At 31.1% G+C, this 132,778-nt stretch overlaps 5 protein-coding genes and 1 long non-coding RNA gene across 6 annotated transcripts in view; 3 read left to right on the top strand and 3 right to left on the bottom strand.

Annotated features, from left to right (window-relative positions):
* The window catches only part of LOC143239912 (mitochondrial import inner membrane translocase subunit Tim13), a 364,005-nt gene extending 363,107 nt beyond the window's left edge, over window positions 1–898 (bottom strand). Inside the window, exon 1 of the mRNA XM_076481546.1 lies at window positions 778–898. The gene's annotated coding sequence lies outside the window, so the exon portion shown is untranslated. The remainder of the gene's footprint in view (window positions 1–777) is intronic.
* LOC143236479 (unconventional myosin-VI-like) overlaps window positions 1–16,147 on the top strand; it is a 59,616-nt gene extending 43,469 nt beyond the window's left edge. Inside the window, exon 15 of the mRNA XM_076474765.1 lies at window positions 15,957–16,147. Within this exon, the coding sequence (XP_076330880.1) occupies window positions 15,957–16,147 (191 nt within the window). The remainder of the gene's footprint in view (window positions 1–15,956) is intronic.
* Window positions 16,148–37,826: 21,679 nt separating this feature from the next.
* Window positions 37,827–89,122, top strand: LOC143237681 (moesin/ezrin/radixin homolog 1-like). The gene is made up of 15 exons (XM_076477193.1): window positions 37,827–38,028; window positions 49,238–49,295; window positions 52,272–52,355; window positions 56,154–56,249; window positions 62,671–62,775; window positions 65,698–65,867; window positions 68,649–68,732; window positions 70,858–71,004; window positions 71,397–71,493; window positions 83,362–83,525; window positions 84,231–84,340; window positions 85,306–85,466; window positions 86,180–86,402; window positions 86,733–86,833; window positions 86,973–89,122. Exons 2-15 carry the CDS (start codon window positions 49,284–49,286, stop codon window positions 87,135–87,137), a joined length of 1,719 nt encoding a protein of 572 aa, XP_076333308.1. The 5' UTR covers window positions 37,827–38,028; window positions 49,238–49,283; the 3' UTR covers window positions 87,138–89,122.
* A 24,411-nt stretch (window positions 89,123–113,533) lies between these two features.
* LOC143237680 (uncharacterized) lies at window positions 113,534–119,793 on the bottom strand. The gene is made up of 3 exons (XR_013020192.1): window positions 119,555–119,793; window positions 114,516–114,631; window positions 113,534–113,754 (listed from the first exon to the last, which is right to left on the bottom strand). It is a non-coding gene; the product is annotated as an uncharacterized LOC143237680 (long non-coding RNA).
* A 20-nt stretch (window positions 119,794–119,813) lies between these two features.
* LOC143237679 (cuticle protein 14-like) lies at window positions 119,814–120,935 on the top strand. The gene is made up of 3 exons (XM_076477192.1): window positions 119,814–119,969; window positions 120,203–120,322; window positions 120,470–120,935. The coding sequence occupies exons 1-3, from the start codon at window positions 119,964–119,966 to the stop codon at window positions 120,782–120,784; spliced, it is 441 nt and encodes a 146-aa protein (XP_076333307.1). The 5' UTR covers window positions 119,814–119,963; the 3' UTR covers window positions 120,785–120,935.
* Window positions 120,936–124,611: 3,676 nt separating this feature from the next.
* LOC143237678 (cuticle protein 14-like) lies at window positions 124,612–125,737 on the bottom strand. Its single transcript, XM_076477191.1, has 3 exons — window positions 125,579–125,737; window positions 125,222–125,341; window positions 124,612–125,075 (listed from the first exon to the last, which is right to left on the bottom strand). Exons 1-3 carry the CDS (start codon window positions 125,582–125,584, stop codon window positions 124,761–124,763), a joined length of 441 nt encoding a protein of 146 aa, XP_076333306.1. The 5' UTR covers window positions 125,585–125,737; the 3' UTR covers window positions 124,612–124,760.
* Between the last annotated feature and the right edge of the window lie 7,041 nt (window positions 125,738–132,778).

Raw genomic sequence — 132,778 nt, 5'->3', positions numbered from 1 at the left:
ACCTAGATGCATCACCTTACATTCTAGATAGTTAAGCACTATCTGCTGTATACTCACTCAATGCATCAATTTATCTAAATCTCCTGTACATCTGCAGTATCTGAAACAGTTAGCTGCCCAAAAAATCTTAATGTCATCTGCAAACATCAAAATTTTGGTAGTTATTTAGGGTCTATATTATTAATATAAATCATAAATAGATGAAAACTCAAAACACAGCCCTGAAGCATATTACTTATAATTGTGACCCAATCAGATTTAACCCCATTTATTACTGTTCTCTGCTTTCTACTCTAAAACCAATTTTCGATCCAATTTAATGCCATTTTCCCACACCCACAAATTTAATTGTTGTAACAAATATTTTGTGAGGCACTCTATCAAAAGCTTTCCGAAAACAAAAATAATCCAAATCCAGAGCATTTTCTTCATCAACTCTTGCATTACAGTAACATTTTAAAATAATATCAGAAGATTTGTTAAATAAAACTTTTCCTCGGTAACACCCCGCTGACTCTTTGCCACTATATTAAACAGCTTTAAGTGACTCTGCGATGTATCTTTTAAGTTTATTCACGCTCTCTAAAACCTTTCTCACTACTGATGTAAAACTACAACATACAATTATCTGGACAATGTTTATCACCTTTAAATATTCGATTAACATTGGCCAACTTCCAATCATCCAAAACTCTTCCACTACTCAGTGACCTATAAAAAATATTTGCTAGCGGTTCACAAACAAAATATTTAAATTCGTATAGAATATTTACTTACCTTAGAGTCTAAAGACTTAGAAGTTACAGCTTTTAATATTCAACCTTCCCTTCCACCGTTCCAAAGCACGTTACTTTAGGTAACGTTGGAATGCTGCGCCCTCTCTCAGCATATATTATTTATTACACAAAATAGTTATAAATAACTATACACGATACGTATCAATCGATATTCTAATATTGTGTCTGATACTTCTTTATACTGTTTGAAGTTTTCATTTTATATGTTTGCAAGAGCAGACTAATCATCATAATGATTCAAAATACCTAAAAGTGAAGCAGTGATTTATGAGTTGAATGTCAATGAAAATTTAAAGAGTGAACAAAGAATATTACAAATAACAACATTTAAGGGCAAAAAGAGCTTGTTGGTTCATAGAAACTGTACCATTCACTTAACTAAGCTATATTTGTAAATAAGATCTGGCAAGGCCATATTGTTAGGGCGCTCGACTGACAATCTGAGGGTCGCGGGAATCCCCGTCACACCAAACATGCTTGCCCTTTCAGCCACGAGGGCGTTATAACATATTAGTTAATCCCATTATTTGGTATCAAAAGAGTAGCCCAAGAGCTGGCAGTGGGTAGTGATGACTAGTGGTCTTCTATCTAGTCTTATACTGCTAAATTAGGGACGGCTAGCGCAGATAGCTTTCCGTGAAATTTATAAATAAATAAGCAAACTTATAGATAATGATAATAAAAAGTAAAAGCTAGACCTTGTCTGACAAAGGCCTCAGTAAGAAAGACGAAACATATTTTCCTTTTCGTTTATTAGGCAACTACAGTTCAATAAAACTTTTCAAACCTAAAAGCCCTTATCATTCAAATATTTATCAAGCTTTCTGTTAATAAATGTAATAGTGTTAGGCCTAATACTAATGTTTTATAATAAGTATAATTAATTATAGTCGTAGTTTCACAAGTTTAGAAAAAACATTGACTTTGTTTTTTATAGATAGACTATAGACACTGTTTTTTATAGACACTATAGATAGTGTTCCAAACATTACTGCTGTATCACAACCATTCAAAAAGCTCTGGATTGAACAAAACGAGACGTCAGCAAGGGTTGTTGTAATATTGTACACATTTCTAATTATTGATTCTCTTTTTAAGCGACTAAATAAAGAATGCAGCTTAAAAAAGAAAATATAATAGGTCTTGGAAAAGACGTTACTTTTTAACAATTGTTGGTAAAACAAACTTTACTTAGTCAACAAAGCAACTAATAAGTGTATTTACGATAGGATGTGCCATTACTGAAGACTGGGAGTTCTTCGAATGTCTGCATACGTATATTACCATCTGTCATTTCCAATTTTAAAAGGGAGAATAAGCATTAAGATATTAACTAGGCTGCATTGGAGGAAATCACTCTTTACTTTACAGAAAACTTCCGTATGAAAAAGTGTTCGGAAGGGAATGTCACAGAATAGATCAAATTTGGAGCAAGAGTTATTTAGCCGCTTCCTTGACTAACTTTCTGTAATTAAACCTACACACTTGTATGCGCAATAATTAAAGAAAACATTATTAGTTTTAGAGTTAAAAAAGGAGTAGAAAGTACCTGGTGTCAAAAAGTCTTTGAGCATGTTTTGTATAAGTATCGTTTGAGGTATATCTTGATCATTTTTATAATCATTAATTTTTAACTAGTTCAGTACAATGGTCAAGATTCATAACAATATTTCTGTTCTTTGAAATAGATTACATCTTTCTAGGATGCTAGAACATTCATATGTGATATTCTTAAGAATGTGACCCTCAAGTAAAAATAATAATAATCCACTATATCAAGAAAGGTGAAAAGAAATATGTGTGTGTGTGTTTTCTTATAGCAAAGCCACATCGGGCTATCTGCTGAGCCCACCAAGGGGAATCGAACCCCTTATTTTAGCATTGTAAATCCGGAAAAGAAATATATCACATAATGAAATTTAATTTCTGCCCTGACTTACTTGAAGAAGAAAGACTGAATACAATGTAAAACAAAGTAAAAATAAATATTTAACAATATCATGGAATAACTTTTATTTTAATGCAGTAGGATTAATGCTTAAGACAATAGATGGCATGATTTTGAACAAGTTGTGATGTAACTTAAATATGTAGGTTAAGAGAACTAACCGTCGCATAAATGAATGAATATTTAACACTTCACGATTATATGCAATATTTACACTACCTGATCATCCCATAAGCAAATAATAATGGGGAAATAGTCACTAGTTACTTCCAAACCTGATATTTCATTGGAGACAACAGTTGGCAGTGACTAAACTTTCCGTGTGAAAGTTAAGAAATATGCAAAGAAATGTGTGAGTAGCACAGATAGTATGGTCGCTACAGCTATTTACTGTTTGACTTATGTGTTAAACTGCATGCCCAAGATAAAAAAAAAAAAGAAAACATGTCAATTTAGTTTAAGACATCAGGGTCCTATTATATACCGACTTAACACTTCCAAAAGATTTTTTTGTTTGTTTCTTTTGAATTTCGCACAAAGCTACTCAAGGGCTATCTGTGCTAGCCGTCCCTAATTTAGCAGTGTAAGACTAGAGGGAAGGCATTTCTTAACCTCAAGGTCACTAGAACCGATACACAATTCAAAACAGTTTGTTTGTTTGTTTTTGAATTTCGCACTAAGCTACTCGAGGGCTATCTGTGCAAGCCGTCCCTAATTTAGCAGTGTAAGCTAGTCGTCACCACCCACCGCCAACTCTTGGACTACTCTTTTACCAACGAATAGTGGGATTGACAGTCACATTATAACGCCCCCACGGCTGAAAGGTCGAGCATGTTTGGCGCGACAGGGATGCGAACCCGCGACCCTCAGATTACGAGTCGCACGCCTTAACACACTTGGCCATGCCGGGCTTCTCAAAAGATACACGAGTGCAATGTAGCTCATTTAGAAGCTAAGAATATATATACATAAAATATAAATGATTATTGCGGTCGTTTTTTAAAGTCAATGTTTTTTGCATAGCTGTCGCGAAACTAACTGCTCGAATTTCTTATATACTTTGAAAAATTATATTTTGCTTTGTAGGAGTAATCCTGTTCATCAGAAACTGTTCCAGTATATTTTAAACTGAAGCTCACAAAAATGCTAAACTACTGTAATTAAGATACAGAAGTTACTTTATTAATATAAATTTCATTTACAAAAGTAAAATGTAAATTTTTCTTCAAAATTTGACTCACGATTTTTGGAAGTAAGCTTTTTACTGCTTATACATTTATAATTTTTTATGCTATTAATCGGCGACTTTGAAGGATATTTTAGGTTTTTATTTTTATTCTGAGAGTTGTGATGCGTCTGCTTTCTGAAGGTATGAAGGAAGGCAGGCAGGTTGGACAAAAAAAGCAGATTATGTAAGTCCCGATACTGAGTACTGGCATTATTTCACCCCTGCTTTTGTACCACATCATATCTTGTCTCTATATTAACTATCTTCACAAAATACACTCGCATTGAACAAAGAATCACCTGTCAATGTCAAGGGTTACAGTATTACAACATCCAGTCTCTGTCAGCAAAAGAAAAACTTTATGCAGTTACATGTAACTTTGGCTGTAGAAGATCATATGACACAAGATTATTGAGAACTTCAGATTCTGTTGTTCCAATATAAAGAGATGTGATGAAGAGATCACTCTTCACAGATTGGTTTGTTACATTGCTCTCTTAAAATGTTAATAAGAGCAGTCTTCACATGAAGGGGTCTTAAAATCAAAATCTGTCTGTTTATCAATTTACACTCTGTTGAGATCATTATATGTAACCCTTCATTAGCTTTACTGTATTATATAAGAACTGTTAGTTTTAGTGCAGCAATAAAAGCACCTGTTACATATTATTTACCCATTTTGACAATATCTTTGTAACATTCAGGACTGTTATGTATACTATTTTTTCTCTGTATTAAAATGATGTTTACGAAACATGCCACGTCAGTACGTTAACTGCAAAAAGATTATATCAAGGATTGGGTTGAGTTATTTACTGGCTATTTCCAGGATAATATCTGTTGTCATGTTAAAGCTTGAATTAAATGCGAGTTAAATAAGCATTTGATATGTTCAGATAAGACTAGACTGTACACGATATTCTTCCATCTCTATAGAAAAATTGTAAACACCACAGCAATCAGAAACAATAGTCTACCGTTGACAAATTTAATTTTCAAACTATAATTAATTATTTTGATATGTATACACATACACATATTAGGGTGATCCCAATATATGTGTAATAATTGCTCATTTTACATTTCCAGTCTCGCCTTTCTTAGAATTAGTTCTTTGATAAAAGAAAACACTTCAAAATTATATTTATCATTATTAAAAATGAAAAATATATTGTAGTTCAAAGAATATGTTTTTACAATGAGGCATAGTAAATCATGGACAATAAATTAGAAACAACTTATTTTATAAAGTAGTTAATGTAAATGGTTAATAAAGTGGTAATTGAAACTCAACGTGACGTATTTGGTCTATTATTTAACGAATTCAAGGTAAGATAAAGTTTAAATTACTTTGACAAACAATAAACTTATTTAATCTTATAAAATGACTATGTAAAACCCTATCTGTTTTCTAATTAATATATACTAACAATTTCACTTACTCACCTGTGGTCCTATTCAACTGTACTTTTGTTAGGATTGAGTTGCTAGCTTAGTTAGACTGATTTTTATAAGCTTTAGGTATACGATGCTGATCATTTTATACCTGCACTAGACGCTTGTATTTATTGTTTAACTAACGTAAAATATTTGTGATCTAAATTAAATGTTTGCAATATATATCATCTGTGAAATAAGATATAGCCTTATAAAAACAAATTTAGATAATAAATAACAAAAAACAATCTTATTAAACAGTATCAGTGAATAGCTAGATGTCTACAGGTACTTGAAACCCTGTAAGTCATTTTAGCTTCTGCAAATACTTTGAAGAGGAATGATACAAGAGGACACTCCTATACAATCAAGCTCAAATATCACATGGAATTTGTTTTGATAAAATACATTTATTGAATTTGCAAGAACTGTTAGTCAGCTCTTTGAACTTTTTTTCAAGTAATTTTATTAATAAGTAACAATTTATGCAGTGAACTGCTTTTGCTAACTTGCAACCTGTCTTTAATAAGGCAAATTTATTCATTACTGGACTTAATATAAGACTAACATATTCTTTCACACGTGCTTTCAGTTATCTCGAGGTTGATCTAAACCTTGTCAGTTTAGTATATAAATTATTGCATATGTAATACAAACAAATAAAATACGTCCATCCAATTATATTTTCATATTCTGAAATAGACGCTCATATCCTCATATCAGAGTATAAACTCAGTAGAGTCCGAAAGCATGTGTTTAGTCAACTTTATGACAACTTTTGTTTATGAATCTTAAAGTTGGATATTTTAGTTCTCCAAGCATTACTTTTGTCTTTTCAACCATATATTATCTGAGGCTTATGGAATACATCTTTACTATTTTAAAAGAACCAGACAACATCACTTTTTTTTCGTGTTTCAATATCTAGCATAAAAATATTAAACTAATTCTTGAACATAAGGAAGGCTATCAAATTGCATTTTTAGATAAAGTAATTCGTAATTGTGTTTATGAGTTTGGATGAGAAATTTAACATAACATTAAACGTGTACTGTTCTGTATCTTAAGTTTAGAAGTTATATAACAACAGTGTTTAAAGAAACTTGGTAAATTTCCTTGTTCATCGTACAGAACAAATTTCAAACGCCTATGAAGTTTTGTCTCAAGGAATTGGATAATAATATATTTTTATACAGCAATGATGTTCCCATCTTTTGGCTTGACAGAATAATTCGTAATTATTTGGACGATGAAATTTTATAAATTTACAAATATATAAAAATTTTAGATGTTTAGAATTTTATAACTTTAAACCATATTAATAAACGAGCCTGGCATTACGGGCCTAGCGCGTAAGGCGTAATCCGAGGGTCGCGGGTTCGCGCCCCCGTCGCGCCAAACATGCTCGCCCTTTCAGTCGTAGAGGCGTTATAATGTGATAGTCAATCCCACTATTCGTTGGTAAAGAGTAGCCCAAGAGTCGGCTGTGGGTGATGACGACTAGTTGCTTTCTCTCCAGTCTTACACTGCTAAATTAGTGACGGCTAGCGAAGATAGTCCTCGTTTAGCTTTGCGCGAAATTAAAAAACAAACAAACTAACCGTTACAGTGAAGCTCAGCATTGAAAACGGTTAAACCCTGAGGGTAAAAGCATTTAAATAAAAGATCATTTACTCTGTCTACGATTCTCTAAAGTGAATTACTTTAATTTAAAGAAGTAATTTTAAGAGAAATTTCAATTTGTTCTCAAATTAGTCAGCCAAATTTCTTTTGGGTTGAAGGAAGGATACGAACACAAAGTTTTGAACATTCTGAAAACCACAGATTTATGATTTTGAATAGTTACTTTTAACATTGTTTTTGTTTACGATAATGTATTTTGTTAGACATTATATGTTGTAATCTAACAGAAATATTCTTTTAAGACAAGCTTCGTTAAAAATATATTAGTTAGGATAAGCGATTATAGTAAGTGGTAGCAAACTGTTTGGATGACATAAATAATTTTTTATTGAATATATTTTTATGTTTATTGCATTCAGACAGAATAAAAAACTGTAATAGATTTCAACTAAAAATACAGGGTCATCGGGCATACGAACCCATGAATCTCAGATTACGAGTCGAACACCTTATTCCACCTGGCCATGCCTGGCCAATTTATCAAGTAATAGCCTAGTTACATCACTCAGAAACACATAGATTTTTGTTGGTACACACAAAGTTACAAAATAGGGTGTTAGTTCTGTGCCACTACAGGTATCAAAACCTAGTTTATGGTGTTAAAAGTTTTCAGACTTATACGTAGCCACTGGGGGCACATATAGGTATCATGAAAAAAGGTAGTTTATCTAGAGACATGACCCAGCATGTTCATGTCAATCCATATGCAGAAACAAAAGAAGCTGATAGCAGGAGCAGTAACTGCATCGGCAGACTTTCCTCCAAGACCAATTCCAAGTTCCATAACAACTCTTGACTAAATCGCATGCTGCAGCCACTGCAGGGTATAAAGGTGTAGCTGTCGTGGTTTGAGGTATGGCAACAGTTTCCCAAGTGAAGTGGATAGAGTCTACAGAAACCAATGTACATGAGTTAACCCGATAACAACTAATAAAGGCTACTTGAAAAATGAAAACTGTGCTATAACTAATCAGTGAAAGAATGGATGTACCAGTGCAAAGATTTGGTCATGTGTTGTATGCTAGCAGAATAGAAGCAGCTTAAACTTGACTGAATCAGTCTATGTCTCATACTCTGACATTCTGGTTCACTAATATAAGATTTGGAGAAGACGAAAGGCACAAAAAAGCGCGTGAAATTTAGTGATTAGTTACAACCTATATGCCTGAAATTAAAATCTCCTATTATTATGACCTCATTAATAGTTAAATTCTTTGTATCCCCATAGAGTTTCTCAGCAAAATTTAATCAGCTACATATGTTTGTCAGTGATACATTTCATATAAAAGTATTTCCTTTTATAACCACTAAAAGAAACTCAAATAAAGTCAACCTCATTGCTTATACCTTTGATATCTTTAATGAGGCTTATCTTACATTTCACATACAAAGCAATTTGTTCCACTCGTTTTAGTTTTATATTCCTATTAAACAACCTATAAGTTTGTATTGCAAAGAAAATTTTCTCATCAAAATGGTCTAATTTTAGCCATGCTCCAGTTATTCCATTATAACGTAATCTTCTATTACGATATGTGTGGTAATATCATTAATTTTATTTTTGATACTTCCTTTGTACCACTGCTCTTCCATTTGAGTTAATAGTTCTTGAAAAGAGATCAGTCATTTCCTTATTTAAATGTAAACCATCCATTTCAAAAATCTCCCTTTTCTTGCTGCACTGATCCCACAAATCCAATTAGCCAACTCTTCGTTCTTAGAGAACAACCTAAGCCTAGCACTCAGCCCTGATGACTTACTTATATCCCAACAATTAAGTCTTGGCAGTATACCTGATAACATTTTATTATTATGATCATTTTCTTTGAATGCCTTAAAAATGCCTTGCACTTAAAACTAAACTCCTTTGTCCTGCTCTTTCCTACATCATTAGCCTTATGTATACCACAAAGACTGCATCACTCTTCATACTCATTACAATTTCAATTGCTTTGTTAGTTATACTCTCCACCCCTGCCTTTGAATGGTATAATAAAATTATGTTCTCCCTATTTAAACCACGCATTATTCCATCCATATGTTGGATTAAAGAATCCTCTATAACAATAATCTTTTTTACGTTTTCCTTTTTCTCTTCCAGCCTAATTTGTTCCCCCCTTTTTAAAATTTTCTCCTTCTCTGGTTCATTACCTGCAAAACCTGAAGTCTGTATCTGTTATTTAATAGATCCTGTTAATTATAATTAAATCCGCTAATATTAGCCATATTATTATAGTTCTTAACTTCCTGAAAGTCATTATCAGCCACTGTATCCTTTGCATTTGTAACCTTAACAAACTCATACATAAGCAAGAAAAGTTTTTATTTATACATACAATCCAAAATAAACACTAGCTTTAATCTTCCTTCAACAATACTGAATAACAAACCAGCTTGCATCTCTACAAACAGTTCAGAATAGCATTTAGTGCATATACATAGTGTACCAGGCGCTCTGAGTGAAGCTGCCACTGTGACTAACAGATAAACACTTTATTCTGATAAATGGTGAAATAATTGCATGTTAAAGAAATCATATATCTTTTTACCATGGGAAGAAAGCTGTGATTCCAGATCTAAGATCTGAAATTGGGATATTAGAGAATTGATGTATTGCAAAAGCTTTCATCTAATTGTGTCTAAAGTAAGTTTTGGGGGAGTTTCTTCAATACCAATTTGAATAGAATAAAGAATAATAAGTTCCACTGGTGTATTTAGTAGACGGAAATACAGTACATCCAAACATACAGATGACGTATCATGGTTTATAATGAACCCAAATCAGTATGAGGAGTGATACTACATCGCTAAATAACAAAGTAAAAATAAATAAAATACAACTATTAAATAGGGAAAAATTAAAATAGATATAAATTTTACACGTGAATACTAGTCAATACTATTTTGTTTCACAGTAAGAGAGCTTCTTTGATTTTTCTTTTATTTGTATTATTTTCTTTGCCTATGATCTTATCTTTTGAAAAACAAAAGGGTTTATTTTGAGACATATGTTCAAACATAAGAAAAGGGGATTCAAGTACTATTTTAATCTTGTAGATACTTGTAAACCATTTATCCAAAGTAAAAAATACCACGACCTTTCTTTACATGTAATTTGATCTATAGGTTTTGAAATTCCCTTGTCAACAAATGATGCAATAAAGTTTAACCTATTTTATTTTTGTTGGTACGCAAAAAAATTTCCAACAGATACCGGATTGTATTATTTAGTTGCTTTCAACCAGGTTTTTCAGATAAGAGAACCCGGCGATATATGTTATAACCAAATAAAAGTGTGTTTGTTTTGAGTTAATCACAAAGCAACATAATGGGCTATCTGTGCTCTGCCCACCTTAGGTATCGAAACCCGGTTTCTAGGAGTATAAGTCCGCAAACGTACTACTATTCAATTAGGGTTTGTGAAGGAAAAGGTGGCTTTCTTAGTCGTTTGTTTTATCTTCATGTCGTGATTCATTTTCTATGGGAAAACGTTTTATTTTTTATTGTTAGAAGCTACTTGTTTTGTAATTTATGTTGTGATTTTAGCCTATTTATATCTGTTAAAAAGGTGTTGCATTAGACACTTTTCTCTTATGAATACATACAAACCAACTACAATTGTTTGCGCGTACATAGAAACCGACTACATATTGTCATCTATGCCTATAAATCAAATTCATATTTTCATTTAATCATGATGATTAAAGATACGACCAAACAAACAAATGTCAAATTACAACAGTTGAGCTACACACACAAAATATACCTCTTACCGAGTTTTTTGTTTGTTTTTGAATTTCGCACAAAGCTACTCGAGGGCTATCTCTGCTAGCCGTCCCTAATTTAGCAGTGTAAGACTAGAGGGAAAGCAGCTAATCGTCACCACCCACCGCCAACTCTTGGGCTACTCTTTTACCAACGAATAGTGGGATTGACCGTAACATTATAACGCCCCCACGGCTGAAAGGACGAGCATGTTTAGCGCGACGGGGATGCGAACCCGCGACCCTCAGATTACGAGTCGCACGCCTTAACACACTTGGCCATGCCGGGCCTCTTACCGAGTTACTTAACGAAATTTGCCATAGCTATCGCTTATAAAATAATTAACTTTTAATGCTGTTAAAGCTAAATAATAATTAAATATTAAATTACTAAATAAGCTAGATTGTTGTTGTTGTTGTTGTTTTGAATTAAGCACAAAGCTACACAATGGGCTATCTGTGCTCTGCCCACCACGGGTATCGAAACCCGTTTTTTAGCGTTGTAAGTTCGCAGACATACCGCTAAAATAAGCTAGATAAAACTCTTTTTCAGTCTTGTGTATCCAACAAATCTAAAATGACCGCCATAGTTGTGACTCGTTGTAGCAGCCTGTAAATCTCTTCTACATTGTGTGGGATGTGGTTGATATCACTATAACTGCAAGAAACAATACACCGCAAATTAGAAATGTTACCCAAGTAAAAAAGAAGATCAAAACAAGAATCTACAACATACACCATAATAATCAACCTCAGAAACCGATACATAGCTCACTCAAACCTTAAAATTCTATAAAGTGATAAGATGCCACTTTTACCGAATCCAGGAAAAAAGTCACAGGTATATTTTAAAAAAGGCGGGAAATTTTATAAAAATATTATTATAGTTGTAATTAGCTTTTGTTTTTTTATTTTTGCATACCTAGAATTTGTAAACTAAATCTACAATGACTGCTAACTTATGATGTATTAAAACAAAGAACATAGTATTGTTGATGTAATGGTGATAAAATAAAATAACTTCAATATTATTCAAACAAGTCATTATTTATTATTAAGATACGTTTTTTAAAATGTTTCATTTTTTGCACAAAAGTGTATGTGTTATGCCATCATACATAATTTGTGTTGCCAGTATGTAGAAGTCATGTATCTTCATTTAATAGCTGATTTAATTTTTTTATTTTACTACCTTCATTTTTTTGGTATTTAAATAAGATGTGGGGGTGTGTGTTTTTCTTATAGCAAAGCCACAGCGGGCTCTACTGAGTCCACCGAGAGGAATCGAACCTTTGATTTTAGCATTGTAAAGTCGACGACTTACTGTTGTTCCAGCGGGGATGACATAAAATGTGTCTTTTTCTAACCCAAGTTGTTGTTGTTTTTTTTCCTGTGACTATTTCCTTTCATCTTTCTACCGACATCAACAACGAAATCATAAACATTTGCAGCAAAAGTAAGTATGCAACTATGCATAGACAAATATCTCACTCAAACAAACACAGACACAAATGAAAGAAGTACAATCTAAAATAACAAATGATAAAATGGATGACAAATCACAAAATATACCACATTCAGATACATCACAAACTCTCGTAATTCTTTTCATAACTTATTTATCTCTTGATGACGAGAAACCCACTTGAAATAAAAATGTATCTCACAACGGTTGATATGGGTATTAACACTTTTATTGATAAGCAGGGAACAACGTTTCGACCTTTCTTGGTCATATTCAGGTTAACCTAGATGACATACAAATTATTTATTTGTTTGGAAGTTAAGCACAAAGCTATACAATGGAATATCTATGCTCTGCCCACCACAAGTATCGATACCCGGTTTCTGGCGTTGTAATTTCGCTGTGTCTCTGGGGGATGTTTCACAAATATAGAAAATAATCCCATAGTGGAAGCTGCAAAAAACAACAAACTATTCGATTTCATTAGTGAATATCAAATCCACCTAAATCAACAAGACTGCATTACTCTTTTGTTAATATATTATTCCTTACATAATACATTAACTCAAGAGATTTCTTCTTGTTTAAACTTTCACAGTACAATACATTAATATCCAGGTTATCATAGCAAACAGGCCACCAATAGCTAGATCTTAAAATAACATTCAGGTTATGACATCAAAAGTACGTTTATAGGGGATTTATGTCAAATACGCGACTAAGAAATTAAGTTGAAAAAGCGATGATTTACCAATGAAAAGTTCGTAAAGTTTAGAACTATTACACAATCAAATAGAGAGAAGTGACAAAAAAAAAGCGTAAATACTACAAATGTTGCACTCATTGATATGGCCTTGAACTGGGAAGTAGGACCAGTGTAACAGCCTCTGAGGAGCTTGAACCATGATCTAGTAGTCTAACTCGTCTAGCATTTTAACAGAAAATACGTTCATGGTCAATGAAAGAGAAAGGTGTCTGGATACGTGTTTCTCCTAGGTCGCAACAAGCACGAACTAACAAATGATAAATCGACTAATATTGGTGAAAAACGCGTTTAATTAACCATTGACTCTAGTATAATCTATATAGGTGCTGAGGTAAATTTTATAGTTATTTTCGTAAATGAAATTTAAAATTTGATCGAAGAAAAAATTATATATTGTAATACTTATCTTAGCTAAGGAAGCCTTATTTTTATCAGCGGTAGGCTTTCAACTCGAACTATGATAGTGGCAAACACACATTACTACTACTTATTTACGGTTTAGAAAAAAAAAATGTTAAAAGTAATTGCAGTACCAGCAGCAAGGACAATAGAATAGAAACTGTCATTCGTTGATTACATATGAATAGTTTATTAAAGTGGCTAATATTTTGGTCGTTAACGATAAATTTAGAATGCTGTGTAATATCTTAAATGAACCATGCACAAACGTTCTTTAGTATTTACCTTTGTTTAACTATTGTTAGTCAAATGCTTTAATTCGAAAGTTGTTAATAATTGCACTAATTGAAGAGGTAGGGGTTGATTTCCTTAATTGGTGCTACATAAATCATTTAGTTTTGTGTTTTGCACGTACATAATTAAATTGTTCATAGTTCGACGTGTTGTACAATAGCAAATTCTGTAGACTCCTTATAGTGACAATTATATAAAACTGCATACATCAGGACTATAGAATTAGTACCTGATAAACTAAATTAAATATTAAACCTGTCACTGTGTAATATTTGTTAATTATTTGACTATTTCAGTAATCTTGAAATCCTAAATAAATATAGGTTTGCTGTAATAGGTAAAAGATATATCAAAATACCATACATGTAAAATCGATAAGACAGATAATTGTTTTACATGATATCCATTTTGTTGTAACAGTGTTCTTTTCATTGGTAAGCTACTTTAAATTATGTGGGAAATGATTCATTGCCTTTACCAATAACTAGTTTGTTTTATGTCATTCTCAACGTTTCCTGATTGGTTTAAACGTTGTGTAGCTTCACGTAAGCAATACCTTTAACCGTCACGCTAACCGTATTACTGAAAAGAAACTTACTTCTACATAATAATTTAATGTGCGCAGTAGTTAACGCAGATTCAAATATTTTACTATAAACGTAAACACACTGATTCAATCTACCAACTAGAAAATAACTATATTTGTGATGCTTCTGTAGTTCACTGCGAGTTTGCTTTACATATTAACTGGTGTTAGATAACACACCTGTTTCAGTTTGATGCCAGAACTATGATTGAGCTAGTTAATACAGTGCGGGTGTCAAATATAGTTATTTTCAAAAGCGATGGTCTATAGTAAGTTTGTTTATGTTACTGTTTTAGAAACATACATTGTGTTGTTTTGTTATTATATTATGGTTTCATATTACTAGGATCTTGTGAGCTTCTCTCATTGCTTTAATTGAGTATTATTGCATCGTTATATCTAGTAGAGTGTTGAACATTTTAAACCTCTGTTGGGGTGTAAACATACGTTGAAAGTTGTATTCAAAAGATAAACTAGACCATGTGATTGTGAGTTTAGTCGTGGAGAACATATAGAGGCGATATCTAAAGTGAACTTTACACAGAGTATATTGTAATAGCAGCGTATAGAAGACTTTTTTCTTTAATCAGCTATGTTCCAAAGTAACTAAACCAACCTGTGTGAACTTTTACGAAAGAGCGACTATTACTAAAAGCCTCTTAATAAAATTTTGATAACCAACAGTGTAACGAACATCTGTATATACGTATGACTTGTTTTAACATATTAGTTTAAAACAGATGGAGTGCGCGCTGTGTGTTTATTGTTCAATTTATTGTCAACAGTTCACAGGCACCTACTTCAAAGAATCCGTCCCATACACAAAACCTGACAACTCGTTCACCCCTATTTATATTTAATAACTGTTTAAGATATTTCGCAAAATAATTCAGTTTTCGTGACGTCAGTTTAGAATATTCTAGACCTACTTCCACATGCTTTAGCATTATGCTAGCAAGCAAAGAAATTACATTAAGACATAGTATATAATAATACAGTAGTGTCAACATTTGCTAGACATCATGTTTCTACATAATAGGTAAACTAATGTTAATAAAGATCATTTCTTAAAAAAAAGACATAGCTTGGAAGTCCGTTATCTGGACATTGTCTTTCAAGTGTAAACTATCTGCCTGGGTGACTTTGATTGGATGCTGGCTTTGTTTTCTGACCATACCTCAAAATTGGAAGTTCATACAGTGAAATTGTGAGGTCCTTAATTTGAGATCACTGATCATTACGTGCTAAAATCAGTCTGATTGAAATTACGCAGTGCAGAAAATGCATTTTTAAAGTAAAGGCATTATCCTTCCAATGTAGGCCTTGGCATAGCCAGGTGGTTAGGGCGCTTGACTCACAAACTCAGTGTTGCAGGATCAAATCCCCATCACACCAAACGTGCTCGCCCTTTTAGCCGTGGGGGCATTATAATGTGACAGTTAATCCCACTATTCATTGGTAAAAGAGAAGCCCATAAGTTGGGTGGTTTCTTTCTAATTTTACACTGTTAAATTAGGGACGACTAAAGCAGATAGTCCTCGAGTACCTTTGCACGAAATTCAAAAACAAAAACAAGCTTTCCCCTGTAGAACTTAACAGGGCTGTTGGAATACTGCAGGAAGAATCACTGAATGCAAGATTGCTGAAAAGTGTGGTGTTTAGGGCCTGGAATAGGTTCAGACAGTTTGACAGAGTCAATAGAAAAAATGATGGAGAAAGGAGAACATTAAGAGCTACTTCACCATCCAGGGTCAAAGGAATCACTTTCATCCAGCTGTAAACCTCTGTAATTCTCTCCAAGATACAACAGGAGTCCGATTGTCTATACAGAAAGTGCACAGATGTTTTCACAATGTTCATTTGAGGGATAGACGCTCTGTTATTCGTGTTTCTTTAAACCGACAGCACAGGCAGGCACGACTGCAGTGGGCTAGAAACATAGGAGATGAACTGAACAATAATAGAGGACTGTATTATTCACTGACGAGTCCCACTACTGTGTGGACCTTTTTTGTCAAACACATGGGAGTGTGTAGATGCCCTGGTGAACGCAATTTGCCTCAAAGTGTCATCGAACATGATCATTTTGGAGAAGTAGACTCAGTCATGGTGTGGGGAGGCATCTCAATTGTAGGCTGTACCGACCTAGTAATCATTCAAAATGATAATCTCACCTGCCTCAGGTACAGAGATGAGATAATTTCATCCATTATTTGTCCATATTTAGGTGCAACATTGCAAAATTTTCTGCTCATGCATGACAATGCTCATTCACATCATGCAAAGGCAGTGTCTGCCTTTCTAGCAGCTAAAGAATTTCCCAGGATGGTAAAAGTCTGCTAGGTCTCCTGACCTCAACCCAATAGAAAACATCTGGGAGAAGCTGCGGACAAGGCTACAAGCTCGTCAAGAATACTCCAGGATCTGGAATATACCTTTATTAAAGAACAGCAACAAATCCCTCAGCAACAATTGACAAGTCTGATAATAAGCAGTTGCATGCGTTGTGTAACTGTCATTAGTGCTCGAGGTAGTCACACAGACTACTGAAATGAAATATTCTTGACTGTGAATTGGACAATATTTTCATTAACTGTTGATTTTGATATTTTTTTGTTAACACTGTACCACACGGTGCATCAGTTTCTCTGGTTCTGTTATGCAAGTTACGTGTTACAGAGTTTAATAAAGTGTAAAAATGACCTATCCAGATGTTTTCTCCTAAAATGTTCAATTTATTCGTACCATTGTGATAGGTGTTTGACATACATTCAGAATAAAATATGATCCCTTGTTAATGTTGACTACTGCACATTCACTTTAAGTCGAGATTAAAAAAAAAAGAAATGAAACGCGATGTTGTTTCAGTTTTGTTCGTAACTAAACACAATCTGTTTGTCTTAACATTGTGGTTAGATACTATGAGCTTTAGAGGTGATTTCATTGTTATGGGGCCCGGCATGGCCTAGCGCGTAAGGCGTGTGACTCGTAATCCGAGGGTCGCGGGTTCGCGCCCGCGTCGCGCTAAAACATGCTCGCCCTCCCAGCCGTGGGGGTGTATAATGTGACGGTCAATCCCACTATTCGTTGGTAAAAGAGTAGCCCAAGAGTTGGCGGTGGGTGGTGATGACTAGCTGCCTTCCCTCTAGTCTTGATTTAGGGACGGCTACCGCAGATAGCCTTCGTGTAGCTTTGCGCGAAATTCAAAACAAGTATATTTAATTATGATATTTGTGCTTGTAACTAACATTTTTATGAAGCATCTACAAAACATTGGATTGTCAGTAGTGTAATTCCAAATGTTATAGTGTGATATTCCTGCCAATATTTCTCAAACATGTAATTTCACCATCAAAGTGAAGATCTCATACTCAGAAAGTAAATTATATTTTTCTATGCTTATCCTAGATAAAGTTAATACATGCAGCACTAATAATTTGAGACTATTTATATTAGTATGAAACTGAATACTCATACAATAACAGAGAAAACACGTAACTAAGCTTCCTTTATACTAAGGAGAAAGGGGAAAAACAGTATATAACTGGGTACCGTATAAAATTTACTAACATTAAAGTAAGTTTTAAAAACACATGTTTCATTACTTTATGATATTTCTAATTGCATTACCACAATAATTTTAACTTTTATAATGCTCTACCCATGTCTTATCCAGCCCCCTCGCTGGACTCAGCAATTAGCCCGATGTGGCTTTGCTATAAGAAAACACACTCACTTATCCAGCCAACTCGGATAACTAAAAAAATTAGACCTTCTTTGTATATTACGTAAATAGTAAGGCATTAAAGTATGCCCATTTCAGATACTCTTTATATTTGTAAAATATATAATATTATGTATTTTGATATCATGTAGTGTGTCTAAATAACTACGTGATGTTTGATAAAAAATCACCATTTTTTATGTAATGACACCTTCTTTAGCGTGGTAACTGTCACGCAGCGCTTGACTCCAACTACAGAAGAAGATTGACAGTACGTGTATGTGTAGGGGGGGTGGAAATGTTCTCTGGAACTCTTGAGCAATGAAGAAATACATCTCCTCAACAAAGGACTCAACTTCGCAGTAACACCTAGAAATATTTCATCCATCAAAATGAAAGCCTGTCTGGAAGACCAGCTAGAAGACTGTTGATCCCATCTACACAAACTGAAAACATCAATGAAACAACGGAAAGCAAACTAGAAAAAACACAACTTTGACAACAATTCCATTGACAACCAATAACCCATCTTTCCAGGTAGAACTTAAAATAAACATTTCCCCGAAACATCTCAAAACAGTATCTTAAACAACTTTTTCAAAGATTTTTCACACAAAACCGTCAATATAGAAAAGAAATCTAAAATACAACCTCACACGAAAAAATATTATTTCTATAAACAACTTAAAAGAAGACAACAACATCAAAATTCTAAAAGCAGATGAAGACAATGCTATAGTTATAATAAACACAAATAAATATATTCAATAAACAAACAACATCTTATAAGAAACAAACAAATTTAAATTAATAAGCACAAATCCAACAAAAGCACAAGAAAATCAACTAAACAAAATACTACTAAAAATGAAAAAACAACACAATCTCAGGAAACCTTTATTATTACCTACGAAAGACCGACTCACGCACGCTACAACTATGCGGTACCCTCAAACCTCACGAACCCGATTGTCCACTACGACCCATAATGTTGACCTACGAATCATTTAACTACAACCTCGGTAAATATATTGCGTGGGCAAAGATTTCTCAAAGATTATTTTAACTTTAAATATATTCTTAATCAACTGAACCATAAAGCCTTAATGGCCAGTTTTGATGTAATCTCTCTATTCACAGAAGTCCCAACCACTGAGGCTTGCAAGATAGTTTTAGAACTTTATATCCAAGACTCCAACCCGTTGATACACATCCTCAGCAACTATTTAACAACCCTTATAGAATTCACTACCACCAAAACTAACTTTATGTTCAATGAAAAACACTACCTACAAATAAATGGCCTTAGTATTGGGAATCCCGTGTCATCTCAAGCGATCAATTCAGCCTTAAAGTCGCCACTATACTGGTACAGGTATGTTGATGATACAATTGCTGTATTCACATCCACAGAACACACACTTAATTTTTTCAGTCACGTTAACTCGATACACCCCAATATTAAGTTTGTCTGTGAACAGGAAAAAACTAACTAAACAGCATTTCTTAACCTCAAGGTCACTAGAACCGATACACAATTCAACACAGTTTGTTTGTTTGTTTTTGAATTTCGCACTAATCTACTCGAGGGCTATCTGTGCAAGCGCGTAAGGCGTGCGACTCGTAATCCGAGGGTCGCGGGTTCGCGCCCGCGTCGCGCTAAACATGCTCGCTCTCCCAGCCGTGGGGGCGTTATAATGTTACGGTCAATCCCACTTTTCGTTGGTAAAACAGTAGCCCAAGAGTTGGCGGTGGGGACTGGTGATGACTAGCTGCCTTCCACAGCTAGTCTTACACTGCTAAATTAGGGACGGCTAGCACAGATAGCCCTCGAGTAGCTTTGTGCGAAATTCCAAAAAAACAAAACAAACAAACAAACCACCGACAACAAATCCCAAGATACAACAAACTGCAAAACCTAACACTGCTGTACACCATATGTTCCCGACATCAGCGAAAACATAACCAGCATTTGGAAAAAACTTATAGTAAAACACAACATTCCAGCAAACGCCAAATTTGTTCAAAAACCAGGCACAAAAACTAAAATCCATACTATCTAAAAACTACACTAACAAACACAACACCAACGTAATTTATAAAATACAATGCAACAACTGCTACAACTTCTATGTTAGAGAAACAAGCAGAAAAATGAAAACTAGATTAAAAAAAAAACAAAAAAAACACCTTCACACGTTTTTTGAACACTGCAAATCAAATAAACACAACACAACCATAGAAAACACTCAGATATTAAGTAGGGAAACAAATATAAACAAACGCAAATTCAAAGAAGCCCTACTTATACAACAACTAAGACAGAAATTAAACCAATATAAAGGAACACCTTTATACCTAAACTAATTAATAACCTAGCATCCAACTGCAACGCTTCCTACGCTCCCGTGCCCGTTTATACTCTTGTCCCTAAAACATGTGCCCGACAATAGTTAATTGCAAACTCTCTCTGAACCTGAAGACAACCTAGGAAGGTCAGAACGTTGTTCGCGACTTATCAATAAAAATATTAATATCCATACCAGTCATTCAGAGATATGTTCTTTAGAACTCTCAGAGTTTGGTTATGAATGACACTTAATTTCGGGTGTAAACTGAATAACTTATGTTTTTATTTATCTTTTAGTTTTTTAGAGTGTCAAGACATAGCCGGAGGGCCGCTCAAACAGAACTACACCCCTGAATGGATTCGGAAAATTTTAAACATAAAGAATGAAATTACAGTATAAATTATAGATACAAAGATTTATATGTGCACAATAAAAGGTTTTTTTCTTTAATGAATTTATCATTACTTGTTGCGATGTAGATTAGGACGAATAAGGTACATTATAACATGTAGAACCAACACCATGTGAGGACAAATTCTTTTTATGAAAAGTCAACTTTTAGTACATAATTCAAACGTTACAACAATTATTTTCAATAACACTGATATTATGCTCTGTATTTCGGAGCTAGCTATAGGTATTCTCCTAGGTATATTTACTTGTGTTCTAGTTTTGCGAAATGACCAAAGGTTAAATTTGGATTTCAGAGGAAATTGAACTTACTTTACGACCCATTCCAGTCAAAGAAAAAGAGCTCGCTAATGGTGTGAATCCTCAAGAAGCTTTTCACTCCCTTTTAACACAAGGAGAAAGCATGTGCATGCTCTTAGAGACCACGTGATCATTGTTTATGTTCGCCTTGAAAGCAAATCCAATGTTATTGAAAAACATATTTCCTAATTAATAAAACACAACAACTATAAAACACTCATTAAAGTACGATATTAGTATTAGGCCTACTCAAGTTTTAAAACATAACAGGCATAATACTAATGTGACATGACAAGAACTCTCTGTAAGTCGGCTATAAGTTTACGACCTTACCAGCTCACCATAGTGGACGTAGTACAGATAGCCCATTGTGAAGCTTTGCGCTAACGTACACGAACCTCAATAAAAAATACATTCATGCCAGAAAACAAACAAAAGCATTCAAAGTATTGTTAATTTTGTATTCGGAAGTTAAAAGTGAGACCTGAATATTTGATATAACTAAAGTTGGCAACATTGTTAACTTTACATTCAGGCCCCGGCATGGCCAGGTGGTTAGGGAGCTCGACTCGTAGTAATATGAGGATCACGAGTTCGAATTCCCGTCGCATGAAACATGACCACCCTTTCAGTCGTGTGGACGTTATAATGATACGGTCAATTTCACATGACTTAAAATTAATATGATGTTATTTTACTGCCCAAGTTGCAGAATATTTGTTTTTTATAAAATATTAAAATTCAAAACCCTTCTACATAACAGGAATTTACACTACTTAAGTACGAGTGTTTTTCAACCTGTTTTTCCATTTGAAGATAGATTATTATAATGATTTAGCCAGCCCACTGTGAAAGTGTCAAATACTGGTCGATATCAGTTTAGTTACAGTTTTGTTATGTAACTCAGAATATTGATAATTTAATATGAATTTAAAAAAAGGGTAAACACAAAGCCTATCTAATACATGTAGTATGCAGGTACACAATGTATTTTCTACCTTATTATTTTAATCTACAATTTTTCGCTTGTTCTAGGAATGTACAGTATCACATATACCTGGTCAAGGAGGTCATTAAGCTCCTTTTCCTTAATTTTCTTTCTTCTTGGCCCGGCATGGCCAGGCGGTTAAGGCGTTCGAATCGTACACTAAGAGTCGCGGATTCGAATCTCCGTCGCACTAAAGATGTTCGGTCTTTCAGCCATGGGAGAGTTACAAAGTTACGGTCAATTCCACTCTCCGTTGGATAAAGAGTAGCCCAAGAGTTGGCGGTGCATGGTAATGACTAGCTGTCTTCTCTCTAGTCTTACACAGCTGTTTGTTTGTTTGTTTGCTTGTTTTTTTAATTTCGCGCAAAGCTACACAAGCTACCTCCTTTGACTCACGACTGGCTGTTTTCGTATCCAACTTTGATAAAGTTAATATAAAAATTATAAAAATGCTGTACCATCTTTCTCCCTCAATTAAATTTATCGCAATTATTGGTGTAGTCGTAGTATTGGTCTTAGCTTGATTGACACTTTCGCGATAAGTCATTGGAAAGCATAAAGTAGCCATCTAGTTGTTCCCTGGTTATACTAAGATGTAGTGAGGAGTTTTCAAGTTGTAGCTTCATTTTAGCGTAAACGTCCCAATGTATGTTGCATGGAATTGTAGCAATAGACTTAGATATTGTCATGTGTCGTTTCACTTGTACATTCATCTTTGTTTGCATTTTCCTCGTAAATAAATTAATACGGATTAATTACAATAAATTAATGCCTAACATCAGTTTGAGCACATGTATAAACTATCATTCTTAAGCCTAGAATTTTCTTTATGTTTTGTTGTGGTATAGTAGTTGTTAACTCAATCGATTTCCACATTTTCAACTTTTATACATGTGCATATTTGAAACTCGATTTTTAGTGGTTGAAAGAGAAGCATTGTTGTAAATTTTTCAGAATGATTTATTATTTGGTTCATTTCAAGCTCACTTTATTTTTCTTATTTAAAAAACTAAATCATATTTATATGGTTTTTTGTCACCACATGGATAAAATCAATATTTGTGTAATTTTCTTATTTGAGTTCAAGCTTGGTCACATTAGTACAACAGCAACACGCAATATCAATCATGCATTTGGTGATGATACAGCGAATAACCGCACAGTATAGCTTTGATTTAGGAGATTTCGTTCTAGTGACACAAGTCTTGAAAATGAGACTCGGGGCCGCCATCAGACAGCCATTAATGAGGAAGACTTGAAGGCCTTAGTTGAATCAGATACCCACCAAACCATAAGAAAACATATCATCCCGACAGACTCAATGTTCATTATCGATCAGTTTTCTGACATGTTGAAGCAACTGGGAAGGAGAAAAAGCTGGATAAATGAAAACCTCACAAATTTTCTGAAAACCATCAAAGAAGACGAGTTGAAATTTGTTCCTCAGTTCTTACTCGCAACAAAAACGACTTATTTCTCCGTGGAATTGTCACCTTCGATAAGAAATGGATTACTTACGACAATCGACAACCATCCAGACTGTGGTTTGACTATGATGAAGCACCAAAACATATGACAAAAAAAAAAAACAGCTCTTCATCCTAAGAAGTTTGTAGTCAGTGTTTGGTAGTCATTGCCAGGTGTGATCCATTATTCATTCCCATGAGAAGCAATCACAGCGGAGAAATATTGTGGTAAATTTGAAAATTATGCATTTAAAGTTCTTATGAAAACTTCAACAATAGTCAATCACAGTAAGCCTATAGTGCTTTATGTCTCACGCGTTACTGTCCAAAAACTAAATGAACTTCAGTATGAAACTTTACCTCATCCACCATATTCACCAGATCATTCCCCTACAGATTATCACATTTGTGAACATTTGGACATTTTTTAAAGGAAAAAGTTTGGAAACCAAAATTCAACTAAAAGTGCCTTAAAAGACTTCATTGCATCAAAGGACGCTTAGTTCTTTAAAAATGGCATTTATAAATTACAACTCATTTACAGAAGTGTATTAAGTCTAAAGGAGCTTATTTTTATTAAATTAATTAAACAGAAAAAAGTGTACTTGTTTCATATTTTTCTCTAAAAATCCGACAGCCTGACATGTATATTAATTTTTCTTTAACTTTGTCGTAAATGTATGCTGTGTGTTTTTATTTTATTGTATTGTTGTACTCTTTGTTTTGGAAGTATTCTTTATTCTGGATATATGAAGAATTCACACAACGCTTAGTCGAGTAAGCCATTAAGCTCACATTTGATCCTTTATGTTATTCTACAGAACTGTGGTTATAAAAATGGCAGTATGGAGGATACCTTGGGATCCATGAGAAGATCAAAGAAAAAGGTTACAGTAAAATGTACTTTAAAAGATACATGTGTTGCTCGTGCTAAGTATTTTTGTAATGCTACAATTTGTGCAAAGGAGGTGTCGAAAGCAGTGCCCTTCAGTAGTAATCGAAGCTACAACATCATCTATGTTGCTAAATAATCTGCGTAAAGACGACGTTTTTTGTAAAATAAGGAAAGTTACTTTAAGTAGTCTGATCAGTTGAAAATAGAACACTCAGTAAAAGTGATCATCCCATGTAAGAAAAGCAAGTACAAACACTGAGGATTCCAGTGTTTCAAGTTAAAAAATTGTTTAACTAAAACATTATTTATGTTTTTAATTCTTACAGATTTTTTAGCCATATAGAGTTTTAAATCAGTAAAAATTGTGTACTTCGTGTTTAATTTCTTGTTCTGTTTTTTTTATTTCATTCATTTTGTTTTTTTTTTTTTTTGAATTTCGCACAAAGCTACTCGAAGGCTATATGTGCTGTCCGTTCCTAATTCAGCGGTGTAAGACTAGAGGGAAGGCAGCTAATTATCACCACCCACCGCCAACTCTTGGGCTACTATTTTACCAATAGTGGGATTGACAGTCACATTATAACGCTCCCACGGCTGAAAGGGATTCGAACCCGCAACTCTCGGGTTACGAGTCGAACGCCTTAACACACTTGGCCATGCCGGGCACATTTCATTCACTTAAATAACTCAATTATTCAGAGATTCAGCATCAATTTGTAATAGGTATCATTACAAAATCTCTTGTTTTTCTGCAGACATATTTCAATACTCTTAAATAAATCCAATTTTAGGTATGCCCCAATGGATCGTAAGAAAATGTTGGTGTCATGACCGCAGGATAGTACGAGATAATTTTCTGTTTCTGATGAAATATTTACAGTCCTTCTTAGCAACTCAAATGAATTTTTTTACAATTAGGAGAACTTATAGTGAAGAGAGAGAGCCAGTCGCTGAAGTAAGAAAAATATCAGGTGTAGAAGTCCACTCGTTTATGTTGGGCTTTTGTTAATGCTGCTAAAATACATTACTTCTATTACACTACAACCAACAAATCAGGAAGAAGAGATGTTAATGTCTGGAGCGTCTAGAATGGCTATTTAAACTCTTCCCTTGAAGATTTACCTCAGTGTGAGGGAAACATATATAACTGGAGATTGTTACAGTGGTGTGGCATTTAAAAATCTGAGACCACGTTGAGTAATCTATATAGAATTTTCAGATTTATACTATCCAGTGTAATTCTAGTCCAGCTCAAGACTAGCCAAGAAATATTGGAAATGCTATTTGCAACTGAATACCGTAAATCGGAGCTGTAACACTAGTAAATAAAACAGTGATCATCAAACCATGAAGTAAACGGATCATGGGGTAACAGCAAGCTCACCAGTGCTGGAAAGTGCAATATTAAAGCAGCCATGGAACACAAAGGTATCTAGGGTCGTGCAGAGCAGTGGAAAACCTTTCAATTACACCTTATCATTCTGTCATCTTAGAGAAAGGACCTACTGGTTGTAACAGTACTGTGGTCACTGAGAATACCTAAAATATTACACCCACAATGTTGAGGACTTCTTGACCAGGTGATTGTCAGGAAGTTGTGTAGGAGCAACTCTAACTACAATCACAGTTTCCTGAGAGTGAGGTAGAGTAGATCTCTGTCGACACTCAAGAGTAGAGCGAAGGAAGATTTAGACCATTTTATGAAGTGTTTCAGGTGGATAACTGCTTCGAATAGTTATACAAATTTTCTGTTATGCAGCCTTTTCTATAGTCCAGCCATAGGGAAAAGGCTGTATAATGTCTAGTTCTGTGTGTAGGTTGTACAGACCTTTTTTCTGTCAAATACTTGAATGAAAAGCAACTGTAGGAGTGCGAGACAATTATTACTGATTTGTGCCTAAGATTCGACCTTGTAATAAACAGAGCACTCCATCAGGCTGAATTCAAGGCTTGGAAGAGGGTTATAAAAGAAAGCTCATATCAGTATTTACGCCCCCTGCTAGTACAGCGGTAAGTCTACGGTTTTACAACACTATAATCAGGGGTTCGATTGCCACTTGGTGGGCACAGAAGATAGCCCAATGTGGCTTTGTTATAAGAAAACACACAAACACACAGTAGTTACGAGTACAAAAAATTGTGAATTATTATTATTATCAACCATTGAGCAGTATTTTCTCAGTCTGTGTCATAATTTGTGATCCCTAGAACTTTGAGGCAGGAGACTTTTCAGATTTTTACATAACTCAAAGACTAGAGGGCGCCAAAGTGTTACACACACCTGTGCTAATTTTCAACGACAGTTCTTCTAGTTACTTTTAAGTTGAAATATGTAGCATTAGTATGAACACAGTATGGCATGTCCCACCCAGTGAAAAAGCCAGCGTAAACAGGGTAAGCTTCAGGATATAATTGTTGGTGTTTTTTTGCAATGACTAACACTGCATGTTGCTGGCCCACTCTCAGAGATGGGACAAGGACATCTATATATACTTGTTATCATCGACTATTGCACGAAGTAGAATTTGGTTTATACGTTGATCAATATGTCTGTATAGTCCATGGCTGATGTGTTAGCAGAGCACTAAATAACCCAGTTTGAAGCACCTGATGATCAGGAAACTTACTTTATCAGCCAACTGTCTTCTGAGTTGTATAAATTGTGGGTGTGGTGAAGACACACACTTCACCTTGTCACATCAGTCTGATGTTTTACTTGAGTGAGTAGCACATACTGCCAACCATACATTTCCTAAATTTGTTAATCCTGGCTTCACTGGCTGGTATATTAACACTTACTCGATGTCATGAGGGCATACCACATACTGTTGGTTGATCAACAGGCTGTTTAATGAATATGCTTATGTGTGACTGAGAAGGTTTGGTCCTTTTGTACATGATGCATGATTCTTCACCTAGAGGTGATATCTAACAATGTCCACAATAATGTATGAAGTGGTTAAGGGTTGTGTTATTTGAGGTGTGCGAGTTTTCACTAGGAAACTATGAAAATTTGCCAAACAGCAGAAGAGGTGTCATGATAAGACGGTGAAGAACTGAACACACCAAAGAGAAGGTGCGCGTTAAGAGGACGTAAGCCTCTAAGTTCTAACTGCACAGGACTTTATCTTGTGATCCAATAAACCAGTCCTTTAATGTCGAAATTACAACAGTTTAGGGACGACCAAAAGTCTGTAGTACACATAGACCAGCTGCATTTATACATGACCAAAGAACTTTTCATGGACTGGCTTGACCAAGGGTGAGAGAAGAAAGCAGTTGAGTCAGATAAGAAAAAAACATTATTGTATTCCTACTCAAAAGAAAAGGAGTAAAGAACTAAAAATACTTATCTGAGTATTCAGGATAACTCAGATGAGGAGAAGTAATTCTTGATCATGGATAAGGATAGAACCTCTCCATTCAGATGAGAAGAGGTAGAATCTAGAGGCGAAACATATATCAAACAGTGCACAGGACTACTAGGATTAAATTCAGTTATGAAGAACTAGGATAATTCCTGATAGTAAGATCACTGACTAAAAGAAAGTGATACTCTTTGCCTTCTGAGCTATCAGGTGGCATTGTGAGGTACAATATTTGATTACCAGTCGATCACAAAGAACTACAACACACATTGATTGTAGAATCACTGATTGAAAGGAAGTAGCGATTCTTATTTTCCAAGCTATCAAGCATGCATTACATTTTGTTTTCCATCTGACTGCCTGAGGTTAGGACGGTTTGTTTATCACAAGATTAAATAAAAGATAATATCGGATGACAGCTACTCAAGTAGCACAGTTCAGGACGACTGGTGCCAGTACATGCAATACTCACTGCATCAGCTGTTTACACAAGTGAATATGAGAGCTAGGAATAAGAAAACTGAGTTGAAATGGCTTTGCGACCCTTATTGTTCAAGCTGTCGAGTGATTTTTTTTCTTATGTGAAATATTCGAACTTTACAGGAATCACTTGACCTAGCTGAGTGTCGAGACTCTAAAAAACAACAACAACAACATAATACCTACAAGACTTCCTCAGTACACCTGGCGCGAGTCTGACGTTTTCTAATGCAGAGGGAAGTTGTCTTTCATTTGAGTGTGTATCCGATATTTACTGTACTGTGGTATAAACTGATATACATTCAACTAAAAAGTCTTTGTTTAGCTTGTTTAGTCTTACATCGCCCCCCGCTAGTACAGCGGTATGTCTCCGGATTTACAACGCTAAAATCAGGGGTTCGATTCCCCTCAGTGGGCTGAGCAGATAGCCCGATGTGGCTTTGCTATAAGAAAAACACACAAACACACACACTAGTCTTACATCGCTAAATTAGGAATGACAAGCGCAGATAGCCCTCGTGTAGTTTTGCACAAATTTTCTAAAAAAACAAACAAACAAATCAAAGTAAACGACAGATAGTTATAAAATATATCGAGACTAAAACGTGGTAAGTTAATAAGGAACCGGTGAATATAATTAACTATTTAATTGAAGTTCGTATTAAGTAATTTATTTATTTTGAATTTTTATACATCTTTTCAATTTATAATGTTAGTTTATTTTCATGTAGGCCCAGCATGGCCAAGCGTGTTAAGACGTGCTACTCGTAATCTGAGGGTCGCGGGTTCGCATCCCCGTCGCACTAAATATGCTCGCTCTTTCAGCCGTGGAAGCGTTATAATGTGACGGTCAATCCCACTATTTGTTGGTAAAAGAGTAGCCCAAGAGTTGGCGGTGGGTGGTGACGACTACCTGCTTTCTCTCTAGTCTTACACTGCTAAATTAGGGACGGCTAGCAGAGATAGCCCCTGAGTAGCTTTATGCGAATTTCTAAAACAAACAATTAACTTCTTGCTGAACTGGAATCCAAAACTACATAGAAAAAAAAAAACATATGAGATATAAAATGTATTTCAAACATCAAAAGTTCGCTGCTACTAGATTTTGTTTTGTTTTTATTTTTTAATTTCGCGCAAAGCTACTCGAGGGCTATCTGCGCTAATTTAGTAGTGTAAGACTAGAGGGAAGGCAGCTAGTCATCACCACCCACAGCCAACTCTTGGGCTACTTTTTACCAACGTATAGTGGGATTGATCGTAACATTATAACGCCCCCGCGGCTGAAAGGGCGAGCATGTTTGGTGCGACGTAAAATCAAACCCGTGACCCTCGGATTATGAGTCGAACGTCTTGACCCACCTGGCTGTGCCGGGTCCCCAGCTTTTGAAATTTACGTATTTAATAGGTATTAAAAAGTTAAAATACTTGTTTCGCGAGTTGCTTAAAATCTACAATGGTCAAGTAAAATTATTATTTCACTTTTGTACATTTTTTGACACATAGAAGATATACACGGGTACGCGAAAACATTCAGACTATTGTGTAACATTAACTACATTCAAAGGTATAAATCCGCTTCATTATATCAAAATTATTTTTGTGCAGACTGTCTTATATTCTATATTTTCGAACGAATTGGGTTATGTATGTCAGTTTGCGATGGGTATTATTGCCTACCTGTCTTCCTTCAGTCTATCAGTTTAAATTTGTGGATGACTATGGACACGTGTCCCTTTGTCCTTCTGTCAGTTTAGCAATCATCGATAGAAGGATATCTTATTCATTACGACTTATAACCTCATTTGATTCTTATGCGGACTACAATCACTTGTTTGTATTGAGACTTATTTCGAGTGTGTGTTTTCCTTTAGCAAAGCCACATCAGGCTATCTGCTGAATCCACCGAGAAGAATCGAACCCCTGATTTTAGCGTTGTAAATCCGTAGACCTATCGCTGTACTAGCGGAGTCACTTACTTGGAAATCATACCCTTATGTATATTCTGTTTTTATATTTCTATTAATCTTACCCTTGTTTACAGCGCGTTTTTTAGTTAAGATAAAACTCATTAATATTTTATAATATTTAACAGTACGTTAGATATTTGGGCACGTTTAATTTGGCGCATTGTTTTATTTTAGTTAAATTCTTACTTCTATTACTGAAAATATTTATACACTTATTGTAACGAGAATTTATTTTTAGGCACACAAAAAATTCATATTATTTTCTAATCAAACTAAAGTTCATTTTTTAATGTCAAAAGTGATTTTTCGTCCTCTGGCTGCTCAGCGGAATATTTGCGAGCATCATAAGAATAAAAATCAGGTTTCAATACCAGTAGTGGCATAGCACAAATAGTCCATTTTGTAGTTGTGTTTGTATGTTTTTTAGAATTTCGCGCAAAGTTTGTTTGTTTGTTTTTTTGAATTTCGCACAAAGCTACTCGAGGGCTATTTGTGCTAACCGTCCCTAATTTAGTAGTGTAAGAAGAAAGGCAACTAGTCATCACCTCCCACCGCCAACTCTTGGGCTACTCTTTTATCAACGAATAGTGGGATTGACCATCACATTATAACGCCCTCACGGCTGAAAGAGCGAGCATGTTTGGTGTGACGAGGATGCAAACCCGTGACCCTCAGATTACGAGTCGCAGACCTTAACACGCTTGGCCATACCGGGCCTTCGCGCAAAGATACACGATGGCTACCTGCGCTAGCCATCCCAAATTTAGGAGTGTAAAACTAGCGATAAAGCAGCTATTCACCAACACCTACCGCTAACTCTTGGGCTACTCTTTTACCACCGATTAGTGACATTGACCGTCATGCTATAACGCCCCCACAGCTGAAAGGGCGAGCATGTTTATTGTGACGGAGATTCTAACTCACGAGCCTCGGATTACGAGTCGAGCGCCTTAACCACTTGGCCATGCCGGGCCTTTGTAGTTTTCTACTTAACAACAAACAAACAAAATATTTAAATATATATATATATAAATCATCAATTTTACTTGAAGACAAATTACTATTTATTATTTATTTTAGTGAAAAAATGTAGTGTTATATCGATTTTTGTTATTTAAGCAGTTTTGTTTTCGATTATTCGGTAAAAATATGAAAAAAAATTCCAGTCTACTGAATGACAGAAAAAGCATCTTGCTTCTTTAACTATAAGTTAGCTTAACTGAGTTCAGCAAAAAATTAATATTTTGTGTGTCCTCCTTTTGCTTTAATAACTGCAGACAGTCTTTCAAGCAACGTTGCAACATATCTAATCAAAGATTTTGAGGGGATTTTACACCAAATATCTCTAATACATTCCAATAAAGTTTCTTTGGAAGTAACTTTTGATTTGTCAAGTTTTTTATTGTAAAGTCCAGATATGCTCAATTGGATTGAGATCGGGGCTCTGTTGGGACCATTGCATTATTTGAATGTCTCAAGGATCCTCCTTCTTAGCTAAGTAATTTCTACATTAGTTGGATGAGAGGTTGACGTCATTATCTCCTTGGAAGTAAGATTTCTAACGAATAATACGCAAACCACTGAGTATACTATAACGGACCGATATCTGATGGTACTTGCGCTGGTTCCTTTTTCCACCTATTTTGCAAATATTTCCTTTTGCCTCAACAGAAAACACTCCAGAACCATCACATTTTCTGCTCCATGCTTCATGGCAAGCGCTATGCATTGAGGAAAGCATATTTCAACTTTCTTCTGACAGACGTACAACCTACTCTTTGAAACAAATGTTTCAAACTTGGATTCATCTGTTCATAACACCTTGTTTAAATCTAATGTTTCTTGATGAAACTTTGTATAAAGGATTGTAACTGCTTGTTGTGGAGAAACAGGTGTAGAGGACGACATTTCGAAAGTCTTCTAGACTTGTGTCTCCACAATCGGCAGTTGCCGTCCATTCAACAAAGTTTCATCATGAATACTCTGTCTAAACAATCTATCGAAGAATACCTAATGTTTCTTGCTTGAATGAAATATTAGATTTACCCAGGCTACTACATTGCTGGCTATCCTCATCCAACATAGGGAGAGGTAATAAACTCTAAATAAAATCTGGTTTACAGCTGAAGACCATTGCTGTTGATATTTTTGTACAAAGTACAGTATTACGTCAGTTCTCCGCTGGTACAGCGGCAAATCTTCGGATTTATAACGCTAAACTCAGGGATTCGATCCCCCTCGGTGGACTCAGCAGATAGCCCAAAGTGGCTTTGCTATAAGAAAAACGCACGCACGCAGTATTACGTCATTAGTTTCCATTGACACAATTGGTATTATTTCCAGAGAATAACAAAAGAACAAAATAGCTAGAATAAAGTGAATTTTACCATTTGTTTCTTCTTTTGTTATTCTCGGGAAATAATGCATTTCCTGTAAATACATGTTTCGGCCATCTATATGACTTTACGAGAGTCAAGTAGAGAGTGATTGGAACATGAAGTGAAACGTTGATTACTGATCACAAAATACCCTCACTAACTATTGGTTACCAGTTTACAACAATTCTTCTGAGAATTAACTTCATATTAAATTAGCATATCTCGCGCATTAATGTTTTATGCCAAATGACCAGTGGCTTTCCATTAAATTAGCATATCCAACTGGTCAAAAGCTGTCACTTTAATACTGTGGTGAAAATGAATAAAAAATTATCTTCTTGTCAAACCTTTCACTGTGAATAAAGCACAATATTGCCTTAAAGACGTCATCATATGGTTGAAACAAATTACTGGTTGAGGTGAAGATGATGAAATAATGTGTTATGTTTTTAAAGCAATTGGGAAGCTTCAAAACAAAGAACTTTAATTAAGTCTAACTAATAGATTCTAACTAGATTCTTTTTTGAAAAGTGATTTGTTATATATTTGAGAAATACTATTTGTTTTGTATACTGTAGGTAAGTAATTGGCTTAAATAAAATGATGTTTCAAGTGATTACGAGAACTGTATAATTATTTATAACGTTTAAAATGACAAATTAATAAGTTTATTGTATACGCATTCGCCTTTTAGTTATCATTTGCATGTCCGCTCTTACATTTACCAGTCAATATCAAAATGATTGATTCGGTTATTCAGATGTGTGTGTTTTCTTATAGCAAAGCCACATTGGGCTATCTGCTGATCCCACCGAGGAGAACCGAACCACTGATTTTAGTGTTGTAAATCCGTAGACTCACCTCTGTACTAGCGAGAGGCGTTATTCAGATGTCTCGACAAACCAGATGAATTAATTTATTACAAATGCTTTTAGGTTAACGAGGTTTCACAGTAAATGATTTTTTTTTTAATTTCTACATTAAAATGAGAAGATGTAAAATTAGCCTTTTTTTTGGAATTTCGCACAAAGCTACTCGAGGGCTATCTGTGCTAGCCGTCCCTAATTTAGCAGTGTAAGGGAAGGCAGCTAGTCATCACCACCCACCGCCAACTCTTGGACTTCTCTTTTACCAATGAATAATGGGATTGACTGTCACATTATAACGTCCCCACGGCTGGGAGGGCGAGCATGTTTGGCGCGACGCGGGCGCGAACCCGCGACCCTCGAATTACGAGTCGCACGCCTTACGCGCTAGGCCATGCCAGGCCAAAAATTATTGCAGATAAAATTAGCCTGATCTCCTCCTACGCCTGATTAGTTTATTGGATATGTAAGCCTAAGTCTCATGAAAGTTTACTTAGATTATATTTAACTTACTTCATAAGGAAAATGTGCGCTTTTGATAAAGAAGATGAAAAATATTTAAGGTTAAAAACACTGATTCCCATTTGTAGACTTGATTTCATTGACCAATACGTAAGGAAGCAAGTTGCAGTTCATATCCCATTCCCCACTGGAACTGAAATTCTGTCTTAACAACCAAAGACTGATGAAAGAAACAAAGAAATATGTGAGACAGCTGCACTATTTCACCATTAAAGCGAATCCTAGTAGCATTTGGTAATTAACTATTTTACTATTGGGTTGAGGAATAATTCGTGAGCGTTTTTTCAAGTTAAAAAATATATTCATAAATGAAACGCTTTCGCAAAATATTTCATGTCATTTGGTAGATAATTTTTTGCTCTAATAGATGGTGTGTTTTATTTTCATATGTCTTTAATTTTTGCTTTCATTTTCAGCTCATTAAATGGAATGTCAAGTGGACAAAATCGAGCATTTTCGACACCATCTGCTTTTCGCATTTAATTTCTTGCAATTTCGTTTAAAACAATGCATACTATATACCTAGGTATTACATGAAATAAAGTATCATAATAAATGTTTTCGGTGTAATGTGTTCATGCATTGAAGTATTGTATAGTCTTGCATGTAATGCTTGAATGAAATTATTTAAAAACGCTCACGAATTAGTCCTCAACCTAATAGCATAGCTGTATGTGCACTATCCTATAGATATTTGATGAACTGAACGCTCACTGGTGCTTGGGTCAGTGTTCTCTAGCAGTAGAGGAGTACATTCATCATACTTATTGTAAGATATAGTATGTGTGCAATACACAGATTAATAAATTTTACTCTAAGTAGGCTGTTTAACTGTGACATTTAATATTATATTGTAATTAACTTTTCACCTGTTAGAGACTGCGTTAATTTTGAGTTTCCAGTTGAGACATGTGTTAAATAAACATGATTCTTGACCGTTGGTTATCTTGACATTCTATGTTGTGATTAGTGATATCCTGATTCTTATTACTGTAAGTCATAAAGTGGAAGATATCTAACTAAAGGACTATGGAGATATATTGACCTATTTCCAGCAACCTTTGGCCAATTATTACTGTTGTTAACGAAAAAAAATTCCAGGAGACTAAATTAAAACCTGTAGCTGAACTATACAAATATACAGTGGTAAAAAGTTTGGGTGGACTATAACAATGCCAGTGACACCATCACTTACCACATTTAAGAAAGATTGCTCAGTGACTGGCCTATTAAAGACTCTATAGATCCTAGCCTTATGTTTTAAAACACGTCCTGAAATCGAATCTAAACTATTATCAGCACAGAAATAGTTTTTCTCTGAAATTCGATGAAGGTGACAGTGAAATAGCAACCAAAATGTAAAGTAAAAACATTCACTAAATAACCATGAATAAAACTGATATCCAATTTCAAAAACAAAACAAAAAACAACGACAAAAAATAACCTTCCATTGTCCAATGTCTAACATTTTCTGGCTACTGAGCAGGAAGGAAAATATTTCTTCCCTTGGCAAAGACCAATACCAAGCTTTTTATCAGACTAGAGTCCTTGTGGAATACTACTTAATCCCAGATTGTCTAAATTAATAATCATTATTTTTATGTTATATGAAAGAAAGATTAACTCCTGAATCATACTAACCTGCAAAACCTCTGGACCACAATTTCAGTTGGTATAATCTGCACCTCAGAAGAGAGACGCATTACTAATGTCTAAGCAGAACAGTGAATATAATCTCTCTTGAATGAGTATGTAGTATGTAATCCTGACTTGAGGCAGTAAATAAAGCAGGGTATACCTGGCCTCATCCTATTCACAAGAACATAACTCAATGCATAACACCTGGGTGAATATTTTTAACTACTTACCAGAATATAAACAAATAAAAATATAATGAATTTCTTAGTCCGTGAAGGTTAACTATTTTGTATTATCTTAACAAAGTACTAACTTTAAAAATCAACATTGTAATCAAGCAATTACAGAAAAAAAAATGAAGAAAGACTTGATAAACAGGAAATGCACTATACCTTAAAAATAAAGACAGGGTTTTTGGATTTTGAGCACTTCATAGGCTTCTGCCTAATGATTTATTTTACTACAGATAAATCCTTCTGCACAGAAAGGCATTTTCTTGGGTCAGTTAGAAGGCCTCGTACATCAATCATTGGTGTATTTTCCAATGCAGTATAAAAGGAAGATCAAACTCTGTTGGAACCACTTTTGAAGGAATAATAAAATTCCATTGTTAAATCTTGCTGGTGAACTTATGGTGATTGGCAACCCTGTAGGATCTTCCACAATCTGAACATCTATGGAATATATCATTTCGATTTGATGTTTATTTTGATGTGATGTTGAAACAATTTTCCATTTTGTGTTGCTCTCCAGATGCTTGTAGACTGTAAAAATGCCAAAGTTTAGAGTTTAAATCTGTACCAAACATTTAATTTTCTTGCATGATGTTACATCCAAATATGAGTTCATAGTAGATTAAAATTGTGATAACATTTATTGTGTAATTTCTCAATTTCTACTTACACGGCAACTTATTAGACAAATGGGCTATTGGATAGGTCAGGCACCCGAAAGTTTACGAACAGTCCACCTTAGTTTATAACTGCTGTTCAATGGGAGAGCAACCACTCAACAACACCAGTCGCCTATATGGTTTCTTCTCGCCTAAGTAGCTAATAATGATGTTGACTGTCATTATTGAAACGCCCCATAGTTGAGAGTGTGAAGTGTGCTCCGCTGCATATCCCTTATCGAACCTTAGAATTCCGCTACGCAGTTTTGAATGCCAAATACTAGGCCATGTCTGGCTCAATAATATCAGTACTATGCTGTTAATTGTTGCCATCGTCGATAGAACTCTTCAAGTTAAAGAGTTTACAATATAGAACGCCTTGTGTGAAACATTATTTATCTTAGCCATCTAGAAGACATCAAGTTTTATGGTAAGACGTCTACACAAGAAAACTGTGTATAACATATAAGGTCATTTAGTTATGAACATCTCCGTGATGAAGTCATTACATTACAGTAGTTGAACAGCAAGTTTAATGGCTTATAATGCTTATCACATTGTATTTTATAAATAATGTTGGTGTGGTGTTTGTCAGTGTAGTTTTTACATAGTATATACCTCAGTTTTGTGCCTGTTTTTTGAATAAATTTGGTATTAACTGGAATGTCATATTTTGTTACTAGTTTTTGCTAAATGTTGGTTATTTTTCTGCTTATGTCGGGAATATATGGTATGCAGCAGTATATGGTTTCGTGATTTTTTTATTCGTGAAATATATTTACTTTTGTTGGTTGATTTTGCTTTATATCTAGATGTGTGCGTATCATGTTTTGTACGGTTTGTGGAGGAAACTTATTGATGTTGATGAAGTATTGTATTATTTTGTCTAATTCATCGTTAATTTTACCTGGTGAGCATAGTTTTATGGCTGTGTTTATTTGGTTTCATAAAACTATAATAATAAAGTATTAAATTTGAAAAGCATAACTGATATTATGTTATACTAGCGTTCTTTCTTATTTAATAGTTTTTACTATCATTCATCGAGGTCAAACGGTGTTTCTAGAAGCATATATAATATATTGCTCCTTAAAACGTTAACGTTAAATTATTTATGCCTGAACAAGAACTTTGGGCTTTCAATGAAGAAATGCTTGATACGATATCATAGTCTGCAGGAAGTTATTAAAGTATTGAGCATGCGCTGATACCACGCCTCTTTGAAAGGCGGCCATTTTTGCCGCGTATAAGAATTTAACTGATAGGAGGTATATGATTCAGTTGGGATTGTTGGTGCATGTGAAATGTTACAAGATATTTAACTGGGTTGTGAGGTAGCAGTTTATACAAAATATAAGGTGTTTTTGTATGAAATATTAGTTAATTGCGATATATCACAATTGGCTACATCGAGGTATGTAAAATAAACTTTATAATTTTATGTACAGTGTTTTTTCCCGGTATTTTTGTTTGGTATTTGCAGGTTAAGCCTAAACTTCACTGTATAGTATTCTGTTATTACGTAGTTTATGAACAGGCACTTCATGGTATAATACGTTAGAATAAGCTAGCATTTCTACTATTTAGTAGTAGTAGGGTACTTTGTATTCAAGAATTGAGTGAATGCCACTCGTCGATTTTTAATTTTCTATGATGTCGCTATACTGTAGTAACTATGATCTGACTTAATCCTGAGACTGATAAGTTTAACTTTGACATTTCGTAGATCTAAGTTTTTAAACCTACCTTTGACTTGTCTTAGTACTAATAGCAATACTAATAGTTTGTCGTTCATATTCGTGTATTTTGTAATTGTTATAATCACTAATACTATAATAATATATTATTAATAATTGTAATAATAATAATATGGAACTTCCATTAATTTTCTTTGTTTTTACAGCAAAGTGAAAAAATCGTCTATTAATGAAGAAATTGAATTTGAAAGTTCAGATCTTAAGATAGCAACTTTTGCCTCAATGTATATATATATATATATATGTAACTTTTTATATGTAACTCTGATCTGTTTTTCTGTACTAAAATGTTTGAATCATTGTTTTACTTCTTTGAAGTCCCAGAAAAACATAACTGAGTTATTTTTTCAATGCTTAAAGAATTATTTGTTGTTTTATCTACAGTTTGCTTTTTTATTACTGCTGTTGCTTCGACTGTGTATTTATCTAAGTATTTAGAATTTAATATATTTTATCTGTAGTGGAGTGAATAGTTCATGGTAAATTTTGTTTGAGTGTATATATTCTGTCATTAAAGAAAGGTGTGTTAAGTGCATTAACTGTGTACTAGAATGAATCTTTAGAATGCATGATAAACAAGAACAATATTGCCTCTCAAAGATGTCTTTGGACACTCATCCTTGAGAAAAATTTAAACTTATTCTTTATTTCTCAAAAAATATTATGGGGTCTTATTTTAAAATCCAGTAAAATAATGGCCTTTACTTCTGCTAGTGGAAATTTAATCCAAAAACACTGTGAAAAATGGTATAAGCTGGTAGTGTTAAATATGGCTTCATTTTTACTAGTATTGCAAACTGATAGATTAAATGAAACAGAATAAATATCTGTATAATGGTTAAATTGTTTAACATATAAACTTACTCTGTAATTACTGTGTGTGTATATAGTGACTTTTTGAGGTTTCCTGATCATTAGGAAACCTTAGTGTTCACAACACTTTATTTTTTAACTTGATTTCATGGAACAGTTCACTGAACCATTCTGACAATTTTGTTTTAGGATAGTGATGAATTATATTTTTATCCTACTAGATTTATCTTTTGAAAGTGCAGCACATCTCTTTTATAAGAATTAGATAAATATACTTCATCAAATATGCGTACATCTCTTAGAATACTCATTTTATTGATTTTATAGGTGAATATTTGCAGTTATAGTTACTGTCTGTTGAGGATAAAATAAAACCAGGCTTTAATTTCTTAAACACATTTCTCTAACTCTTTCACAGTAGGTTTATGCAATTTGCAGAAAGTAGCAAATTTCACTTATATCAATACATGCAAATGGGTTAGTGTCCTTCATAAACACTAAAATTGTGGATTCTGTTTTAGCATGTTGGTTTAGAAAAACAAAACTTCAAACTTTCTTCATGTTAATATCTGTATGACATTGAATTATTTTTATTTCTGTCAATTTTTCAGTACCTTCTTTTTGAAGTTAACTATTTGTAATCTTGTACATCTAACCTTAAAAACAGTTGGAAAATTTAATAGCAGTGAATTAAGAGAAAAAGTTGTGTTGAAATAAATCCAGTCTTAAAATATTGGATAATGAAGGGTTTGACCCGTAAGTGTTTTTGTGTAAGGTGCTTGTTTTGAAATTAGATTTTTGAAGATACATCTTTGTATGTTTTATGAAAATGAATGGACTATTAGTCATGAACTAACAATTTAAGTAATTTTTAAATAACATGTTTGCTAAACAACATTCATTTTGGTGCAGGATCAGGAACTAAACTATTCTTTATATGTATTTTATATAGCATTTTACCCTGATAAAATGGAACCCTCAAATTGCTTGAATATGAGTAATTTTCCTTGTTAAACATTAGGCCTAAAATCTGATTTAAGTGGACAGTAATGTTAGGAATAAGTGATACCAATGTTAACTTCAATAATCATGTATATTATTTCTTTCATTTGTAATTTTAGCAGTTAAAATATTCTATTGAAGACTGCTAAATAAATTAAATTGCGTAGTGTAGCAAACATATAATACCCTTATATAAAACTTTCTAAGTGCACTAATTGCACATCTTTTGCTATGTGCAAATGTCTTGTACAGTTTCATAAATTTTGAAAACAGATGTACATTTATAGAAAAAACTTGCACTACTAACTTGTTTTTACCAGAATTTTGTGTTAAATGTGTGGATGGAAAGAATGCAGATTTGATATACTTAGTTTTTCAAAAATGTTTTGATAAGGTTCCACAGGAAAGATTAGTTAAGAAAGACTCATTTTTTTGGATAAACTGTCTTAGATTATAAGATGGTTGGGGAAGAGAAAATAGTTCTTGATGACATTTAATCAAACTGGACTATTGGTACCATAGGTTAGTGGTTGGACCTTTTTTTCTTACAATAATGATACTTACAGGAACATTATCAGTGAAAGTTGGTGTTGATATTAAAGTTTTATATATCTCTAGTTGTATTGAGGATGTTTAGTTGTTACAGAATAACTTTTTATCAGTTGTTTAGTTGAAATATCTTTTAAATGATATTTTTATTATGCAAGGCATAATATGTTAAATGTGAATAGGAACTAATTCAATAGCATAACCAAAGAAAATAATCTTGGTATAATGGTGGATTAAGTCACTGAATTAGTCCTTGATACATGTGATGTTATTAGAATGTATGCATTTAGAAATAGTGCTTCTGTCTTTGGTGTTTTAGTTTTTGTAGTTTTCCTAAAATCTTTTTATGGGGAGAAGATGATTTTTACTTGTTATATGCAGTTATATTATTTTTGCTCTTCCCAAAATTCTTCTCTCTATAAGGCAATCTTTGATTGACATCACTTTCTTGTTTGGTTTAACTTTTATTCCTCCATAGTTATGGTGCAAATTAGTATTCAACATTAATAAATGTTAGCTACAAAGTCAGGTAGAAGAGACATTATGATAGTTAACTGCACTTGAAAGGAGTGAGTTAACTTTGGATAATCATTTTCAGTGTTCTTGTGTTCAACTGATATATTAACTCTGTAAAGAGTTTGGGCTCAAAGTGTACAAGCCATGATCTTTTACGGAGTGCCATGTAACAGTTTTGTTATGGGTAAAGATTAGAAGGCATGCCATCATATTTTTAGACTTGCATTCAGAATATTTTCTGAACAATAACTAAGTTTGGTATCATATTTTAAATTTGAGTTTTTGCATTATACATTTCTTTATTTGAAATTAAATAAAACAATTTCTTAAAATCAATTTTTGTGTCATTTGGTATGTTGAATGCAGCTTTGGCTCAAAGTAAATGTTTGTTGAAGTATAAAGTATAGGTTTTTATAAAATATAAACTCAAATTACTAATATTGAATCCTATCTCTTATGTTTTCTGAAATATTTAGTAATTCAACCAAGGTGGACTTTCCGCCTTGTCAGTTGTTAGAAATGCTTGCATACACCTGCTTTGCTTTAAGATATTTTTATAACCAATCAAAAACTCAATGTCACAAACATGATTTATGTGGAGAAAAAAACATTCTTTTCTTGTAGAATCAAACCTTAAAATACTAATGAAAATAACATAGTTATGTAATGGATTACAATGGAAATGTGACTGTTTTGCTATGGAAAATAATGGTCCTCTAGGACATAGCAGAGATAGTTGCACTTTGGATACTGTAACATGAGTGCATATGCACTGCCGTTGTAACTTCTGTAATGCTAGTTGCACATGATTGAAAGTTCAGTAAAATAAATAAAAATAAATGTATATTATGAGATTTAAGCTGTTTAAAGTAAACATTTGTGGTTTTATGGTATAAGTTGTAGCCATTCTGGAATGAAACTGTGATTTATATATAATTTGTAATTTTATGGTTGTTTATAAACTCAAATTGATTAAATCCATACAGAGATATAAAAGTGAAAATATGAGAAAACAGTTTTATTGTGACAGTTGTCTGAGGGTTAATAGATTATATATTTTGCTTGAGAAATTTCCCAACTTTCTGATCCATGAGTGTTTTTAACATCAAAACCAAAGTTGCGTTGCATGCTGTATGGTCAACATTCAAAAAGGAAGTGAATAAGCAAATCACTAAGTTAAAACATGATTCTATATGAAAGCTTCATGGTATCTACTGATAATCTAAAAAAACCTCAAGATGTAACGTTTAAGGTGTATAGATAACTGTTTTGTGGTTATTTTGGAGGATACAGATTCAGTAGAAGTAACATCTATTTGCTAAAATAATCAGCTGTTCATTTTACCTTACATTGCTGATTTATTGACTATGTATATGTACAGTATCCAAAATATGAGGGGCAAATATTTTTTGTGAATTCTACCTTGCATTCTGTTGTAGTCAGGCTGACATTATCAGTTTACACATCTTGTAGAAATACTTTTGTAACTTTGTTAGACTTTTTTTTGTACAATAGTTTTATACTTTACTGCAAGCTTGCTACAGTTTGTAGATATATAGTAAATTCCTATTCCTGAGTAGGTTCAATTGATTAAGTTAATTTAATAAACTGCTTTTTCTTTCTTACATCAGATGTGTTTTTGTTAGTACTTAATGGTTACAGCTAAAAAGTAAGCCTTATTTTTAGGCAGTGATTATAAAACACTAGCTAAATCTTGCTTACAATACTACATATACTTTTGGTTTTCTTTATTTGAAGTGTATTAATTTGTTGGAAAAGGTTCAGAAGAGGGCTACTAGAATGTCTGGGAATAGGTTAAGATCCCCCCCTTTTTTTTTTCTTTGTGGCAAAATAAGTTTTATAGGGAGATATTAACTTTCCAACATCATCTAGGAGATCAGTAGAATAAGAAACTTGTATATTTTAAAGACAATAGGTTGAGAAAAAACAGATATTAAGCTATGGAAAAGGCAGGCCCCATTTATTAGAATGGTTGTGTGCAGTGAATTGTCTTTACTAGCAAAGGAGGCTGACAGGTTAAGAGCTTAACATGGAAGTTGATAAAATCATTTAAAGGGTGAATTAAAGTTTTATTTAAGTGTGTGTAAGTATTTACTGACAACATTGAAGGGCCACATGGTCCCTTGCTATACATATGCTATTTTATGTTAGTGGAGTTATGTTGATAATTATGGATTTGATGTTGTTAAAGTGCAATTTGGATGAATGCTTATGTTCTTGAAAAGAAAGCACATCTTTTAAGGAACAATTTCAAATCTACATTGTGAATGATTGGCTTTCATGCTAACATGAATTAAAATACAAGACCAGAATCTTGGAAAATAGTTTAATATTCAGATTTGTAGTGTTATATGACTAAACTATCTTGACTTAATGTTATGTGAAGCTTAAAGCATGCACACATCATTTAATGTCTAATTAGTTTTCTGAATTTTTTAATAAAATCTTAAATTACAATTGACGTTTTTCTTTTGAGTAAAAAATGTTTTCCTAGAATTATGCAAGTACAAGTAATTTGTTATTTAACTAGATCCTTCTATTCTTTAAAATGTGCTGATTTTGTATTCTATGGGTAAAATGCTGATAAAAGTAATAACATATTGGCTTTATATATAAGTAAATAGGTAAAAATATGCCTGGCATCACAAACCCTCCTGTGTTTTTAAGGGTAGTGTTGATGGTGTTACATTATGCTGATGATGAATGGTCAAAGTACTAATGCAGTGGTGTTGGAGTTTATAGTTCCTGGTAAAGTTCAGGAAAGAAAATAATTGTTGTAGTAACATTAAGCTCAGACAAAATCAGGTTTGATTTTTCCCTCTATGAATTTTATAATACAAATAGCTTTTATATTCTTCATGAAGGGTTAAAGAATTAAGCTTGCTAAACACTACTTTATACTGTGTACCCAATATGGCTAACATAGTCTAACAAATCTTCCATTTACTTTTCTTCCTGTGGAAGCCATTTAGACATGTTAATGAGACTTCCTGTTTCCGTAATACAGGAATGTGACATGCATGTATATTCTACTAATTGGAAAGCTATGGTTCTTTTTACCATAGTTAATTCACACCAATGTGACTTGGTTTTTTTATTTTATATGATGTTTTTCCTGCAAACCCTTTTTTAACAGGTTAATTTTAATAAAGAAATAAGGAAGTGGTTTTAGTTTCAAAATTACATCCACGTTTGCAAATTATTTATTCCAAGAAAACAATCAAATAGTAGTGTATAGTTAAGGGTGCTAAACAACTTTCAGTTTCACAAATGAGTAACAAAAGTTGTGATCCCAGTTATGGCAAATTCTAAGCTGTTGAAACATGCATAGTTGCACAGTAGGTTTTGTGCAGTTTTAATAAACTGTTGTGCACTTTTTAACATGGTAATGTTTTTAGTTTAAGCTTATTTATGTTGTAAAAAGTAAGTTTGTCTTCATAATGAAAGATGCTCGTTAAGTTGCTTGTACAAAATATTTAAGCAGTCTTTCAGTTTCATCTGTATTACAATATTTCCATCATGGGGTAATGTTAACTTCCTTACATTATTTTGTCTTCTTGATGCTTGTGAAGTATGTAATATCACAAAAGTAGTAAATTCATAGTAGCTTGTACATATTTTCAAACAATAATGCTGTCTTTTGTGTGTTTGTGTAATCCTATTTTTCTTCAAGCAGCTATATAAAACTCTTCTAACATTTACAGTATTTTATCAGATGCATACTTTCAAATATCTAAGTAAAAAAACAAAAAACAAAACTACTAATGACTAATTGCATTTATAATAATTACAAGATGAAGCAAATATTTTCTAACTTTTTAATATAAAAATCTTGTTATAGGTGCTGTTACTAAAACTGTTTTGCTAGTTTTTAATTACTGGTAAGATCAGTAAAATGTCTAATTAATAAATATCTTGCTTCAAAACATTTTAACTTTTATGCATTAAAGAACAATAGTTTTTCAGACTAATGCACATTTTAATGCATAAGCCTTTGAAACGATGTAATACAACTTCGTCTATACTGTAGTAATGTTATATAAATAGTTTTTACATTTCTAAGATAATCATAGAAATTAGGTTTCTCATTAAGAAAAAGAGGGATAAAGAAATTTTGGAAATGCCAACAACTTGGTTTTAAATGGTGAGGGTTAAGATGTATATTTTCTCTTGAAGTAATGAGAATATAAAGGTGTGGCACATCTTTTTCCCTTAACTCTTTTAGCCCAGGTTTGGTCCCTGGGACTGACCCCATAACCATTTTGTGCTTGTTATAATTATCATGCTATTACTTTTAGTAAGAATATGTTTATGAAATTTGGTAAATTATCAGTAGACATTAAAATTCTTTCATATGCAAAATATTTTTTATTGTCGTAAGGTTTCTTAAACAATGTCTTTCTCATGCCATTTTTATTTTTGCATGTTGCCTGTCCAACATACAAAGTAACTTTCATGTTAAGATTAAAACTACTTTCATACATCAGAAATTTCAAATTTCACATGGGAAATCCATGTTTACATAGTTTTCTCATGTTGCTTAAGAACATTTTTTTCTGTTTTTACTAATCAGTCTATACAAGTTCAATCATTTTGATTGATCTTGTAACCACCATAGAAAACTAGGAAATGGATACAAGCTATACTTTTATCATACTAGAACAATTACAGATTAAACTAAAAATGCAAATGTTTAGACTAAATACTTTAAATCTGAAAAATTGTAGAAATTTTTATTGTAGTGATCTTTCATCTGTGCCTGGCAAACTATACAGAAGCTACAATGACATGTGGCACATGTGCACTCATGTTACTGTATCCAATGATATAAAACTGACCTATGTCAGGAAACTGTGTTTTAATTAACTAGTATTCTGTAAAGTAGTTACATTTCAATTATTATAAATTATATAGTTATATAGATTACTATTCACAAACAAGTTCTTAAACTATTTTTCTTAAAACAGTAATAAAGAAATAAACACTTTTATCTTCTAGTTACAACCTTTGCCCTTGGTTACTGCTTGTTGTAGCTTGCTTAGCCTCAAGAAATTTTGCATATGGAGGATGTGAAACAAAATAATCTTAGGTTTTATATGTAGAGTTGAATAACCAAAAAATCATAAATTAGCACATGGATACCATAGAATTACATTTATAATTTATCTTGTTTAATAACTAAGCTGCATTTGTATCTTAAAAAAAAAAAAGTGTAAAAGCTTAACTTACCAGCACAAAGGTTTGTCTCAAAAAAGAGGATGCTGTTACATTTGAAAATGGGTGAGAAAATCACTGAGGAAACTGAGCTAGCAGTTGGTTATTCACATCTTGTACAGAAGTGTATAAAGAGGACTATTTCCAAAAATGTAAAGGGGTCACGGGAGGCGGGTGTCATTGTTTGATTCACTAAATATAGTGATAGCTCAGCAAATAGAAAATATAAAAGGCTTATTTTATATTCTAGATTATCAGTATTGGTAGTTTGAGTTCATAATTCATATAAAACTACATACTTTGTATTTTGAAATCACAAACTTAATTTTAACCAGTGGTGCATCTAACATGCCTTTTGATACTCAAATTGATTTTTGTGTTTGTTTGGTATTTACTTTTAGATTAATAAATTAAATGTATAATAAGAAAACTTTAATTATAATCTAGAATTCAGTACTAAATGTAAGGGGAGAAATTCATAAAATAGTAGTTCAATAACATTTTGAATAGAAGTTGACATGTGATGGCATTGCCTTTGATCTGCCTGGAAAGGACTAACAGTAACAGTTAAAAGCTGAAAGAAAGATGGAAGAAGCTCATTAAGAACACCTGTATAAACAGTGGAAAAACAAATAGTTTAATATGCTCTATAAACTTCTAAAAGTATCAGTTGTAAATGTTGGCTCATAAATGTTTAGTTGAATTTAATTGAATAGGTAATTTGTGTAATAAGTTGTATTGTTTTCTAGGTAAATACAATAACCTGTTTCAGCTAACCTACTATTTTGTTGTGGATGAAATGTATTTACCAGAAGTTTAACAATTATTAAAATCGTTGGATGTGTCTAGAGAAGGATGTAGTGAATGAACTTCTAATTAAGAATCTTAACATCATGTTTATAATTGGCATTAAATGTAGAACAAGAGAGAACTTTCTGTGTATTTCAGAAACTTATTACTAGTGTAATAAATGTAATTTTGAAAAGCTTTCAACATGTTCTAAGCTCTGTTTTTACATACCTAACTATAATATCTTTTTGGATTTTAACAGATACTGTATGTTCAGTGTATAGGAATTGAGGTTGTATTAATATGTAATTTCTAGCAGTTATCATAAATTCTTCAAATTTATCATTGTTGTGGAACCTGTACCACTGTGGGAGAGCTTTGATAATTTACAATACAGTTGCATACTTTAGTGGCTTGTGATACCCACCCACACACATACACATGACTAATACTCAGCAAATACTGGTGTCATGTCATGCATTACAATTTTGAGCATCCATAACTGTAGGTGGGTGGGGACTCCTAACTATCTAGGATAGGTCTGCTGTTGAAATGCAACTAACAGAATAAGCTGTAATTTAAAGTTTTTTACTGTTAAGTGGATTTTCTGGTTGAACATTGAACTTTTTCTTTTCTTTCCTGAATGGGGTTTCTTGCTTAATTCAAATCCTTGTAGTGACTAATCAGGCTTGCACATACATTTTACTTGAATGAATCAGCCTTAGCTTCATCATCATCCGTTTAGTAACTAAATTCATTTATTGCACACACTTTTAAATAGAGTACTGTGTTTACCTGGTTGTTACAACCATTCAATATTAAACTGACAAAATATTTTAAGATTTTGCATTAGAAGTTCAGATAAAAGAATTCTATAAATTTTGATGGAATCAAATTTTGCATTTCACAAATCATCAGATTAACTAGGTTGTATAAATTGTTAAATGAATTATATTCCATATATATTTTTCAATCATACTGACTTTTAAAGAGCTTTATAGCTGTACTAATGTGCAATAACTTATCACAACTTCCATTTGTTTTTATACTATTGATAGATACTACTAACAGTGGTATTCATTCATGTCAATATTCTACATATTAACAAAACATTGAAACTTTACCATTGACAACATATCACTGGTTCCATTCTCAATGTATTTATGTATATTATAACTTTACCAATTCTTAAAAATCAGTTTCCACCTATGCAGATGTGTTGTTGATTATGAGTGTATAATTGTACCATTAGCAGCATGTTAGTTCCTCCATAAAGAAAAGAAAATTGCACTGAATGCCAAAGACCATGTAGTTGTTCTACTTTTAAGTATATTAATGCCTTTATTCACAGAAATACACTTGTTTTCAAACAGATTTGGAACTGTATCACTGTATTACTACTAAAAACTTTTATTATATATTTGGTATCAAAATTAGATGGCTTGTATCTGTTTTGTTTTTTTAATCTATAAAAATCACAGCATGAATTTTTAATGCAAAGCTTATTCAAAGTCTGGACTTTATGAACGTGCTAAGATACAAGTTTCACTGTAGTTACCCTCTAACCCACCATCCTTGGGATTGTTATATACCTTTGTTTAGTAAACTGTATTTTAAAAATGTGTTAGAGAAATAAAGTACTTCTGCAATATGTACATAAATTACTAGATAGCCTTCTTTGGATTTTGAAATGTTTCTACACTCATCTGATCTCATCTCTGAGCTGAACTGTCTTTCATGTATATAATGTTTCAGAAAGTAATATCAGTTTTTGAATTCTGAGAAATTATGTATTATGCCTTGTCTACAGGCATAACTTGCTGTAATGAAAGCTAGAATAAAATGTGTAACATTAGTGGTTCTTATTAGTATTTTTCTTGTTAAGTATTGATTTTTTTTTAAATTGCAGACATCCATTTTATAATAGTGTATATACAAAAAATTTGGATGTATGTTTTTCAGGTACTCGCACCCACTGCCAGTTTAAAGGATCAGCTAACCTGTCAAGATGCCAAAGGCAGTGAGTATGGACATGCAAAAAACTCTACTTGCAAATGCATTATTAGTTTTGAAACATACTTATCTAACATTAGTATTAATTGCATTATACATATTAAACAATGATTTAGTTTTGTTTGTAAAATATTTTGAACATGGTACTATTTTCTCTAAATTATCAGTAAATTATAAAAGCAACTAAGATTATAATGTGTAATGTATACATATCATATTCGTGTTTAGGCCACAAGAGTATGCTATGTATATATTGCCATTCTAATCTTAATTGTTAGAATATGTTGTTTCTTTACTGATTTGTTTTTAAAATAATTCTTGCAATTTTATCTAAATTTTATAACTATTTTAGTGTCCTTTATTGTGAGTCTAATAACCTTTTTATTCTAGTGTTTTAAAATGTCTTCAATTGGTGTACATTTATAGCTGACCTATGTCTATATACTGTCTCAAACCTTGTAGGAAATTTCTTAAAAATTACTGAATTAGTTAGATACTTGTATTGTTTATACTCCAATCGTTAGATTTAAATTTAATGAGAAAAGAATTAACTTGTTAATTTTGCAGACAACTAATAAACTGTAATTTTAAAAAAAGTAATGACTTTTGATCAGTTGTGTAGTTTATTTAATGATCCTTCTGTAAATAAAAATATAAAAAAAATTGGAGATTGTTCAACTTGTTTAATTTTGATATCTTTGTGGCTCAAGTCATTTTAACTATCTTTTAATGAACTGGTATTAAAAAAAAAAGTATTTAGTGTTGTGAAACAAACTTTGAATGATTAGTATATTCACTTATCAGTTGCTTTGGGTATGTTACGTATTGTAATTTATCTTGGAAAAGTCTCCAATTTGTTATGTTTTATATACATTTATTACAATTTCAAGCAGGTGCAGTTCTAATTTAGAAGTTACTTGAATTTTGATATGTATCAAATTTAATATTTGCCAGTAAGATTAATACTTTTTTTTTATTTCTCAACACAAATTTTAATATACAAAACAAAATTATAATGAGTATTACAAATAATTAATGTACAACAATTTTACAAATTCTCAAACATTCTTCTGTCTGGTGTGGAACTTAACATTTTATCAAATTACTTATGTTGATACATACATACTTCACTTGATGGGGAGAATGCTAGCTAGCTCTGTTCTTGTTTGGTCTAATGCAGTTTACAAGTTTACTTTTCACAGTGAAAGAAATATATTTAATGTCCTTGTTTAAAAACAAAAAAAACAAAAAAACTAATGCCTGAAGTTTCTTTTATGAAAATCAATGGTTCATAGTGTTAGAAATCTATATATGTTCCTGTCAGATTCTGCAACTTTCAGTTTAATAAATGTTAATTGCTATCTTCTGGGGCTTGTAGTGTACTGACTTTAGTTGGTGAAACAATATCTATCAGCTAGTTTTTATATCAATTGTATAAGATTCTGAAACGTTTAACAGTGTTTGAAGATGCACTAGTATTTTCATAAACCATGTTTCATAAAGTTGTTTGGAAGAAATTTCTACAAATTTAAAGAACAGGTGGGACTTTTGCATAATGCATTCTACAGATATGTTGCATGCATAAAAAAAAAAAAAACTACTGAAACAATGTAGGTATTAAAATAAATGTTTAGCAGTAAAACTGTTAGAGGTACTCTTGCAATTATTTTCAGCCTAAATCTATCTTGCAAGGTTTGGCCAGTGTATGAGATAAGTGAATAATAAATTTGTGTACTTATGGAATAGTGCAAAGTAATCTTCATAATAAATATAATAAATGGATAAAATGAAACTTTACTTTTTTTATATACAGGATTAATTAATTTTGAGCTATTTTTAATTTAATGCTGAGCTATATTGTTAGCTTATTTAAATTATAAATTGCTAATAGTTACAATCCTAAACCAGCTAGTTAATTAAAATTGTGGAGGGACTATCAAATTTATATTTTATGGAAAAGTAACTTTTGCATTTTGTTTCATCTCTTAGAATATTAGCAGTGTGTATGGTCTCGTATGTAAATTTTATAAAACCAAACTCTTCCATATAGTTCTTCACTAGGATTATGCATTCATGCAGTTCTTGCATTAATTAACTTAAAAAAAATATTTTTGGGTTGAATGTTATTTTTGCTCGTGTAACTTTGGTCTAATTGAAGGTTACTTGTATGGATAGATATGTAATTGCTTTAAATGAAAATGCATAGGTGCATTCAAAATTGTGAAAGATATATGATCTGGGATAAAACATTTTACAATATTGATTTTCTAAAATTATTGCAAACACTTAAGCATTTTTATTCAAAAGTATATACAAATATGGAACAGATTAGATACATGGCTAGAATATTTTTGGATGAGTCTCATTGGAAAGTTGTCATAATAAATAAGTGCAACAAGGGACATTTTAATAATAATTTGCACTTTTAATGTGTTCAGTCTTACCACTGTTAAAGTTAACATTTAAGATTGAATTGCACAGTTCTGCTTAGGATTTCAACAGTGATGGACTATCAGTGTGCAAAACAATGAGGCAAAATATTTGTAGATTTGGAGTTTATACAGGGTGCTTGGAAAGTCACTGTGCACTTTTATATATTTATTAACAAACATGTTTCAATATAGAATACAGGAGGTAAATATGAATGACAGTTATAAATAATGTTGAAAGTTACCCCTGTTGGCATTAATACAGGCTTGGATCCTTCTTATTTTGTTTTTAAACTGGCTTGAAATAGACTGAATAGACATATGATTACAAAACTGCACAGTGACTTTCTGAACACCTTTATATAATCTAAGCAGCCAAAAGATTAAGCTCTCAGACAACTTGTATTACATATGGCTATCTATGGCAATTTTACTAAAGTTTTATACAGAAACTGAGGTGTTGAATGGCACTGTACACTGCTTTACCTGTGTGAGATTAAAAACCTTAATACATTGTTGTTAATCAAATCAAAATTTATTTTTCTTTTAACTAGGTAAATGTCAGAGTCACTACTATGGATGCTGAGTTGGAGTTTGCTGTTCAGCCCAGTACAACAGGCAAGCAACTGTTTGACCAGGTGAAAAAAACATTTGAGAAATGTTGTTGTTGATATTTTAAGATTCATGTACAAGTACCTGTATCAGCTAATGATTTGTTTTTGATACTCTTGAGTTGTAGACCATTCCTTGTCAGTTTCTTTACATTTTAACTATTGAAGATATAGAGGTAGTGTTCTAATCATCTGGCTAAGAATTGGTTTTCTCAGCTTAATGGTAAAATGTTTGTGTTCTGAGGTAGTTTTTTAGTGTTCAAAGAATGATTATTCTGTAAAGGATATCTTTAATAGGCTAAAGCAGATGGAGTTTAATGTTGATATTCATTGTGGTAATTATGATTGCTACTATTTACAAATATCTTTTAGACAAAACCATTAATACTTTTTCTAACTTTCAACCTTGTGTTTGCTGAAAATGAAATTGAGGTATATATTAAGATGTTTTAAAAAAATGCATTTTGCAATAAAATAATGGTTTGTTTGATTTAAAATCCATGAATACACTGGAGTGGTTGTGCTCTAGCTTTACTTCTGGCCTTAACTTTTTTTTTCTGTACTTTACTGAAAATGTTTACTTTCAATCCTGTACTAAATGTTTTAAGCCTGTGTATTATAGGAGAGATATTGATGATACTTTTGAGGTTATTAAGCAGACATAAATATATCCATTTTTCAAATGGTAAACATACAATATGAAGTTTAATCTTGAAAAGATGGGAAACTCACTGTTGGATGTTTCTTAAATAACTGATATACTTGCCACTAAAGCTCATCATAAACCCACTTTTAATGGATTTTATTAACATTTGGGAAAATTATGCTTCTTCAGTTATTAAAGAAAATATGGCTTAAAATGTGTTGTACAAAGTCTTTAAGAAAATACATTTTTTTTTTTGGAGCAGAAGTTAAGAAAATTAAACAAATTCTTAAATCTTTTCTTGTGTAATTTTTACAAACAAATAATTTACACTCACATTGCAAAAGTCAATAGTCCATCTGTTATGTTAGATGTTCCAATGAACACTTTAGTCATGCCTTGCATCTGTGGTTAAGAATAAAATTAACAAGTTTGACAAAATGTGTTTTAAAACAGTAGCTATGTTTGAAGAGCTTTCCACCTTTTAAAAACATTTTATTGAATGCTGTGAAAGAAAAATGCTACATTTAATATATCTGCCATTGTTGGAATCAAAGCTAAGAGTTAACTTTAATAGAATTGTTTTTGTTCTAATTGTTTTATTCAATAATAAAATAAATGGCAGTATAATATTTAATTTTTAAAATATTGGGTGTGCATTGTTTTATTGCATTGAAATACAGCTGGCTAAAATGTTTTTGAATCTTTTGCAAATAACCTTTTTTATACATTTGTAGCTTTTGAAAATTAAAGTATTTCACTGTGATGTTTTTAATAAATTTATAATGTTGTAAGTTTCACTTTATTTTATAAAACTTGTCTCAAGGTTTATTTTCTACATTTTGTAAAATTGTTACCTTTTGCTTTTAACAGAAAAACACTTTTGCCTAGGATCACTGACAATCAATATAAATTTTACTTCACTAAATAAGCTTTTATTATTAAAGAAAAAATTTAATCTTAGTAATAACGGTTCTTTTGAAGATTTTTATTTGAGCATTCAATCAGTTACTTAGGACAACAAGGCCTCCTATCTAAAAAGAAAAAAACCTAACATTTGCCCTGTCACTAAAACATTTTATAGTCAGGTACAAAATGATTTAACTGTGCCTACCTGATCTTGTTGTCCCAAATTATCTCCTTTACTAGCACACTGCATTCATGATTAAAATAACATGTAAAATCAAGAAATAAATTTTTCACAAACTTTTTCAAAAAATCAGAACAGTAATTGTGGCAGAAGTTTTTCAAACATTGTTTTATCTCATAACTCTCTAAATTAAGTTTTTATCACTTTATAATAAACTTGATACAAGTTTCTTCTGAACTGGGAGCCATATTTATGTGGCTGAAAATAAAGAATTATCATTATGCATTTAGATCACTAGCCTAGGCTTTCTCAAAGATAAAATGTAAATTGTCTACCACCATGATAGATAAAGTTAAAGACTGATTTCCTAAAATCAGTAAAGCTACACTTTTATAGAAGGTTTTAAAGCTATTTTTGCATTACTTAATAGGCAACTCTGAAGTCTGTAGTTTGTTCAGAATACACTTGGAAAGTTCACAGTAACTAACTTTTTAGTTTAGAGCATTCTGAGAGCAACCTAAAATCATAATTGTTTCTTGCTGGGGTACATGTACCCTGGATGGAAGTTATGTAAATTTATGATTCATGAAAAGTTATCTTAGGAAATAGTTGTTTCTTTATATATAATTGGAAAAAACACCCATGAAAACAGGAAATTGGGAAATATGAAATTAAGTTTGTGTTTATCACTGTGGGCCCAACAAACCTTCATGCCAAATTTGATGAAGATCCATCAACATGGGGTGAAGTAGTGGTAAAAAAAACTACTACAAAGTACTTGTAAAACCACAAAATGCAAAATTGAAAATGTATTTCTCTAATGAACCTCCACACCAATTTTGGTGAAGATCCATTCACACTCTGTGAAGTACTTACTCGGACATAAAACAGACAATACTATTATATTTATATAGATGACACCAGTGCATTAGATTCCTGTGACATATTTATGACATCATATCTGCACCCTGAGATTGGAGAAAATTTAAGTTCTCCATGAAAGGAAACAAAGGTGAAATAGTAAAATCATGACCCCTTGGTGCAAATCTACATGCATGTAGGATAAAAATTTTGGGAAGATGGGGTTTGCACATTGCATAAGTTTTTCAGTATCATATAAGCAAAAGTTCTATTATAGTATGATGTGTAAAATACCTTGTTACTGAATAAATTGTAATATTTGAAATGTTTATTTTATGGTGCTGTTCTGTTACCTGAACATGATTCCACAGTTGGCTGTGCTAGGAGATCATAACTCCACTACTTTTTCATTGTTCTTAAATTAAAGATGACTACTTAGAGTAAACTTTTTAATGCTAACAAGATTTAATCAGTGGTGACATATTATGCAATGCACATCAAAATGCTTTCTTTTTTGACTGAGAATTCTTCTAAGCACCTTGTATTTGTTTGAGCAGTTTTAGCTGGAAAGTAGGCTTGTTTATAATCACATTTCAGACTTGTTTCTAGCAACAAATACTTAAACAACAAATCTTCTTCAGTACTTTTTCACACTACTTTTCTAAGTGCACCTGTGTAATTTAGTTTTTAATGTATGTTGCAAGAATTATTGGTTTATTGGATTGTAGAAAAGGAAAATTATTTAAGTCACTTGTAAAGAGGCTAGTTTTGAAACTGATAAAGATGGCCTAATACCTAAATGGGCAGTTTCAAATGTTTGTTTGGAATTGCTTCAGGTACACATTAAACCTTGGGTTAATAGGATCCATTACAAAATATTCCTAGAGGTATATTAACAGATGAGTTTTAAATTAAGAACTTTGAATTTGTCAGTACAGAATTATCAAGCTAAAATAAATTTACACCCTTGGAATGTAAACAAACAATGAGGTTTTTTTCAAAGTATTATTCATGATTATTTTGAATATTGAATTTTAAGTGTAACTTTTAGAGGTTAATATATTGTTACCCTTCATATTTTGGACAAAGCAGAAGACAGTATTTGATTATCTGTAATTGTTTGTTGTAAATCATCTATTATCTGCTGACATATCTCTGGCATATGTGTTTAGTATTATATTGTTTTGTTTCTGGTATGGTTTTCATTTTGACTCCTACCCTAAACACACAGGTGGTGAAAACAATAGGATTGAGGGAAATCTGGTTTTTTGGCCTTCAGTATACAGATAATAAAGAGTTCCAAACATGGCTGAAACTCAACAAGAAGGTAAGTGCATAATACATTTTGGATTATGGAGTAAGGAAACCTTCAATTTTGTGAAGTAATAAGAAAAGTGTTATTTGAAAAGTTATTTTAACTTTGTGATTTACTAATTAATCATTGGTATACTTTGTGATGTAGTAAATTTGTTTCAGTCATATTCATTGTGTTATTAGCTATGAATACTTTCATTTGACAGTTTGTGTGTTTTTTCCCAAAGGATAAGTAAGCTGGTTCATAAATCTTTTACAAGGAAACTTGTTTCTGTCTCTTATTTGGCTTCACAAGCAGGTTTGTACCAGCTAAGAAGACAATGCACTGCTCATTATGGTAACTAGTATAAAATACCCAATCTTTTTGCATTACCCCAGTTACTTCTTTCAATACCCCAATGGTCCTGCTAGGTTGTGAGAGCTGATGTAAGCATGTTTCATAAATGGTATCTTTAAGATCTTGTAAGGAGATTAAATCCAATACTAGATTTGAAGTCATTAACCATATAAATCTATCCCAAACCCTGTATTGCCTGAGTGACCTTCCCATGTTTTATCACCACATCCCCTTTTTATCAAATAATTGTAAGGAACTTGCATAGGTTAGTAGATAAGGGCATCCAAACTCTGCCTGCCAGGTTTGGTTTTCCTATCTCCAAAATAATGGAAAGAGTTGGGAGAGATAAAAACAAGTTTTAAAAAAAACATTGTGAATTACTTGTTATTAATCTTAAGTTATGTGTGTATAAGATATATCATGGTTGAAGTTTCATACATCTGTTTACTTCCACTCGTAAGTTTCTTAAATGTTCAGACAGACAGATAGACAGTTTAACCTTCACTGGATCATACTTATGATAGCTGGTTTTACACTGAAATTTTTAATCAAGTCTTGTTAAATTTTATTCACTAATATTAAAATCAGAGATAAATACCTTCAAAGTAGTTTATAAGTGATGCACTGGTTGAAAGGTTTCTTTTAGTAACTTGTACAAACACTGGTAAATCACTTTCAGATATTTTGTCATTATATTATTTTATGCTTTATAGGTTAAATTAGCTGTATATAAATTCAGTATTATTGTTTGAAAATTTTTGTATAAAAACATGTATTACAACGGCAATAAAGTACCATTATAACACTGAAGTAAAAATGGTGCATTAAACAAACCATTACTAGAAAAATGTGTAGTTATTAAAAGATTAGTACTTTGTAATGGGCATATTTTAAATTGTGTATTGAGTACAAAATGATTTAACATAAGAGTAACATAAATCCTTTGCTTGTTCTCTTATGACTGTTTAGTGATGAATAACCCATAAATGAAAAGTGGTAAAAATCAAAATTTTAAACCTAAGTACTTTTGTGACATCTTATTCACTGCCTGAAGAAAACTTAATTTTTAAAAATTCATGTTAATAAAAAAAAAAAAAATTTTGAGAAGTTATTGATGTTGTGTTTATGTATGTATTTGAATATGTGAAAATATGGTTCACACTGTGTCTTTTGCTTGTTTGTATTTCCATTTTGTGTGTAGTATGAGCTACAAAATGGAAGTTACAAGACAGATGAACATGAATAACCAACTCCTTTTCTATTGCAAATTTCAGTAATCTATTTTCTTAAATTTTTTTTAAGATAAAGGTGCATTATTAAATTTATGTTAAGTTATAAAAATGTATGAATACTTTTAAAATCTGGTATTTTATTTCTTAATGTCTTTTGGTGGGATATCGATACATCTGTGGACTGTAGCTAGAACAATATGGCTCTCCTTAAAAAAAGAAAAAACAAACAAATAAAGAAAACTGTTTTTATATTGTAATCCCTATTTTAGGACTTAAGCAGTATTCCTCATCTTGAACAATTGACAGGTGATACAAGTTTAACAAAACAATTTCACAAATTATAAGCTTATTAGAATAATATTGGGAAGTTTAAGTAATGTCTCCTGGGCCATATAATATTTACTTTAGGGTTTTAAAAGTTTAAGGGCTAGATATGTAAGCCACTTGTTACAATTTTGTAAGTCCTCAAATTGTGGACAAAACCAACAGAATGGAAATTAATGTCGCTCCTATCTTCAGGGAAGGTAATAGAAGTTGTACCAGTAATTATAGACCTGTTACAGGGATCCTGAAAAACTGAAATCCAAGAATTTGAAAAAGATAATTTTAAGATATGGAAGGTCATGAAATTTTGCATTTTAACAAAGTGTCATAAAATATCATTAAAAACATTAATGATGTTTAGTGCTAATCTCTCCATGCAAAGTTGAAACCTAAATGTAGCAATGTGGTATTTCTCTATCATGTTTGGCCAATCAGAATTCATCATACTTTTATTTAGCTAGTTTCTCAGTGAAAGTGAGGTAGCTATCCATGAAGTATGGCATTTCCTCAAGTTGGCCAGTCAGCTATAAGCTTATATTAGGACAGTTTGGTTTCATAACTGTGTTCACCATTTTATCACTTTTTTTTTGTCATGCACTGTTCAAAGTGTATGAAAATGGCTAAACACATAGAAGGAACCACTTGCAGTTCTGGAACTCCTGATATTGTATGATAATCATTTTGATCAAGTTTTTTTTAATTATTTTCATTTAATTTCAGGGAAGTGAATTTATCAAGAGAATTGGAAAGAGAATGAATTCTATAGAAAGTGGCTTGAGCCAGTGCTTACAAATTACATATGGCATGCTGAAGCACATGTAAAAAGACTTTTGGCTTTAGGAACATGGATGGGGAAAAGCATAAAAACGTGAAGCATATGAACACCACTCTTTGCATTAGTTCATTCTCAAGTCCGGATAAACGAAGAACCAGTACAAGTAAGCATGCACATGTTAATGTAGCTAAAAGCATTTCATCTACAGATGTACTTACAGCCAAAGGTATTTGGGCTGTAAAATGTATGACATCCCAACATCAGCTACAATAGATGTAATAACATTTCTGAAATTTGAACAAATGTTTCCTTACAGCAGCTTAGCTCAGAAATTCATATGTGGTGAAGACAAGTGTGCTTTGGACTTGGTCCATATTTTGATAAACATTTGGCTACATGCTTGAAAAAAGTGAATAGTTACTAATGTTTGAATCTCATAACAGTAGCTTGAATAAGAAGGAAGTGGAAATTTGTGTTAGATAGTGGTATTCTGTTGATGATTGCATTGTTATCACATTTCTTTACCTCTTCTTTCATTGATTGTGGCAGGGCTGAGAATCTGCTGCCTGCATTATTGGAATCCACTTCAAACATTGGAATGAAAAATGTTATCACATATTCCATGGATGGACCAACAGTGAATTGGAAGCTGCATTCCTTATTGCGTGATAAAATAAAGGAGTCTGAGACTTCATCATGGACAAAACACTGGAAGTTGTGGTCTTAAGATTCACAACTCCTATAAAAATGGCTGTGAAAAGTCAGTCTTGGTGCAGCTAAACTAGTTAAACGAGTCAATTTTTGGTACTTATGTATGTTGAGGTATATAAAAATCTTGGAAAGTCATTAATAAATGGATAGATAAATCATAAAATCATTGAATATGGTAAAAGAAAGCCATGGGATTTAGTCCACTTTTGCATGTAGGAATTCTATATTAGTGTTGCATCATTTGTGAGAAAAGATCTGGATAATCTGATAAAAGGTACTTTGCAAAGTCGTTTAAAAATCCAAGCTTTGTTATCAGATAGTTAACATTGTTTCACTAAGGGAAAATTCTGCTTACAAATCCTTTGAGATGTTTTGAAAATGTAACTACATGTGTAGATGAGGGTTGGTGTATCTGAATTTTCAGAAAGCATTTGACAAAGTGCATTGCAAAAGGCTTGTAAAGAAACATCTTTATATGTGTGGAGGGGGGATAACTTGACCAATTGGATAGATGAGTGGCTTCATGGGGAAAAACAGGATTATTGTGAATACGTTAGTCTGGATTATTGTCACAAGTGGGGTATCTCAGGGCCAAGTTTTAGAATCTTTAGTCTATTTTTTTACATCAGTGATATAGATGAAGGGTTGGTCTACAGTTACTTAAATTAATGATATTAAGGTATTGCGTGTTGATAGCTGTGAAGAGGATGCTGCTGCTTTACAAAATGACTCGGATCATTTAGTGAGTTGGGTGAATAAATGGCAGATGAGTTTTAATTATGATAAATGGTAGATATTGCATGCGGATTATCATAATTTAAATTAAGTATAAGTTGGATGGGAGTAACTTTAGTTGCGTCATGAAAGAAAAGGTTATTGGTGTAATGGTTGATAAGTATCTTAAGCCATCCAAGCAGTGTGCTGTTACTAGTGGTAAAACAATTAGGATTTTAGGTTGTTTCTACAGAATTATTGAATACAAGTTTAGAGAAGTTATAATTTCATTGTATAGGTCACTGGTTAGGTCATATTTGAAGTGTTTATCCTTGGGCTTCTGACCTTAGGAAAGACATTAAATTGTTGAAAAGGCTCAGAAGAGGGTTACTAAAATGGTTCCTGGGATGAAGAGGTTGTCATATGAGGAGAGATTAAGATCCTTAAAGTTCTTTTTCCCTTGAAATAAAGTTAGAGGGGATCTGATTGAAATGTCTAAGAAAGGAAATGATAATGTAGATACTTCAACATTCTTTGTACGTAAGAGAGGAGTATAGAATTAGGGAACATGCACAAAGATTTTGGCAAAATAGAAACCATCTTCAGCTAAGAATTTTATTTTTCAAGTAGAGTAGTTCACTTATAAAATGAGTTACCTTTGGATGTTGTGAAGGCAGTAAGTTTCGAGTGAGTTTAAAAGAAAGTTTGATAGATATGAATTGGAAAGGCTAGCTTTAATTGTTTAATAATAGTTTGGCTTAGAGACACCTAAGATAGACTAACAGGCTCCTTGTTGTCCCTAAAGATTATGTTAATAGAACAAACATAATTTTCATTTGGAAGCAAACCTTTATTCTTTACAAACTAATTTTCTAAATAATAAATATTTATGTATAATAAAATAAGGCTAATGTCATTCTATTCACAAAACTTCTTCCATAATTTAAGTCCAATTTTGCTGAAACTTTGCATACTGTTTTAAAGTCATAAGAGGAAGTTCCTTACAAAGTTTGGTTACAGTAGGGTGTTGTACAAAAAGGTTTTATTTTGTGCATGTTTTTGATTTCTTTTAAGAAGTAAATTTTATAACCTCCCTCGCTAACAAAAAAGAAACAATATTTTTTCATAAGTTGCTTCCTTAATCCATTTGTAACAGGTTGGTGGTCAAAGGCCATGTCAACACATTTGTTGGCTTGCATTAAAATTTTATTTACTATTTCATTAATTTATGTGTAAGTTTAGAATCAAAGTGTAGATTCAAACTTTAATATTATAAGTTAATTTATTCATTTTAAAAGTAAATAATAAAAGAACAGCCTTAAATATAGACTTTAGTGAATTGCATGGTATATTGAATACAGCAATGTTTAAAATTTTCTAGTATGGAAAAAGCATAATTTGTATATATTTCCTATTTTTATGATGGTTACAAGATTGGTTAAGTGACAGACCCCACATAGTGAATAGTATAGAAAATAAGTCTTGCTGAAAACAAATGTTTGAAATATATTTAGGAAGTTTTAGAGATTATGCAAATATTTGACTTTTGGGACAAAGATAGTTTTTAATTATAACATGAAATCACTTTACGTGCAGACCAGTAATGAAACAGATTTGATGGTTTATTTTACCTAATCTATCCTTAACTAACCTTTTTATTTTAATAAAGAAACAACTTGGAAAACAAGTTATTTTTTTCCTTACTATTGATTGTTGATTAATTTTTTAATACTAATTATAGTAATGCTTTAAATTTTTATTCAGTTAAATAATGCACCAAAGAACATAGACTAATAAAAAGCAATAAACAGATTTTCCTGTAATAATAACAATTTTCTAGCTTTCTAACCATGATATGAGCCTGTTACTAATTCATCACAGCTAGTTGTTGTGATCCCTGTGAGAGCCAGTTATACTACAAGTGAAACTGATTTCCTATCTATTTATAACAAAACATGTTATTTGCTAGATGCAAACTGTAACTTTGTTGGATATAAGTAATTAAACACGAGAGAACTGTTAACAAATATCAAAAGATGTGACAGGTGAGTGTGGTAGGAGGAGTGAGACTGGTCTTCTGTTTTGATACCTGTGTAAGAACTGAAGGCTATAAAATCATGATTTATCTGAGTAATTTACCTTTGATTTCATAGTTACTGGAGCATTGGTGAATAAAATAGAGAAGATATCCAGAGAAAATCTGCCATGTGAGTCACAAGGCAAATTTTAGAGTATTTTTGAATATTTCCTCAAAATTGAACTTACAACATCGGAACTTATAAAATATGGGTTATTAGCTGAGATGTTATTCTTGTATTTGAAAAATTTTTTTTCTTATAAGGTTTTAAGTCAAGATGTGAAAAAAGAAAATCCTTTCCAGTTTAAGTTTCGTGCAAAGTTCTTTCCAGAAGATGTTGGAGAAGAAATCATACAGGATATTACATTGGTGAGTTTCTTTCTCTTATTGTGAGTGTGTACACATCATATGTTGAGTGTACACCTAAATATTAAGTTTCACATTTTAAATGTAATTATTTCTGTTCTAATTCTTTTTATTTTGATTAGTATTTATAATATTAATGTAGTTCAGAGAGAAGAATGTATTTTTTTCATACCTTATTATCTTTAGGACTCTAAGAAATCACTTGTATGCAACGCATGTAACTCGTACTGATGGGGGTTAAAGTGCACAAGTTGCAGCGTGTTACATACTCTTCTGTCCAAAATCTTAAGGCCAATAAACATAAAGAAAAATATCTATTTTACATTGTCACACTCAACCACTTATTTGAGTAGAGCTTCGAAAGATGAAAATAAGAAAAGGGAAAATAAAAATAAAAACCTTTTTTAGCATTTAATAGGGAAAATGTGAACACTATGAAATTAGCCTAAATACTAGCTGGTCAACAGTTTAAGACCTTACCAAAAAAAGTATAAAAGGGTAGGAAATGCCCAGCAAGAGGTCTCGGTAGTGATTTGCACGGCCATTATTGTGAATAACTTTAAATATTCCCATTGGTTGATATAAGCGTTTGCAGAAGGCTGGCTGGAATGTTATTCCAAGTGGTGAAGATGGCTTCACGAAGATCATGCACTGTTTGGAATTGATGTCCATTTCTATAGACTTCCCTTGCCATCCACCCCCAAACATTTTCAATGGGGTTCAGTTTGGGCGATCACACTGAATGGTCCAAAAGAATCACGTTAGTCGCCATGAAAAAGTCCTTTGTCCTGTGGGCATTGTTGATTACAGCGTTGTTCTGCTGAAAGATCCAGTCATTTCAAAACAAGCAAGGGCCTTCAGTCAATAAGGATGCTCTCTCCAACATGCCAATGTAGCCAGCTGCTGTTTGATGCTCCTGTATGACCTGAAGCTCCATTGTTCCATGGAAGGAGAAAGTACCCTAGATCATGATGGAACTGTGTTGTGTAGAAAATGTCTCCTGTGGGGTATTCTTATCGTGCCAGTAATGTTGGAAGCCATCTGGACCATCCAGGTTAAATTTTTTCTCATCAGAGAACAAAATCTTCATTCACTTTTCTACATCCTATGTTTGGTGCTTCTCAGCAAAGTTTAACAGAGCTGTTTCATGGTGTGGAAGGATACGTGGCCTTTGAAGACGTTTACGGTTTTTAAAGCCTTTCTCTCGTAGATGCTGTCTTGTTGTTCTAGAGCTGCATTCTGTATCCGTAAGGGCCTTAATCTGGTTCAACGATCGGCTGGTGTCTTGCTGGAAAACCTGTCAAATCCTCCTGCTCAACGCCGGCGACATTTTCGTGGGCTGACTACATGAAATTCTCGTTCCATATCCCTCAGGGTTTTAAGAAATTTGCAACATCAGTTTTACTACGCCCAATCTCACCAGCGATGGCACGTTGAGAGAGACCTTGCTTTTGCAGTTTGACAATTATGCCACATTCAAACTCTGTCAATTGTCAACTTTTTAGCCTTTGCCATGTTTTTACCAAATGTAAAATGGGAGATGTCAGTAGGAGATGTTGACAATGCTTGAACACAAATGACTAGATTTCGTTACGTGTTTACCGATTAACGCTTTGTTTCAGTATGATCTTAAACTTTTGACCAGCTAGCATTTAGGCTAATTTCATAGTGTTCCCATTTTCTTTATTAAATGCTAAAAACGTTTTATTTTTATTTTCCCTACTTATTTTCATCTTTTGAAGCTCTACTCAAATAAGTGGTTGAGTCTAACAATGCAAAATGCATATTTTTTCTTTATGTTCATTGGCCTTAAGATTTTGGCCAGCAGTGTATTTGTTAGTTATTAAATATTTATTTTATTCTACAAATATCAGAGTACAAGAATAGTGAAAAACTGTAAATGTATTTAAAAGGTTGTAGCATTTATGCAAATGCAATATTCAAATTATACAATAAACAAGTGTTTTTATGTTTTGTATAAACATTGCCTTACAATCTGCCTTGTTATAGTCACTGATGTTTGTGAATTTTAGACTATCGTAAGTATAAATACTTTTATAACTTTGTTGTACAATAGACTTGGATATTTTAGTAAGTTTACTACATTTTATGTAGATATGTGATGTAAATTTGAAATTGTAGTCAGCATTCCTTCATCAATACAATGTTGTTCAAATGGACCAAGACAATACACATTTGGTTATTAATTTTTGAACTTATCTTTGGAAATAAAATGATTTGTGTTTTTCATGTAATTTTACTTTATTGGAAACATAGAACTGTATATTTAAACTTGAAATGTATTGCAGCATGTAGTTGAAACATTAACTTGTGAAGCTCAGTTTTAAAAGAGCTAATGTCAAAAGCTAAAAATGATTGGATAAAAGATATTTTAATCTCTTTTTCTCTCAACATTTAGGTTTACAGGAAAAAGTATTTTTAAGTGTGGAGGTATATGTGGTTGGCAAAATATTTACTGAGACTAATATGGAAGTGAACCAAGAATACTAGTATGAAACTTGATTTAAAATAAACTACAGATCTAGGGACTTTTTTGTTTTTTTAAGTTTATTTTATTACTGATGATTTTTTAGTAAATTTATAGGAATATTCTCCTTTACAAGATATCTGGAAAGTTTTAATTAGATTTAGTGAGTATAATAAGCAATATTAAATTATTAGAATGACAAAAGTCCTCTGTGTTGAATATATTAGGTTCATGTATTCAAACACTGTACATATATGTGTACTAATTGAATTTCTGATATAAATCAAACTTTATAGGATACATTTCAACTTGTTCGGCAAATAAAAACAGTTGTCTAATATTAATTTAATAAAGTCCACTATTTTCTCAATGATGTTCCAATACTATACCCATTTCATTTCTTATTTTTATATGTTAATGTGGGTTTCTTTTTACAGCGACTGTTTTACCTTCAAGTGAAAAGTGGTATTTTGAATGATGAAATTTACTGTCCACCTGAAACATCTGTATTATTGGCTTCCTATGCTGTGCAGGCTAAGTATGGCAATTACAGCTCCAGTAACTATTCACAGGGGATGTTTGGAAATGATCGGCTGCTTCCTCAGAGGTATGTTGAAAATACGTGTAGACAAGTGAATAAAACATTATTAACTATTTTGCAGAAGCATTTGCAATTTTAGGTTGCTTCATAATAGTTCTTACAAAAAAATGAATTATTTTTCTCAAGAATGTTTGCAACAGCACTATTTTGGGGTAAGGTAACCTTGTCCATATATTTTTATGGTGTTCACCTGCTTATTTTCATTAACTCTCTTGCTGTGTGTTTGCTGGAGTTCAACAACCTTATTTATTCAAAATAACCATCAAAATTGTTTTTAGTATTGTTTTTCACAAAATGTGACAAGCTTTTAATAAACAAGTCTTTTGTACACAATCATATTTTTCACTTAAGTGTTTGTATTAAAAATTTCATCATGAATTCAATATTAACTGCTCGATGTGTAAAGTGATTTTTCTGTCAAGATTAAAATAAATTCACTCCATCTGAAAATTGTCAAATTTTATTTGCATAATATCTGAAGCCTCTTGAGTAAGTATGAATAGATTTTTCAATAAAATTATTTAATCTGTTTTTCTCTATCCTAACTGTATTCACATTCAGTCAGTTTGACTTACCTTGTAACCACCATTAAAAAAACACAAAAAACTATATTTCTTTTTATTTTCTAGAATGACTGCAGTTTGTAACAGAAATCTCGTTTTGTTTATCCTAATTAACAGAAAACTTATAAGAATGTACAGCTCTTTATATTTAATTTTATTGCTTTATTTATTGCTCTTTGACCCATGTGACTACTAACAGAGGCCTATAAATTTATGTCATGAAAATTTTGGTGTTGATAATAGATCTTCCATGATTCAGCTATACAGTTTCAAAAATTTTTCTGTTGGTTAAGAATTTTACAAATTGTCAAGGGGGTAACTTGTATGAACTTATTTCTTTGAACATTTTTTCTTGTTTCTTGTGGATTCTAGAATGATTGATAAGATTCTCACATTGTGATTGGTTTAGAGAAATCTATATCCAGTGGTTGTCAACATTTTAAGCATAACAAAATGTGACCTGATTTCTTTGGAAATCATTCACTTGTGTAAAAGTGCGTATGTTTTGTTAGAAGTTTGTACTTGATGGAGAAAAATGGGTATTGTTTCTGGATTCAATGTGCAGGAATTACTATTGAACATGTAAACATTTCAAGACAATTACAGATCTGTGTAATCTCAACACACAAGTTCTAAATCACTCATATGTTGTTCACATTATTGAATGGTGTAATGCATCAGCTGCTCTAAAGCATATCTTTTTAGAAATTTTACCATACTTTTTCTTATTTTTTATTATAAAAAGAACTAAAATGTAAAAATTAAACTTGCATGAAACAGCTTCAGTTGACTCAAATCACATGACAAAATTACAGGTTATTTTTGGGTGGGGAGGAAAGGTTAAGTATTTGAATGATTAATCATGTCTGTGAAAGGGTAATAGTCACCCAGAATGTGCATGTAACAATGGGTTAGAGTTGCATTGAAAAGTTAAACAATTTTTGTTAACATTGTATTTCAAACTTGGCATCAAAATACAAGGTGTTTGGATAATCAATGTGCATTTGTATATTTATTAACAGACATGTTTCAATATAGAATACAGGAGGTAAATATGAATGACAATTATAAACAATGTTGAAAGTGACCCCCGTTGGCATCAACACAGGCCTGGATCCTTCTTATTTTGTTTCTAAACACTGCTATCAGTTGCTGGCTTGAAATAGACTGAATGAATGCTGTTATTGCTGCTTTCAAAACTGCACAGTGACTTTCTGAACACCTTGTATAATTTATGATGTAAAATTTAATTTTGTAATTTAAAAAATTACTAAAGTTCTTAGTTCATTTTTCTGTCATGACATGTCTAGCTTTGATTTCACCCTTTCAGAAGTTTCTAGTGTCAGAAATAGGTTACTGAGGTATACAACTAATTAAAAAACAACTGATGAGAATGACAAGAAAAAAATATAAAATTTGAACCTCCTGTCTTCTTGAACTACTTGGTAATAGATTTATAAAACACTAGAAAAGCCCGTAATCTTTTTGTGTATTTTAAGCCAGTTAGCTCCATAATTACTACTTGTTTGACAGACATGTTTATAACAAATTCAATGTTGCAGTAGTCTTAAGATCATTTATTTGGTGGTTAAAGATAGTAGTTTACAAGGAAGAGCTTTGTGCAATATGAGTAAAATTATTCCTGTTAACTGTAGAATATTTTTAATCTATTTATAGCTCAGTTTCAAAATCAGATAAATTATAGGAATTTGGAACATTTTCTCACAGTTCTTGATGTATTTGTTTTTGTATTTCAACCCCACATTAATTATATTTTGGGCAACTAACACAGAAAAAAACTAGCTTTACTAAACTACAGCAGGTGCAAAAAGGCTTCAGCTCAGATGCTTGTGCAAATTTCTTGTTTGCATATATTCTCATTTATTGTTGTATATCTTTTACCAAAAGTAAATAAGGTAAAAATTAAACTTGTATTAAAAATCAAAAACAAAAAAACTGACCTTTGGCTCAGTTGAGTTTACAATTTCAAAGTGTGTAACTTATCAGTTTATTTAACAGTAAAACACACAAGGTTGACTGTTAACTCTGTAGAATTAAATTTAAGATCTGTTGTTAAATGATGCATTCAAAGAGAACAAAAAGCATTTAACATGTTGATTAGTTGAGTTACTTAGTTTAAAAGTTGTGAGTGCGAGAATGCTTATAACATTACATGCTATCATTAAGTTATAATTTAAAGCATGTGGCTTGTATTTTTAAACAGGGTGCTGGATCAACACAATCTGAGTTCAGATATGTGGGAAGAGCGTATAACCAATTGGTGGATGGAACACAAGGGAATGCCTAAGTATGTATTTTACAGTATCTTAACACTAGTGTAGCAGAAATGAGTATTCAGTCTGCAGACAACTTTTAAATAATTCAAAATTCCTTGGCAAAAAGAAATTTTATCTTTTTAAGGTGACTTTTATGCTTACAAACTTGAAGCTTTGCTAACCTTGACAGCAACTGTTTTTTAATACTCATTTATTGTAATTATTGTCTTATTTATTGTTAATTAGTTTTCAGAATGAGATTTAAAATTTTATGCTTAGTACTATGTTCATTAGTTCAACATGTTAAAGAATTGTAAACAATCAGTTTAGTAGCTTTGGGAATAATTTTGTTGATCTGGTGTGCCAGTTTTAACTTCAGGTGATCTCAAGTCTCAGTGAGTTTTAGTCTCATCTGACAGCTACAGAATAAAGCAAAGTTTAAGATCATTCTCAGTTCCAGAAGATTGACTTCTAAAGAAGTCTTTTTATATTTAAGAATTTTTAGAGAAGTGTATTTTAAGTACAAATAAATAAGACCTGTATATTTCAAGTTATTTTATTTGAATAATATATTGTTTTTATGCCTTCGTCAGAAGCACATGATTGTATGCTGCTATTAAAGGCATAAAATCAGAACTTTTGAGCAATTAAGTATTAATTAAGTATTATTTACATCAGTATTATGTAAATTAAAAAACTGGAACTGCTGTCCCTATGGGTGGCTGTTTGTGTTAGTAATTACTGATCATAGTATTTCATACCTCATTATGGGGAAAAAAAGTAAAATTTTCCTACAAAAATGGATTTGTTTAGGAAGTACTGCATGGGACAAAGTATTTGGATTGTGCTGATATAAACTGTAATATTTTATGTATTAAAAGTGATTCCTATTATTGAAAGTTTTTTTTAAACACTTTTGAATTATATCAAAGATATATAATCAGACTCTTGCAAACAGTTCCAGTGAAGTTGTGTACTTGTTCTAAGGAGACAACTTTTATGGAAAGATAGGCAGTGACTTCCTTGTTATATTTCTGTTGGTACTGTACTAGTCAACTAGTCTCAGTTTCTAATTGGTTTAGTATTATGTTACAGATGTTTGCTTTTGCCAAAATAATGTATTATGCTAAGTGCTGCCCTTGAGGAACTATTCCTCGTGTACTTGAAAATGTTTTTATATTTTTAGTGGGTAATATTTTTATATAAACATGCTCTTTCATTTAGTCTTTTAAGAAGACTAGTGGTGGGTTTTGCATACTGCTTAGTGTATGGGATTGCTATACAGTGATAATTCCACTTTTGCTTAATATCTAACAGATAGACACTTATTTCTTGCAAACTTTGATAAAAAGCCTTGAACTGAAACTTTGTAAGGAATTGGCTAACCTTAGGTTCCATTGAGAAATTTTTTGTTTTTTGTTAAATACCCATATTTTGTATTTTGCTGTTTAATGGGTAATTACATATTGTTGATTCTAATACTTCTGCTCTTAGTCTGATGATAAATTCTATTTGCTAGTCCTTGTGGGTTAGTGGGTGGTGGTGGGTCCTACATTTGTAGCTTAGTAAAGAACACCTAATGATGGACCTTACCTGCTTACTTTCATTTGTTTTTTGGAAAGTTTCTTAGTGGTGTTCCCAACAAAGTTCCTTTCTTAGTCTAATGGCTATTTGTTTGAAATATCTTGTAACTGTCTTTTGTTGTATAGTGTGTAAGCTTCTAGTGCTTGTCCAATGTAGTCATTTTGGTCTAGTGGGTAGCCTCCTAGTACTAGATCTTGCACAGTATTCATTTTGGTCTTCTGGACAAAGCTACTCAATAGTAAATTTGACGTACTCTTATAAACTAATGCATCGGATATTGTAATGGTAAGTCTAACAACATACTCTTAGTTTGAGTAGCCTTACAGTAGTAGATACTTCCTAATCTTTGTGTGGTGAATAGCATTCTGATGCTGGATTCAATATTTTTCTGAGTTTGGTATAATGGACAACTTACCTGATGGATTCCATAAAGTCTCTTGTTTTAGTCTTGTGGATAGCTGTGAGTAGTTCTTCATACTTGTACGAAGATATTCTAGTCCAGTAGTCCAAGACTGAAACTTCAGTTCTTAGATAAGTTGGAATTTGTAATTTCACACATTTTTGTTGATGCAGGGAGGATGGCATGATGGAGTACCTAAAGATAGCCCAAGATCTGGAAATGTATGGAGTTAATTACTTTGAAATCAAGAACAAAAAGGGAACAGAGCTTTGGTTGGGTGTTGATGCTCTGGGCTTGAATATATATGAAAAAGAAGACAAGTTAGTATCTTAAAGTATTTATGGTTGGCTGGCATTAGAAGTGTTGTTATATAGATTTTCATTCTTTTATGAAATTTATTGAAATGCTTTCTGCATACTTGTACTTACATATGAAAGGTGTATTAAAAAAAAAATTAAGCTTAAGTTTGAAACAGTTGCCCTGATAACTAATAAAAAAAAATGTAGTATTTATAATCTTATTTTCATAATCACAGATATGTTAAAATGAATTATAAAAGAAAATTATTTTATACTGTATTTTTCTTAGGTGTATAGTTTTTAATTTGTTTCTGCTTTTATAATTTGTTTTTAAGGAAATTGTTTTTGTGTGAATTGAAAGCCTGTTATGCTGAAAGTGATAAACTGTTGATGCTATAATGGTATTTTTTTAGGCTGACTCCAAAGATTGGATTTCCATGGAGTGAAATACGAAACATTTCTTTCAATGATCGAAAATTTGTCATCAAACCCATTGACAAAAAAGCTCCGGTAATTTATGTTGAAAGTTTATTTTAGTTTTTCATTAGTATTGAATAATTATTTGTAACTTAATGTTTAAAGTTTATTTTAGTTTTTCATTAGTATTGAATAATTATTTGTAACTTAATGTTTAAAGTTTATTTTAGTTTTTCATTAGTATTGAATAATTATTTGTAACTTAATGTTTAAAGTTTATTTTAGTTTTCATTAGTATTGAATAATTATTTGTAACTTAATGTTTAAAGTTTATTTTAGTTTTCATTAGTATTGAATAATTATTTGTAACTTAATGTTTAAAGTTTATTTTAGTTTTCATTAGTATTGAATAATTATTTGTAACTTAATGTTTAAAGTTTATTTTAGTTTTCATTAGTATTGAATAATTATTTGTAACTTAATGTTTAAAGTTTATTTTAGTTTTCATTAGTATTGAATAATTATTTGTAACTTAATGTTTAAAGTTTATTTTAGTTTTCATTAGTATTGAATAATTATTTGTAACTTAATGTTTAAAGTTTATTTTAGTTTTCATTAGTATTGAATAATTATTTGTAACTTAATGTTTAAAGTTTATTTTAGTTTTCATTAGTATTGAATAATTATTTGTAACTTAATGTTTAAAGTTTATTTTAGTTTTTCATTAGTATTGAATAATTATTTGTAACTTAATGTTTAAAGTTTATTTTAGTTTTCATTAGTATTGAATAATTATTTGTAACTTAATGTTTAAAGTTTATTTTAGTTTTCATTAGTATTGAATAATTATTTGTTTAAAGTTTATTTTAGTTTTTCATTAGTATTGAATAATTATTTGTAACTTAATGTTTAAAGTTTATTTTAGTTTTTCATTAGTATTGAATAATTATTTGTAACTTAATGTTTAAAGTTTATTTTAGTTTTCATTAGTATTGAATAATTATTTGTAACTTAATGTTTAAAGTTTATTTTAGTTTTCATTAGTATTGAATAATTATTTGTAACTTAATGTTTAAAGTTTATTTTAGTTTTCATTAGTATTGAATAATTATTTGTAACTTAATGTTTAAAGTTTATTTTAGTTTTTCATTAGTATTGAATAATTATTTGTAACTTAATGTTTAAAGTTTATTTTAGTTTTCATTAGTATTGAATAATTATTTGTAACTTAATGTTTAAAGTTTATTTTAGTTTTCATTAGTATTGAATAATTATTTGTAACTTAATGTTTAAAGTTTATTTTAGTTTTTCATTAGTATTGAATAATTATTTGTAACTTAATGTTTAAAGTTTATTTTAGTTTTTCATTAGTATTGAATAATTATTTGTAACTTAATGTTTAAAGTTTATTTTAGTTTTTCATTAGTATTGAATAATTATTTGTAACTTAATGTTTAAAGTTTATTTTAGTTTTTCATTAGTATTGAATAATTATTTGTAACTTAATGTTTAAAGTTTATTTTAGTTTTTCATTAGTATTGAATAATTATTTGTAACTTAATGTTTAAAGTTTATTTTAGTTTTTCATTAGTATTGAATAATTATTTGTAACTTAATGTTTAAAGTTTATTTTAGTTTTTCATTAGTATTGAATAATTATTTGTAACTTAATGTTTAAAGTTTATTTTAGTTTTTCATTAGTATTGAATAATTATTTGTAACTTAATGTTTAAAGTTTATTTTAGTTTTTCATTAGTATTGAATAATTATTTGTAACTTAATGTTTAAAGTTTATTTTAGTTTTTCGTGAATAATTAGTATTGAATAATTATTTGTAACTTAATGTTTAAAGTTTATTTTAGTTTTCATTAGTATTGAATAATTATTTGTAACTTAATGTTTAAAGTTTATTTTAGTTTTTCATTAGTATTGAATAATTATTTGTAACTTAATGTTTAAAGTTTATTTTAGTTTTTCATTAGTATTGAATAATTATTTGTAACTTAATGTTTAAAGTTTATTTTAGTTTTTCAGTTAGTATTGAATAATTATTTGTAACTTAATGTTTAAAGTTTATTTTAGTTTTTCATTAGTATTGAATAATTATTTGTAACTTAATGTTTAAAGTTTATTTTAGTTTTTCAGTTAGTATTGAATAATTATTTGTAACTTAATGTTTAAAGTTTATTTTAGTTTTCATTAGTATTGAATAATTATTTGTAACTTAATGTTTAAAGTTTATTTTAGTTTTTCATTAGTATTGAATAATTATTTGTAACTTAATGTTTAAAGTTTATTTTAGTTTTTCATTAGTATTGAATAATTATTTGTAACTTAATGTTTAAAGTTTATTTTAGTTTTTCATTAGTATTGAATAATTATTTGTAACTTAATGTTTAAAGTTTATTTTAGTTTTTTCGTTAGTATTGAATAATTATTTGTAACTTAATGTTTAAAGTTTATTTTAGTTTTTTAAAGTTAGTATTGAATAATTATTTGTAACTTAATGTTTAAAGTTTATTTTAGTTTTCATTAGTAATAATTATTTGTAACTTAATGTTTAAAGTTTATTTTAGTTTTTTAGTTAGTATTGAATAATTATTTGTAACTTAATGTTTAAAGTTTATTTTAGTTTTTCAGTTATATTGAATAATTATTTGTAACTTAATGTTTAAAGTTTATTTTAGTTTTCATTAGTATTGAATAATTATTTGTAACTTAATGTTTAAAGTTTATTTTAGTTTTTTCATTAGTATTGAATAATTATTTGTAACTTAATGTTTAAAGTTTATTTTAGTTTTCATTAGTATTGAATAATTATTTGTAACTTAATGTTTAAAGTTTATTTTAGTTTTTTCATTAGTATTGAATAATTATTTGTAACTTAATGTTTAAAGTTTATTTTAGTTTTTCATTAGTATTGAATAATTATTTGTAACTTAATGTTTAAAGTTTATTTTAGTTTTTTAAAGTTTATTTTAGTAGTATTGAATAATTATTTGTAACTTAATGTTTAAAGTTTATTTTAGTTTTTCATTAGTATTGAATAATTATTTGTAACTTAATGTTTAAAGTTTATTTTAGTTTTCATTAGTATTGAATAATTATTTGTAACTTAATGTTTAAAGTTTATTTTAGTTTTTCATTAGTATTGAATAATTATTTGTAACTTAATGTTTAAAGTTTATTTTAGTTTTCATTAGTATTGAATAATTATTTGTAACTTAATGTTTAAAGTTTATTTTAGTTTTTCATTAGTATTGAATAATTATTTGTAACTTAATGTTTAAAGTTTATTTTAGTTTTCATTAGTATTGAATAATTATTTGTAACTTAATGTTTAAAGTTTATTTTAGTTTTCATTAGTATTGAATAATTATTTGTAACTTAATGTTTAAAGTTTATTTTAGTTTTTCATTAGTATTGAATAATTATTTGTAACTTAATGTTTAAAGTTTATTTTAGTTTTCATTAGTATTGAATAATTATTTGTAACTTAATGTTTAAAGTTTATTTTAGTTTTCATTAGTATTGAATAATTATTTGTAACTTAATGTTTAAAGTTTATTTTAGTTTTTCATTATTAGTATTGAATAATTATTTGTAACTTAATGTTTAAAGTTTATTTTAGTTTTCATTAGTATTGAATAATTATTTGTAACTTAATGTTTAAAGTTTATTTTAGTTTTCATTAGTATTGAATAATTATTTGTAACTTAATGTTTAAAGTTTATTTTAGTTTTCATTAGTATTGAATAATTATTTGTAACTTAATGTTTAAAGTTTATTTTAGTTTTCATTAGTATTGAATAATTATTTGTAACTTAATGTTTAAAGTTTATTTTAGTTTTCATTAGTATTGAATAATTATTTGTAACTTAATGTTTAAAGTTTATTTTAGTTTTTCATTAGTATTGAATAATTATTTGTAACTTAATGTTTAAAGTTTATTTTAGTTTTTCATTAGTATTGAATAATTATTTGTAACTTAATGTTTAAAGTTTATTTTAGTTTTCATTAGTATTGAATAATTATTTGTAACTTAATGTTTAAAGTTTATTTTAGTTTTTTTACATTAGTATTGAATAATTATTTGTAACTTAATGTTTAAAGTTTATTTTAGTTTTTCATTAGTATTGAATAATTATTTGTAACTTAATGTTTAAAGTTTATTTTAGTTTTTCATTAGTATTGAATAATTATTTGTAACTTAATGTTTAAAGTTTATTTTAGTTTTCATTAGTATTGAATAATTATTTGTAACTTAATGTTTAAAGTTTATTTTAGTTTTCATTAGTATTGAATAATTATTTGTAACTTAATGTTTAAAGTTTATTTTAGTTTTTCATTAGTATTGAATAATTATTTGTAACTTAATGTTTAAAGTTTATTTTAGTTTTTTATTAGTATTGAATAATTATTTGTAACTTAATGTTTAAAGTTTATTTTAGTTTTTCATTAGTATTGAATAATTATTTGTAACTTAATGTTTAAAGTTTATTTTAGTTTTCATTAGTATTGAATAATTATTTGTAACTTAATGTTTAAAGTTTATTTTAGTTTTTCATTAGTATTGAATAATTATTTGTAACTTAATGTTTAAAGTTTATTTTAGTTTTTCATTAGTATTGAATAATTATTTGTAACTTAATGTTTAAAGTTTATTTTAGTTTTCATTAGTATTGAATAATTATTTGTAACTTAATGTTTAAAGTTTATTTTAGTTTTTCATTAGTATTGAATAATTATTTGTAACTTAATGTTTAAAGTTTATTTTAGTTTTTCATTAGTATTGAATAATTATTTGTAACTTAATGTTTAAAGTTTATTTTAGTTTTTCATTAGTATTGAATAATTATTTGTAACTTAATGTTTAAAGTTTATTTTAGTTTTTCATTAGTATTGAATAATTATTTGTAACTTAATGTTTAAAGTTTATTTTAGTTTTTTATTAGTATTGAATAATTATTTGTAACTTAATGTTTAAAGTTTATTTTAGTTTTTCATTAGTATTGAATAATTATTTGTAACTTAATGTTTAAAGTTTATTTTAGTTTTTCATTAGTATTGAATAATTATTTGTAACTTAATGTTTAAAGTTTATTTTAGTTTTCATTAGTATTGAATAATTATTTGTAACTTAATGTTTAAAGTTTATTTTAGTTTTCATTAGTATTGAATAATTATTTGTAACTTAATGTTTAAAGTTTATTTTAGTTTTCATTAGTATTGAATAATTATTTGTAACTTAATGTTTAAAGTTTATTTTAGTTTTTCATTAGTATTGAATAATTATTTGTAACTTAATGTTTAAAGTTTATTTTAGTTTTCATTAGTATTGAATAATTATTTGTAACTTAATGTTTAAAGTTTATTTTAGTTTTCATTAGTATTGAATAATTATTTGTAACTTAATGTTTAAAGTTTATTTTAGTTTTCATTAGTATTGAATAATTATTTGTAACTTAATGTTTAAAGTTTATTTTAGTTTTCATTAGTATTGAATAATTATTTGTAACTTAATGTTTAAAGTTTATTTTAGTTTTTCATTAGTATTGAATAATTATTTGTAACTTAATGTTTAAAGTTTATTTTAGTTTTCATTAGTATTGAATAATTATTTGTAACTTAATGTTTAAAGTTTATTTTAGTTTTCATTAGTATTGAATAATTATTTGTAACTTAATGTTTAAAGTTTATTTTAGTTTTTCATTAGTATTGAATAATTATTTGTAACTTAATGTTTAAAGTTTATTTTAGTTTTTCATTAGTATTGAATAATTATTTGTAACTTAATGTTTAAAGTTTATTTTAGTTTTCATTAGTATTGAATAATTATTTGTAACTTAATGTTTAAAGTTTATTTTAGTTTTTTTCATTAGTATTGAATAATTATTTGTAACTTAATGTTTAAAGTTTATTTTAGTTTTCATTAGTATTGAATAATTATTTGTAACTTAATGTTTAAAGTTTATTTTAGTTTTTTATTTTAGTTTTTCATTAGTATTGAATAATTATTTGTAACTTAATGTTTAAAGTTTATTTTAGTTTTCATTAGTATTGAATAATTATTTGTAACTTAATGTTTAAAGTTTATTTTAGTTTTCATTAGTATTGAATAATTATTTGTAACTTAATGTTTAAAGTTTATTTTAGTTTTCATTAGTATTGAATAATTATTTGTAACTTAATGTTTAAAGTTTATTTTAGTTTTTGAATATTAGTATTGAATAATTATTTGTAACTTAATGTTTAAAGTTTATTTTAGTTTTTCATTAGTATTGAATAATTATTTGTAACTTAATGTTTAAAGTTTATTTTAGTTTTTTTGAATAATTATTTGTAACTTAATGTTTAAAGTTTATTTTAGTTTTCAAGTATTGAATAATTATTTGTAACTTTTAAAGTTTATTTTAGTTTTCATTAGTTTAAAATTATTTGTAACTTAATTTTAAAGTTTATTTTAGTTTTCATTAGTATTGAATAATTATTTGTAACTTAATGTTTAAAGTTTATTTTAGTTTTCATTAGTATTGAATAATTATTTGTAACTTAATGTTTAAAGTTTATTTTAGTTTTTCATTAGTATTGAATAATTATTTGTAACTTAATGTTTAAAGTTTATTTTAGTTTTCATTAGTATTGAATAATTATTTGTAACTTAATGTTTAAAGTTTATTTTAGTTTTCATTAGTATTGAATAATTATTTGTAACTTAATGTTTAAAGTTTATTTTAGTTTTTCATTAGTATTGAATAATTATTTGTAACTTAATGTTTAAAGTTTATTTTAGTTTTTCATTAGTATTGAATAATTATTTGTAACTTAATGTTTAAAGTTTATTTTAGTTTTCATTAGTATTGAATAATTATTTGTAACTTAATGTTTAAAGTTTATTTTAGTTTTTATAGCTAGTATTGAATAATTATTTGTAACAATTTTAGTATTGAATAATTATTTGTAACTTAATGTTTAAAGTTTATTTTAGTTTTCATTAGTATTGAATAATTATTTGTAACTTAATGTTTAAAGTTTATTTTAGTTTTCATTAGTATTGAATAATTATTTGTAACTTAATGTTTAAAGTTTATTTTAGTTTTTCATTAGTATTGAATAATTATTTGTAACTTAATGTTTAAAGTTTATTTTAGTTTTCATTAGTATTGAATAATTATTTGTAACTTAATGTTTAAAGTTTATTTTAGTTTTCATTAGTATTGAATAATTATTTGTAACTTAATGTTTAAAGTTTATTTTAGTTTTCATTAGTATTGAATAATTATTTGTAACTTAATGTTTAAAGTTTATTTTAGTTTTCATTAGTATTGAATAATTATTTGTAACTTAATGTTTAAAGTTTATTTTAGTTTTTCATTAGTATTGAATAATTATTTGTAACTTAATGTTTAAAGTTTATTTTAGTTTTTCAGTTAGTATTGAATAATTATTTGTAACTTAATGTTTAAAGTTTATTTTAGTTTTTCATTAGTATTGAATAATTATTTGTAACTTAATGTTTAAAGTTTATTTTAGTTTTCATTAGTATTGAATAATTATTTGTAACTTAATGTTTAAAGTTTATTTTAGTTTTTCATTAGTTAGTATTGAATAATTATTTGTAACTTAATGTTTAAAGTTTATTTTAGTTTTTCATTAGTATTGAATAATTATTTGTAACTTAATGTTTAAAGTTTATTTTAGTTTTTCATTAGTATTGAATAATTATTTGTAACTTAATGTTTAAAGTTTATTTTAGTTTTCATTAGTATTGAATAATTATTTGTAACTTAATGTTTAAAGTTTATTTTAGTTTTTCATTAGTATTGAATAATTATTTGTAACTTAATGTTTAAAGTTTATTTTAGTTTTCATTAGTATTGAATAATTATTTGTAACTTAATGTTTAAAGTTTATTTTAGTTTTTCATTAGTATTGAATAATTATTTGTAACTTAATGTTTAAAGTTTATTTTAGTTTTTTATTAGTATTGAATAATTATTTGTAACTTAATGTTTAAAGTTTATTTTAGTTTTCATTAGTATTGAATAATTATTTGTAACTTAATGTTTAAAGTTTATTTTAGTTTTTTCATTAGTATTGAATAATTATTTGTAACTTAATGTTTAAAGTTTATTTTAGTTTTCATTAGTATTGAATAATTATTTGTAACTTAATGTTTAAAGTTTATTTTAGTTTTTCATTAGTATTGAATAATTATTTGTAACTTAATGTTTAAAGTTTATTTTAGTTTTCATTAGTATTGAATAATTATTTGTAACTTAATGTTTAAAGTTTATTTTAGTTTTTTCATTAGTATTGAATAATTATTTGTAACTTAATGTTTAAAGTTTATTTTAGTTTTTCATTAGTATTGAATAATTATTTGTAACTTAATGTTTAAAGTTTATTTTAGTTTTTCATTAGTATTGAATAATTATTTGTAACTTAATGTTTAAAGTTTATTTTAGTTTTTCATTAGTATTGAATAATTATTTGTAACTTAATGTTTAAAGTTTATTTTAGTTTTTCATTAGTATTGAATAATTATTTGTAACTTAATGTTTAAAGTTTATTTTAGTTTTTCATTAGTATTGAATAATTATTTGTAACTTAATGTTTAAAGTTTATTTTAGTTTTTTAGTATTGAATAATTATTTGTAACTTAATGTTTAAAGTTTATTTTAGTTTTCATTAGTATTGAATAATTATTTGTAACTTAATGTTTAAAGTTTATTTTAGTTTTTTAGTATTGAATAATTATTTGTAACATTAGTATTGAATAATTATTTGTAACTTAATGTTTAAAGTTTATTTTAGTTTTTTCATTAGTATTGAATAATTATTTGTAACTTAATGTTTAAAGTTTATTTTAGTTTTTTCATTAGTATTGAATAATTATTTGTAACTTAATGTTTAAAGTTTATTTTAGTTTTTCATTAGTATTGAATAATTATTTGTAACTTAATGTTTAAAGTTTATTTTAGTTTTTCATTAGTATTGAATAATTATTTGTAACTTAATGTTTAAAGTTTATTTTAGTTTTTCATTAGTATTGAATAATTATTTGTAACTTAATGTTTAAAGTTTATTTTAGTTTTCATTAGTATTGAATAATTATTTGTAACTTAATGTTTAAAGTTTATTTTAGTTTTTCATTAGTATTGAATAATTATTTGTAACTTAATGTTTAAAGTTTATTTTAGTTTTTAGTGAATAATTATTTGTAACTTAATGTTTAAAGTTTATTTTAGTTTTTCATTAGTATTGAATAATTATTTGTAACTTAATGTTTAAAGTTTATTTTAGTTTTTTCATTAGTATTGAATAATTATTTGTAACTTAATGTTTAAAGTTTATTTTAGTTTTTTTTTAGTTAGTATTGAATAATTATTTGTAACTTAATGTTTAAAGTTTATTTTAGTTTTTCATTAGTATTGAATAATTATTTGTAACTTAATGTTTAAAGTTTATTTTAGTTTTTCGTTAGTATTGAATAATTATTTGTAACTTAATGTTTAAAGTTTATTTTAGTTTTTCATTAGTATTGAATAATTATTTGTAACTTAATGTTTAAAGTTTATTTTAGTTTTTCATTAGTATTGAATAATTATTTGTAACTTAATGTTTAAAGTTTATTTTAGTTTTTCGTTAGTATTGAATAATTATTTGTAACTTAATGTTTAAAGTTTATTTTAGTTTTTCGTTAGTATTGAATAATTATTTGTAACTTAATGTTTAAAGTTTATTTTAGTTTTTCGTTAGTATTGAATAATTATTTGTAACTTAATGTTTAAAGTTTATTTTAGTTTTTTGTGAATAATTATTTGTAACTTAATGTTTAAAGTTTATTTTAGTTTTTCATTAGTATTGAATAATTATTTGTAACTTAATGTTTAAAGTTTATTTTAGTTTTTCGTGAATAATTATTTGTAACTTAATGTTTAAAGTTTATTTTAGTTTTTCATTAGTATTGAATAATTATTTGTAACTTAATGTTTAAAGTTTATTTTAGTTTTTCATTAGTATTGAATAATTATTTGTAACTTAATGTTTAAAGTTTATTTTAGTTTTTCATTAGTATTGAATAATTATTTGTAACTTAATGTTTAAAGTTTATTTTAGTTTTCAATTAGTATTGAATAATTATTTGTAACTTAATGTTTAAAGTTTATTTTAGTTTTTCATTAGTATTGAATAATTATTTGTAACTTAATGTTTAAAGTTTATTTTAGTTTTCATTAGTATTGAATAATTATTTGTAACTTAATGTTTAAAGTTTATTTTAGTTTTTCATTAGTATTGAATAATTATTTGTAACTTAATGTTTAAAGTTTATTTTAGTTTTCATTAGTATTGAATAATTATTTGTAACTTAATGTTTAAAGTTTATTTTAGTTTTTCATTAGTATTGAATAATTATTTGTAACTTAATGTTTAAAGTTTATTTTAGTTTTTCATTAGTATTGAATAATTATTTGTAACTTAATGTTTAAAGTTTATTTTAGTTTTTCATTAGTATTGAATAATTATTTGTAACTTAATGTTTAAAGTTTATTTTAGTTTTCATTAGTATTGAATAATTATTTGTAACTTAATGTTTAAAGTTTATTTTAGTTTTTCGTTAGTATTGAATAATTATTTGTAACTTAATGTTTAAAGTTTATTTTTTTCGTTAGTATTGAATAATTATTTGTAACTTAATGTTTAAAGTTTATTTTAGTTTTTCGTTAGTATTGAATAATTATTTGTAACTTAATGTTTAAAGTTTATTTTAGTTTTTCATTAGTATTGAATAATTATTTGTAACTTAATGTTTAAAGTTTATTTTAGTTTTTCATTAGTATTGAATAATTATTTGTAACTTAATGTTTAAAGTTTATTTTAGTTTTTTAGTTAGTATTGAATAATTATTTGTAACTTAATGTTTAAAGTTTATTTTAGTTTTTCGTGAATAATTATTTGTAACTTAATGTTTAAAGTTTATTTTAGTTTTTCATTAGTATTGAATAATTATTTGTAACTTAATGTTTAAAGTTTATTTTAGTTTTTCATTAGTATTGAATAATTATTTGTAACTTAATGTTTAAAGTTTATTTTAGTTTTCATTAGTATTGAATAATTATTTGTAACTTAATGTTTAAAGTTTATTTTAGTTTTTCATTAGTATTGAATAATTATTTGTAACTTAATGTTTAAAGTTTATTTTAGTTTTTCATTAGTATTGAATAATTATTTGTAACTTAATGTTTAAAGTTTATTTTAGTTTTTCATTAGTATTGAATAATTATTTGTAACTTAATGTTTAAAGTTTATTTTAGTTTTTCATTAGTATTGAATAATTATTTGTAACTTAATGTTTAAAGTTTATTTTAGTTTTTCGTTAGTATTGAATAATTATTTGTAACTTAATGTTTAAAGTTTATTTTAGTTTTTTTAGTATTGAATAATTATTTGTAACTTAATGTTTAAAGTTTATTTTAGTTTTTTAGTATTGAATAATTATTTGTAACTTAATGTTTCTGTTTTAGCAGTTTTCTAAAACTGTTTCCTGGAAAGAAACTGTTATACAGTATTCTCATGTATTTTTTTTAAGTGCCAGGCAAACTGGATTTTTTTTCCAGACAATGTTTTAAACAAATGTTATTTGTCTGAAACATTACTTTTGTAGAAATGAGAAATGTGTGAACTTATGCAAGATATTTGAAGTAAGTCTCTTAAACTTCATATACTTGTGTAAATGTCAAGTGTCATCCTAAATAATTTTGTTTAAATATTGATGAACTCTCACATTATCTGATATCACTTGTAAAATATATTTAACTTTTTGTGTATGTTATGAAATAAAGAAGCCATAAATTTGATAAACGTTTGTGGAAATTTTCTCTTTAGTGACTCGTGCTTAATTGTGGAAGCCCATTTATAATATTCATTAATACCAGTAATAATGTTTGTTTTCTCCAGGATTTTGTTTTTTTTGCTCCTCGGCTGAGAATAAACAAAAGAATATTAGCCCTCTGTATGGGAAACCATGAACTATACATGCGTAGGCGCAAACCTGATACAATTGAGGTTCAACAAATGAAAGCCCAAGCACGTGAAGAAAAGCTATCAAAACAACAAGAGAGGTAAATCTTTAAACAATCTTTTGCAAACTTTATTTAATTTTTTTATTTATTTAGATGGTTTTAATATAAACTGAATAGTAGTAGTATTGTACATGTGAATTCTTGTGTCAAGCAGCCATTGAATACATGATGGCAGTGGCATAATATTTTTAGGATGTCAAGGTGCAAGAGAACAGAATTTTGTGTGAAGGACAGCATTAAAGTGTAAAGATTACAACCTTAGTTTTGTTGGATAATTATTTACTGGTCCAGTGGGTAACTTGCCAAGATTAATTGCATTTCTAAGGACAGTAATTCGGGTCATGTACTGCCCTTGAGAGCACTTCTTTCAGTGTTAGTATATGCTCATAGATTGTTATAATTTTGCATTATTGCTTGAATCAGCAGTTTACATTGTAGCAATCGTTTCTGAAAGATGGCCACACACATTTCATAAACTTTACACTGATTTAAATTTTGGATTTCAAGGAATGTGTTCCATCTTAAATTCATTTTATTCTTATGAAAGCTTATAAATTAAAATAGTGTTAATTTGGGATTGTTAGTGATTCGCTCAATGGAATTTAAACCATGGTTTTATGCTTTGTCAGTTTTATTTAGTTTGATTTGTGATGCATTATTATGGTAAGGGAATGCATTTGCTCTTATATTTATGGATGAAAAATACACTTGTTTATCTTCTTCACTAAAATGTGTTATTTTCAGAGATAAGTTACGAAAGGAGATAGAAGCCAGAGAGATGGCAGAAAAGAAACAACAAGAATATGCAGAGAGGTTGAAACAAATGCAGGAAGACATGGAAAAGAGACAAAAGGGTATTCGCAATTACTGATTTATATTTTGACTTGTACAGTTAGTGTTAACAACTTTTTAGTTTCTCATTTCATAGCAAAAAATTAATATTTACAAACCAAATGAGAAGAAAGCTAACATAAAATTTTCACAAATAATATACAACTTAATTTTTATCATTTTGGAGTTTTACAGAATGAGTGTGTGCATGCTCAGAAATTTGCCATGAATGAAATATGTAGGCAAATTTGGTGCCACCTATTGCTACACTCTAAGGCATTAAATTAACTCTTGTATGTCCAGAATTGTTATCTAAACAAAATTTTGGTGCTCAAGTTTAGAATCTTATCATATGTACTTTATTGATAGAGTAATAATGATGATAAAATCCAAACTACTGGTTCTAATTTTATGTCTTGGTTCCCCTCCTCCTCTAATTATAATTGCTTCACATACAAAACAAAAGCTGTAAATGTTATTTTTGTATTCCTTTTTTATTTATAGCTAAAATAATTTCAAAAAGGAAATATTTTAATTTGAGGTCAAATTCAAAGTGATTGTTTTCTTTCCCTTTTTTAAGTTTCAGATACTTTTTGTGAAATGAAAGTTGCTAAACTTTTAATGTTTTGCAGTAATCTGAGAATGTCATTTCTTTTTGTTTTCTGACCATCTTAAATTTCTTTTTAATTTCTGTATTTCACTTGATGATAATAAAAAAACAACAACAAAAAACCTGGTAGTTTAACTGTTGACTCTTATGATGTTTTGTTTTTTTTTTCTGAATATTGATTTGGAGAATAGCAGGTTTTATATAACCTGTGAAGAAAAGAAAATATGGGTAGATAACCTGTGATTGCTAACAGATTTTGAACTATAGCTCTTGGCTTGTTATGGGGCTTTATAATGTGATGGATAATCTGACTAATTGTGAGTTTTCTCAAAATTTGATATTGCTGTGAAATATGAAGGCTTTTGTGTATTTATTCAGAGCTCACTGAAGCCCAAGAAACTATTAAAAGATTGGAAGAACAGTTGCGTCAGTTACAAGCAGCAAAAGATGAGTTAGAAAAGAAACAGTGTGAACTTGAAGAAATGATGCTTAAGCTTGAAGAGGATAAAGCTATGGAAGTAGAAGAAAAAGCAAAACTTGTAAGGTTTTAGTTTCTTGCTAATAATTCATGTGGATGTAAAGTATATTTGAGACATAGTTTTGCAAGTTTTTCTCACTTTTATTAAAAGGTTAATACTGTTGTAAATGATAATATAAGTTTTTGTTGTTTTAAGTTACAAAATCTGCACATTTAACATTGGTTCAGGTTTTGGGTGTCAAAACAGTATTCTTTCAAGGAAATAAAAAACAATGATGGTATTATGCTTAGGGCTATGTAGAATGGAATTTCAAATCTTCCCATTAACTTAATTTGATTTTTGTAATGTTTTTGTTCTTAATCCAAGACCCATGCATGCACACTGAAAAACGCTTGTATAAAATGTTTTACTTTTTTCTAACATTCACAGTTCACAATCAGGAGAAACTAAAAATTGTCATATGACAAAATACTGACTTTTTTATTTTATTGATTTATTATATATGTTATTGAAAGAAGGCACTATGAACCATGTATTACTGAATTCAAGGATTGAAAACTATTATCAAAGGATGCCATGTTCTATTTTAATAGAAAATAGCAAGAGTATCAAGTATGCTCCTATTATAACCAAGAAGTTAAAATAAGAGTTCTGTATAAAATTTCAAGTTATAACAACCTGAAACTTGTTATGGACTTTGATACTATTAACTTGCTTTTATTATAGAGTTATAGTTTTAATAATTCTTATTAAATTTGTCCTCATTCTTGTAGGAAGAAGCAATCAGAGCTAAACAAGAAGAAGTTCATAAAATTAGAGAGGAAGTATTAACAAAGGATGAAGAGAGCAGAAAACTCCAGTTAGAAGTGGAGGAAGCCCGTAAACGTCAGGAAGAAGCTGCTGCTGCCCTTACAGCTGTTACAACAACCCCTCAACATCACCATTTGCAGGAGAATGAGCATGATGAGAATGATGAGCTGACAAATGGAGAAATTGGTAGTGTGCATTTGTTTGATATATTTAAACTAAAAATGTTGACCTAAGAATTTATTTTGTAATGTATAGTACTGTATACTGAACTGTTGAAACTTTGAACTAAGCAATATATTATCTGTATTATGTGAGAGCATATTAATTATAATAGTATTGAAATAATTGAGCTACTTAAGATGTAGATGTGGGAAGCTCTTAACCACTTGGGAAATAATAAAGGATTGGACATGTGTTATTTCTTACAATTTATCAAGCAGTGTTATAGCCATTTAATTTTTTTAAAAAGTAGTCCACTTCATCCTAAAACAAAGTAATATTTAGACATGTCTATAGGTGCTGAACTATACCAAGAAGAAGATATTAATTTGCCTCGTCCAGAGGAAGACCGAATGACCCAGGTGTCCAAGGAAAAGCATCTGCAGGACCAGCTGAAGGTTTGTTCTATGTATGAAAAAGATAAATACAAAGAAAACTTTGCAATTTTTTATAAATATTAAATAACACTCAATTCTTGTAAAGCACAGTTAATGTAATTAGCATAAAATTTATGTTAATATATTTTATTTTTACTAGCAACTGAACAAAGAGTTAGCTGCTGCAAAGGACGACACAAAATTGACTAAAAATGACCTTCTGCATCAAGAAAACGTCCGTCAGGGTAGGGACAAGTACAAAACTCTACGAGAAATTCGTAAAGGGAATACCAAACGAAGAGTGGATCAGTTTGAGAACTTGTGAAAAGATTTCTGATAGTGGCTTGTTTTGTATGTAGCATTTGGCTAGAATCTATTCTATCAAAGCTGGACTTAGTGCCTCATGCTTCTCTCATGTTCTACCAAACATGTGTAACTGTTAAGTTTTTAAATCAAAATAAGCCATTCCTTATAGAAAAGTATTGCTATATTATTACAATTTTGAAAGGGAAGAGTTGTAAGTTACATGCTGATCTTTGTCTGCTCAATGTTGTGGTTATTCTTCATTTCTATGATATCAGGAACTTTTTTACTATGTGGATTTTTTATATATATATATAAAATAAGTAACTGTTTTGCATTGAGGACCTGTGAGACCTTGTTACAGAATGATAAAAATTGCTGTCATGACACTTGCCAGGTCTTGTTTAATAATTATTTACAGCCTTGAAACTTGTTATTGCTTACTAGTTTGGATCTAGTAATTTCCATATTTCTGAATGGTCATTTTTACATTGTCAAAGTTGAGTTCCAAGTTAAAGTATTAAAAAAAAAGTTTGACTATTAAGCTTTCTTTGGAAACCCCTTATAAGTAATTCTTTTCCATAGAAAATTTTTAGTAAAACCCTTATTCCTGAAATGTAACCTCCTTTTAAAAATGAGATTACATAACTGTAGCTTCTTCTAGACTTCACCTTTTTAATCCTCTTTCTAGTTTCATTTAATTTCTTTGTATTTGGTTTGAGCAAAGTAGAATTTCAGTTTCTTGATTTATGTTAATGGGATAGGTTATGTTAAGCATATCAAAAAGGAGAGTAAAGCATGAGGGAAACTGTGAGATTGCAGTGTTCATAACTGGTGCACTGGGTGAAATTCATAATTTGAGTTTTTTGCCATCATAATTGAATAATTTTGGCTCAGAAAACAAATTTTTTTGTAACTTAAAGTTCTTTGCTCTGTTTTTCTTATTTTACTTAGATCGCATAATTAATTCAAAGCTGAACAAAAAAGATGGGTTAATATATTTCTTATGGGTTTTTAAGTTTGTAAGTTTATTAGATTCCATGATATCAAATATACAGATCCAAACTTGGTCCTTAAAAGTAGTTCTGTAAAGTTGAAGTTATAAAATTATAGTTTTTAAGGTTTGAAGAATACTATGCTCTAGAGAAATTAATTTGTTTTCTTTTGTACACTTAGTTTTGAAAACAGTTTCTAACAGTATTTCCACACTTAGACCAATCATAAGTATGTACTATTAATGAATCTCAAACTTGTCTTTTCAACAGACATATGTAATATTTATTGGTTAGGTACAACAGGCACATGCTGCTACTGAATAATTATACAACTATGATAATATTTTTAAAAAGGCATTGAAAAATTACAATAAATCTGCCTTGTAAAGAGATTTGTAAAAATCTGCAAAATGCATAGATAAGCTATATAATTATTCCATCTGGATTAGTTGAATTTGATCAGTAGTTTTGTTTCCATTCAGGCTACAGTCAGTGGAGTTTAACTATGTAGGATAATTTTTTTATTTGATACATTGATCAAAGTTTATTTCTTAGAAGCACATTATTAATTTGCCAGTATTGGATCAGTAGGTGTTACATAATCATCCAAGAAGGTGTACAACATTACAATAAAATTTGTTGAATGATAGTTTATCTTAGTAAATGTTTCTCAAGTGGGATAATTTTTATCAACAATAATGCATTCTTGATATTGTGATACATGTAAAAAGCAAAGAAGTAATTAGCTGTATTGCAGAATGAAATAGTCTGTTATGGAATATTTTATAAAGTTAACTCGGATGTGAAGAGAAGTTGCTTAATATATCTTTTCAACTTGCTAACCTCTGTTTTTATTAGAAATAACATTTTTTAAGAACTGTCAGTGGTTGTTCTTTCAAGATATACTAACTTGTAAACAGTCCTTTTAATATGAATTAATAGAAATCAAAATTGTTTTGTAAAAGTTTATTTTATTGACAAGAAATGCATTAAAAAGATTTGTTTATTAAAACTATTTGTTGACTTCAAAGCATAATAATTATATTTAAAAATATTTGGAGGTTTGGAGTCTTATTACTATGTACACATTTCCCAACTAGAAAAACATGGTTATTGTAGTTTAGATTAAGGAAATTTAATTATGTAATATTTATCTATAAAGTACTGTACATGTATAAGGTTAACGTACAAAAAGAATAAAAAGAGGAACTCGTCAGAACACATGCAGCAAAGCAAGTGAATGCAATGTTCACCATTATTTTAGTGGGCAGTTACTCTTTCTGCATTAATGTGTGTAGCCTAACATTATCTCCAAGATGTTCTTAGTAGTTGGTAGCTGATTTTAGAAAAAAGCCTATTGGAACCCCATCTTTTTGTTATATCGGTTTTTAACATAAAATCATGCACAATTAACAATAAAAGTGAAAGACTGAAACACTGCTGTAGTTGGTATTTGTTTTCATAAGTAAATTAAAAATATCTTTACGACATGAATTTTCACCATAATCTATTCTATAATAATGTTTGTACTAGCATTATTTATATAATTTTTCTCAACATTTCTTTTTTCCACTAACAAGTATTCAAAACTCAAACACTTAGAAAGAAAGATGGACCTTTCTTCATCAGACGTGGTGGTAAGGACACGTTACTCAATCTTTGGTTTGTGGATTCAAATTGCCATCACACTGCATATGCTTGCCCTTTTAGTTGAGGGATCATTATATGTTGTGGTCAATTCCATTATTAATTAATTAGTAAATGAGTTGGAGGTGGTGTTGACTACCTGCCTATCCCAACCAAAAAAGTGTTAAAAGGGATTCGATTATTAAAGTATTTAGAACTGTGAATAGAATTGATAGTGTTCATGCATCATCTTTTTATTTAACAGCACGAATAGTAGGACAAGGTAGAAGTCATTTTTAGCTACATTTTATTTTTCTAGAATTTTTGGCCTTCAGAATAGGTTGCTTTTTTGAGAATGGGGCGTTTAAGATGGATTAATGTCTCATCCTGTCTGTCCCAAAATTTACTAAATTAGGGATGGCTAGTGCAGATGGCCCTCATCTAGCTTTACAAAATTCAAGACAAACCAAACCTTTCTTAATTAAGGGCAAACTGGGTGTCTTATTCAGAAGTAAGGATTTTTGTTATTTCTTGAACACATTACTAGCAAAATCAAATATGTGTCTATAAGACTTAAAACTTGTCACTGAGTTTATTATAAAATACAAGAAATATATCGCGAACTCAATTCGTGAAACTACAGATGTAGTTCTATGTACAAATTCCTAAATACCATCATTATACATTTTTATTGATTATCATCCTATTCAAAACTAGTAAACAATTGGAAGAACTAGTATAATAGCTTGGACAAAACAAATGTTATAAAGTTATGTTCATGACCTTGTTTTATAGCTTGATCTGAAAAGCAAGTAATTCATTATTCTGTTTATGCTGTAGCTAACGCAGATAGTCTTCGAGCAGCTTTGCGCAAAATTAAACAAAATACAGCTACCCTTAATTCAAAATTTATGCTCAAGTTTGATGCTTATTTAAGTAACAAAGTATTTACTGTGAAAAGAAATTAATTCTATCTTAAACTAGGACAGTTTGTTAGAAGTTGAGCACAAAGCTATATAAGGGGCTATCTGTGCTCTGCCCACTACAGGGATCGAAACCCGATTTTTTATAACATTGTAAGTCTGTAGACGTACCAGTGTGCCACTGGACGACAACTAGGACAGAATTATAGATAAACACGCACTCGGAAACAATAGAGAAATATTGGTTATTTGATTATGTACACGGTGTTATAACTGAAAATATAGACGACAGTGATGATCCCCATTAAATCGGTCAACTATATTTATAACAAGTTTTACGAAGAACTCTTAGACTGATCACGTCATCATTTAATGGGTTAGTTTTTAGTTCTGGTCTACAGAGGTGCTTATTTTGATCGGAAGATGCCAATGATGATATTTATTTAAAACCACACATAAGATATCTCTGTCGAAGACTGTACTTGTTAGGTTCCTCGAGACTGACTTTGTACTTCCACTCTTGAATATAATAAATCTTAAAATCACGCTTTACTTTATAATAACTCAACAATTCCCTACTTAGCTTGGGTCTTAACTGAAACGTAGTCCGTCTTTCTAAACCTTAAACTTTTGTCTTCTCCGATAATCCTCAGAATATAGTAGAGAGAATTCGCAAACCCTTATCAGTCCCTAGACTACCCTATAAACTTCAACATCATACATAGCAATATTTTTCTCCAGAGAAAATATGTCAAGATATATTTGACTATCCTTGTAAGATAACTTTCAGAGGATTATCTTCTAAACTCTTCAGAAATTTAATACCCTTTCTTAGATAAGGAGGACAAACCTATGGATAATGTTCTAAATGGGACTTATTACTAATGATTTGTATGTATAAACAATAATCTATTCTAAATTGTAGTTAGTGTGTATCTGTAAATATACCCTAAAATTCTACTAGCTTTAAAACTAGTAAAAGAGCACTGCTTTGATAGTTTAAGTGAACTATACACCAATATGCATTTTTTTAGTCACGGTAATGAATGGGTTTCCTTTTATATTAAACACGCGATCCATATTATGATAACCCAAATACATTTAATATAACAGATAGTTATTTTCGAAGTTTGTGCAGCTTTCAAATTGCTACAAGTCATTACGTAACACCTCAACATCCTCAGTGATACTAGAAATGCCTTATAATGTTACTTTCCTAATAATGCTCATATTAATATTATTTAAGAAAGAACAAGCAGAGGCACAAGAACTGATCAACGAGGAACTCCATAAGTAACAATGATCCACTCTGAATGGATTCCAGTAATGAGAACCTTTTAGTTTTTTTTATTCCACCACTTTACAATCCATTTAACTCGTCTTTCCTCAACCCCTAACAATGTAATTTTCGTAACATTTTTAATTGTGGGAAACGTTGTGAAAAGTTAATTACTCAAAGTGTACACGCACATCTTCATCCAGAGAGCAAACAAAATCTTCAACAAAATATAACGTATTATTAAGGCAATATTTCTGTTTGATAAATCCACATTGACTTTCATTTATGATAGATCCGGCATAGCCAGGTGGGTTAAGGCGTGAAACTCGTAATCTGAGGGCCGCGGGTTCGAATCCCCGTCACACCAAACATGTTCGTCCTTTCAACTCTATTTGTTGGTAAAAAAAAGTAGTTCAAGAGTTAGCGGTGGGTGGTGATGACTAGCTGCCTTCCTCTGGTCTTAGACTGATAAATTAGGAACGGCTAGTGCAGATAGCCCTCGAGTAGCTTTGCGCGAAATTCAAAAAACAAACATTTATGATAACTTGTTTCACTAAATGGTTTTGTGACACTTCTTTTATCAAACAGTAGGATTTAGCTAAAAAAGTAAGAGTAACTGCTCTAACATTGCTAGATATACTGTTTTCATCCACCCTAATAAAATATGAATAACACAAACACATGTTCAATTTATATTCACTTATGAAATATGAAAGAGAAAGGAGTACATAACTGATTTTTGATATATATTTCGAAACCTTTTGTATTGATGCTTTAATTTTAATGTTTCAGTTTACCACCAATAGTTTAATATTAACATTATTCAATGTTTTCTAAAAAAAACACTCATAGTTATAAATATTGTAAATATCTTCTCTTGTAGAATAGAATAGAAGAAAACATTTACAATCTCAGTTTTAATATTAAAAGTCGGTTGTTTCTCATAAGCCCTTTTGGAGTTCCTGATTTATTTTATTAACCAAATCACTAGCCTTCCGATAGTTATGTAAATATTCCATCTTAGCTGCCTATTTGAACTTAAACTTTGACATTTTCCCATGATTTTATCATTTATGTTTATAATAAGCCAATTAGTTTGAACTTCTCTGTTAACCTTTTTAAAGGAACGTCTCTATATTTACAACTGACTTTTATTTAGTTATGTATCTCTAACGGCAGGTATGGGTATTAACACTTTTATTGATAAGCAGAAAACAACGTTTCGACTTTCCTAGGCCATCTTCAGGTTAACAAAGAGAATTTGCAACTGATGGTTAAGGACACATGTATTAAGGACGAGAGTATAAACGGGTGCAGGATTGTAGGGGTGTTGCAGTTGGATGTTAGATTATTAATTGGTATAGGTATTTAATTTTGGTTTTGGTTCTTGTATAAGAAGCTTTTCTGAAGTAAGATCAAAACGTTCTCTGCTTATCAATAAGTGTTCTGAGACGTTCTGAAATACATTTTTATTTAAAGTGGTTTTCTCGTCATCAAGAATTTTATTTAGTTAACATAATTAAAATACTAACTTAAAGTACACTCTAACAACAAAAAAGTTTTTCAAAAGTTCATGAAACAGCGAGGTTCGTTGGTTATCACTTGAAAACTGCTGAAGGTTCTTTAGTGGTTGGAAACTTATGCAAGTCGGAAAAACTCCTACAAAAACCTTTTGAATTTCCCCATGTTTAATTAATTTTTCAGTAACTTACAAAACCAAAGTTTTAAAAATTAATCTGAACTAATAATTGAGCCTTATAAAAATCTTGGCTTAATTTTATTTTATTGTTTTTTTTATTGTTGTTGTTATGATTGTTTACTTTTTGCTGTTGTTATGTGTTGCAACATTTGAAGCTAATAGAAAACGTATTGCAGGCATGACATTTTGTGAAAAAAAGTTGGCTGACACAGCTTTCGATTTCGTATTCTATTAGAATTTGCGTAATTAAGTGAAAAAAGATTACTTTTTTGGATCATATATTACTTAATATATACAGAACCAGTAAACCTTGTTCCCTTCTGATAATAATTACTCTCTGATAGTTTTTCCGATATCGTTATATGTTTCTCAGAATTTTATGCCACTGATTTTTTATATTGGGTTGAAGAATAATTCGTGAGCGTTTTTTCAAGTTAAAAAATATATTCATAAATGAAACGCTTTCGCAAAATATTTCATGTCATTTGGTAGATAATTTTTTGCTCTAATAGATGGTGTGTTTGATTTTCATATGTCTTTAATTTTTGCTTTCATTTTCAGCTCATTAAATGGAATGTCAAGTGGACAAAATCGAGCATTTTCGACACCATCTGCTTTTCGCATTTAATTTCTTGCAATTTCGTTTAAAACAATGCATACTATATACCTAGGTATTACATGAAATAAAGTATCATAATAAATGTTTTGGGTGTAATGTGCTCATGCATTGAAATATTGTATAGTCTTGCATGTAATGCTTGAATGAAATTATTTAAAAACGCTCACGAATTATTCCTCAACCTAATATTTAGCTGCCACTGTAGATTCGTATGAATTCTGCCCCATTGCAGACTCGCCTGGAGTACTTTTTTTTTATACTTTTTCTGAGATATTTGTTTATCACAAAGTCAACCCGTAGGTATTGATATTTATTGGGCAGATGCTCAGTTTGACCAAGGATGTTGTTTACCAGTTCATCAAGAGTGGATGGAATGTTTTAAGGACTTAAATGATTGCTACATCATCAATAACCAGAACACCATTCTCTGGTACACTGTGAATGTGGCTTTAACTTTGCTTTCAATAGCATCTATCAGTGCAAACCTATTAATTTTAGCAAGAATTCTGTCATTGTCACAGAAAATTTTATAGTCCTTCAGGTATACCTCTTGATTGACAGAAATGGAATTTTTATCACTTTTATTAAATCTCGTGCATGTCTGGCTTTTGTTTACAAATATTTTGAAAAGTGTACTAAAGAAAGAAGACCCTGACCTTAGCGGAAAGGTAAAGAAACAGTGGAAAAGGTATTCATTGAAATTGTAAGAAATTTTGTCCTTGTAGCAACCCTTGAGATACTGAGGCTGAAACAAAACACAGTCTATGTTTCTTACGTGAAGTTATACATTATCAGCCGTCTTTAGCTCTGCAGCCTTCCCAAGCTTCCCTATAATGTATATAGTAGTGACTCATAACGATATTTAGAATGTCAAACATCAACTATGCTATGTAATGTTATATAGTCAAATTAAGTGACAAGGGTAGATTGCATCAATGTAACTATATTAGAACAAAATAATATTCATCTTTTATGTGAAACTTTATGAAGAAGTATTAGTAAGACAAGTTTAACACAGTTGTGTAGCATAGTTGTCATTTCCATGTTATTTTATTCTGTATACGATGTTACAAATGTAACTCTTCGAATGGATAAGTATAAAAAAACAAACAGAAACGAATACTTCAAATCTATTCATGCTTTTGTTAACTACATAGTGGCACAGACAGTTTTTTTTAAAACGCACAAATTAATTTATTAACTTTCAACTTTTGCCCTATATGCAACTTATAGAATGTTTGATTGTAGTTTAAAAGAATGGCAGATATTCACCTGCTCGTGTTGTTTCAGCTTGCACCACGTGACCTTCTTATGCTTGTAACCTACCATTATCTAAAGTTTGACTTTTCATTACACACAGTAGTTAAAAAATGGTGCTGAACAGGATCTGAACATAATCTTTTCTTGTTGAGGATTATGGATATAGACACATCAGCTACGTGGGATTTCTCGTGTTTACAAGGCCTAAGCTGTCATACTAGGTTAATTCTCAATGGAAGTTCCAATTTCTAGTGGGATTAACTTCTTACTTTGTTTATCAGCGCCATCTATTCCTTTATTATCGGTGAAATCTCTATGACACTGGTGAAAATCAGCATATGAAAAAAATATACTGATTTTGAAACTGAAAGTAGCCTTGACTTACTTAAGCTTTTCTTTATCTACACTGTCAGGCCTAAATATAACCACACTTTAACAGTTTATATGAATGTTTTCCATCTCAACTAAGTCATGGACTTCAGTTTATTTACAAAAATAACAGACAAAAGCTTGTGCGAATTTTAAAAACACAGTTCTTTCAAATATTTAATTTCAGGCCCTTATGTATAATGTTTCAAACGGGAGGGAGATCTAATTTGTGAGATCAAAACAATCAACACATATTTGTGCGAATCACAACCACTACGCTAATACTACGGGGATATGGAGGCATGCACTCTCCCAGAAAATGTGTAAAAAATGGATGCTATGAGAATAAATCTGGAAGCAATTTTGCACGAAATATAGTTTAAACAATTGTATGGCTTTTCACGTAAAATTCGCAAGCATCAAATGCAAAGTCAACAAATCATCATTCTGTTGTAACACTGCATGGGGATCTAGGCTTAAATTAGCAAAAAATATGTTATGCTTTGTCATAGTAGAGTGCTGTACTATCTACGTGTAGACTAGTTATTAACTGTTAAATTATATGACTTATTTCTACAACTCTACAACAATAGCACATTAGCTATTTGAATTATTGGATATCATATATGTATGCACTACCGAAATATATTAACATGCTCCATTCTTTTGAGAAGCCTTTCCATAAATAACTTACATAAAGTTTCAATGTTGATAGCAGTGTCATAATGATGGTGTAGTAGAGTTACCTACTGTAAAGACTTCAGCCTATGAAACGTCACAGTACCAATACGGCTTCACACTTCCTATTATAACGTGTCGACAAAAATCGTTGCATACGACTATTTCAAGCCAAAAATGATAAAGCTTCATTAGAAAAATGCACACCATATAAAAATCTTTAAGTAGCATAAGAAGCTGTGCTATGACTATATCAGCACAATTCTTTTGAAAATAGTTTCCATCCTTCAGTCAACACTAAACATTTTACAAATGATTAAAAAAAATATATTGGAGTGTTTTTGTCTCACTTAGGCTATTATGGGTATGACGTAAACCGTGATCGTCACATGTCACGTTTTAAATACTTAACTGATCGTGGGCTTATAGTAGCGTATTAATTTCTTAAAATCGCGGAATGAAAGTATATTTCTGGGTACTATTTTTTAAAATATAGAGGATATATTTGATATCAAGAACAGTTCACTTGCAAGATTTGATATATAGAATGTTTAACATTAGTGTGACAACTTTTTCTTCTATCTTGTCGTAACGAAAAATCACAATAATCAGTCTCACCACACGTGTAACAACCAACGAACTTAAAGAGAATATCTGAAACATGGTTTAAATACAAATATACTGTGAGTAACTGTGATATTGTTGATATCTCAATTGTCTTTGACATATCAAGACTCGTAGTCCGAGGGTCGCTGGTTCGAATCCCCGTCACATCAAACTTGCCCACCATTTTAGCCGTGGGGGCATTATAATGTTCTGGTCAATCCAACTATTCCTTGGTAAAAGAGTAGCCCAAGAGTTGGCGGTGGGTGGTGATGACTAGCTGCCTTCCCTCTAGTCTTACACTGTTAAATTAAGTACAGCTAGCGCAGATACCCTTCGTGTAGCTTCAAAAACCAATCGTTGACATGTAAATAATAATTCTATAATATTTATCTTCCACTTAATATAAAATGGAAAAACACACACCATATTCATAGTGGCTACACTAGAATCATTGTCACGAAAACACAGAACTTAAAGCAGAGCAAGTAACTTGGAAGAATGTTCAGACTTTCTTCCGACTGTTCTCGATGAGTATGAAGTGTGACGTCATCATTATGGTAGAGAAAGTGTATCAATGCAGAGTGTGCTCACAGCATTTTATCACAATCCAAACTATGTTTCAGATGCAACATTTTTCGAGATTTTGTCAACAACAGTGTTAAGCATAGCAAAAGTTTCAGTCGCAGATTTTCCACGTTTAACACAAAATTTCACAGCAAGTCATTGCTCCTTCAGGTCATTCATTCTGAAATCCGCCAAACGAAAAATCGCACTTCACTTAAAACCGCGTAGCTAATACACAAATGAAGATATCTGCAATCGGAAAATGGCGTCGTAATCAGCTGATCTGTGCGAACCTAGCGACACCAAGCGGATTCCACTGGAACCAACTGGAGCCGCGCAATTCAAACAGTCCGCGTATTTTTTTTAACAGACCTCGTACATGTATATACACAGACGTACATCTTGTTAGGAAGGCCGAAACGTTGTTCTCTGCTTATCAATAAAAGTGTGAATACCCATGCCAGCCGTTTTGAGATACATTTTTATTTCAAGTGGGATTCTCGTCATCAAGAACCATGTGTTTAAATCACACTTCTCTCTTTAATTGATGTTCTAATTCTTTGGATTTAGTTGATTTAAATCGTTTCTTCAATATTTTCATTATCGTTTTAGTTTCGGGATTGCGCGTGTGTGTGAGTGTGTGTTTTTTCGTATAGCAAAGCCACAATGAGCTATCTGCTCAGCCCACCGAGGGTAATCGAACCCCTGATTTTAGCGTTGTAAATCCGGAGACATACCGCTGTACTAGCGGGGGGCTTTCGGGATTGCACTGCTAGATATTTGGTTTCGATACCTGTGGTGGATAGAGCACAGACAACTCATTTTGTAGCGTTTTATTTAATTACAAACACACAAATAATAAATGTCTGTGAACTCCCAAAATAAACGACTGTACTTAAAAATAAATGTTCCTTTGCTTATTCTTACTTCTTTCAATACGTATAGTTCATTTATTTTTTTATATTCAAGAAAACGTATCTAAACAATTTTAAAAAAAGAGATAAGAAATCAGATACATTTTTAGGCGAATCACAGCAAATGTTAATATTGATTTTTACTATTTAAACTTTAATAACATTTAATGCGTAATTAATATTTTGAGCCATCACGGACATCTTTTAATCAAGGTTTGACCTTGACAAGTAAATCAGAAAAAACCTAAAAAGTAAAATAAAATGTTTTTCCCTTGAATAAAAGGCAGCTGAGGCAATTTTTTTAGCTCAACTTCGCCAATTTTGGTTTTAAAAGCTTTCTTACGATCCACGTTATGACATTGAGCCCGAAAATTAGATCTGTTAAAACAGTGTTTCTAGGAAATCTTAATTTTCTGTATAGTCTGTCACTTCCATATTACAAATAGCAAGTAAATTTAAGCTTTGAGTAGTTCCGCGAGAAATACAAGAAGCAAACATATTCTTCGTCTTGTAGTTGAATAATACCGACAGTATTACCAGTAGAAAGTACGTTCTGAACTACTGCAGATAAAGGTTTAATGTTTTAAATGAACATTAGGATATCTAGTCTTTTCTTTAATAAATGCTATTTCTATCAATAAATACCCTGGATCAGTTTAATCAATACGTACTATACCCCTGGATCATTGCTTAAACAGTTATATCAAATGGTAATCATTCAACTGTTATTAAATAAGGCCTAATTTTCCATAACAAAGAGAATATAATGAAAGAATATTTGCTGTTAAAGTCATCAATGCTACAAGTGTAGTTACCATTCTTTTAGATGCATTACATTTTCACATGTTCAACTTCCATCAAAAACTAAATGTTATATGTTTGTGTTGAGTCCCAAGGAATGTATAGTCCAGTATGGGTGATTTTTTCGATGGATTTCTGTTTTAAATTGTGTGTCGATTCTTGTAATTTTGAGGTTAAATAATGATATTTGATTGCTTTCTTCCTGTTCACATGTGAAGTTAATGTTGGGTACACATACTTAATTTTTTCAATCACATTAACTCCATACATCCCATTAACATAACATTAACTTCACGTGTGAACAGGAAGAAAGCAATCAAATATCATTATGTAACCTCAATATTACAAGAATCGACACACAATGTAAAACAGAAATCCACCGAAAAACCACCCATGCTGGACTATACATTCCTTGGGACTCAGCACATGAAACAAAACAAAAACTCAACATACTAAGAAACCAAATAAACACAGCCATAAAACTATGCTCACCAGATAAAATTAACGACGAATTAGACAAAATAAAACAATACTTCATCAACATCAATAAGTTTCCTCCACAAAACGTAGAAAACATTATACGCACACACCTAGACAGAAAGCAAAATCAACCAACAAAAGTAAATATATCTCAAGAATAAAAAAATCACGAAACCATATACTACTGTATACAATATATTCCCGACATCAGCAGACAAATAACCAACATTTGGCAAAAACTAGTAACAAAATATGACATTCCAATTAATACCAAATTTATTCAAAAACCAGGCACAAAACTAAGGTCTATACTATGTAAAAACTACACTGACAAACACCACACCAACATTATTTATAAAATACAATGTTATAACTGCCACGACTTCTATATTGGAGAAACAAGTAGAAAAATGGAAACCAAATTCAAAGAACATAAAAAGTCACCTTCACACGTTTTCGAACACTTCAAGTCAAATAAACACAACATAACCATAGAAAACACTCACATAAATAAAGAAACAAACATAAACAAACGCAAGATTATAGAAGCCTTACTTATACAACAACTTAAACCCAAAATAAACCAATACAAAGGAATACCTTTATACCTATATTAAATATAATAAAATAAATAATATAAAATTATATATTCAAACATCTAACACCGCCCTCTACATTCCGACACTCAGTTACACAACCCCTTCCAAACATGTGGTGAGCTTCCGGTCAGTTACCTCTTTTTTTCTTTGTGAACCTGACGATAACCGAAGAAGGTCGAAGCTTTGTTCGCTCTTCTACGTAAAATATTTTCTCAACCCAAACGAGCCGATTTTACATATAAATTAATTTATTATCAATCAGTTGAAATCTGGGTTTTCTATTGGTTATATATTTAGAGAGAACCAACATCAGAGAAATATATTGAAACATTGTATGTGACAGTTTGGTGAGGCAAGAGGTATCATAATTTCTGTTGGCTTGCTCCTTAAGCGGCCTGACATGGCCAAACGCGTAAGGCGTGCGACTCGTCATCCGAGGGTCGCGGGTTCGCGCCCGCGCCGCGCTAAACATGCTCACCCTCCCAGCCGTGGGGGGCGTTATAATGTGACGGTCAATCCCACTATTCGTTAGTAAAAGAGTAGCCCAAGAGTTGGCGGTGGGTGGTGATGACTAGCTGCCTTCCCTCTAGTCTTACACTGCTAAATTAGGGACGGCTAGCACAGATAGCCCTCGAGTAGCTTTGTGCGAAATTCCAAAACAAACTTTTATCAACAAATAGTGGAATTGACCGTCACATTATAACGCTCCCATGGCTGAAAAGACGAGCATCTTTGCGACGGGGATGCAAACCTGCGACCTTCAGGTTAGGAGTCGCACGCCTTAACCCACCTGGCCATGCCGGGCGGATGAAACAATTAAACTTCCACAAAAAATGTTTCAGATTTAACCAATAAAACTAAAAAAGTAAAGTAAACTCAAAAATAAAGTAATCAAAAAACGAGTGTTTTTTTTTTCTTTTTTATAGCAAACCCACATCGAGCTATCTGCTGAGCCAACCGAGGGAAACTGAACCGCTGATTTTAGCGTTGTGAATCCGGAGACATACCGCTGTACTAGACGGGGGTATCAAGAAACGCTCTAAACCGATAACGTCATCAAACTCTCAGTCACACTGAATCACGGGTGTAATAGAACTATATGATTCACTCACTGCTGTAGCACGTGCTTTCCCGCTGTCCAGCTCTCGAAAGTACCTTGTGTTTGGTAAGAAACCAAAACAACAACAGAACTTACTTTCCATTAATTCTTCGCAAAAATATGTCTATAACGTCTCAAGGTAATGTTAAAAGTAGTACACTTGAAAAAGTGGATTTTAAAATAAACCTAGGTATGAATTAGTTTATAGTAAGACGAACTCAATAGAGTGAATGATTAAAGATTTCTTGGATATATATATATATATAACTTAACTATGTTTACTCATTTGTTGTCTATCATTAAAAAAAGAGTAAGTGAAATTATTTCAAAATAATGTTAACGTTAATTTATTTGGAAATATTATGGAAAAGTTTAATAAATTTAAAGTAAATTAAATAAAAGGTAAGTTATTTCATATTTGTAATAACCCCTTTGAAACTAGGGCGCAATGACTGGTCTGTCTTCCTTTTTCGGTGTGAAAATCTAGTCGCCCTAGTTTGATTGAATACTGGAATTTCATCGTCACACCTATACACATGGCTCCAATGTGCATAACGTTTTTGTGGCAATGGTTCATAGTTCGGTCATCACAGAATGTGTTATTGTTGAAATTAAACTTTTACTTTTATATAAAAAAATGACCTCCATTCATGAAGATCATGAAAGCAAGTTTCACAACCTTTCCTATGAAATGTTTCTCTGATACTGACAACATTTCTTTTATGTAAGAAATATAGAGCGAATAAACTGATTGTGACATTTAACATTACTATTTACTAACATTTATTTTCGTACACACACCATCGAAAATAAAAATAAATTGGAATTGTTTGTAACCTAAATTTTACTGAACGCCGATGATTAATCAGAAGGTGAAATAATCGAACTATAAAATATAAAATATTTCCTGTTCCAACAGGTTTTTTTTTCTCTTATTTACGTAATAAGTGTTAAAGAAGGTTTTGTTTTTTTTAAATGAGGGCATAATACCTTTCATGATCTAGTTTGTACAAGGACTTGTCCTTCAAGTAACCACACCTATATTCGTCTGGCATTTGGAAGAGGCACCAATGAAGGACGAAGACATTAAGGCAACAGAAATATTGATGTATTATTCTCTGTTTTCACTGGCATTGTATTCATTCTAAACTTAGCATACGTTGAAGTTTTTTTTTCAAAGTAAAATGTTTGAAAAAACAAGTAAATGAATTTTTTTCTCAGAATAAATAAATACATAAATAATACTGTGTTATATAAAGAGACAAAAATCTTTGAGTGGGGCATCAATTATTACTATCTTTCATGCTAAAATTCGGAGTTCAATCTGGCAAATATTGTGTTCAGATAGCTACAAAATAAAATAATTTCGCTCAATCAAACACAAGGAATCAAACCTCGGATATAACAATAAACATACCGCGGACCACTCGGGGCAGCTCATCAGATAGCTTTACACTAAAAAAATATATTTTTAAAGTATATTTACTTCTTACTAAATATCTCGTAGAAAATCAAGTTGATAAACTATTGGAAAATTCTTCAATTATTTGTCTTGGATTAAAAAGCTGTGTTTATGTGAAAGAGCTAGCAGGTTCTTCCCTAAATATCGATGGTGATTTTTGTAGCAAGTCTTTTCCACGTTATATAATCTTAATTTTCAAATTGCCTCTGTCACTCTGATTTCTCTTTTCTCTCGGTCTTACGTGTTCTGATAGTTAGGGCACTTGACTAGCAATCTGTGTGTCGCAGGATCAAAATCCCGTATCGAACATGCTTGCTCTTTCAACCGTGAGGGCATTATAATGTGATGCTCAATCCCATTGTTCGTTGGTAAAGAGTAGATACTACCAGAGTGTTATCTTCTCGGTGGTTGGCAGTTCAAAATTATGGTCGGTAGCAGATAACTTCAGTTGTTTTGTTATGAACAAATACTTTTATTTCTTTATACGTACGAAGAAAATATCAAACTGAGAAAAACATGAAATACTTTTAGTTGAACGCTCATGAAGAAGCTGTTAAACGAAACGTTGAATGTCAAATCAGAACAAAAAACCTTTGATGTTATAAGGCCATTTATTACTAGAGTGAAAATATCTGGGTTCGGCATGGCCAGGTGGTTAGGGCGTTCAACTCATAATCTGAGAGTCACGGGTTCGAATCTCCGTCACACCAAACGTGTTAGCCCTTTCAATCCTGGGGGCATTATAATGTGACGGTCAATCCCACTATTCGTTAGTAAAAGAGTAGCCAAAGAGTTGGCGGTGGGTGGTGATGACTAGCTGCCTTTCCTCTAGTCTTACACTCCTAAATTAGGAACGGCTAGAGCAGATAGCTCTCGTGCAGCTTTGCGCGAAATTCAAAACATGAACAAACGTGAAAATATCTATCAGACAATCTACTCAATTTCTAGATTATTTGAAAGGTTCGACTATCGACATATATCCTTTTATAGCGCTGTTAGCAGTCTATATGTAAAGATGTTATCCAATTGCGTTATTTTTTTTTTTTTTTAGAGTATTGAGATTAACAAAAGTGTTAACAATAGATATGGATTTTGTTTGCAGTCGTAGAAACAGTCTATGTAGTAACAAGTGGAGGAAACAGTTTCCTGTGATTTAGAGATTCATGCTGATTTTAAATGTAGTAAATCTAAGCGGATCAAGCGGTTGACTTTCAGTAAATATGATATTTACAGATTTCAAATCGAGTGATTCCTATATATCTATTCTTTAAAATGTATGTAAACCTAGGACATGCTCCCTCGCCTAGGTTGTGTAGTGATGTTAAACTAAACTATACGTTTAGTTTATAGTCCTGAAAATAGTCTATGCGACGTGTTTTATTTACAAGTCAGAAATAAAACGTGTTTATATAATAAAAGTGCTTTAGAATAAATGTATTTAAATAACACCTGTAATATAAATTTAGGCTTGCCTTATTGAGGCTCTACTTTATGCAATGTGTGATATCGGTCTCTGTAATGCTTATTGTACGTAATACAACAATTATACAGAAGTTCTATGGCAGTGAATCTCCCCAGTAGCCTGAAGTTTCCGTGAATTTTCAGCCCGCAAATCGTTTACGGACCACGTAACGGTTTTGAGACACCTCCTTCGTCCCGCATCTAGCTCTGATTGCCAAGCTGGATTCTCAAAGGTCGTGGCTGGAAGAACCCGCAAACCTTCTTCCTGTACTGTCATGATTTTATCCTTAAGGTAGAAAGGTTTCTGAAACAAACGACTATTCTTATTTTATCGTAACTCTATTTACATCAAGGCTTTCTTCTGTAAACTGGTTCAAGGTTATGACCAAAGGGAAGGGTGGAGATTGTCTTACCAACTGTCTGATCCTAGTAATTCTTTGGGGATCAAATCAAGGTCCTTTTACACGTGGTTTGTACTGGCGCCATCTGTCCCACCTTTCTGCCAAACATAATAATTCTATTTACCTCTTTTATGAAACATGCATTGTAAATCTAAGGCATGTCCTAGCCATATTAATACATACCAAGAAAACATTTGTTTGTTTGTTCTTGAACTTTTCGTGTAAAGATACCATAGGGATAACTGTGCATTATTGTCCATCTATATGTAAAACGGTTAGTATGGGTTGAGAAAATTCTAACCGTTTTCACATGTATATTTTTGTCTACAAATGGGGTTTCTCGTGATAACTGATTATTATTGTCTATTGTTTTGAACTGATAAACTAGAGGAAAGTCAGAAAGTTAGCTGTCTCTCACGACCGTTTTCCGAACTACTCTTAGCTGACCGAATAGTAAAGTTTGGACGTTATTCTTAATGAGCACTCACGTTTCCAATGTGGAGCGCATTCTTGAGGAAATGGGTCGCGAACCGTAAATTCATTAGACTCACAGTTTAGCACGCTAATTATTAGATGTGTGTTTTTTCTTATAGCAAAGCCACATCGGGCTATCTGCTCAGCCCACCGAGGAGGATCGAACCCCTGATTTTAGCGTTACAAATCCGGAGACTTACCGCTGTACTAGCGGGAGCTAATTACTAAGTGATACTCAGCTCAATGGTATAAATACGTAAAAGGTTTTCATTAGGTGCTTGAATTAATTATTGTATGTATGTATAAAACCAAATTAAAGAAGACTTTGTACTAATTATTCACTGTTGTTGAATCTATTGTTAACAGGTATCAATACGTAAATGATAAAAATAAACAAAGTGTTACAAAAAACATGCCCCTAGTGGCACAACGATATGTCTGCGGATTCACACTACTAGAAACCAGATTTCGATGCTCATGGTGAGCAGAGCACAGATAGCCCATTGTGTAGCATAGTACTTATTTCTAAAACAAACAAGCAGACAAAAAACATGCTTGTTAACTTAATATAACCATCACGTTTAGGAACATCTTTCAGAATGAAATTTAATGTTTTTTTTTTTTATCAACGTTTTGATACACCTTGAAACTTATACTATTTGCTTCATGAACAATTTCGTATCCACCATTTATTGCGCACTTCTGGAATATATTCAAATGCTATAAAATTAATCGATGTTTTTGTTACACTTTAAAATTTAACATGTACATTCTATGTTTAAAAATATTCATTTTTCACAATTACTATCTATTTCTGATACATCATAAAGGGTAATATTTAAGGTGTAGTTTTAACACATTTCTCTTTGACCTTTATTTCGGCCTTCCTCATTCAATACTATATCTTGTTTCTCCGACTTGTGAAGGTGAACCATAAGCTTTAAGTGTTTAAGAAAAAAGAAAAATAAAGAGAAGATAGTTGGATTAGAGTTTGTTAAATTGATTGTAAGATTTGTGACAAAATAAGTCCAGACTACAAGTCAAGATTTGATATCAGAATGTATTGGTTTCATTGAATATATGTGAGTTCTGGGTTGTTTGAAAATAGACCGACACTACGTATTTCGTATACAAGATATCAATGAAGTGGTATTTTAACTTTCTTCCTTACTCGAATTGAATGTTAGTTGCTTCTGAGTAGGCTTTTTAAAGCCGCATTTGTTTGTTTGTTTTTTTAATTTCGCACATAGCTACACGAGGGCTATCTGTGCTACCCGCCCTAATTTAGTGGTGTAAAACTAGAGGAAAAGCAGCTAGTCATCGACACCCACTCCAACCCTTGGGCTACTCTTTTACCAATAAATAGTGTGATTGACCGTCACATTATAATACTCTCACGTCTGAAAGAGTAGTATGTTTGGTGTGACGAGGATTCGAACCCGCGATACTCGGATTATGATTTGAGTACCCTAACCACCTAGCCATGAGTCGTATTTGTACTTATAATGTTGTATGTAAGAATATGTTATATTTTAAGCTAACAACTTTTAAAAATATAATGCCCTTAAACTATATATTTTTGGCTTAAGATCTGAGATTCTTAAAAAAACATGGAAAAACTTCCTTTTAAAATCAGTGGATCACTATTTATGATGCCAAATTCCTGACTAAACAAACATAACACTAATCCGTGATGACGAGAAAACCCACTTGTAGAGAAAATTATATATTTAAAAACGGCCATCGTCAGAAGATTTGTTTGTTTGTTTGTTTTTCGAATTTCGCACATAGCTACTCGAGGGCTATCTGTGTTAGCCGTCCCTAATTTAGTAGTGTAAGACTAGAAGAAAACAGCTAGTCATCACCACCCGCCGCCAATTCTTGGGCTACTCTTTTACCAATGAATAGTGGGATTGACCGTCACATTATAACGCCCCCACAACTGAAAGGGCGAGCATGTTTGGCGCGACGGGGATGCGAACCCGCGACCCTTAGGTTACGCGTCGCACGTCTTAACACGCTTGGCTATGCCGGGCCACGTCAGAAGAAGGTCGAAACGTTGTTCATTCCTCTACTGGTGCTTCTCTACCCATTCTGGCCCGGCATGGCCAGGTGGGTTAAAGTGTTCGATTCGTAATCTGAGGGTCGCGTGTTCGAATCCCCGTCGCACCAAATATGCTCGCCCTTTCAGCCGTGGGGGCGTTATAATGGTACGGTTAATCCCATTATCCATAAGTAAAAAAGTAACCCAAGAGTTGGCGGTGAGTGGTGATGACTAGCTGCCTTCCCTCTAGTCTTACACTGCTAAATAATGGACGACTAACGCAGATAACCCTCGAGTAGCTTTGCGCGAAATTCAAAAAACAAAACAAACAAACTCTACTCATACCAGCCGTTTTTAAATATATGAAACATAACACTAAAATCCAGGGTTCAATTTTCTGCAATGGGAAGAGCGCAGAAAGTCCATCTTGTAAACTTGTATTAGAAAACAAACAAATTAAAACAAATTCTGATTGACTTTAGACACCAAACTATCACTGTTTATGATCCTTGTTAACTAAACTTGGTTCTGTGTTTCTCCAAGTAGGAAACATTATTGATCTCAAATTCTCAACAGAACCTAACTGTGTATGAGATAAAAAAATTACAGCTTTGAATTAACTATTCCTACAGTTTACGGTAAGATTCTTAACAAGTCCCGACTTAGTGTGACTTCCGTTAACACTTAATGATTGTTATTAGCTAAACAATATCTTTTTGTGGCTTTCGAAGTAGTCTAGTTATGATTTATGACTATTAACTAAAGTCACTTTTGTGTCGCCACAATCAAGTAAATTACTTTTGGGCAGATAGCGTATATTCATTACATTACCCATGTGCGCATATATTGGCAGTAAAATTTAGTTACGATACCTCTATTTGTCGTTTCAATAGCGACAGTGCTTTATGAAACTAAACATAAGTTATGAGGAAGAGAATCACCCCCATGTTCCGTATGTTGGCCACTTTCTTATTACTTTAGAGATTCAGTTAACAATTGAACGTCTTGAGTATCATATGTACTCTATGAAAACACCATTACAAATGTATTGTAAACACATACGTGCTGTGATGACACCACTAATTGTGTTGTAAGCACATATGCGTTTTATGAAGACATCACCACAAATGTATTGCAAATACGTATTTTTAATTTGTTAATGCTAATTGAACAACGGTACGATTGTTCATAGGTTATTTTCTCTAGTTAATGGCTTAAATAAGTGTAATAATTCTTAATACAACTTAAATTTCTCATATTATTCAAGTTTTACATATGAGATGTAAAGTTGAGGATGTATTATGTCTGTAAATTCAAGATTATAATGTGTGGAAATGTAATAAAATAGCAAATAGAAAAATGAAACTATCCGAACGTCAGCTTAACCATGTGTGTATAAATATTTTGTAAAATTATCATCCATTTATCAGGCGGTTTAATGTATTTTTAAAAGGTACCTTAACTGTGAAAGTTAATGCATAAGATTTGCAATTACATAATGACTACTTAGCTGTTTAGTGTAGTAATAAGTGCTTGGCACTATAAAGTATAATTAACTATTGTAATGTATGAAGTTGCCAGATTGGTAAGACTAAATGAGTTTCTCTCTACACATGCCATTGAAAATCATTCATAATACCATAACCACCATTGCTGATTGTTGAATTTCGCGCAAAGCTTCTCGATAGTCGTCCCTGATTTTGAACTGCTGGGAAAGAGTAGAATAAAGGGAAGGCAGCCAGTCAACCTAATCCGCCCAAGGGCTACTCTAATTCAAAAGTGAGATTTGACTGTCATTTTTATAAGGTACTAACGATCTTAAAGAGTGGAACGCTTTTTTTATCTTTTGTCAGAAATTAGGCGCGAACCGCAAAACCTCGGATTGAGAACTCATGTAGGAATTATTGATATTACAAATTATCTTGGTTAAATAAAGATAATTTTGAAGTAAGTACAAAAAGAAAGGTGGAGAGTGTAGTATTGGAAACATAACCGAAAACTATTTGATTTATCCCAGTTTACACATTTGATACGTTAGATAGGAATACGTCAGATAGATACTTTGCTTTGATACATTTAACTTATTAAGGTTACATTAACGTAATGGCCAAATGACGTATTGCTGATGCGATAAATGCCTTTGTTTATCTTACATACTTAAATTATAAGTGCCCACTATCAGCTTAATCCACTTTTGTATAACTTCCAAAGTAAATTAGTAATAAGTTATCATCATAGATTCTTAGCTAAACCTGACTGTGTATATTTTCCGAAACGAAACAGTCTTAGTTTATGGTCCTTAATCTTGCTCATAATCCTATATTGTTGAGGTCCATTTTATGTGGCTTTGGCACCCAGCTAGTTGTAGCTTATGTTCCTACATTCAAAAGTAAACCTGTTTATATTAAGCTTTTACAGATAGCTAATCGCAGCTTGTGATCCTAAATTCTAACTAAACCCATTCTTGTGGGACTACTGCAGCTAGTTAGTCGCAGCTTATGATTCTAAATCCGTAACTTAATACCCTTGTATGAAACTTCTGTAGTCAATTTGTATAAAAAATTTAGACCCTAAATTTTCGGCAAACCAGGTACATTGTTTAAAATTCACTAAAATATAGTAAAAATGAAGCAAGTGTACACTGCAAAAAATAGTGTATGTAATACGTACCCGTTCCCTGGTGGATCAGCGGTAAGTTTAAGGATTTATAACATTGAAGTCTGAGGTTAGATTCATGTCATTGTCAGGGTGAGGGTTACCCATCGTGTCAATTTGCAATGAAACGAACAAACGCTATGTACCCAAAAGGATTAAACACAAAAAAATATATTCAAAGGTAAAATGTCTAACCGTTTTTCTTTTTATTATCGGAGTTCGAACACTAAAATACAAAACCAACTGAATCTTTTCGCACTTCTAATCGTAATCGTTTCCAAAGACTCTGAATCCTTGAAGTGCATTCATAATTTGAGTACTCTTGTGCCTTGACTTGAGTGTGAAAACTACGCTCAGAGAACTACGATCCTAACGAAAAGTGTTTGCGACGGTATTAAATCATTACAGCATGTCGATAGAAGCTGGAGACTGTTTTGTCGAGAAATGTCACTTTTACGGCCAACTCCTCACTACAACCATTACCCGCGGTTTCCAGGCACACGCGAACACTTACCGATATTAACAAAAGTCCGTACTTGTGTGGTCTTATACTGCTAGTAAAATCATGGAATGTCTTAAAAGACATGACCATCTGCTTTATAACGTGTACATAATAAAGTTAAAACGTAAGTTGATCTCACAAAATAACATTAATCTAAATTACTGTAAACGCTCATTGTTTTGGTTTTTACGTTGAAAATGTGGCTACACTTATGTGTTTATGAAATTTAACAATCATTAAATTATGCACGTGTTAAAAGGATAAAGGCATAATAATGACATAGCTGTACATGAAAATAATAATTTGAAATTTACAGGATTTGCGATTGCATTAAGTACAGCAAACTTTGTGACATTTCGGTCGATGTTTTAGTTAATAAACGTGTGGCAAAGTAATATAGCAGTAAACACGAGGACTGCGAAACTTTCCAAAGCCGAGCATACACACGTGTCCTGATGCAGTTCATGATCTAACATCGACTTAAATTCTATCGATAGTATCTAATCATATTTTGTCTAATAATAGAGATATAATGACACATGATACGTCAACCATTTCCATTAGAAAATCACTAAACCTTAGAAAAAAGCTAATTGTTTTAGCTTTGCAGTAGAAGAGCAATGCTACAGCTAAGTTTAATCTACAAAGTGAATAATTGTAATGTTATTGTTGAAGCACTTTAGAATAAACGAAAAAGTTGAATGGGAAGCCAAAGGGAGATGTAGAGTTGACTAACTTTAAAGTCACACCTGTCATCACATTCGTTTAATCTATAAAAATACTTTCTTGTTATTATTATTGAAATTTACACTGAATGACATTTAGCTTTTATCATCGCTCTAACCTTGGCATACATTCTTATAAAAGTAGCTGGCCCTCAAGAAAAAGGCGTGGTTAGACACCTGAATGTAGAATTTCAGGTTTTTATTATACAAACCCGAAATGTAAAATAGGAGCTCAAAAGCAAGGAAGATCATTTTGAAGATGTATACGTTTTAAATTAGTCTATTTATACATGTCATTGCCATTAGAACTGGGCCCGGCATGGCCATGTGTATAGGTCGCTCGACTTGCAATTTGAGGGTCGCGAATTCTAATTCCCGTTACATCAAATATGCTCGCCCTTTCAGCCGTGGAGACGTTATTATGTGATTGTCATTCCCACTATTTGTTGGTAAAAGAGTAGCCAAAGATTTGGTGATGAAAGATAATGACTAACTGCCTTTCCTTTAGTCTTACAGGGCTAAATTAGGGACAAACCCATCTAGATGGTGAGAGTAATGGCGCTGAAACAAACTTACCTAGACATTGGAACATGAAGAGCTTGTTGAAGATCCGAAGGTAAAGGTTAACATGAAGATTCACAACTCTAACGAAAATTAACTTTGAACAAAATCAAGCTCAGAATGAAACTAAAACATGAAAAAGTAAAAATATAAATATAGAAAATAATTTCATGCTTTGATATGGATCAACACATTAATATATTCCAGAAACCTAAAGATCAAGGAAAGATTCCTCTTCAGTAATTGCCTTGATTATGAAGTTTCTTAGAGGTATCACAAACTACGGTAGTGCTTATCATATAAGGATGGATGCCGCATTCAATCTATTGCATTATGAAGCTTACAGACAACTTTCCAAGCTGAGTTATAGCTTTATTTGAAAAATTAATTGTTATTACCGAGTGTTTTAGAGGCTGTGATACTCCCAGTCTCATTGGAAAGTGTTGTTAAGCGGAGAACTGGGATTCAGCTAAAGAGTCACTATTTATATTTCTTTTATTTTATAATGCCAGCCAAAAATGTGTGAAATATTTCCGATAGATTTATTACGATAGAAAAGCTTTTTAAGAGTATTTGGGAACAATTTAAGCTAAAAAGAAATTCATAGTTCTAGTGCAAACAATGTTATATTCACCTCTTGAAGTTAGCTTCCTTACAGACATTTCAGGTATCTTTTTAAAAAGCTAAGTAAAGCATGAAACAGGAATTATCAACTAATCACATGACTGTAACATGTAACAATGCTTTGTACACTATACAATTGGTTTCTTTAGGGAGCCAACCTCTGTATTATTTGTGAAGTGAAGGAGAATAAAAATAACATAAATAATATTAACTTTCGTTACACACATTTAAAGAATATACTAGCCTTCAGTTAGAGGAAAAAACGTCACAAAACAAGTAATAAATAGCTTTTTGTAAATGTTAAATTATGTAGAGATGGCAATGCCAAAAATAATGCAAACATGAATGTAGCAAAGATACAGTGAAATAATTTTCATAGGTTCTCTCCTTACTGTATACTGTTTTTAATATAAAAAAATTAAAACGAATAGTGTTATACATTCTGAATGTGGTTAATGACCATAAACTTGTAAGATTAACTCAACACTTATTTTTGTATTGTTTGTAGTTGAGCTTAAGGCTACACAAATGCTGTGTCCACCATAGGTTTGTTTGTTTGTTTTGAAAAGCTACTCGAGAGCTATCTGTGCTAGCCGTTCCTAATTTAGGCACTAAGACTAGAGGGAAGGCAGCTAGTCATCACCACCTACCGCCAACTTTTAGCCTACTCTTTTACAAATAGTGGGATTGACCATCACATTATAACGCCCCCACGGCTGAAAGGGCGAACATGTTTGGTGCGACCGGGATTGGAACCCGCGACACTCGGATTAGGAGTCGAACGCCTTAACACGCTTGGCCCTCCACCATAGGTATCGACACCTAGTTTATATTGTTGTAAGTCCGCAGATATTCCGCTCAACCATTGGGGAGCGGTTTGTTTATATGATTTTATATAATCATCTCTATATTGTTTCTGTACTTTTTGGCACTGCCATTACTAAACCACACACACTTTTTGCAAAAGTTTCTTTTATTGTTTGCATACACAAGCGAAACATAATTATACAATTTTGAAATTAACAGCAACATAAAATATGTTAAAATAAAAGTTTATTTACTTTGATTTATTCAAATAAATAAAGGATAAAAAGTTGTATATTGTACAGTCGTCGGAAACCGAGACCAGGACGAAATTCGAATCCTATTTCTGCTGCTCGGGCTGATGTTTTGGTCAATAAAGCTACTACATCAAGAAATCGCCGTCTCTTTGCAAGAACTGAAAGTTAGCAATTAATACATTGTTATACACTTAGTAACATAGTAAGATAAAACATCTGCTCGGTAAATAAAGTTATCAGTTTCAACGTCTCAGTTTTCCCTTTATTCGTATGATATTTCACCTTACGAGATCACGTTTGGACATAATTTTATCAATGTTATTAATTAATTTTTGATACTAAATATTATTGCTATATTTATCAATTCGAGTAAAGTTTCAACAGATCAAATGGTTTAAGCAGGTTTTAAGTTAACCTTAAATAATTATATTAAAACCAGTTAAGAAATCTTAGTACTTAAGTATGATATATTTAAAATTAAAAAGTAAAATTCCTTTGCCTAACACGCAATGCATCAAAATATTTGAAGATTGCTGTCAAAAGATGGCACTAAGTGATCGTACGTTAGTACGTTTTAAATAGTTAGTTTAATAACCTTAAACACCACTGTACTACAGTAAAATAACTCAGAAGATTCCAAGATATGTCTATAGCGACAAAATTATAAGGTATACATGTATTTTCACTCACCACAGTGAACTTATATTTAAATAAGTTTTGAAAATGTGTGATATGTAACTCCATCATTAGGCATCATTAAATTCTAATGTCGATAACATAGGCTAAACCACAATAACTAATTGCAAGATAAACATATTTATATTATTCTAGGTTAACTTATCCGCGTTAAATTATCTTTACATACCACTTGACCATTGCAAAATACACCAAAATATTTGAGAATAAACTTTCTACATACCACTGGATTATCGTGTAACACATTCTGAAAATTTAAAGGCGAAGCGTACAGCAGTGGGTACAGCCAGTCAAGGAATGTATTAGGTCCCTACGTCACAGATTATCTTTACCAGGTCACTGTTGGTGATAATGAAAACAAAAAGGTTTACCACATATATATAAATCTGAAGATAAATGTTTGTTCATAGCATTAGACAAATCATATAATAAATCAGCAGATTCCATGATCGAAGTCTCATAATGTCATAAAAAATTCGATACTCGCATTTCTTTGCAGCTCTACATTTATGTAAGACACATGAAGGTCTGTACATGCCGCTAGGTTAATATTTAATAAATAAAAATATTCCAAGATTTTCGTGATATTTGGTGTTAGTAGATACTACTAGGTTACCGTATACTGTTATAACATATTTCTAGATTTATATCTCGAGGTGATGCTACACTGTTATATAACAAATAAGATTTTGTTTGATGTTTATCAATACAACCATACTTCAAACAAATACTTTCAGATAATTCAAGATAGCTCTAGTAATTTTGTATCTCTTGGTTCTATTAGATATCATGCAACATATGCATATATTTCAAAAAGATTAATGTCTATAAATATAATTGGACTTATGTAAGATACATCAACATATCCCAATATGAACTTTTCTAGATGCTACTAAACCCCTGTAAAATATATCAACCGGTTATAGGTTCTGAAATTGATATTTTAGTTGAATACTTCTTGAAACCCCAAGACTTCATAAAATTATAGCAACAGATTTCCAATTAAGGCCTTTAAATCTCTAGATTCTACAAAATTAAAATTACTACAATTGTTATCAACAGATTCTGGTGTTTCTTCTTTGTCTGTAAAGCATTAGCTTGTAAAATAAAACATGAACATATTCCAAGATGGTTGTCCTTAGTCACTATCAAGTCTGTTGCTGAAAGAAATGAGGAACAAATATTTGGTGAAATCTGTAGAAAAATAAATGTTTGACATCATAATTGTTTAGAATGCAACGAGTTAATAGGCAAATCTCGCACATATCTTAATTTATAAAAGAAAAAAGTGACGCTGATGCTTCAAATTTGAGGATCACCCAAGCTGGGATTTGAAACGAGTAATAGGATAATTGTGTTCATAATATATTTTTCACTCATTTTCTTCTGTTCGGAATGATAAATAGAACAAAACAGAGGAAAATATATATGTAAAAGGGCCTGGCATGGCCTAGCGCGTTAAGGTGTGCGACTCGTAATCCGAGGGTCGCGGGTTCGCGCCCGCGTCGCGCCAAATATGTTCGCCCTCCCAGCCGTGGGGGCGTTGTAATGTGACGGTCAATCCCACTTTTCGGTAGTAAAAGAGTAGCCCAAGAGTTGGCGGTGGGTGGTGATGACTAGCTGCCTTCCCTCTAGTCTTACACTGCTAAATTAGGGACGGCTAGCACAGATAGCCCTCGAGTAGCTTTGTGCGAAATTCCAAAAGAAACAAACAAAAAAATATATATGTAAAAACGGCTCGTTTGGATTGAGAAAATTCTTACGTAGAGAAATGAACAACGGAGAAGGTCGAAACGTTGTTCATTCCTCTACGTAAAAATTTTCTCAACCCAAACAAGCCGTTTTTACAGATATATTTTTCTCTACAAGTGGGTTTTCTCGACATCACTGATTAGAACAAAACAGAGTGAAGGGTATATGACACTTTTGTTTCTTTTTAGACACATTACTTTTTGTCTGTGCAGATATAAAATTTGTTTTGAAGTCAGTATTTATTGCTGTAATGGATGGCCAACCTTCGTCTATATCACGTCTACTGAGCGAGAAGGGGAACAGTGCAAGATGGATTTTATAATATTGTATCGTTTTTATTGTTATCGTTGTTTATTGTGTCTCTGCACAGAGCCATGCTGTTTTTATATTGTTTCTTCTTTTTCTTTCTTTTCCCAAACATTTTTTAATTGAACGTCATTTCTTCGTTTCTCGATGGATTTACTTGAAACTTGGTGAATACGCCCTGGCATCTCTGTCATTTTTTGATTTAGGCCTTTTAAAAAATAATATGAAGTCAACAGTCTAACAGCCCAAAAATATATATTTTGGGCCCCTGTGTAATAATATTTATAGCAGTCAAAATGGAAATTGGATCAAATATGCATTTTCATGCACCAAACACACTGATATACAAAAAAGTTACATATGTCTATTTGAGTCTGAGTCTTTTAAGAAGAATCAACACTCGCCTAATGCATAACTTTGAGGTTTTTGGTCGATTACTTAGTCGCATTTTGAGCAATTTGCATGAAATTTGGTATAAAGATAATTTTTTACAGGTCCTACACATTGAAAAACAAACATGATGGACTTGCTTATTTTTAGTAATTATAGAGTGTCAAGATTTCCAAAAAGCATAAGTTATGGTCTTTTGATAACCACTCTTTTGTACTTCGTCCAATGTACATTAAATTTTATATAAAGATATATTTTAAATGACTCAAGCAGTGATACAGACAATTTTAATTTTTTTTTTTTTTTACGAATTTCCTGCTGCCAAAATTGGCAATGTTGGGATTTCGTAGCAGAGACATGCTGCATTTGCCCGCAAATAATAACACCTTTACTTATAAAAAAACTACCTGAGAAAAAAATTTAATGTTCGAATCCTTTACTGGCGATATTTAGATGATGTTATATAACTTTTTATATAGCTATTTCCTTTTTACAGCCGCCTCCGAACAGTTCTATTGGTGATCTTCATAAATAGATATTTTTCTTCATTTATTTTTGAAAATGTTTTGAGCTAATTTGATTTTAGAATTATTTAAATGCGTTACCTTTCTGTTTTAATGCTTTATAAGAAGTCCCTTCTTATTATTAAATTTTAGATTTATAGTTTTCAGAAAAACAAAAAGGAATCTTCAATAGCTGGAGCACTTGAAACGTTTTAGGCAGAATTAGAGTAAATTAATTTGAGACCTTTGTTTTTGTGTCATTAGTTATCTTTTCGCGAGCGAGCAATATCAAGTGTGGGGCACACGTATACCTGATTCGATTTTGTTACTCATCGGTACCTCTACCTACCGACACTCAAATTGAAATTATTTTAGGCAGGATTAAAATTATCTAATCAATGACGCTTCGGGCGTGGTCAAATATATCAATCAAAAGGTTTTGACCTCCTGACTTCAAAATAGAAATAGATCTCAAATCGATCAAGAAATCGATCAGCTGTGAGCTAAAAGATTGTACTTGAAAAAACAAACTAAAAACCTAGAGACGTTTTGTCAGCAGCACCTTATGGCCTTTCTGAGCATTATACCGTTGAATTATCAATATGCAGAACAATAATTTGTGATTTTTTTTAAATCTCTACTCTATTCTAAACGATTTTTCTTATCTTTCTAAGTTTCAGTTTTCGAAATCTTTGGATGATGTTTAACTTCACTGATCGCTTACAGAAATAAACTTAGTTGATTTTTAATGCTTTAAAATTGGTCTAAAATTTAGAAAATTTTAACTAAACTCATTTACTCGATATTAAGTGAGGCATGTTATCACATGAATAAAGTTTGTGAAATAAATGTTTTTATTGTAGTTATACAACAATATTTAGATATAATATACGTAGAGAAACACGACAAAAGAGACAATGTTTTCGCAGTAGTGGTTCCTATTCATACAGGATCTTACAGCAAACATCTGCGACTTATGACTGGAAATGAATAAAAATTCTATAATCTGAGCGTTTTTTTTTTTTTTTTATTTTTTTGCAATGTACTGACATCATTGGTGTCTCTCTTCTCTTAACCTCTGCTACAATGTTTGCCCCCCGCTAGTACAGCGGTATGTCTCCGGATTTACAACGCTAAAATCAGGGGTTCGATTCCCCTCGGTGGGCTGAGCAGATAGCCCTTTGTGGCTTTGCTATACGAAAAAACAAACAAGCAAACTCTTAACCTACTTTCTAATACCCGTTCATCATGCGCAGAAAACAACTTCCAAGGGCTCATTTGAGCAACATAATGGCACAGAAGTCCACGACGATTTAACTAGCATATCTATGAATGGTATAGCATGAATTTCTGTTCTTGGTATCAACACTTTAAAGTAATAACAAACATAGATCATTATATACTTTTGAGGCTTGCTCTGTGTCATTTCGGAAGTGTTGTATTACCGAAAATAAACGACTCTATATTTTCCAAACACATAAGTATTAATGTACTATGCTGAATTTGAGGATATATATTTTCATTCTTTTATATGTCAATGATCATCAGTATATATTTCTAAAGCGCTTTTCCATTTGGCTGTGTACCCTAGGAAGAGCTGTTATTATAGTTTATCTACCACAAACGCGGTTTTATAAACGTGTGAAATATCTTGTGACTAAAACAAAGAAAGGTTACTATTTTAACTCTAATTGATTGTTCTGTAACCGTAGACTATTTGTGATGATAAGCTATTTAACTTTCTTCACTGCTTCCGGGGAGAAGTTGGTAACTAATTATGGAACAGTCAATACTTTTCTTGCTAGAATCACTCTTTCCCTTGCTTTACCAATGCGACTCAACTCTCTCTCTAAATATATATCTTTCTTGAAATGTCCTTAGTTTTATAATCACCAAAAAGAACTTCGCAGGCGAAAGACCTGTAGTGAAAACGTCCTAGCAAAGGTAAATACAAAGGCAATCTACATTTGCATAACATCAACAGAAGTTGCAAAGGGTAGGCGACTGGATATTTGGAATGTTGGTATATATTAGGAATAACCTTATTAAACTAATGAAACAATGCTTTCTAATTTTTATAAGTAGAAACGCAAGAAAAGTATATTTAATTAGTTACTCTGATGGCCGGTTTGATTTTCAGTTTGGAAATCAATATTAATTACGATATCGAAACACATACACAAATTACAATAAAGATAAATATATAGCACATGCATTATAATCTTAAAAAGAACTTAATATAAGAGTTTAAAAATTGGTGGATACAAAATGTTGGTATTATAACATACAAGCACGAACAACATATACATACATATCAGTAGAGACGGTATTTTTTGTTGTCTTGTGCAAAGCATTTCAAGAGAAAAGCCAAATCAAAACACTAATGTTACAGCTGATATAGGCATACTCAGTTAGTTCGTAATATTTAATTTTAATGGTTAATGTAAATGCCCAGAAAATATGGTAACTGAAAAACGTTTTTATCAGATGTTTAGGTTTTTTAGTATTGACTTGAGTCTTTATACTAGTTTGTCTTTAACAATCAATAAAGAAAAATAATGCTTTGGGCGAGGTCTTCAGCTCCCTGGTATTCAAGATGGCATTGATGAGAAGGACGAACCTGCTCTACATCAGCTCGTCCAGCTATATAAAGGGCACTGAGCATTTGGAGAACACGTACATCCTCAGAGAAACACGGACATCTCTACTGCAAACCTACCATGAAGGTATCTTTTTTAAAACTTACTGCTAACAGACATACGCACACAACTCAAAGGGAAATATAAGAATTTCTGTATGTTATATATTGCCCAACAAAGTCTTCAAATGGTAAAAAATAACGTAAGATAAATAATTAATGTACGTCTCTCATAAAGATAATTTTGTTAATCTCGTTTAGATGCTAATTGTAAACTTTCTACGAAGGGTAATGAAGTTTGTATTTCTCTAATATTTACAGCTGCTGATCCTGTTTGCTTTGGTGGCTGTTAGCCAGGCCGGAGTCCTCTACAACCCTTACTTCTATCATCCATATTATTACCACGGACTGGGTGCTAGTGTTCGACATCACGCCCAGGATGTAAGTCTTACAACGTTCTAAATATGTTACATTAAAATGTTTCCTTTGAATAACAAAAAATTCTGTTTTATATCGTATTTATTGCTTTGTCTAGTGTTTATAGTATAATATTACATTTTCATTCAGTACATTTTTGTCTTTTCATAGAATCTTGGTAATTACAACTTTGGCTACAATGAGGGTCACGTGACAGGCGGAACCTTCCGCAGGGAGGCCGGAAGTGGCTGGGGAAACGTTAAGGTTGGTTCTTACGGTCTGAGGGATGCTGACGGAACTGTCCGTGTTGTTGATTACGTCGCTGATGGTGCTGGTTTCAAAGCTAAGATCCACACCACTGGTGAAATTCCCGAGAAGACCCCCGCTAACGTTGAGGTCGCTAAGGTCGAGACTGTTGAGCACAAGCCCGTTGTCTACAACTGGGGTTGGAATGTTCCCTCTTATTACTACGGTCGCTGGTGGTAAATTCCAGAAATTTTAAGCAGTGCTAGGTGCCACCTAGTCTGTTTTATCAGTTATTTGTAATCTGAGCAACAACGTTTATGTACAAAATGTAAAGTGTTTTGCATTATTTCAATAAGACCCTCTCTGGAATAAAACATACATTTTTTTTTCACTAGAGAAACAAGATGTGTTTAACTTAAGACTTGTACTTACGAATACAATAACAAAAGTGAAACTTCCTTCCAGAAGTACTTAATGACAGATATTAAAATATTTTAAAAAACATGGTCACTAGAAACTTGATTTTTAAAAAGACTAACGTTATAGTATTTAATAAATATCTCAGAAAAAAGGAAATATTTTAGTCTTTATGTTATGAAAATCTAAATAACATAAGCCTAAATCTGGATGACGTACATAAAAAAAAACAAACGGTTACAGGTCTCATATTGAGGCTTTAACCAACAAAAATAAAGGAAAAAATACCTTTTGTGAAAACTGGCAACTTATAAAGAAGAAATGTTTACTATTTTCAAAACCTATCACGAAAGAGACTGTCTTCTTTTGTGGAGGATACGAGTTCAAAATCAGCTGGAGTCTCTTTTGTTGAACATAATTAGAAACGGAAAAATATCTACATTTTATACAAGGCAAAGTTTTTCCCGTTTTGTTTGTGAATTAAATGTATCAGTGTAGCAAGCCAGTAATACATTTTAACTGTTACTGGTTATAGCTTTTGTGAACATTTTTGTATTATATTCGTTTTACGTGCCCCCTGCTAGTACAGCGGTATGTCTTCGGATTTACAACGTTAAAATCAGGGGTTCGATTCCCCTCGGTGGGCTTAGCAGATAGCCCGATGTGGCTTTGCTATAAGAAAACACACAAACACACTCGTTTTACGTCGATAATGATTTAAAAGAAAAATACCTGAATCGATTGTTTGTTTTGGAATTTCGCACAAAGCTACTCGAGGGCTATCTGTGTTAGCCGTCCCTAATTTAGCAGTGTAAGACTAGAGGGAAGGCAGCTAGTCATCACCACCCACCGTCAACTCTTGGGCTACTCTTTTACCAACGAAGAGTGGGATTGACCGTCACATTATAACGCCTACACGGCTGGGAGGGCGAGCATGTTTAGCGCGACGCGGGCGCGAACCCGCGACCCTCAGATTACAAGTCGCACGCCTTACGCGCTAGGCCATGCCGGGCCGACACCTGAATCGAAAGAATGTAATAATATTTGCTAAATCGTAAGACAATATATTCGCACATATATAACTTCAAAAATAGTTGCTTTATGAGAATATTTATCTGCTGTTCTTGCAATTTGAACCGAAAACATTGTTTAAGGGAGACGAATAAAAGTAGAATAAATGTTGTAATAAGGATCTTCTAAACCTATCGTTTAAAAACACCCAAGTACACTTTAAGATAATAGTTTAACCCGGCGAGATATTAGAACTTTATTTGAAAGAGTTAAGTGAGCAGACGTAAAATGCTTAAGTAGTTTATAAGTTAGTCAGAAACAGTTAATTTTCGTTGTCTGTTCAATAAGCATGCTAAATCATGTGTCTGATTTGTTTCTGTTAATTTACATTATGTACAAAGGTACATTAAAGTTTAAATGTATTCCAAGAGCTCATTTTTGGTTGAGACATTACTTAAAGTTTAATTATCATTTCACAAACGAAAATACCTGTGAATGAGTAAGCAAAAATCTACATCGAAGAGAGGTCTGACTGATTAAAGATTTACATTTTTTAATGTTTTGACACTTTTGTTGATCTAACCAATCAATTGATTAATAGGGGAATCAAATTAATAATGAAATAATTGTGTCAAGTTTAAGAACTATACATTAGTAACACTATTCTTGGTAATATTCTGAGCTGGTGCTAACAACATTAGGAAATTAAGGGTAACTTCTAAATTTAATTAGTAGATTATTAATAGTTTGATGTTTATGCTGTGCTACGTACTTCAAAAGGACCCTTGTTTACCGTGGAAAGCATATCAAAGATAAAAATTAATAATATTTTTGACATTACAATAGTAATTACAATTAAAAACAATTTGTCGTGATGAAGATTTGCGCTAACAACTCGAAACGTTGTCGGAAAATATTTGATAGACAGATGCAGTATATTAATACAACCATCAGTTATACACTCTCCTGTCTAAAGCTTGTGTTAGCAATAATAGTAAAAGAAGAAATTAGAGTCCTTGTTAGTTTGCAATACAGTTACGAAATTACAACGCTAAAAGCCGGAGTATATCATACTCTGAAGTTACGCATAAACTATCGGTTAAAGATAACCAGACGGTTAGAGTTGTTTATGTTGTACTAGATACTTTTACAGGACTTTCCTCGACATCAAAAAGCAAAAATTAATGATGATGGCAATAAATGAAACAAGTTTCCTTTAATTTCATAATTTCCTCCCTGTCTAAACCTTGTGTTAACAATAATAGTAAAAGAAGAAATTTGATTCCCCTATTAATCAATTGATTGGTTAGATCAACAAAAGTGTCAAAACGTTAAAAAATGTAAATCTTTAATCAGTCAGACCTCTCTTCGATGTAGATTTTTGCTTACTCATTCACAGGTATTTTCGTTTGTGAAATGATAATTAAACTTTAAGTAATGTCTCAACCAAAAATGAGCTCTTGGAATACATTTAAACTTTAATGTACCTTTGTACATAATGTAAATTAACAGAAACAAATCAGACACATGATTTAGCATGCTTATTGAATAGACAACAAAAATTAACTGTTTCTGACTAACTTATAAACTACTTAAGCATTTTACGTCTGCTCACTTAACTCTTTCAAATAAAGTTCTAATATCTCGCCAGGTTAAACTATTATCTTAAAGTGTACTTGGGTGTTTTTAAACGATAGTTTTAGAAGATCCTTATTACAACATTTATTCTACTTTTATTCGTCTCCCTTAAACAATGTTTTCGGTTCAAATGGCAAGAACAGCAGACAAATATTCTCATAAAGCAACTATTTTTGAAGTTATATATGTGCGAATATATTGTCTTACGATTTAGCAAATATTATTACATTCTTTCGATTCAGGTGTTTTTCTTTTAAATCATTATCGACGTAAAACGAGTGCGTTTATGTGTTTTCTTATAGCAAAGCCACATCAGGCTATCTGCTAAGCCCACCGAGGGGAATCGAACCCCTGATTTTAACGTTGTAAATCCGAAGACATACCGCTGTACTAGTAGGGGGCACGTAAAACGAATATAATACAAAAATGTTCACAAAAGCTATAACCAGTAACAGTTAAAATGTATTACTGGCTTGCTACACTGATATATTTAATTCACAAACAAAACGGGAAAAACTTTGCCTTGTATAAAATGTAGATATTTTTCCGTTTCTAATTATGTTCTACAAAAGAGACTCCAGCTGATTTTGAACTCGTATCCTCCACAAAAGAAGACAGTCTCTTTCGTGATAGGTTTTGAAAATAGTAAACATTTCTTCTTTATAAGTTACCAGTTTTCACAAAAGGTATTTTTTCCTTTATTTTTGTTGGTTAAAGCCTCAATATGAGACCTGTAACCGTTTTTTTTTTTTTTATGTACGTCATCCAGATTTAGGCTTATGTTATTTAGATTTTCATAACATAAAGACTAAAATATTTCCTTTTTTCTGAGATATTTATTAAATACTATAACGTTAGTCTTTTTAAAAATCAAGTTTCTAGTGACCATGTTCTTTAAAATATTTTAATATCTGTCATTAATTACTTCTGGAAGGAAGTTTCACTTTTGTTATTGTATTCGTAAGTACAAGTCTTAAGTTAAACACATCTTGTTTCTCTAGTGAAAAAAATGTATGTTTTATTCCAGAGAGGGTCTTATTGAAATAATGCAAAACACTTTACATTTTGTACATAAACGTTGTTGCTCAGATTACAAATAACTGATAAACCAGACTAGGTGGCACCTAGCACTGCTTAAAATTTCTGGAATTTACCACCAGCGACCGTAGTAATAAGAGGGAACATTCCAACCCCAGTTGTAGACAACGGGCTTGTGCTCAACAGTCTCGACCTTAGCGACCTCAACGTTAGCGGGGGTCTTCTCGGGAATTTCGCCAGTGGTGTGGATCTTAGCTTTGAAACCAGTACCATCAGCGACGTAATCAACAACACGGACAGTTCCGTCAGCATCCCTCAGACCGTAAGAACCAACCTTAACGTTTCCCCAGCCACTTCCGGCCTCCCTGCGGAAGGTTCCGCCTGTCACGTGACCCTCATTGTAGCCAAAGTTGTAATTACCAAGATTCTATGAAAAGACAAAAATGTACTGAATGAAAATTTAATATTATACTATAAACACTAGACAAAGCAAAAAATACGATATAAAACAGAATTTTTTGTTATTCAAAGGAAACATTTTAATGTAACATATTTGAACGTTGTAAGACTTACATCCTGGGCGTGATGTCGAACACTAGCACCCAGTCCGTGGTAATAATATGGATGATAGAAGTAAGGGTTGTAGAGGACTCCGGCCTGGCTAACAGCCACCAAAGCAAACAGGATCAGCAGCTGTAAATATTAGAGAAATACAAACTTCATTACCCTTCGTAGAAAGTTTACAATTAGCATCTAAACGAGATTAACAAAATTATCTTTATGAGAGACGTACATTAATTATTTATCTTACGTTATTTTTTACCATTTGAAGACTTTGTTGGACAATATATAACATACAGAGTTTCTTATATTTCTTTTTGAGTTGTGTGCGTATGTCTGGTAGCAGTAAGTTTTATAAAAGATACTTACCTTCATGGTAGGTTTGCAGTAGAGATGTCCGTGTTTCTCTGAGGATGTACGTGTTTTCCAAATGCTCAGTGCCCTTTATATAGCTGGACGAGCTGATGTAGAGCAGGTTCGTCCTTCTCATCAATGCCATCTTGAATACCAGGGAGCTGAAGACCTCGCCCTAACCGGCAGTCTGTTTGGTTTTTGTACAAGTAGGTGTTTCTGTAAATTGTGAAGGTCACGAGATAAACATATTTAAACAATTAGGAATGTACACACGCCTACTTTAAAACGAGAAAATCCAATAAATGGATTTTGCTCTTCTTGAATAATTTGAACTCTCAGAATAAGCTGTGTAGACCTGAAAATTATAAGTATATCCCTTGAAGACAATGTTGGTCGAAGTAGTTTTGTTGGTTAATTAAAGCTCTATCGAGTTATATGACATCTTTTCAATATGGTTATTAGAGTTCATTTTCTACACACGAGCTACTTAATTCACCTTATCTGCCATATTATAGTATAAGTAAAAACATTTGATTATCAGAGTATTTTGTAATTTGTGTCTTTCATCTAGGTGTTATTTATAATTCTTATCTGCACAATATTTGTCAAACATTTATCACAAAACAGTTGAGGTGTTGAATTTAGAATTAATGTTTTTAAATCCATTAGCCAGTGTATTAATTAACTAATAACATAATATATTAAACTGATGAAAATATTCGACTTTTAGTTTAGATCACATTGATTTAAAATAAAATTTAATATGAGATATTACAACTTATATGTATCTTCTTATTTATTAAGCTATTAAAATATTGCAGGTAATATGCTGATTAATATTGCTTTGGTTTTTAAATAGTTAAAATTTTTAATGATTATGCTTTTTATTATTCTGATTCTATCTTATAAAAATATTATTTTTACCTTTTTACCGTTTACACAAATCTCATTGGGATAATACTTGAAATTTATTAATTTTCTAAAATCTATTAGTAAAGTAAATACGAAGAAGAAACAAACAAAAATTAAATAAATGTGTTCACTCTTTAAACTTATCTTAAACTTCCTTGTTTCACTAGCTCAGCTTTCTACAGTACTTAAACCAACTTGTTTTCATTATATTGTTTGATAACGAAGGGGTGATCATATAGATAAACAACTGATAAGTTATATTTTATTTCGCGAAAGGTAGATGGTATATATTCGGATTTCTACGGTTAAATTTGAGGTAGGATTTTCGTAGTTGGTGAAGTGCAGGTAACTTTTTACATAGATTTACGTTAGAAAAACAACAACTATATATAATTTTAGTGGAATCGTTATTTTAGATTCACAAAATGTTGGTTGGTCGGTGCTTTAGAATCTGTTGTTTCTGAAAACGCCCAATATTGAACGCCCTCTTAACAATTCCGTTTATCTTTCGTTACAATAACATTTCTGTGAACAAAATTCGTTATTTTTGTATCATTTAAACAATGGTGAACAGGAAGTATATATACTACTCTAATAAGCTTAGGAATTGTTGTTACAGTTCATCCAGTCCTAACGATTTTTAGCAGTTTTTCTATATCATTTTTTTAGGCAGATCTAATCAATATTAATAGTATATTTAAGCACAAATAAGTTATAATTATAGATCGTAAAGTAATTTTTAACATTATTTCTCAACATTTAATCACCATACAAATTTAAAACAAATGGATTTCAATCTTCACTATAAACCATGGCCCGGCATGGCCAAGCGTGTGAAGGCGTGCGACTCGTAATCCGAGGGTCGCAGTTTCGCGTCCCCGTCGCGCCAAACATGCTCGCCGTTTCAGCCGTGGGGACGTTATAATGTTACGATCAATCCCACTATTCGTTGGTAAAAAAGTAGCCCAAGAGTTGGCGGTGGGTGGTGATAACTAGCTGCTTTCCCTCTAGTCTTACACTGCTAAATTAGGGACGGCTAGCACAGATAGCCCTCGAGTAGCTTTGTGCGAAATTCAAAAACAAACAAACAAATTACTATAAACCTTGGGGACATGCCTATGCTCAGAGAGCTAAAGGTGCTAAACGTGTGGGAAAGATAGTTATAAAGGGGATTCTCTGATTAAACTATTGTTTGCTCTCACATTAATGCTATTTTAGACTGTTTATTAAGGTATTAACATATTACATGTGTTATACTATATTTCAAACGATAAAATAAGTATTTGTTAATTTACAGTTGTATTTACTTATAATCCGTTTTGGTGTTAGACACACAGAAGCTTGAGTAGCTGCTGCAATAGGCTTTGAATGATGTTTTATTAAAAACAACTCTGATAATTCTACAGTTTAAATTTTTAGCTGTTGACGCTCGTTCTGGAACGAAACCATTATCGTGCAAAAAGTCTCGTTACACGTCAAATTATATAGACTATCCAATCATATGTAAGCATTTCAAGAGGTTTTTGACGTCATCTTATTTCACAAATTAAATTTTAAAACCACAAACAAAAACGTATTGTTATAAGTCAGAACAATGATTGGATTGGATTAGATTAAGTCCATACCATTTTCAAGTCTAAAATTCGCTTTAATTTCAATTTTTGTCTCATTATAAATGCTCTCAGAATATGACTAAAAATCCTTATAAGTTAATAAGTACTAACAGAAATTTTGTTTTCAGTTGATTTACAGGAGGTGTAAAAAAATCCCACTGGAAAATGTAAATTTGTTATATATTTTATTACATAACAGAAAAATATGTAAAACTATATGTTTTTAAAATACACTCGATGAGATCTGTTCAAATATGATCTCAGTTCCTAATTTTAACACTGGCTTTCGTAAAAACCTGAACTTTTTATGATTTTAGTTATATTTTTCTCATAAAAAGCATTATGCCCCTGCATTAGTTTCTCTGATATTCTTATTACAGTAGCATAAAAATGATCAAACAAGTTTATCTACAATTGTGGAGTCGTTGAAAGATAACTTAGAAATAAGACAATTGATGTTATGGAATGGATAGGTCAATCACCTGATATAAATTGCATCGAAAACATATGAGGTGAGTTAAATCGATTAACCAAAGGTCGTAAAGCGAACACGGAAGATGAACTTTTTGAAGTACTCAAAGAAAGATGGCTGTCAGTAACTCATGAATGGATCCACAAACTCATTAAAAGCATGCCAAGTCGATGTGAAGCAGTACTGAAATACAAGATAATGCCGACTAAATATTAACTTGTGAAACTAGTTTGTGTTTTTTTTTAGTTTCATTTTTATGTCCAGTTATTGCAAAGAAACTTTTTTGATCATTTTTACGCTAACTGGAATAAAAATATCAAAGAATCTAACGCAGGGGCACAATGCTTTTTGGGAGAAAATGTAACTAAAATCATCAAAAGTTCAGATAGTTACAAAAGTCAGTGTTAAAATTAGACTATTAGGTCATATTTGAACAGATCTCGTCGAGTGTGTTCTAAAAACATATAGTTTTACACATTCTTTTGTCACCTAATAAAAGTTATATTAAATTATCAACATTTTCAAGGGGGCAACTTTTATCCACCCCTGTACTTATTGTGTGTTAAAATCTAACAGACTTTTCTGTTTTTAAGTTGTTTGTTTTTCTTGCTAACCGCCATTACTACCTTGGTTTTTACGACTTTGACGTTAGCACCAGAACTGAAGATAAATGTGTCGTCACACCAATGGCCAAGCTAATTCCAACCTATCTTACATAAAAAGTTATTATATCACACATGCAACACATTGTTCAATGTTTAATATCAAAATTATTTTAGAACTGCGACTTAAAATGTCTACATTTAAAGCTACAGAAAAATCTGACGCATGAAACTTTTGAAATAAATTATTCCATCGTAGTAGATTTAAACAATATTCATTTACTTGAGTGTTCAGTTTTACACATCGGCATGTACGTTTGTTTTCTTTATTCGTAATTTCTTTCAACCAGAGATACTACAGATAAATGGTAACTAAAACTTCGGTTATGATAAAGGTCACGTGACAGGCGGCACCTTCCGCAAAGAAGCCGGAAGTGACTTTGGGAACATGAAAGTTGTTTCTTATGGTTTGAGGGATGTTGACTAAACTATCCGTGTCACTGATAACGTTTTGAATGCTAGCAGTTTTTAAGCTTTTATCCGTATCTTTAGTGACGTTCCCGTGAATACCTCCTCCAACGGTTTGAGTTTTGCAAGGTCGAGCCTCTTGAATTCAAGCCCGCTGTCCTCTAAGTTTCTTCCCACTGTTAACGTTGGAGTTGTCTCTACAACTGTTACTATTTAACAGCTGACAATTCGCCGAATGTATGTGTCCCATTAATTTAGTCTGTAGTTCCATTACGCACTTCTGTTATAGCAATCAGTTTGTACAGATGTCAATCCTGTATTACAATATTGCAAATAAAGGTTTGTATTTAAATTAACAACTAGCGTTGTAATAATTATTTTATCAAAACAAGCACAAGGTTTTCGAATCAATTTATATATTTTGATTGAGAAGAAACAAAACTTTTAACTCTGTGCCAACTTCTGTATTTAGTGATACAATTGCAAAACATCATAATCCAACATCAAGTTTTTTTTCTTTATTGTTGATATTCGGAGAGTAATTGTGTGATCATTTGTCTTGGTTTAAAGTTATTGCAGCCGAAACCTTTTATACTATATGAATTTTATTAGCAAGAAACAATTAATAATAATAAAAAAATCTTTCCATTAAAAATACAAACTTGAGACCCTTCATGGAAGAGTAAGAAGAAATATGAGAATTTACATTTTTTAACTAGCTAGGGAATTAATTTCAGAACCAGTAATATTCCTATTTGATATAAAAACCATGATTTGTAAAGAAACAACATGAGAACCTACACAGTTCTAACTTGCCGCGAAGTAAATCTGGAAGTTTACACAATACTACTAAATCTCAAAATAAACCTAAAAACCTACGCATTTCTTGGCATTGAAGAGAATTCGGACTCGGCATGACCAGGTGGTTAGGGCGCTTAACTCGTAATCTGAGGGTCGCAGATTCGAAACCTTGTCTTATCAAACATGCTCGCTCTTTCAGTTGTGAGGGCGTTATAATGTAATGCTAATCCCACTATTCGTTGGTAAAAGGGTAGCTCAAAGGTCAGCGGTGGGTGGGTGATGACTAGCTGTGCTCCCTCTAGTCTTATTCTGCTAAATTAGGGACGGCTAATGCAGATAGCCATTGCGTAGCTTTACGCGAAATTTAAAAAGAAAAACAATAAAACAAACAAAGAGAATTCGAGTTTGCAAGAAATTAACGCCAAATAATGTCCATAAGTCTTGTCAGTAAAGAACGAATCTGTGAGCTATCACATTTATCACAATAAAAACTGAATCTTTATATGCAAAAACGGCTCGTTTGGGTTGAGAAAATATTTTACATAGAAGAGCGAACAACGTTTCGACCTTCTTCGGTCATCGTCAGGTTCACAAAGAAAGAGGTAACTGACCGGAAGCTGACCAAATGTTTGAAGGGGTTGTGAAACTGTGTGTTGAAATGTAGAGGGCGGTATTAGATGTTTGAATATATAATTTTATTTATTTTATCATATTAATATAGGTATAAAGGCGTTCCTTTATATTGGTTTATTTTGGGTTTAAGTTGTTGTATAAGTAAGGCTTCTTTAATTTTGCGTTTGTTTATGTTTGTTTCTTTATTTAGCATTTGAGTGTTTTCTGTGGTTATGTTGTGTTTATTTGACTTGAAGTGTTCGAAAACGTGTGAAGGTGACTTTTTATGTTCTTTGAATTTGGTTTCCATTTTTCTACTTGTTTCTCCAATATAGAAGTCGTGGCAGTTATCACATTGTATTTTATAAATAATGTTGGTGTGGTGTTTGTCAGTGTAGTTTTTACATAGTATAGACCTTAGTTTTGTGCCTGGTTTTTGAATAAATTTGGTATTAACTGGAATGTTGTATTTTGTTATTAGTTTTTGCTAAATGTTGGTAATTTTTCTACCGATGTCGGAAATATATGGTATGAAGCAGTATATAGTTTCGTGATTTTTTAATTCGTAGGATATATTTACTTTTGTTGGTTGATTTTACTTTCTGTCTAGGAGTGTGCGTATAATGTTTTCTACGGTTTGTGGAGGAAACTTATTGATGTTGATGAAGTATTGTTTTATTTTGTCCAATTCATCGTTAATTTTATCTGGTGAGCATAGTTTTATGGCTGTGTTTATTTGGTTTCTTAGTATGTTGAGTTTTTGTTTTGTTTCATGTGCTGAGTCCCAAGGAATGTATAGTCCAGTATGGGTGATTTTTCGGTGGATTTCTGTTTTGAATTGTGTGTTTTGAATATAAAATTATATATTCAAACATCTAATACCGCCCTCTACATTTCGACACACAGTTACACAACCCCTTTCAAACATGTGGTCAGCTTCCGGTGAGTTACCTCTTTCTTTGTGAACCTGACGATGACCGAAGAAGGTCGAAACGTTGTTCGCTCTTCTATGTAAAATATTTTCTCAACCCAAACGAGCCGTTTTTGCATATAAATTTCTCAACAAGTGGGTTTCTCGACATCACTGATTAAAAACTGAATCTTTTAGCCTAAGCATTTCTTATTGAGCATTTAAAACTGAAAACCTGCACAATTTCTTACTGTTATCAGGATATAAATCTAAGATGTCACATATTATTATTAACTTTGTTTAATGCAAATAAAAGTATATAAAATCGTACCTATATCACCAGATTGTAGCTTTAGTGGCTTAATATTTCGCTATTACAATTTCATAATTGGAAATTTAGATTCAACTGAATAAGTGAACTGGTAGGAAATAGATAGCTCTTGAGAAAGCTATAATAGATAAATATTGAGATAATAAAATTACATTCTGGATCTATAGGTCGTTATTTTATTTATATTTATAAAAATGAGACCGTACATAATTCTAAGTATCCAAAAAATAGATCTGAAACAAAAGAAAATCATTAATTAGGAAATTAATTTGACACCTATATATTTCTCACTAGTTGTGTAATAAATCTAAAAACTGTCAGGTTTTGTGTTGGTTGGAAAAAATTTAGAACCAACAGATTTATTTATTGCTTGGAAATATATCTGATAACATACATATTTTTTTATTGCATGGAAATACGCCTGAGACCCGATACACTTCTAATTATTCAAAGGGCTGTCATAATTTTCTATTGAAAGATAGAAAGGAAAAGAA

This window comes from Tachypleus tridentatus, chromosome 13 (assembly GCF_004210375.1).
Source record: "Tachypleus tridentatus isolate NWPU-2018 chromosome 13, ASM421037v1, whole genome shotgun sequence".
In the NCBI taxonomy this organism is placed as follows: Eukaryota; Metazoa; Arthropoda; class Merostomata; order Xiphosura; family Limulidae; genus Tachypleus; species Tachypleus tridentatus.
This window is presented reverse-complemented; position numbering and strand designations above follow the sequence as displayed.

Bases quoted from the DNA above. Each gene is read 5' to 3' on its own strand.
- LOC143237678 (XM_076477191.1), bottom strand. The intron at 125,076-125,221 runs GTAAGTCTTACA...GTCTTTTCATAG, and splicing joins TTCGACATCACGCCCAGGAT to AATCTTGGTAATTACAACTT.
- LOC143237679 (XM_076477192.1), top strand. The intron at 120,323-120,469 runs GTAAGTCTTACA...GTCTTTTCATAG, and splicing joins TTCGACATCACGCCCAGGAT to AATCTTGGTAATTACAACTT.
- LOC143237681 (XM_076477193.1), top strand. The intron at 62,776-65,697 runs GTGAGTTTCTTT...TTCTTTTTACAG, and splicing joins TCATACAGGATATTACATTG to CGACTGTTTTACCTTCAAGT. The intron at 68,733-70,857 runs GTATGTATTTTA...TTGTTGATGCAG, and splicing joins GAACACAAGGGAATGCCTAA to GGAGGATGGCATGATGGAGT.